Source organism: Narcine bancroftii, assembly GCF_036971445.1.
Source record: "Narcine bancroftii isolate sNarBan1 chromosome 12 unlocalized genomic scaffold, sNarBan1.hap1 SUPER_12_unloc_2, whole genome shotgun sequence".
In the NCBI taxonomy this organism is placed as follows: Eukaryota; Metazoa; Chordata; class Chondrichthyes; order Torpediniformes; family Narcinidae; genus Narcine; species Narcine bancroftii.
In genome coordinates this window covers 31,387-175,565 of record NW_027211808.1, presented here as the reverse complement: position 1 = coordinate 175,565, position 144,179 = coordinate 31,387, and the positions used below count along the sequence as shown (strand labels likewise).

At 40.7% G+C, this 144,179-nt stretch overlaps 2 protein-coding genes across 21 annotated transcripts; one reads left to right on the top strand and one right to left on the bottom strand.

Moving 5' to 3' along the window:
* Positions 1 to 86,892: 86,892 nt before the first annotated feature.
* LOC138750140 (heterogeneous nuclear ribonucleoprotein A3-like) lies at positions 86,893 to 96,384 on the bottom strand. 17 transcript variants are annotated; one of them, XR_011349108.1, is made up of 14 exons: positions 96,197 to 96,382; positions 94,343 to 94,459; positions 94,117 to 94,263; positions 93,822 to 94,032; positions 93,651 to 93,743; positions 93,180 to 93,275; positions 93,015 to 93,089; positions 92,592 to 92,750; positions 91,882 to 92,013; positions 91,746 to 91,805; positions 89,971 to 91,287; positions 89,788 to 89,858; positions 87,167 to 87,218; positions 86,893 to 87,030 (listed from the first exon to the last, which is right to left on the bottom strand). XR_011349108.1 is itself a non-coding variant. In XM_069912277.1 (12 exons), the coding sequence occupies exons 1-10, from the start codon at positions 96,200 to 96,202 to the stop codon at positions 91,756 to 91,758; spliced, it is 1,086 nt and encodes a 361-aa protein (XP_069768378.1). In that variant the 5' UTR covers positions 96,203 to 96,384; the 3' UTR covers positions 86,893 to 87,218; positions 89,837 to 89,858; positions 91,746 to 91,755. The 17 variants fall into 17 exon arrangements, 3 of the variants coding, with proteins under 3 accessions (XP_069768378.1, XP_069768379.1, XP_069768377.1); XR_011349109.1 differs by having other exon boundaries at positions 89,837 to 89,858; XR_011349104.1 differs by having other exon boundaries at positions 87,167 to 89,858.
* A 175-nt stretch (positions 96,385 to 96,559) lies between these two features.
* On the top strand, positions 96,560 to 139,221 carry LOC138750141 (chromobox protein homolog 5-like). 4 transcript variants are annotated; one of them, XM_069912279.1, is made up of 6 exons: positions 96,560 to 96,753; positions 104,332 to 104,408; positions 106,495 to 106,660; positions 137,221 to 137,401; positions 137,661 to 137,758; positions 138,054 to 139,221. In XM_069912279.1, exons 1-6 carry the CDS (start codon positions 96,596 to 96,598, stop codon positions 138,202 to 138,204), a joined length of 831 nt encoding a protein of 276 aa, XP_069768380.1. In that variant the 5' UTR covers positions 96,560 to 96,595; the 3' UTR covers positions 138,205 to 139,221. The 4 variants fall into 4 exon arrangements, with proteins under 4 accessions (XP_069768380.1, XP_069768381.1, XP_069768382.1 ...); XM_069912280.1 differs by lacking the exon at positions 104,332 to 104,408 and having other exon boundaries at positions 96,561 to 96,753; positions 106,499 to 106,660; XM_069912281.1 differs by lacking the exon at positions 104,332 to 104,408 and having other exon boundaries at positions 96,562 to 96,753.
* Positions 139,222 to 144,179: the final 4,958 nt, after the last annotated feature.

The following is a 144,179-nucleotide window of genomic DNA, read 5'->3' as shown; positions in this document are numbered from 1 at the left end:
CCGAATGTTTAATATATCTAACCACTTTCTGTCAATTCCCGACCATTTCAGTTCTGTTTCCAACAATGTGTTTCTGACGCTTTAGTATCTATCTACCTCAGACTGCTGCCACACTATTATGTCTATTCCTGACTATTTAGGTTATTTTTCATGATTTTCCAACAAACTTAAATGTGTTCACGACTCTTTTTGTGCTGATCCGGCCCATCTCGTGTCTGATGAAAATCTTTCTTTTCTTTTCCAATCTTTTTATTATTATTATAATTTATCAACACATACAATTCAAAGAGATGTGAAAAATAAATAGTAAATAACAAATTAATACTGAGATATTAAATAATTTAATTGAGAATAAAAAAACATCATACAAAATTTTTTAGATCAGTTTAGAATATGAACTATCTCTAAAAAAAATGATATAATTAATAAAATATATAAAAAAAGAGAGACAAAAAAAACCCCAAAAAGGAAAGAAAAATAAACCTGAATTAAAAACTTTTTTTAAAAAATCCTACCGATATAGCTAAACCACGCCGATCACTCCGATCTCATCTAACAGCCCAATTATCATACATAATCATAAAAAAGAAAACAGAGCCAGATAAACTCACCACAAATGAAAATATTGAATAAATGGTCGCCAGGTTAACTCAAACCTAGAAGGGGATTCGTAGACAGTGTTTCTAATATTCTCTAAATTTAAACATAGTATAGTTTTTATAAACCATTGGAAAACAGTGGGAGGATTAACCTCTTTCCAATTCAATAGTATAGATCTTCTAGCTATTAGTGTAAGAAAAGCAATCATACGATCCGCAGGAAGAGATAAATAAGTCAAATCTATCATAGTTAATCCAAAAATTGCAGTAATGTGATGTGGTTATAAATCAATATTCAAAACGGTAGATATAATGGAAAAAAATTCCTTCCAATAATTCTGTAAAGAGGGACAGGACCAAAACATACGTGTAAGGGAAGCTATTTCCAATTGACATTTATCACATATTGGATCGATATGAAAATAAAAGCGATGGAGTTTATCTTTAGACATATGAGCTCTATGAACAACTTTAAACTGTATCAGTGAATGTTTTGCACATAGAGAAGAGGAGTTTACCAGTCGCAGAATTTTATTCCAATTTTCATTGGAAATATGGAGGTTGAGTTCTCTGTCCCAATCATTTTTAAACTTTACAAAAGTCCCAAATTAATTTTTGTAATTATATTATATAATTTAGATATCACAACTTTTGGAGGGCATTTTGAATATAGTATATCCACTAAAACATTCGTAGAATCCCGATTGGAAAAAGAGGGTAAAGTCAAAACTAAGAAACTCCTAATCTGCAAATATCGAAAAAAATGAGATCTAGGTAAATCATATTTCATGGATAATTGTTCAAATAACATGAAAGAGTTATCCAAGAATAAATCCGAAAAGCATGTTATACCTTTAACATTCCAGAGTACAAAAGCTTGATCAATTAGAGAGGGATGAAAAAAGAAATTTAGTACAATAGGGGTTTCCAAGATAAAATGACTTAGGCCAAAAAATCTCTGGAATTGAAACCATATACGTAGTCTATGTTTAGCCATTCAATTATCAATTTGTTTATATAGTTTAGTAAGAGTAAAAGGGAGAGCAGCTCCCAAAATGGAATTAAATGAGAAATTTTGTACCAGTTTAATTTCTAAATTTACCCAATGGGGATTTAGAAATAATTCTGAATAATTCAACCAATACCTTGAGTCACTAATATTAATTACACAATAATAAAAATGTGACTGATCCTACTGAAGAACTTTACAAACAAAGAATTGAACTGCAGATGGAATATAATTTGTTACTTACATCTTCGATTGAAAACCAGTTAATTTGATCTAAATCTGTTTTTATGTTCATAGTGAGAAATCGGGTAAACTGTTGGCTAATCAACTGAAGAATATTTCAGTTAAACTCCAAATTGTGCAGATTCGTAAACAGAATGGAGAACTGAATGTTAACCAGGAAGAGATAAATCAATCTTTCCAAAATTTTTATACATCCTTATATAGTTCTTAATCCCCTCAAGACCTTAGTAATATGTTTAATTTTTTAGAACATTTGAAACTCCCAAAAGTATTAACTCAAGATAACTTAGAATTAAGTAAACCCATTACAGATTGTGAGATCAATAATACTATTTCCTCACTGAACTCGGGTAAAGCACCAGGTCCCGATGGATATTCTGTGGAATTTTATGAAGCTTTTTCTTCTACTCTCTCTCCCTGGCTTATTAAGATGTTTGATGAATCTATCACATTGGGTAAACGACCACAATCATTTTACAGAGCTACGATTTCTCTAATCTTGAAAAAAAATAAAGACCCGACCGATAGATCTTCTTATAGACCAATTCCTTTGTTGAATGTTGATTCTAAGATCTCTAAAATTCTAGCGACAAGGCTAGAGAAGATATTACCATATATTATCTCTGAAGACCAGACTGGATTCATTAAAAATCGTTATTCCTCCTTTAATATTAGAAGATTGATGAATATTGTGTACACCCCTTCACATAAGTCCTCAGAATGTGTTATTTCATTAGATGCTGAGAAGGCCTTCGATAGAGTAGAATGGCCTTATTTATTTACAGTTCTTGAAATATTTAATTTTATTCCGATATTTATATCTTGGATTAAACTTCTTTATAATTCCCCAGTAGCCTCGGTTTTTACTAATACCCAAAGATCGCCATATTTTCGATTATTTCGGGGCCCCAAACAAGGGTGCCCCCTTAGCCCTTTATTATTTAACTTAGCTTTAGAACCTTTGGCAATTGCTATCAGAGAAGCACCCAATATTACTGGTATTATTCGTTGCAGGGAGATTCATAAAGTATCACTATATCCAAAGGATTTATTACTATATATTTCCAATCCTGAAAATTCTATTCCTGCAGTTTTATTTTTATTAGCCCAATTTAGTAATTTTTCGGGATATAAACTGAACTTAAATAAAAGTGAATTATTCCCTTTTAATGGATGGGTTCCTATTTATGATAGTTTGCCTTTTAAAATAGCTAGAGACTATTTAATATATTTAGGCATTAAGATTACTAAAAAACATAAAGATTTGTTTAGGACTAATTTTTCCCTCTATTGGACCTGATCATTAGTTTACTTACCAATTGGTCACCATTATCCCTATCCATGATAGGCCGAATTAATGCTATTAAGATGATGATCTTACCTAAATTTTTATAATATTCCAAGCTATACCTATTTTTGTTCCTAAATATTTTTTTGATAAAGTCGATTCTAAATTGTCTTCATATATCTGGGTAAACAAGAATCCTAGATTGGGAAAAAATATTTACAGAAATCTAAACTGGAGGTAGAATTGGCATTACCCTACTTTAGAATTTATTATTGATGTAAATCATTACAGGTATGATCACAACGTTATGGGGTATGTACACAAACTTTACGGTATTTCCACAAATTTATCTGATGTGTTTACGATGCTTTCTGAGTAGTAATCTATCATTTCTTGTCTGTTCCATGTCTTTTCAGATATTTTCACGGCCCTTTTCTGTGTATTTCGTGTCTATTACCCAGCTTCTCAGGTGTGTTCATCACTCTATCTTCCCTGTATCCGATTCTTTGTACTCTGTTTCCAACTATCTTCTTCTGACTCTTCAGGTCGCTTCAAACCCATTTTCTAGTCTTTCCTATGATTTATCAACACTTTTCAAGTTGTTTTTATCCCATTCTTGTCTGTTGCCGTCCATGAGAGATCTATTTCTGAACCTTTCATGTCTCATCCCGACCCTTACGCGTCTGTTCCCGAAATTTGGCTGTCTGTTGCCAGCGCTCAATTTTCTATTCCTGACACTTACCTCTCTGTTCTGTACTCTTATGTGCCTGTTTCTGACAATTTTGCGATTGTTCACATCGCAGTGTTACCGAAGCTCTACGAGTCTGGTGGGGACCAATTTTTTTTCCATTCCTGTCCATCTGTTCCCGATTATTTCCTTTTCGTTCCTAACAATTTCTGTTCTGTTCACGATGTCCGTTCCCTACACATTTCAGTCTTTTCTCAACAATTAATTTTTCGTTCAAAATTATGCTTCCCAGTCTTTTCGGACCTGTTGCCCAACATCTGTTCCCAGACTTTTCACATCTGTTCCGATTATCTATTCCTCAAACTTTAGGGTCTGTTCTCGACCCATTCTGCTCTGTTCCTGCACCTTTACGATGTGTTGCTGTCTCTTTCCGGCAGGTTTGGAGAGTTTTGTTTCTGTTTGCGTGCATTTTGTGTCTAATCCTGACACTTTCGGATCCGTTAACCACGCTAACTGGTCTGTTACTGTTACTGTTTCCAGACTCACGTGTTTGTTTCCGATCTTTAAGGGTGTGGCTAATCTCCCTTACCTGTCTGCTGACGTTCCTCGATATTCTTTTCCTGACACGTGCCTGTCTGCTATCTATTCTTACGTGCCTCTACCGATATTTTTCTTGCTTCCCCGCTCTGTTTCCGTCACCTACGGGTCTGTTAGCAAAGTACTGGTCTCATCTGTTCCTTATAGCCTTTTCCCAATGCTTTCCTTCCTATTTCCGACACTTTCAGATATGTTTACAATAGTCTGTTCTTAAACTTTCTGGTTAGTTCCCGACAATTTCAGGTCTGTTCCTGATGATGTGTTCCCAGCCATTTCCGGTCTGTTCCCTACGATCAGTTGCCACTCTTTCTGGTTTGTTCTCGACACTTTACATCTATTTCCGTTCCTTACGCATGACTCTTTCTAGACTTCCTGGACAATGTTTGTCTGTTCCCGACCACTTTGTGTCTCATCATGTCCCTTATGGATATGTTCTTCGCTCGTGTGTTGTGTTTAAGGCCTTTCTGTTTCAATTCCCAACGCTTTCGGGTTACTTCCCGACCTTTTCTGATGTGTTCTTATCATTTTCATATCAGTTTACGATCCTTTCTGAACTTTTTGCGTCTGTTGCGGTAACTTGAGGATCTGTTTCTGAATCTATCATTCTATTCCCGAATTATTCCTATGTGTACAATTCAATTTCGTGTACTCTACCGAAACTTTCGATGCTTTCCTTACCAATCTGTGCCTCAACTTTTTCAGGCTGTTTTGGATCGTGTCTTCCCTCCATTTTATGGAACATTGCGGACTTCTTTGGTCTATTAAGCACGGTCTGTTCCTTATCCTTCTCGCACTATATTTGCTAGTCTCTTGACTACTATTTAGAGCCTGTACTCGACCCAGTTGTATCTATTCAACACCTTCTGTTCCCTACGCTTTCCAGTCCCTCCCTTCTACGTTAGAGCCTTTCTGATATTTTCCCAACACATTCAGATGTGTTCTCTACATTCGCGGATCTATACCCAACCCTTATTTAATCTTTTCTCGAACACTATACAAGTTTGATCACTACCCTATGGTGTATTTTTGCATTTTTTACAACACTGTCCCATCAGTCTTTTCCTGACCCATTGGAGTCTGTTATTGATGGTCTCATCCTGACTCTTGCGGTCCTGTTTCTGATACCTTTGTGTCTTACTCCGACACTTTAGAATGTGTTTCCATCTGTTACTGATAAGTTGACGACCCATTCTGATCTGTATCCCATCCTTTCAGAAACTTTTGGGTCTATTCCCAATTCCTGAATCAGTTTCCAACACTTTTTGTTTTCTATTCCCGAATGTTTAATATATCTAACCACTTTCTGTCAATTCCCGACCATTTCAGTTCTGTTTCCAACAATGTGTTTCTGACGCTTTAGTATCTATCTACCTCAGACTGCTGCCACACTATTATGTCTATTCCTGACTATTTAGGTTATTTTTCATGATTTTCCAACAAACTTAAATGTGTTCACGACTCTTTTTGTGCTGATCCGGCCCATCTCGTGTCTGATGAAAATCTTTCTTTTCTTTTCCAATCTTTTTATTATTATTATAATTTATCAACACATACAATTCAAAGAGATGTGAAAAATAAATAGTAAATAACAAATTAATACTGAGATATTAAATAATTTAATTGAGAATAAAAAAACATCATACAAAATTTTTTAGATCAGTTTAGAATATGAACTATCTCTAAAAAAAATGATATAATTAATAAAATATATAAAAAAAGAGAGACAAAAAAAACCCCAAAAAGGAAAGAAAAATAAACCTGAATTAAAAACTTTTTTTTAAAAATCCTACCGATATAGCTAAACCACGCCGATCACTCCGATCTCATCTAACAGCCCAATTATCATACATAATCATAAAAAAGAAAACAGAGCCAGATAAACTCACCACAAATGAAAATATTGAATAAATGGTCGCCAGGTTAACTCAAACCTAGAAGGGGATTCGTAGACAGTGTTTCTAATATTCTCTAAATTTAAACATAGTATAGTTTTTATAAACCATTGGAAAACAGTGGGAGGATTAACCTCTTTCCAATTCAATAGTATAGATCTTCTAGCTATTAGTGTAAGAAAAGCAATCATACGATCCGCAGGAAGAGATAAATAAGTCAAATCTATCAATGTTAATCCAAAAATTGCAGTAATGTGATGTGGTTATAAATCAATATTCAAAACGATAGATATAATGGAAAAAAATTCCTTCCAATAATTCTGTAAAGAGGGACAGGACCAAAACATACGTGTAAGGGAAGCTATTTCCAATTGACATTTATCACATATTGGATCGATATGAAAATAAAAGCGATGGAGTTTATCTTTAGACATATGAGCTCTATGAACAACTTTAAACTGTATCAGTGAATGTTTTGCACATAGAGAAGAGGAGTTTACCAGTCGCAGAATTTTATTCCAATTTTCATTGGAAATATGGAGGTTGAGTTCTCTGTCCCAATCATTTTTAAACTTTACAAAAGTCCCAAATTAATTTTTGTAATTATATTATATAATTTAGATATCACAACTTTTGGAGGGCATTTTGAATATAGTATATCCACTAAAACATTCGTAGAATCCCGATTGGAAAAAGAGGGTAAAGTCAAAACTAAGAAACTCCTAATCTGCAAATATCGAAAAAAATGAGATCTAGGTAAATCATATTTCATGGATAATTGTTCAAATAACATGAAAGAGTTATCCAAGAATAAATCCGAAAAGCATGTTATACCTTTAACATTCCAGAGTACAAAAGCTTGATCAATTAGAGAGGGATGAAAAAAGAAATTTAGTACAATAGGGGTTTCCAAGATAAAATGACTTAGGCCAAAAAATCTCTGGAATTGAAACCATATACGTAGTCTATGTTTAGCCATTCAATTATCAATTTGTTTATATAGTTTAGTAAGAGTAAAAGGGAGAGCAGCTCCCAAAATGGAATTAAATGAGAAATTTTGTACCAGTTTAATTTCTAAATTTACCCAATGGGGATTTAGAAATAATTCTGAATAATTCAACGAATACCTTAAGTCACTAATATTAATTACACAATAATAAAAATGTGACTGATCCTACTGAAGAACTTTACAAACAAAGAATTGAACTGCAGATGGAATATAATTTGTTACTTACATCTTCGATTGAAAACCAGTTAATTTGATCTAAATCTGATTTTTATGTTCATAGTGAGAAATCGGGTAAACTGTTGGCTAATCAACTGAAGAATATTTCAGTTAAACTCCAAATTGTGCAGATTCGTAAACAGAATGGAGAACTGAATGTTAACCAGGAAGAGATAAATCAATCTTTCCAAAATTTTTATACATCCTTATATAGTTCTTAATCCCCTCAAGACCTTAGTAATATGTTTAATTTTTTAGAACATTTGAAACTCCAAAAAGTATTATCTCAAGATAACTTAGAATTAAGTAAACCCATTACAGATTCTGAGATCAATAATACTATTTCCTCACTGAACTCGGGGAAAGCACCAGGTCCCGATGGATATTCTGTGGAATTTTATAAAGCTTTTCTTCTACTCTCTCTCCCTGGCTTATTAAGATGTTTGATGAATCTATCACATTGGGTAAACTACCACAATCATTTTACAGAGCTACGATTTCTCTAATCTTGAAAAAAAATAAAGACCCGACCGATAGTTCTTCTTATAGACCAATTTCTTTGTTGAATGTTGATTCTAAGATCTCTAAAATTCTAGCGACAAGGCTAGAGAAGATATTACCATATATTATCTCTGAAGACCAGACTGGATTCATTAAAAATCGTTATTCCTCCTTTAATATTAGAAGATTGATGAATATTGTGTACACCCCTTCACATAAGTTCTCAGAATGTGTTATTTCATTAAATGCTGAAAAGGCCTTCGATAGAGTAGAATGGCCTTATTTATTTACAGTTCTTGAAATATTTAAATTTATTCCAATATTTATATCTTGGATTAAACTTCTTTATTATTCCCCAGTTGCCTCGGTTTTTACTAATACCCAAAGATCGCAATATTTTCGATTATTTCGGGGCCCCAAACAAGGGTGCCCCCTTAGCCCTTTATTATTTAACTTAGCTTTAGAACCTTTGGCAATTGCTATCAGAGAAGCAACCAATATTACTGGTATTATTCGTTGCAGGGAGATTCAAAAAGTATCACTAAATCCAAATGATTTATTACTATATATTTCCAATCCTGAAAATTCTATTCCTGCAGTTTTATTTTTATTAGCCCAATTTAGTAATTTTTCGGGATATAAACTGAACTTAAATAAAAGTGAATTATTCCCTTTTAATGGATGGGTTCCTATTTATGATAGTTTGCCTTTTAAAATAGCTAGAGACTATTTAATATATTTAGGCATTAAGATTACTAAAAAACATAAAGATTTGTTTAGGACTAATTTTTTCACTCTATTGGACCTGATCATTAGTTTCCTTACCAATTGGTCACCATTATCCCTATCCATCATAGGCCGAATTAATGCTATTAAGATGATGATCTTACCTAAATTTTTATAATATTCCAAGCTATACCTATTTATGTTCCTAAATATTTTTTTGATAAAGTCGTTTCTAAATTGTCTTCATATATCTGGCTAAACAAGAATCCTAGATTGGGAAAAAAATATTTACAGAAATCTAAACTGGAGGTAGAATTGGCATTACCCTACTTTAGAATTTATTATTGATGTAAATCATTACAGGTATGATCACAACGTTATGGGGTATGTACACAAACTTTACGGTATTTCCCCAAATTTATCTGATGTGTTTACGATGCTTTCTGAGTAGTAATCTATCATTTCTTGTCTGTTCCATGTCTTTTCAGATATTTTCACGGCCCTTTTCTGTGTATTTCGTGTCTATTACCCAGCTTCTCAGGTGTGTTCATCACGCTATCGTCCCTGTATCCGATTCTTTGTACTCTGTTTCCATCTATCTTCTTCTGACTCGTCAGGTCGCTTCAAACCCATTTTCTAGTCTTTCCTATGATTTATCAACACTTTTCAAGTTGTTTTTATCCCATTCTTGTCTGTTGCCGTCCATGAGAGATCTATTTCTGAACCTTTCATGTCTCATCCCGACCCTTACGCGTCTGTTCCCGAAATTTGGCTGTCTGTTGCCAGCGCTCAATTTTCTATTCCTGACACTTACCTCTCTGTTCTGTACTCTTATGTGCCTGTTTCTGACAAATTTGCGATTGTTCACATCGCAGTGTTCCCGAAGCTCTACGAGTCTGGTGGGGACCAATTTTTTTCCATTCCTGTCCATCTGTTCCCGATTATTTCCTTTTCGTTCCTGACAATTTCTGTTCTGTTCACGATGTCCGTTCCCTACACATTTCAGTCTTTTCTCAACAATTAATTTTTCGTTCAAAATTATGCTTCCCAGTCTTTTCGGACCTGTTGCCAAACATCTGTTCCCAGACTTTTCACATCTGTTCCGATCATCTATTCCTCAAACATTAGGGTCTGTTCTCGACCCATTCTGCTCTGTTCCTGCACCTTTACGATGTGTTGCTGTCGCTTTCCGGCAGGTTTGGAGAGTTTTGTGTCTGTTTGCGTGCATTTTGTGTCTAATCCTGACACTTTCGGATCCATTATCCACGCTAACTGGTCTGTTACTGTTACTGTTTCCAGACTCACGTATTTTTTTCCGATCCTCAAGGGTGTGGCTACTCTCCCTTACCTGTCTGCTGACGTTCCTTGATGTTCTTTTCCTGACACGTGCCTGTCTGCCACCTATTCTTACGTGCCTCTACCGATATTTTTCTTGCTTCCCCGCTCTGTTTCCGTCACCTACGTGTCTGTTAGCAAAGTACTGGTCTCATCTGTTCCTTATAGCCTTTTCCCAATGCTTTCCTTCCTATTTCCGACACTTTCGGATATGTTTACAATAGTCTGTTCTTAAACTTTCTGGTCAGTTCCCGACAATTTCAGGTCTGTTCCTGCTGATGTGTTCCCAGCCATTTCCGGTCTGTTCCGTACGATCAGTTGCCACTCTTTCTGGTTTGTTCTCGACACTTTACATCTATTTCCGTTCCTTACACTTGACTCTTTCTAGTCTTCTTGGACAATGTTTGTCTGTTCCCGACCACTTTGTGTCTCATCATGTCCCTTATGGATATGTTCTTCGCTCGTGTGTTGTGTTTAAGGCCTTTCTGTTTCAATTCCCAACGCTTTCGGGTCTCTTCCCGAACTTTTCTGATGTGTTCTTATCATTTTCAAATCAGTTTACGATCCTTTCTGACCTATTTGCGTCTGTTGCGGTCACTTTAGATCTGTTTCTGAATCTATCATTCTATTCCCGAATTATTCCTATGTGTAACCTTCAATTTCGTGTACTCTACCGAAACTTTCGATGCTTTCCTTACCAATATAGCCTCAAATTTTTCAGGCTGTTTTGGATCGTGTCTTCCATCCATTTTATGGAACCTTCCGGACTTCTTTGGTCTATTAAGCACGGTCTGTTCCTTATCCTTCTCGCACTGTATTTGCTAGTCTCTTGACTACTCTTTAGAGCCTGTACTCGACCCAGTTGTATCTATTCAGCACCTTCTGTTCCCTACGCTTTCCAGTCCCTCCCTTCTACGTTAGAGCCTTTCTGATATTTTCCCAACACATTCAGATGTGTTCTCTACATTCGCGGATCTATACCCAAACCTTATTTAATCTTTTCTCGAACACTATACAAGTCTGATCACGACCCGATGGTGTATTTTTGCATTTTTTACAACACTGTCCCATCAGTCTGTTCCTGACCCATTGGGGTCTGTTATTGATGGTCTCATCCTGACTCTTGCGGTCCTGTTTCTGATACCTTTGTGTCTTACCCCGACACTTTAGAATGTGTTTCCATCTGTTACTGATAGGTTGACGACCCATACTGATCTGTATCCAATCCTTTCGGAAACCTTTGGGTCTATTCCCAATTCCTGAATCAGTTTCCAACACTTTTTTTTTCTATTCCCGAATGTTTAGTATATCTAACCACTTTCTGTCAATTCCTGACCATTTCAGTTCTGTTTCCAACAATGTGTTTCTGACGCTTTAGTATCTATCTACCTCAGACTGCTGCCACACTATTATGTCTATTCCTGACTATTTAGGTTATTTTTCATGATTTTCCAACAAACTTAAATGTGTTCACGACTCTTTTTGTGCTGTTCCGGCCCATCTTGTGTCTGATGAAAATCTTTCCTTTCTTTTCCAATCTTTTTATTATTATTATAATTTATTAACACATACGATTCAAAGAGATGTGAAAAATAAATAGTAAATAACAAATTAATACAGAGATATTAAATAATTTAATTGAGAATAAAAAAATATCATAAAAAGTTTTTTAGATCAGTTTAGAATATGAACTATCTCTAAAAAAAATGATATAATTAATAAAAATATATAACAACAGAGACAAAAAAACCCCAAAACGGAAGGAAAAATAAACCTGAATTTAAATTTTTTTTTTAAAAATCCTACCGATATAGCTAAACCACGCCGATCACTCCGATCTCATCTAACAGCCCAATTATCATAGATAATCATAAAAAAGAAAACAGAGCAGGATCAACTCACCACAAATGAAAATATTGAATAAATGGTCGCCAGGTTAACTCAAACCTAGAAGGGGATTCGTAGACAGTGTTTCTAATATTCTCTAAATTTAAACATAGTATAGTTTTGATAAATCATTGGAAAACAGTGGGAGGATTAACCTCCTTCCAATTCAATAGTATAGATCTTCTAGCTATTAGTGTAAGAAAAGCAATCATACGATCCGCAGGAAGAGATAAATAAGTCAAATCTATCATAGTTAATCCAAAAATTGCAGTAATGTGATGTGGTTATAAATCAATATTCAAAACGGTAGATATAATGGAAAAAATTTCCTTCCAATAATTCTGTAAAGAGGGACAGGACCAAAACATACGTGTAAGGGAAGCTATTTCCAATTGACATTTATCACATATTGGATCGATATGAAAATAAAAGCGATGGAGTTTATCTTTAGACATATGAGCTCTATGAACAACTTTAAACTGTATCAGTGAATGTTTTGCATGTAGAGAAGAGGAGTTTACCAGTCGCAGAATTTTATTCCAATTTTCATTGGAAATATGGAGGTTGAGTTCTCTGTCCCAATCATTATTAAACTTTACAAAAGTCCCAAATTAATTTTTGTAATTATATTATATAATTTAGATATCACACCTTTTGGAGGGCATTTTAAATATAGTATATCCTCTAAAACATTCGTAGAATCCCGATTGGGAAAAGCGGGCAAATTCAAAACTAAGAAACTCCTAATCTGCAAATATCGAAAGAAATGAGATCTAGGTAAATCATATTTCATGGATAATTGTTCAAATAACATGAAAGAGTTATCCAAGAATAAATCCGAAAAGCATGTTATACCTTTAACTTTCCAGAGTAAATAAGCTTGATCAATTAGAGAGGGATGAAAAAAGAAATTTAGTACAATAGGGGTTTCCAAGATAAAATGACTTAGGCGAAAAAATCTCTGGAATTGAAACCATATACGTAGTCTATGTTTAGCCATTCGATTATCAATTTGTTTATATAGTTTAGTAAGAGTAAAAGGGAGAGCAGCTCCCAAAATAGAACTAATTGAGAAATTTTGTACCAGTTTAATTTCTAAATTTACCCAATGGGGATTTAGAAATAATTCTGAATAATTCAACGAATACCTTAAGTCACTAATATTAATTACACAATAATAAATATGTGACTGATCCTACTGAAGAACTTTACAAACAAAGAATTGAACTGCAGATGGAATATAATTTGTTACTTACATCTGCGATTGAAAACTAGTTAATTTGATCTAAATCTGATTTTTATGTTCATAGTGAGAAATCGGGTAAACTGTTGGCTAATCAACTGAAGAATATTTCAGTTAAACTCCAAATTGTGGAGATTCGTAAACAGAATGGAGAACTGACTGTTAACCAGGAAGAGATAAATCAATCTTTCCAAAATTTTTATACATCCTTATATAGTTCAGAATCCCCTCAAGACCTTAGTAATATGTTTAATTTTTTAGAACATTTGAAACTCCCAAAAGTATTACCTCAAGATAACTTAGAATTAAGTAAACCCATTACAGATTCTGAGATCAATAATACTATTTCCTCACTGAACTCGGGGAAAGCACCAGGTCCCGATGGATATTCTGTGGAATTTTATAAAGCTTTTTCTTCTACTCTCTCTCCCTGGCTTATTAAGATGTTTGATGAATCTATCACATTGGGTAAACTACCACAATCATTTTACAGAGCTACGATTTCTCTAATCTTGAAAATAAATAAAGACCCGACTGAATGTTCTTCTTATAGACCAATTTCTTTGTTGAATGTTGATTCTAAGATCTTCTCTAAAATTCTGGCGACAAGGCTAGAGAAGATATTACCATATATTATCTCTGAAGACCAGACTGGATTCATTAAAAATCGTTATTCCTCCTTTAATATTAGAAGATTGATGAATATTGTGTACACCCCTTCACATAAGTCCTCAGAATGTGTTATTTCATTAGATGCTGAGAAGGCCTTCGATAGAGTAGAATGGCCTTATATATTTACAGTTCTTGAAATATTTAATTTTATTCCAATGTTTATATCTTGGATTAAACTTCTTTATAATTCCCCAGTTGCCTCGGTTTTTACTAATACCCAAAGATCGCCATATTTTCGATTATTTCGGGGCCCCAAACAAGGGTGCCCCCTTAGCCCTTTATTATTTAACTTAGCTTTAGAACCTTAGGCAATTGCTATCAGAGAAGCACCCAATATTACTGGTATTATTCGTTGCAGGGAGATTCATAAAGTATCACTATATCCAAATGATTTATTACTATATATTTCCAATCCTGAAAATTCTATTCCTGCAGTTTTATTTTTATTAGCCCAATTTAGTAATTTTTCGGGATATAAACTGAACTTAAATAAAAGTGAATTATTCCCTTTTAATGAATGGGTTCCTATTTATGATAGTTTGCCTTTTAAAATAGCTAGAGACTATTTAATATATTTAGGCATTAAGATTACTAAAAAACATAAAGATTTGTTTAGGACTAATTTTTTCCCTCTATTGGACCTGATCATTAGTTTACTTACCAATTGGTCACCATTATCCCTATCCATGATAGGCCGAATTAATGCTATTAAGATGATGATCTTACCTAAATTTTTATATATATTCCAAGCTATACCTTTTTTTGTTCCTAATTATTTTTTTGATAAAGTCGATTCTAAATTGTCTTCATATATCTGGCTAAACAAGAATCCTAGATTGGGAAATAAATATTTACAGAAATCTAAACTGGAGGTAGAATTGGCCTTACCCTACTTTAGAATTTATTATTGATGTAAATCATTACAGGTATGATCACAACGTTATGGGGTATGTACACAAACTTTACGGTATTTACCCAAATTTATCTGATGTGTTTACGATGCTTTCTGAGTAGTACTCTATCATTTCTGGTCTGTTCCATGTCTTTTCAGATATTTTCACGGCCCTTTTCTGTGTATTTCCTATCTATTACCCAGCTTCTCAGGTGTGTTCATCACGCTATCGTCCCTGTATCCGATTCTTTGTACTCTGTGTCCAACTATCTTCTTCTGACTCTTCAGGTCGATTCAAACCCATTTTCTAGTCTTTCCTATGATTTATCAACACTTTTCAAGTTGTTTTTATCCCATTCTTGTCTGTTGCCGTCCATGAGAGATCTATTTCTGAACCTTTCATGTCTCATCCCGACCCTTACGCGTCTGTTTCCGAAATTTGGCTGTCTGTTGCCAGCGCTCAATTTTCTTTTCCTGACACTTACCTCTCTGTTCTGTACTCTTATGTGCATGTTTCTGACAATTTTGCGATTGTTCACATCGCAGTGTTCCCGAAGCTGTACGAGTCTGGTGGGGACCAATTTTTTTCCATTCCTGTCCATCTGTTCCGATTATTTCCTTTTCGTTCCTGACAATTTCTGTTCTGTTCACGATGTCCGTTCCCTACACATTTCAGTCTTTTCTCAACAATTAACTTTTCGTTCACAATTATGCTTCCCAGTCTTTTCGGACCTGTTGCCAAACATCTGTTCCCAGACTTTTCACACCTGTTCTGATTATCTATTCCTCAAACTTTAGGTACTGTTCTCGACACATTCTGTTCTGTTCCTGCACCTTTACGATGTGTTGCTGTCTCTTTCCGGCAGGTTTGGAGAGTTTTGTGTCTGTTTGCATGCATTTTGTGTTTAATCCTGACACTTTCGGATCTGTTAACCACGCTAACTGGTCTGTTACTGTTACTGTTTCCAGACTCACGTGTTTGTTTCCGATCCTTAAGGGTGTGGCTACTATCCCATACCTGTATGCTGACGTTCCTCGATGTTCTTTTCCTGACACGTGCCTGTGTGCTATCTATTCTTACGTGCCTCTACCGATATTTTTCTTGCTTCCCCCCTCTGTTTCCGTCACCTACGGGTCTGTTAGCAAGGTACTGGTCTGATCTGATCCTTACAGCCTGTTCCCATGCTTTCTTTCCTATTTCCGAAACTTTCGGATATGTTTACAATAGTCTGTTCCTTAAACTTTCTGGTCAGTTCCCGACAATTTCATGTCTGTTCCTGATGATGTGTTCCCAGCCATTTCCGGTCTGTTCCCTATGATCAGTTGCTACTCTTTCTGGTTTGTTCTCGACACTTTACATCTATTTCCGTTCCTTACAAATGACTCTTTCTAGTCTACTTGGACAATGTTTGTCTGTTCCCGTCCACTTTGTGTCTCATCATGTCCCTTATGCATATGTTCTTCGCTCGTGTGTTGTGTTTAAGACCTTTCTTTTTCAATTCCCCACGCTTTCGTGTCTCTTCCGGACCTTTTCTGATGTGTTCTTATCTTTTTCATATCAGGTTACCATCCTTTCTGACCTATGTGCGTCCGTTGCGGTCACTTGTGGATCTGTTTCTGAATCTTTCATTCTATTCGCGAATTATTCGTATGTGTAACCTTCAAATTCGTGTCCTCTCCCGAAATTTTCGACGCTTTCCTTAACAATCTGTGCCGCAACTTTTTCAGTCTGTTTTGGATCGTGTCTTTCCTCCATTTTATGGAACCTTCCGGACTTCTTTGGTCTATTAAGCACGGTCTGTTCCTTATCCTTCTCGCACTGTATTTGCTAGTCTCTTGACTACTCTTTAGAGCCTGTCCTCGACCCAGTTGTATCTATTCATCACCTTCTTTTCCCTACGATTTCCAATCCCTCCCTTCTACGTTAGAGCCTTTCTGATATTTTCCCAACACATTCAGATTTGTTCTCTACATTCGCGGATCTATACCCAAAGCTTATTTAATCTTTTCTCGAACACTATACACGTCTGATCACGACCTTATGGTGTATTTTTGCATTTTTTACAACACTGTCCCATCAGTCTGTTCCTGACCCATTGGGGTCTGTTATTGATGGTCTCAACCCGACTCTTTCGCTCCTGCTTCCGATACCTTTGTGTCTTACCCCGACACTTTAGAATGTGTTTCCATCTGTTACTGATAAGTTGACGACCCATTCCGATCTGTATCCCATCCTTTTGGAAACTTTTGTGTCTATTCCCAATTCCTGAATCAGTTTCCAACACTTTTTTTTCCTATTACCGAATGTTTAGTATATCTAACGACTTTCTGTCAATTCCCGACCATTTCAGTTCTGTTTCCAACAATGTGTTTCTGACGCTTTAGTATCCATCTAACTCAGACTGCTGCCACACTATTATGTCTATTCCTGATTATTTAGGTTATTTTTCATGATTTTCCAACAAACTTAAATGTGTTCACGACTCTTTTTGTGCTGTTCCCGCCCATCTCGTGTCTGATGAAAATCTTATTTTTTTTCCAATCTTTTTATTATTATTATAATTTATAAACACATACAATTCAAGGACATGTGAAAAATAAATAGTAAATAACAAATTAATACAGAGATATTAAATAATTTAATTGAGAATAAAAAAATATCATAAAAAATTTTTTAGATCAGTTTAGAATATGAACTATCTCTAAAAAAAATGATATAATTAATAAAAATATATAATAAAAGAGAGACAAAAAAAACCCAAAAAGGATGGAAAAATAAACCTGAATTAAAAATTTTTTTTAAATAAATCCTACCGATATAGCTAAACCACGCCGATCACTCCGATCTCATCTAACAGCCCAATTATCATACATAATCATAAAAAATGAAACAGAGCCAGATCAACTCACCACAAATGAAAATATTGAATAAATGGTCGCCAGGTTAACTCAAACCTAAAATGGGATTCATAGACAGTGTTTCTAATATTCTCTAAATTTAAACATAGTATAGTTTTGATAAACCATTGGAAAACAGTGGGAGGATTAACCTCTTTCCAATTCAATAGTATAGATCTTCTAGCTATTAGTGTAAGAAAAGCAATCATACGATCCACAGGAAGAGATAAATAAGTCAAATCTATCATAGTTAATCCAAAAATTGCAGTAATGTGATGTGGTTATAAATCAATATTCAAAACGGTAGATATAATGGAAAAACTTTCCTTCCAATAATTCTGTAAAGAGGGACAGGACCAAAACATACGTGTAAGCGAAGCTATTTCCAATTGACATTTATCACATATTGGATCGATATGAAAATAAAAGCGATGGAGTTTATCTTTAGACATATGAGCTCTATGTACAACTTTAAAATGTATCAGTGAATGTTTTGCACATAGAGAAGAGGAGTTTACCAGTCGCAGAATTTTATTCCAATTTTCATTGGAAATATGAAGGTTGAGTTCTCTGTCCCAATCATTTTTAAACTTTCCAAAAGTCCCAAATTAATTTTTGTAATTATATTATATAATTTAGATATCACACCTTTTGGAGGGCATTTTGAATATAGTATATCCTCTAAAACATTCGTAGAATCCCGATTGGGAAAAGTGGGCAAAGTCAAAACTAAGAAACTCATAATCTGCAAATATCGAAAAAAATGAGATCTAGGTAAATCATATTTCATGGATAATTGTTCAAACGACATGAAAGAGTTGTCCAAGAATAAATCCGAAAAGCATGTTATACCTTTAACTTTCCAGAGTAAATAAGCTTGATCAATTAGAGAGGGATGAAAAAAGAAATTTAGTACAATAGGGGTTTCCAAGATAAAATGACTTAGGCCAAAAAATCTCCGGAATTGAAACCATATACGTAGTGTATGTTTAGCCATTCGATTATCAATTTGTTTATATAGTTTAGTAAGAGTAAAAGGGAGAGCAGCTCCCAAAATAGAACTAATTGAGAAATTTTGTACCAGTTTAATTTCTAAATTTACCCAATGGGGATTTAGAAATAATTCTGAATAATTCAACGAATACCTTAAGTCACTAATATTAATAAAACAATAATAAATATGTGACTGATCCTACTGAAGAACTTTACAAACAAAGAATTGAACTGCAGATGGAATATAATTTGTTACTTACATCTTCGATTGAAAACCAGTTAATTTGATCTAAATCTGATTTTTATGTTCATAGTGAGAAATCGGGTAAACTGTTGGCTAATCAACTGAAGAATATTTCAGTTAAACTCCAAATTGTGGAGATTCGTAAACAGAATGGAGAACTGACTGTTAACCAGGAAAAGATAAATCAATCTTTCCAAAATTTTTATACATCCTTATATAGTTCAGAATCCCCTCAAGACCTTAGTAATATGTTTAATTTTTTAGAACATTTGAAACTCCCAAAAGTATTACCTCAAGATAACTTAGAATTAAGTAAACCCATTACAGATTCTGAGATCAATAATACTATTTCCTCACTGAACTCGGGTAAAGCACCAGGTCCCAATGGATATTCTGTGGAATTTTATAAAGCTTTTTCTTCTACTCTCTCTCCCTGGCTTATTAAGATGTTTGATGAATCTATCACATTGGGTAAACTACCACAATCATTTTACAGAGCTACGATTTCTCTAATCTTGAAAAAAAAAGACCCGACCGAATGTTCTTCTTATAGACCAATTTCTTTGTTGAATGTTGATTCTAAGATCTTCTCTAAAATTCTAGCGACAAGGCTGGAGAAGATATTACCATATATTATCTCTGAAGACCAGACTGGATTCATTAAAAATCGTTATTCCTCCTTTAATATTAGAAGATTGATGAATATTGTGTACACCCCTTCACATAAGTCCTCAGAATGTGTTATTTCATTAGATGCTGAGAAGGCCTTCGATAGAGTAGAATGGCCTTATTTATTTACAGTTCTTGAAATATTTAATTTTATTCCAATATTTATGTCTTGGATTAAACTTCTTTATAATTCCCCAGTTGCCTCGGTTTTTACTAATACCCAAAGATCGCCATATTTTCGATTATTTCGGGGCCCCAAACAAGGGTGCCCTCTTAGCCCTTTATTATTTAACTTAGCTTTAGAACCTTTGGCAATTGCTATCAGAGAAGCACCCAATATTACTGGTATTATTCGTTGCAGGGAGATTCATAAAGTATCACTATATCCAAATGATTTATTACTATATATTTCCAATCCTGAAAATTCTATTCCTGCAGTTTTATTTTTATTAGCCCAATTTAGTAATTTTTCGGGATATAAACTGAACTTAAATAAAAGTGAATTATTCCCTTTTAATGGATGGGTTCCTATTTATGATAGTTTGCCTTTTAAAATAGCTAGAGACTATTTAATATATTTAGGCATTAAGATTACTAAAAAACATAAAGATTTGTTTAGGACTAATTTTTTCCCTCTATTGGACCTATTCATTAGTTTACTTACCAATTGGACACCATTATCCCTAACCATGATAGGCCGAATTAATGCTATTAAGATGATGATCTTACCTAATTTTTTATATATATTCCAAGCTATACCTATTTTTGTAACTAAATATTTTTTTGATAAAGTCGATTCTAAATTGTCTTCATATATCTGGCTAACCAAGAATCCTAGATTGGGAAAAAAATATTTACAGAAATCTAAACTGGAGGTAGAATTAGCATTACCCTACTTTAGAATTTATTATTGATGTAAATCATTACAGGTATGATCACAACGTTATGGGGTATGTACACAAACATTACGTATTTCCCCAAATTTATCTGATGTGTTTACGATTCTTTCTGAGTAGTACTCTATAATTTCTGGGCTGTTCCATGTCTTTTCAGATATTTTCACGGCCCTTTTCTGTGTATTTCGTATCTATTACCCAGCTTCTCAGGTGTGTTCATCACGCTATCGTCCCTGTATCCGATTCTTTGTACTCTGTGTCCAACTATCTTCTTCTGACTCTTCAGGTCGCTTCAAACCCACTTTCTAGTCTTTCCTATGATTTATCAACTCTTTTCAAGTTGTTTTTATCCCATTCTTGTCTGTTGCCGTCCATGAGAGATCTATTTCTGAACCTTTCATGTCTAATCACGACCCTTACGCGTCTGTTTCCGAAATTTGGCTGTCTGTTGCCAGCGCTCAATTTTCTTTTCCTGACACTTACCTCTCTGTTCTGTACTCTTATGTGCCTGTTTCGGACAATTTTGCGATTGTTCACATCGCAGTGTTCCCGAAGCTCTACGAGTCTGGTGGGGACCAATTTTTTTCCATTCCTGTCCATCTGTTCCCGATTATTTCCTTTTCGTTCCTGACAATTTCTGTTCTGTTCACGATGTCCGTTCCCTACACATTTCAGTCTTTTCTCAACAATTAACTTTTCATTCACAATTATGCTTCCCAGACTTTTCGGACCTGTTGCCAAACATCTGTTCCCAGACTTTTCACATCTGTTCTGATTATCTATTCCTCAAACTTTATGGTTTGTTCTCGACCCATTCTGCTCTGTTCCTGCGCCTTTACGATGTGTTGCTGTCTCTTTCCGGCAGGTTTGGAGAGTTTTGTGTCTGTTTGCGTGCATTTTGTGTTTAATCCTGACACTTTCCGATCTGTTAACCACGCTAACTGGTCTGTTACTGTTACTGTTTCCAGACTCACGTGTTTGTTTCCGCTCCTTAAGGGTGTGGCTACTCTCCCATACCTGTCTGCTGACGTTCCTCGATGTTCTTTTCCTGACACGTGCCTGTGTGCTATCTATTCTTACGTGCCTCTACCGATATTTTTCTTGCTTCCCCGCTCTGTTTCCGTCACCTACGGGTCTGTTAGCAAAGTACTGGTCTCATCTGTTCCTTATAGCCTTTTCCCAATGGTTTCCTTCCTCTTTCCGACACTTTCGGATATGTTTACAATAGTCTGTTCTTAAACTTTCTGGTCAGTTCCCGACAATTTCAGGTCTGTTTCTGATGATGTGTTCCCAGCCATTTCCGGTCTGTTCCCTACGATCAGTTGCCACTCTTTCTGGTTTGTTCTCGACACTTTACATCTATTTCCGTTCCTTACACATGACTCTTTCTAGTCTTCTTGGACAATGTTTGTCTGTTCCCGACCACTTTGTGTCTCATCATGTCCCTTATGGATATGTTCTTCGCTCGTGTGTTGTGTTTATTACCTTTCTGTTTCAATTCCCAACGCTTTCGGGTCTCTTCCCGACCTTTTCTGATGTGTTCTTATCATTTTCATATCAGTTTACGATCCTTTCTGACCTATTTTCGTCTGTTGCGGTCACTTGAGGATCTGTTTCTGAATATATCATCCTATTCCCGAATTATTCCTATGTGTAACCTTCAATTTCGTGTACTCTACCGAAACTTTCGATGCTTTCCTTACCAATCTGTGCCTCAACTTTTTCAGGCTGTTTTGGATCGTATCTTCCCTCCATTTTATGTAACCTTCCAGACTTCATTGATCTATTAAGCACTGTCTGTTCCTTATCCTTCTCGCACTGTATTTGCCAGTCTCTTCACTACTCTTTAGAGCCTGTACTCGACCGAGTTGTATCTATTCAGCACCTTCTGTTCCCTACGCTTTCCAGTCCCTCCATTCTACGTTAGAGCCTTTCTGATATTTTCCCAACACATTCAGATGTGTTCTCTACATTCGCGGATCTATACCCAAACCTTATTTAATCTTTTCTCGAACACTATACACGTCTGATCACGACCCTATGGTGTATTTTTGCATTTTTTACAACACTGTCCCATCAGTCTGTTCCTGACCCATTGGGGTCTGTTATTGATGGTCTCATCCTGACTCTTGCGGTCCTGTTTCTGATACGTTTGTGTCTTACCCCGACACTTTAGAATGTGTTTCCATCTGTTACTGATAGGTTGACGACCAATTCTGATCTGTACCCCATCCTTTCGGAAACTTTTGAGTCTATTCCCAATTCCTGAATCAGTTTCCAACACTTTTATTTTCTATTCCTGAATGTTTAGTATATCTAACCACTTTCTGTCAATTCCCGACCATTTCAGTTCTGTTTCCAACAATCTGTTTCTGACGCTTTAGTATCTATCTAACTCGGACTGCTGCCACACTATTATGTCTATTCCTGACTATTTAGGTTATTTTTCATGATTTTCCAACAAACTTAAATGTGTTCACGACTCTTTTTGTGCTGTTCCGGCCCATCTCGTGTCTGATGAAAATCTTTCTTTTCTTTTCCAATCTTTTTATTATTATTATAATTTATAAACACATACAATTCAAAGAGATGTGAAAAATAAATAGTAAATAACAAATTAATACAGAGATATTAAATAATTTAATTGAGAATAAAAAAATATCATAAAATTTTTTTTAGATCAGATTAGAATATGCACTATCTCTAAAAAAAATGATATAATTAATAAAAATATATAAAAAAAGAGAGACAAAAAAACCCCAAAAAGGAAGGAAAAATAAACCTGAATTAAAAATTTTTTTTAAAAATCCTACCGATATAGCTAAACCACGCCGATCACTCCGATCTCATCTAACAGCCCAATTATCATACATAATCATAAAAAAGAAAACAGAGCCAGATCAACTCACCACAAATGAAAATATTGAATAAATGGTCGCCAGGTTAACTCAAACCTAGAAGGGGATTCATAAACAGTGTTTCTAATATTCTCTAAATTTAAACATAGTATAGTTTTGATAAACCATTGGAAAACAGTGGGAGGATTAACCTCTTTCCAATTCAATAGTATAGATCTTCTAGCTATTAGTGTAAGAAAAGCAATCATACGATCCGCAGGAAGAGATAAATAAGTCAAATCTATCATAGGTAATCCAAAAATTGAAGTAATGGGATGTGGTTATAAATCAATATTCAAAACGGTAGATATAATGGAAAAAATTTCCTTCCAATAATTCTGTAAAGAGGGACAGGACCAAAACATACGTGTAAGGGAAGCTATTTCCAATTGACATTTAGCACATATTGGATCGATATGAAAAAAAAAGCGATGGAGTTTATCTTTAGACATATGAGCTCTATGAACAACTTTAAACTGTATCAGTGAATGTTTTGCACATAGAGAAGAGGAGTTTACCAGTCGCAGAATTTTATTCCAATTTTCATTGGAAATATGAAGGTTGAGTTCTCTGTCCCAATCATTTTTAAACTTTCCAAAAGTCCCAAATTAATTTTTGTAATTATATTATATAATTTAGATATCACACCTTTGGAGGGCATTTTGAATATAGTATATCCTCTAAAACATTCATAGAATCCCGATTGGGAAAAGAGGGTAAAGTCAAAACTAAGAAACTCCTAATCTGCAAATATCGAAAGAAATGAGATCTAGGTAAATCATATTTCATGGATAAATGTTCAAATAACATGAAAGAGTTATCCAAGAATAAATCCGAAAAGCATGTTATACCTTTAACTTTCCAGAGTAAATAAGCTTGATCAATTAGAGAGGGATGAAAAAAGAAATTTAGTACTATAAGGGTTTCCAAGATAAAATGACTTAGGACAAAAAATCTCCGGAATTGAAACCATATACGTAGTGTATGTTTAGCCAATCGATTATCAATTTGTTTATATAGTTTAGTAAGAGTAAAAGGGAGAGCAGCTCCCAAAATAGAACTAATTGAGAAATTTTGTACCAGTTTAATTTCTAATTTTACCCAATGGGGATTTAGAAATAATTCTGAATTATTCAACGAATACCTTAAGTCACTAATATTAATTACACAATAATAAATATGTGACTGATCCTACTGAAGAACTTTACAAACAAAGAATTGAACTGCAGATGGAATATAATTTGTTACTTACATCTTCGATTGAAAACCAGTTAATTTGATCTAAATCTGATTTTTATGTTCATAGTGAGAAATCGGGTAAACTGTTGGCTAATCAACTGAAGAATATTTCAGTTAAACTCCAAATTGTGGAGATTCGTAAACAGAATGGAGAACTGACTGTTAACCAGGAAGAGATAAATCAATCTTTCCAAAATTTTTATACATCCTTATATAGTTCAGAATCCCCTCAAGACCTTAGTAATATGTTTAATTTTTTAGAACATTTGAAACTCCCAAAAGTATTACCTCAAGATAACTTAGAATTAAGTAAACCCATTACAGATTCTGAGATCAATAATACTATTTCCTCACTGAACTCGGGTAAAGCACCAGGTCCCAATGGATATTCTGTGGAATTTTATTAAGCTTTTTCTTCTACTCTCTCTCCCTGGCTTATTAAGATGTTTGATGAATCTATCACATTGGGTAAACTACCACAATCATTTTACAGAGCTACGATTTCTCTAATCTTGAAAAAAAAAGACCCGACCGAATGTTCTTCTTATAGACCAATTTCTTTGTTGAATGTTGATTCTAAGATCTTCTCTAAAATTCTAGCGACAAGGCTGGAGAAGATATTACCATATATTATCTCTGAAGACCAGACTGGATTCATTAAAAATCGTTATTCCTCCTTTAATATTAGAAGATTGATGAATATTGTGTACACCCCTTCACATAAGTCCTCAGAATGTGTTATTTCATTAGATGCTGAGAAGGCCTTCGATAGAGTAGAATGGCCTTATTTATTTACAGTTCTTGAAATATTTAATTTTATTCCAATATTTATGTCTTGGATTAAACTTCTTTATAATTCCCCAGTTGCCTCGGTTTTTACTAATACCCAAAGATCGCCATATTTTCGATTATTTCGGGGCCCCAAACAAGGGTGCCCTCTTAGCCCTTTATTATTTAACTTAGCTTTAGAACCTTTGGCAATTGCTATCAGAGAAGCACCCAATATTACTGGTATTATTCGTTGCAGGGAGATTCATAAAGTATCACTATATCCAAATGATTTATTACTATATATTTCCAATCCTGAAAATTCTATTCCTGCAGTTTTATTTTTATTAGCCCAATTTAGTAATTTTTCGGGATATAAACTGAACTTAAATAAAAGTGAATTATTCCCTTTTAATGGATGGGTTCCTATTTATGATAGTTTGCCTTTTAAAATAGCTAGAGACTATTTAATATATTTAGGCATTAAGATTACTAAAAAACATAAAGATTTGTTTAGGACTAATTTTTTCCCTCTATTGGACCTATTCATTAGTTTACTTACCAATTGGACACCATTATCCCTAACCATGATAGGCCAAATTAATGCTATTAAGATGATGATCTTACCTAATTTTTTATATATATTCCAAGCTATACCTATTTTTGTAACTAAATATTTTTTTGATAAAGTCGATTCTAAATTGTCTTCATATATCTGGCTAACCAAGAATCCTAGATTGGGAAAAAAATATTTACAGAAATCTAAACTGGAGGTAGAATTAGCATTACCCTACTTTAGAATTTATTATTGATGTAAATCATTACAGGTATGATCACAACGTTATGGGGTATGTACACAAACATTACGTATTTCCCCAAATTTATCTGATGTGTTTACGATTCTTTCTGAGTAGTACTCTATAATTTCTGGGCTGTTCCATGTCTTTTCAGATATTTTCACGGCCCTTTTCTGTGTATTTCGTATCTATTACCCAGCTTCTCAGGTGTGTTCATCACGCTATCGTCCCTGTATCCGATTCTTTGTACTCTGTGTCCAACTATCTTCTTCTGACTCTTCAGGTCGCTTCAAACCCACTTTCTAGTCTTTCCTATGATTTATCAACTCTTTTCAAGTTGTTTTTATCCCATTCTTGTCTGTTGCCGTCCATGAGAGATCTATTTCTGAACCTTTCATGTCTAATCACGACCCTTACGCGTCTGTTTCCGAAATTTGGCTGTCTGTTGCCAGCGCTCAATTTTCTTTTCCTGACACTTACCTCTCTGTTCTGTACTCTTATGTGCCTGTTTCGGACAATTTTGCGATTGTTCACATCGCAGTGTTCCCGAAGCTCTACGAGTCTGGTGGGGACCAATTTTTTTCCATTCCTGTCCATCTGTTCCCGATTATTTCCTTTTCGTTCCTGACAATTTCTGTTCTGTTCACGATGTCCGTTCCCTACACATTTCAGTCTTTTCTCAACAATTAACTTTTCATTCACAATTATGCTTCCCAGACTTTTCGGACCTGTTGCCAAACATCTGTTCCCAGACTTTTCACATCTGTTCTGATTATCTATTCCTCAAACTTTATGGTTTGTTCTCGACCCATTCTGCTCTGTTCCTGCGCCTTTACGATGTGTTGCTGTCTCTTTCCGGCAGGTTTGGAGAGTTTTGTGTCTGTTTGCGTGCATTTTGTGTTTAATCCTGACACTTTCCGATCTGTTAACCACGCTAACTGGTCTGTTACTGTTACTGTTTCCAGACTCACGTGTTTGTTTCCGCTCCTTAAGGGTGTGGCTACTCTCCCATACCTGTCTGCTGACGTTCCTCGATGTTCTTTTCCTGACACGTGCCTGTGTGCTATCTATTCTTACGTGCCTCTACCGATATTTTTCTTGCTTCCCCGCTCTGTTTCCGTCACCTACGGGTCTGTTAGCAAAGTACTGGTCTCATCTGTTCCTTATAGCCTTTTCCCAATGGTTTCCTTCCTCTTTCCGACACTTTCGGATATGTTTACAATAGTCTGTTCTTAAACTTTCTGGTCAGTTCCCGACAATTTCAGGTCTGTTTCTGATGATGTGTTCCCAGCCATTTCCGGTCTGTTCCCTACGATCAGTTGCCACTCTTTCTGGTTTGTTCTCGACACTTTACATCTATTTCCGTTCCTTACACATGACTCTTTCTAGTCTTCTTGGACAATGTTTGTCTGTTCCCGACCACTTTGTGTCTCATCATGTCCCTTATGGATATGTTCTTCGCTCGTGTGTTGTGTTTATTACCTTTCTGTTTCAATTACCAACGCTTTCGGGTCTCTTCCCGACCTTTTCTGATGTGTTCTTATCATTTTCATATCAGTTTACGATCCTTTCTGACCTATTTTCGTCTGTTGCGGTCACTTGAGGATCTGTTTCTGAATATATCATCCTATTCCCGAATTATTCCTATGTGTAACCTTCAATTTCGTGTACTCTACCGAAACTTTCGATGCTTTCCTTACCAATCTGTGCCTCAACTTTTTCAGGCTGTTTTGGATCGTATCTTCCCTCCATTTTATGTAACCTTCCAGACTTCATTGATCTATTAAGCACTGTCTGTTCCTTATCCTTCTCGCACTGTATTTGCCAGTCTCTTCACTACTCTTTAGAGCCTGTACTCGACCGAGTTGTATCTATTCAGCACCTTCTGTTCCCTACGCTTTCCAGTCCCTCCATTCTACGTTAGAGCCTTTCTGATATTTTCCCAACACATTCAGATGTGTTCTCTACATTCGCGGATCTATACCCAAACCTTATTTAATCTTTTCTCGAACACTATACACGTCTGATCACGACCCTATGGTGTATTTTTGCATTTTTTACAACACTGTCCCATCAGTCTGTTCCTGACCCATTGGGGTCTGTTATTGATGGTCTCATCCTGACTCTTGCGGTCCTGTTTCTGATACGTTTGTGTCTTACCCCGACACTTTAGAATGTGTTTCCATCTGTTACTGATAGGTTGACGACCAATTCTGATCTGTACCCCATCCTTTCGGAAACTTTTGAGTCTATTCCCAATTCCTGAATCAGTTTCCAACACTTTTATTTTCTATTCCTGAATGTTTAGTATATCTAACCACTTTCTGTCAATTCCCGACCATTTCAGTTCTGTTTCCAACAATCTGTTTCTGACGCTTTAGTATCTATCTAACTCGGACTGCTGCCACACTATTATGTCTATTCCTGACTATTTAGGTTATTTTTCATGATTTTCCAACAAACTTAAATGTGTTCACGACTCTTTTTGTGCTGTTCCGGCCCATCTCGTGTCTGATGAAAATCTTTCTTTTCTTTTCCAATCTTTTTATTATTATTATAATTTATAAACACATACAATTCAAAGAGATGTGAAAAATAAATAGTAAATAACAAATTAATACAGAGATATTAAATAATTTAATTGAGAATAAAAAAATATCATAAAATTTTTTTTAGATCAGATTAGAATATGCACTATCTCTAAAAAAAATGATATAATTAATAAAAATATATAAAAAAAGAGAGACAAAAAAACCCCAAAAAGGAAGGAAAAATAAACCTGAATTAAAAATTTTTTTTAAAAATCCTACCGATATAGCTAAACCACGCCGATCACTCCGATCTCATCTAACAGCCCAATTATCATACATAATCATAAAAAAGAAAACAGAGCCAGATCAACTCACCACAAATGAAAATATTGAATAAATGGTCGCCAGGTTAACTCAAACCTAGAAGGGGATTCATAAACAGTGTTTCTAATATTCTCTAAATTTAAACATAGTATAGTTTTGATAAACCATTGGAAAACAGTGGGAGGATTAACCTCTTTCCAATTCAATAGTATAGATCTTCTAGCTATTAGTGTAAGAAAAGCAATCATACGATCCGCAGGAAGAGATAAATAAGTCAAATCTATCATAGGTAATCCAAAAATTGAAGTAATGGGATGTGGTTATAAATCAATATTCAAAACGGTAGATATAATGGAAAAAATTTCCTTCCAATAATTCTGTAAAGAGGGACAGGACCAAAACATACGTGTAAGGGAAGCTATTTCCAATTGACATTTAGCACATATTGGATCGATATGAAAAAAAAAGCGATGGAGTTTATCTTTAGACATATGAGCTCTATGAACAACTTTAAACTGTATCAGTGAATGTTTTGCACATAGAGAAGAGGAGTTTACCAGTCGCAGAATTTTATTCCAATTTTCATTGGAAATATGAAGGTTGAGTTCTCTGTCCCAATCATTTTTAAACTTTCCAAAAGTCCCAAATTAATTTTTGTAATTATATTATATAATTTAGATATCACACCTTTGGAGGGCATTTTGAATATAGTATATCCTCTAAAACATTCATAGAATCCCGATTGGGAAAAGAGGGTAAAGTCAAAACTAAGAAACTCCTAATCTGCAAATATCGAAAGAAATGAGATCTAGGTAAATCATATTTCATGGATAAATGTTCAAATAACATGAAAGAGTTATCCAAGAATAAATCCGAAAAGCATGTTATACCTTTAACTTTCCAGAGTAAATAAGCTTGATCAATTAGAGAGGGATGAAAAAAGAAATTTAGTACTATAAGGGTTTCCAAGATAAAATGACTTAGGACAAAAAATCTCCGGAATTGAAACCATATACGTAGTGTATGTTTAGCCAATCGATTATCAATTTGTTTATATAGTTTAGTAAGAGTAAAAGGGAGAGCAGCTCCCAAAATAGAACTAATTGAGAAATTTTGTACCAGTTTAATTTCTAATTTTACCCAATGGGGATTTAGAAATAATTCTGAATTATTCAACGAATACCTTAAGTCACTAATATTAATTACACAATAATAAATATGTGACTGATCCTACTGAAGAACTTTACAAACAAAGAATTGAACTGCAGATGGAATATAATTTGTTACTTACATCTTCGATTGAAAACCAGTTAATTTGATCTAAATCTGATTTTTATGTTCATAGTGAGAAATCGGGTAAACTGTTGGCTAATCAACTGAAGAATATTTCAGTTAAACTCCAAATTGTGGAGATTCGTAAACAGAATGGAGAACTGACTGTTAACCAGGAAGAGATAAATCAATCTTTCCAAAATTTTTATACATCCTTATATAGTTCAGAATCCCCTCAAGACCTTAGTAATATGTTTAATTTTTTAGAACATTTGAAACTCCCAAAAGTATTACCTCAAGATAACTTAGAATTAAGTAAACCCATTACAGATTCTGAGATCAATAATACTATTTCCTCACTGAACTCGGGTAAAGCACCAGGTCCCAATGGATATTCTGTGGAATTTTATAAAGCTTTTTCTTCTACTCTCTCTCCCTGGCTTATTAAGATGTTTGATGAATCTATCACATTGGGTAAACTACCACAATCATTTTACAGAGCTACGATTTCTCTAATCTTGAAAAAAAAAGACCCGACCGAATGTTCTTCTTATAGACCAATTTCTTTGTTGAATGTTGATTCTAAGATCTTCTCTAAAATTCTAGCGACAAGGCTGGAGAAGATATTACCATATATTATCTCTGAAGACCAGACTGGATTCATTAAAAATCGTTATTCCTCCTTTAATATTAGAAGATTGATGAATATTGTGTACACCCCTTCACATAAGTCCTCAGAATGTGTTATTTCATTAGATGCTGAGAAGGCCTTCGATAGAGTAGAATGGCCTTATTTATTTACAGTTCTTGAAATATTTAATTTTATTCCAATATTTATGTCTTGGATTAAACTTCTTTATAATTCCCCAGTTGCCTCGGTTTTTACTAATACCCAAAGATCGCCATATTTTCGATTATTTCGGGGCCCCAAACAAGGGTGCCCTCTTAGCCCTTTATTATTTAACTTAGCTTTAGAACCTTTGGCAATTGCTATCAGAGAAGCACCCAATATTACTGGTATTATTCGTTGCAGGGAGATTCATAAAGTATCACTATATCCAAATGATTTATTACTATATATTTCCAATCCTGAAAATTCTATTCCTGCAGTTTTATTTTTATTAGCCCAATTTAGTAATTTTTCGGGATATAAACTGAACTTAAATAAAAGTGAATTATTCCCTTTTAATGGATGGGTTCCTATTTATGATAGTTTGCCTTTTAAAATAGCTAGAGACTATTTAATATATTTAGGCATTAAGATTACTAAAAAACATAAAGATTTGTTTAGGACTAATTTTTTCCCTCTATTGGACCTATTCATTAGTTTACTTACCAATTGGACACCATTATCCCTAACCATGATAGGCCGACTTAATGCTATTAAGATGATGATCTTACCTAATTTTTTATATATATTCCAAGCTATACCTATTTTTGTAACTAAATATTTTTTTGATAAAGTCGATTCTAAATTGTCTTCATATATCTGGCTAACCAAGAATCCTAGATTGGGAAAAAAATATTTACAGAAATCTAAACTGGAGGTAGAATTAGCATTACCCTACTTTAGAATTTATTATTGATGTAAATCATTACAGGTATGATCACAACGTTATGGGGTATGTACACAAACATTACGTATTTCCCCAAATTTATCTGATGTGTTTACGATTCTTTCTGAGTAGTACTCTATAATTTCTGGGCTGTTCCATGTCTTTTCAGATATTTTCACGGCCCTTTTCTGTGTATTTCGTATCTATTACCCAGCTTCTCAGGTGTGTTCATCACGCTATCGTCCCTGTATCCGATTCTTTGTACTCTGTGTCCAACTATCTTCTTCTGACTCTTCAGGTCGCTTCAAACCCACTTTCTAGTCTTTCCTATGATTTATCAACTCTTTTCAAGTTGTTTTTATCCCATTCTTGTCTGTTGCCGTCCATGAGAGATCTATTTCTGAACCTTTCATGTCTAATCACGACCCTTACGCGTCTGTTTCCGAAATTTGGCTGTCTGTTGCCAGCGCTCAATTTTCTTTTCCTGACACTTACCTCTCTGTTCTGTACTCTTATGTGCCTGTTTCGGACAATTTTGCGATTGTTCACATCGCAGTGTTCCCGAAGCTCTACGAGTCTGGTGGGGACCAATTTTTTTCCATTCCTGTCCATCTGTTCCCGATTATTTCCTTTTCGTTCCTGACAATTTCTGTTCTGTTCACGATGTCCGTTCCCTACACATTTCAGTCTTTTCTCAACAATTAACTTTTCATTCACAATTATGCTTCCCAGACTTTTCGGACCTGTTGCCAAACATCTGTTCCCAGACTTTTCACATCTGTTCTGATTATCTATTCCTCAAACTTTATGGTTTGTTCTCGACCCATTCTGCTCTGTTCCTGCACCTTTACGATGTGTTGCTGTCTCTTTCCGGCAGGTTTGGAGAGTTTTGTGTCTGTTTGCGTGCATTTTGTGTTTAATCCTGACACTTTCCGATCTGTTAACCACGCTAACTGGTCTGTTACTGTTACTGTTTCCAGACTCACGTGTTTGTTTCCGCTCCTTAAGGGTGTGGCTACTCTCCCATACCTGTCTGCTGACGTTCCTCGATGTTCTTTTCCTGACACGTGCCTGTGTGCTATCTATTCTTACGTGCCTCTACCGATATTTTTCTTGCTTCCCCGCTCTGTTTCCGTCACCTACGGGTCTGTTAGCAAAGTACTGGTCTCATCTGTTCCTTATAGCCTTTTCCCAATGGTTTCCTTCCTCTTTCCGACACTTTCGGATATGTTTACAATAGTCTGTTCTTAAACTTTCTGGTCAGTTCCCGACAATTTCAGGTCTGTTTCTGATGATGTGTTCCCAGCCATTTCCGGTCTGTTCCCTACGATCAGTTGCCACTCTTTCTGGTTTGTTCTCGACACTTTACATCTATTTCCGTTCCTTACACATGACTCTTTCTAGTCTTCTTGGACAATGTTTGTCTGTTCCCGACCACTTTGTGTCTCATCATGTCCCTTATGGATATGTTCTTCGCTCGTGTGTTGTGTTTATTACCTTTCTGTTTCAATTCCCAACGCTTTCGGGTCTCTTCCCGACCTTTTCTGATGTGTTCTTATCATTTTCATATCAGTTTACGATCCTTTCTGACCTATTTTCGTCTGTTGCGGTCACTTGAGGATCTGTTTCTGAATATATCATCCTATTCCCGAATTATTCCTATGTGTAACCTTCAATTTCGTGTACTCTACCGAAACTTTCGATGCTTTCCTTACCAATCTGTGCCTCAACTTTTTCAGGCTGTTTTGGATCGTATCTTCCCTCCATTTTATGTAACCTTCCAGACTTCATTGATCTATTAAGCACTGTCTGTTCCTTATCCTTCTCGCACTGTATTTGCCAGTCTCTTCACTACTCTTTAGAGCCTGTACTCGACCGAGTTGTATCTATTCAGCACCTTCTGTTCCCTACGCTTTCCAGTCCCTCCATTCTACGTTAGAGCCTTTCTGATATTTTCCCAACACATTCAGATGTGTTCTCTACATTCGCGGATCTATACCCAAACCTTATTTAATCTTTTCTCGAACACTATACACGTCTGATCACGACCCTATGGTGTATTTTTGCATTTTTTACAACACTGTCCCATCAGTCTGTTCCTGACCCATTGGGGTCTGTTATTGATGGTCTCATCCTGACTCTTGCGGTCCTGTTTCTGATACGTTTGTGTCTTACCCCGACACTTTAGAATGTGTTTCCATCTGTTACTGATAGGTTGACGACCAATTCTGATCTGTACCCCATCCTTTCGGAAACTTTTGAGTCTATTCCCAATTCCTGAATCAGTTTCCAACACTTTTATTTTCTATTCCTGAATGTTTAGTATATCTAACCACTTTCTGTCAATTCCCGACCATTTCAGTTCTGTTTCCAACAATCTGTTTCTGACGCTTTAGTATCTATCTAACTCGGACTGCTGCCACACTATTATGTCTATTCCTGACTATTTAGGTTATTTTTCATGATTTTCCAACAAACTTAAATGTGTTCACGACTCTTTTTGTGCTGTTCCGGCCCATCTCGTGTCTGATGAAAATCTTTCTTTTCTTTTCCAATCTTTTTATTATTATTATAATTTATAAACACATACAATTCAAAGAGATGTGAAAAATAAATAGTAAATAACAAATTAATACAGAGATATTAAATAATTTAATTGAGAATAAAAAAATATCATAAAATTTTTTTTAGATCAGATTAGAATATGCACTATCTCTAAAAAAAATGATATAATTAATAAAAATATATAAAAAAAGAGAGACAAAAAAACCCCAAAAAGGAAGGAAAAATAAACCTGAATTAAAAATTTTTTTAAAAAATCCTACTGATATAGCTAAACCACGCCGATCACTCCGATCTCATCTAACAGCCCAATTATCATACATAATCATAAAAAAGAAAACAGAGCCAGATCAACTCACCACAAATGAAAATATTGAATAAATGGTCGCCAGGTTAACTCAAACCTAGAAGGGGATTCATAAACAGTGTTTCTAATATTCTCTAAATTTAAACATAGTATAGTTTTGATAAACCATTGGAAAACAGTGGGAGGATTAACCTCTTTCCAATTCAATAGTATAGATCTTCTAGCTATTAGTGTAAGAAAAGCAATCATACGATCCGCAGGAAGAGATAAATAAGTCAAATCTATCATAGGTAATCCAAAAATTGAAGTAATGGGATGTGGTTATAAATCAATATTCAAAACGGTAGATATAATGGAAAAAATTTCCTTCCAATAATTCTGTAAAGAGGGACAGGACCAAAACATACGTGTAAGGGAAGCTATTTCCAATTGACATTTAGCACATATTGGATCGATATGAAAAAAAAAGCGATGGAGTTTATCTTTAGACATATGAGCTCTATGAACAACTTTAAACTGTATCAGTGAATGTTTTGCACATAGAGAAGAGGAGTTTACCAGTCGCAGAATTTTATTCCAATTTTCATTGGAAATATGAAGGTTGAGTTCTCTGTCCCAATCATTTTTAAACTTTCCAAAAGTCCCAAATTAATTTTTGTAATTATATTATATAATTTAGATATCACACCTTTGGAGGGCATTTTGAATATAGTATATCCTCTAAAACATTCATAGAATTCCGATTGGGAAAAGAGGGTAAAGTCAAAACTAAGAAACTCCTAATCTGCAAATATCGAAAGAAATGAGATCTAGGTAAATCATATTTCATGGATAAATGTTCAAATAACATGAAAGAGTTATCCAAGAATAAATCCGAAAAGCATGTTATACCTTTAACTTTCCAGAGTAAATAAGCTTGATCAATTAGAGAGGGATGAAAAAAGAAATTTAGTACTATAAGGGTTTCCAAGATAAAATGACTTAGGACAAAAAATCTCCGGAATTGAAACCATATACGTAGTGTATGTTTAGCCAATCGATTATCAATTTGTTTATATAGTTTAGTAAGAGTAAAAGGGAGAGCAGCTCCCAAAATAGAACTAATTGAGAAATTTTGTACCAGTTTAATTTCTAATTTTACCCAATGGGGATTTAGAAATAATTCTGAATTATTCAACGAATACCTTAAGTCACTAATATTAATTACACAATAATAAATATGTGACTGATCCTACTGAAGAACTTTACAAACAAAGAATTGAACTGCAGATGGAATATAATTTGTTACTTACATCTTCGATTGAAAACCAGTTAATTTGATCTAAATCTGATTTTTATGTTCATAGTGAGAAATCGGGTAAACTGTTGGCTAATCAACTGAAGAATATTTCAGTTAAACTCCAAATTGTGGAGATTCGTAAACAGAATGGAGAACTGACTGTTAACCAGGAAGAGATAAATCAATCTTTCCAAAATTTTTATACATCCTTATATAGTTCAGAATCCCCTCAAGACCTTAGTAATATGTTTAATTTTTTAGAACATTTGAAACTCCCAAAAGTATTACCTCAAGATAACTTAGAATTAAATAAACCCATTACAGATTCTGAGATCAATAATACTATTTCCTCACTGAACTCGGGGAATGCACCAAGTCCCGATGGATATTCTGTGGAATTTTATAAAGCTTTTTCTTCTACTCTCTCTCCCTGGCTTATTAAGATGTTTGATGAATCTATCACATTGGGTAAACTACCACAATCATTTTACAGAGCTACCATTTCTCTAATCTTGAAAAAAAATAAAGACCCGACCGATAGGTCTTCTTATAGACCAATTTCTTTGTTGAATGTTGATTGTAAGATCTTCTCTAAAATTCTAGCGCCAAGGCTAGAGAAGATATTACCATATATTATCTCTGAAGACCAGACTGGATTCATTAAAAATCGTTATTCCTCCTTTAATATTAGAAGATTGATAAATATTATTTACACCCCTTCACATAAGTCCTCAGAATGTGTTATTTCATTAGATGCTGAGAAGGCCTTCGATAGAGTAGAAAGGCCTTATTTATTTACAGTTCTTGAAATATTTAATTTTATTCCAATATTTATATCTTGGATTAAACTTCTTTATAATTCCCCAGTTGCCTCGGTTTTTACTAATACCCAAAGATCGCCATATTTTCGATTATTTCGGGGCCCCAAACAAGGGTGCCCCCTTAGCCCTTTATTATTTAACTTAGCTTTAGAACCTTTGGCAATTGCTATCAGAGAAGCACCCAATATTACTGGTATTATTCGTTGCAGGGAGATTCATAAAGTATCACTATATCCAAATGATTTATTACTATATATTTCCAATCCTGAAAATTCTATTCCTGCAGTTTTATCTTTATTAGCCCAATTTAGTAATTTTTCGGGATATAAACTGAACAAATAAAAGTGAATTATTCCCTTTTAATTGATGGGTTCCTATTTATGATAGTTTGCCTTTTAAAATAGCTAGAGACTATTTAATATATATAGGCATCAAGATTACTAAAAAACATAAAGATTTGTTTAGGTCTAATTTTTTCCCTCTATTGGACCTGATCATTAGTTTACTTATCAATTGGTCACCATTATCCCTATCCATGATAGGCTGAATTAATGCTATTAAGATGATGATCTTACCTAAATTTTAATATATATTCCAAGCTATGCCTATTTTTGTACCTAAATATTTTTTTGATAATGTCGATTCTAAATTGTCTTCATATATATGGCTAAACAAGAATCCTAGATTGGGAAAAAAATATTTACAGAAATCTAAACTGGAGGTAGAATTGGCATTACCCTACTTTAGAATTTATTATTGATGTAAATCATTACAGGTATGATCACAACGTTATGGGGTATGTACACAAACTTTACGGTATTTCCCCAAATTTATCTGATGTGTTTACGATGCTTTCTGAGTAGTACTCTATCATTTCTGGTCTGTTCCATGTCTTTACAGATATTTTCACGGCCCTTTTCTGTGTATTTCGTGTCTATTACCCAGCTTCTCAGGTGTGTTCATCACGCTATCGTCCCTGTATCCGATTCTTTGTATACTGTTTCCAATTATCTTCTTTTGACTCTTCAGGTCGCTTCATACCCATTTTCTAGCCTTTCCTATGATTTATCACACTCTTCAAGTTGTTTTTATCCCATTCTTGTCTGTTGCCGTCCATAAGAGATCTATTTCTGAACCTTTCATGTCTCATCCCGACCCTTACGCGTCTGTTTCCGAAATTTGGCTGTCTGTTGCCAGCGCTCAATTTTCTTTTCCTGACACTTACCTCTCTGTTCTGTACTCTTATATGCCTGTTTCAGACAATTTTGCGATTGTTCACATCGCAGTGTTCCCGAAGCTCTACGAGTCAAATGAGGACCAAATTTTTTCCATTCCTGTCCATCTGTTCCCGATTATTTCCTTTTCGTTCGTGACAATTTCTGTTCTGTTCACGATGTCCGTTCCCTACACATTTCAGTCTTTTATCAACAATTAATTTTTCGTTCACAATTATGCTTCCCAGTCTTTTCGGACCTGTTGCCAAACATCTGTTCCCAGACTTTTCACATATGTTCTGATTATCTATTCCTCAAACTTTAGGGTCTGTTCTCGACCCATTCTGCTCTGTTCCTGCACCTTTACGATGTGTTGCTGTCTCTTTCCGGCATGTTTGGAGAGTTTTGTGCCTGTTTGCGTGCATTTTGTGTCTAATCCTGACACTTTCGGATCCGTTCACCACGCTAACTGGTCTGTTACTGTTACTCTTTCCAGACTCACGTGATGTTTCAAATCCTTAAGGGTGTGGCTACTCTCCCTTACCTGTCTGCTGACGTTCCTCGATGTTCTTTTCCTGACACGTGCCTGTCTGCTATCTATTCTTACGTGCCTCTACCGATATTTTTCTTGCTTCCCCGCTCTGTTTCCGTCACCTACGGGTCTCTTAGCAACGTACTGGTCTCATCTGTTCCTTATAGCCTTTTCCCAATGCTTTCCTTCCTATTTCCGACACTTTCGGATATGTTTACAATAGTCTGTTCTTAAACTTTCTGGTCAGTTCCCGACAATTTCAGGTCTGTTCCTGATGATGTGTTCCCAGCCATTTCCGGTCTGTTCCCTACGATCAGTTGCCACTCTTTCTGGTTTGTTCTCGACACGTTACATTTATTTCCGATCCTTACACATGACTCTGTCTAGTCTTCTTGGACAATGTTTGCCTGTTCCCGACCACTTTGTGTCTCATCATGTCCCTTATGGATATGTTCTTCGCTCGTGTGTTGTGTTTATTACCTTTCTGTTTCAATTCCCAACGCTTTCGGGTCTCTTCCCGACCTTTTCTGATGTGTTTTAATCATTTTCATATCAGTTTACGATCCTTTCTGACCTATTTGCGTCTGTTGCGGTCACTTGAGGATCTGTTTCTGAAACTTTCATTCTATTCCCGAATTATTCCTATGTGTAACCTTCAATTTCGTGTACTCTACCGAAACTTTCGATGCTTTCCTTACCAATCTGTGCCTCAACTTTTTCAGGCTGTTTTGGATCGTGTCTTCCCTCCATTTCATGGAACCTTCCGGACATCTTTGGTCTATTAAGCACGGTCTGTTCCTTATCCTTCTCGCACTGTATTTGCTAGTCTCTTGACTACTCTTTAGAGCCTTTACTCGACCGAGTTGTATCTATTCAGCACCTTCTGTTCCCTACGCTTTCCAGTCCCTCCCTTCTACGTTAGAGCCTTTCTGATATTTTCCCAACACATTCAGATGTGTTCTCTACATTCGCGGATCTATACCCAAACCTTATTTAATCTTTTCTCGAACACTATACACGTCTGATCACGACCCTATGGTGTATTTTTGCATTTTTCACAACACTGTCCCATCAGCCTGTTCCTGACCCATTGGGGTCTGTTATTGATGGTCTCATCCTGACTCTTGCGGTCCTGTTTCCCATACCTTTGCATCTTACCCCGACACTTTAGAATGTGTTTCCATCTGTTACTGATAAGTTGACGACCCATTCTGATCTGTATCCCATCCTTTCAGAAACTTTTGGGTCTATTCCCAATTCCTGAATCAGTTTCCAACCTTTTTTTTTCTATTCCCGAATGTTTAGTATATCTAACCACTTTCTGTCAATTCCCGACCATTTCAGTTCTGTTTCCAACAATCTGTTCTGACGCTTTAGTATCTATCTAACTCAGACTGCTGCCACACTATTATGTCTATTCCTGACTATTTAGGTTATTTTTCATGATTTTCCAACAAACTTAAATGTGTTCACGACTCTTTTTGTGCTGTTCCAGCCCATCTCGTGTCTGATGAAAATCTTTCTTTTCTTTTCCAATCTTTTTATTATTATTATAATTTATAAACACATACAATTCAAAGAGATGTGAAAAATAAATAGTAAAGAACAAATTAATACAGAGATATTAAATAATTTAATTGAGAATAAAAAAATATCATAAAATTTTTTTTAGATCAGTTTAGAATATGAACAATCTCTAAAAAAATGATATAATTAATAAAAATATATAAAAAAGAGAGACAAAAAAACCCCAAAAAGGAAGGAAAAATAAACCTGAATTAAAAACTTGTTTTTTAAAAATCCTACCAATATAGCTAAACCACGCCGATCACTCCGATCTCATCTAACAGCCCAATTATCATACATAATCATAAAAAAGAAAACAGAGCCAGATCAACTCACCACAAATGAAAATATTGAATAAATGGTCGCCAGGTTAACTCAAACCTAGAAGGGGATTCATAGACAGTGTTTCTAATATTTTCTAAATTTATACATAGTATAGTTTTGATAAACTATTGGAAAACAGTGGGAGGATTAACCTCTTTCCAATTCAATAGTATAGATCTTCTAGCTATTAGTGTAAGAAAAGCAATCATACGATCCGCAGGAAGAGATAAATAAGTCAAATCTATCATAGGTAATCCAAAAATTGCAGTAATGGGATGTGGTTATAAATCAATATTCAAAACGGTAGATATAATGGAAAAAATTTCCTTCCAATAATTCTGTACAGAGGGACAGGACCAAAACATACGTGTAATGGAAGCTATTTCCAATTGACATTTATCACATATTGGATCGATATGAAAAAAAAAAGCGATGGAGTTTATCTTTAGACATATGAGCTCTATGAACAACTTTAAACTGTATCAGTGAATGTTTTGCACATAGAGAAGAGGAGTTTGCCAGTCGCAGAATTTTATTCCAATTTTCATTGCAAATATGAAGGTTGAGTTCTCTGTCCCAATCATTTTTAAACTTTCCAAAAGTCCCAAATTAATTTTTGTAATTATATTATATAATTTAGATATCACACCTTTTGGAGGGCATTTTGAATATAGTATATCCTCTAAAACAGTCGTAGTCTCCCGATTGGGATATGAGAGTAAAGTCAAAACTAAGAAACTCCTAATCTGCAAATATCGAAAGAAATGAGATCTAGGTAAATCATATTTCATGGATAGTTGTTCAAATAACATGAAAGAGTTATCCAAGAATAAATCCGAAAAGCATGTTATACCTTTAACTTTCCAGAGTAAATAAGCTTGATCAATTAGAGAGGGATGAAAAAAGAAATTTAGTACAATATGGGTTTCCAAGATAAAATGACTTAGGCCAAAAAATCTCTGGAATTGAAACCATATAGGTAGTGTATGTTTAGCCATTCGATTATCAATTTGTTTATATATTTAGTAAGATTAAAAGGGAGAGCAGCTCCCAAAATATAACTAATTGAGAAATTTTGTACCAGTTTAATTTCTAAATTTACCCAATGGGGATTTAGAAATAATTCTGAATAATTCAACCAATACCTTAAGTCACTAATATTAATTACACAATAATAAATATGTGACTGATCCTACTGAAGAACTTTACAAACAAAGAATTGAACTGCAAATGGAATATAATTTGTTACTTACATCTTCGATTGAAAACCAGTTAATTTGATCTAAATCTGATTTTTATGTTCATAGTGAGAAATCGGGTAAACTGTTGGCTAATCAACTGAAGAATGTTTCAGTTAAACTCCAAATTGTGGAGATTCGCAAACAGAATGGAAAACTGACTGTTAACCAGGAAGAGATAAATCAATCTTTCCAAAATTTTTATACATCCTTATATAGTTCAGAATTCCTCAAGACCTTAGTAATATGTTTAATTTTTTTGGAACATTTGAAACTCCCAAAAGTATTACCTCAAGATAACTTAGATTAAGTAAACCCATTACAGATTCTGAGATCAATAATACAATTTCCTCACTGAACTCGGGGAAAGCACCAGGTCCCGATGGATATTCTGTGGAATTTTATAAAGCTTTTTCTTCTACTCACTCTCGCTGGCTTATTAAGATGTTTGATGAATCTATCACATTGGGTAAACTACCACAATCATTTTACAGAGCTACGATTTCTCTAATCTTGAAAAAATATAAAGACCCGACCGAATGTTCTTCTTATAGACCAATTTCTTTGTTGAATGTTGATTGTAAGATCTTCTCTAAAATTCTAGCGACAAGGCTAGAATATATTACCATATATTATCTCTGAAGACCAGACTGGATTCATTAAAAATCGTTATTCCTCCTTTAATATTAGAAGATTGATGAATATTAGTTACACCCTTTCACATAAGTACTCATAATGTGTTATTTCATTAGATGCTGAGAAGGCCTTCGATAGAGTAGAATGGCCTTATCTATTTACAGTTCTTGAAAAATTTAATTTTAGTCCAATATTTATAGCTTGGATTAAACTTCTTTATAATTACCAAATTGCCGCTGTTTTTACTAATACCCAAAGATCGCCATATATTGGATTATTTCGGGGCCCCAAACAAGTGTGCCCCCTTAGCCCTTTATTATTTAACTTAGCTTTAGAACCTTTGGCAATTGCTATCAGAGAAGCACCCAATATTACTTGTATTATTCGTTGAAGGGATATTTATTAAGTATCACAATATGCAAATGATTTATTTCTATATATTTCCAATACTGAAAATTCTATTCCTGCAGTTTTATCTTTATTAGCCCAATTTAGTAAATTTTCGGGATATAAACTGAACTTAAATAAAAGTGAATTATTCCCTTTTAATGGATGGGTTCCTATTTATGATAGATTGCCTTTTAAAATAGCTAGAGACTATTTTATATATTTAGGCATTAAGATTACTAAAAAACATAAAGATTTGTTTAGGACTAATTTTATCCCTCTATTGGACCTGATCGGTAGTTTACTTACCAATTGGTCACCATTATCCTATCCATGATAGGCCGAATTAATGCTATTAAGATGATGATCATACCTAAATTTTTATATATATTCCAAGCTACACCTATTTTTGTTCCTAAATATTTTTTTTTATAAGGTCGATTCTAAATTGTCTTCATATATCTGGCAAAACAAGAATCCTAGATTGGGAAAAAAATATTTACAGAAATCTAAACTGGAGGGAGGATTGGCATTACCCAACTTTAGAATTTATTATTGATGTAAATCATTACAGGTATGATCACAACGTTATGGAGTATGTACACAAACTTTACGGTATTTCCCCAAATTTATCTGATGTGTTTACGATGCTTTCTGAGTAGTACTCTATCATTTCTGGTCTGTTCCATGTCTTTTCAGATATTTTCACGGCCCTTTTCTGAGTATTTCGTGTCTATTACCCAGCTTCTCAGGTGTGTTCATCACGCTATCGTCCCTGTATCCGATTCTTTGTACTCTGTTTCCAACTATCTTCTTCTGACTCTTCAGGTCGCTTCAAACCCATTTTGTAGTCTTTCCTACGATGTATCAACACTTTTCAAGTTGTTTTTATCCCATTCTTGTCTGTTGCGGTCCATGAGAGATCTATTTCAGAACCTTTAATGTCTCGTCCCGATCCTTACGGGTGTGGTTACTCGCCCTTACCTGTCTGCGGACGTTCCTCGATGTTCTTTTCCTGACACGTGCCTGTCTGCTATCTATTCTTACGTGCCTGTACCGATATTTTTATTGGTTCCCAGCTCTGTTTCCGTCACCTACGGGTCTGTTAGCAAGGTGCTGGTCTGATTTTTTCCTTACATCCTGTTCCCAATGCTTTCCTTCCTATTTCCGACACTTTCGGATATGTTTACAATAGTCTGTTGCTTAAACTTTCTGGTCAGTTCCCGACAATTTCAGGCCTGTTCCTGATGATGTGTTCCCAGCCATTTCCGGTCTGTTCCCTACGATCAGTTCCCACTCTTTCTGGTTTGTTCTCGACACTTTACATCTATTTCCGTTCCTTACACATGACTCTTTCTAGTCTTCTTGGACAATGTTTGTCTGTTCCCGACCACTTTGTGTCTCATCATGTCCCTTATGGATATGTTCTTCGCTCGTGTGTTGTGTTTTAGACTTTTCTCTTTCAAATCCCCACGCTTTCGGGTTTCTTCCCGACCTTTTCTGATGTGTGCTTATCATTTTCATATCGGTTTACCATCCATTCTCACCTATGTGCGTCTGTTGCGGTCAATTGTGGAACTGTTTCTGAATCTTTCATTCTATTCCCGAATTATTCGTATGTATAACCTTCAATTTCGTGTCCTCACCCGAAACTTTCGATGCTTTCCTAACAATCTGTGCCCCAAATTTTTCAGTCTGTTTTGGATCGTGTCTTCCCTCCAATTTATGGAACCTTCCGGACTTCTTTGGTCTATTAAGCACGGTCTGTTCCTTCTCCTTCTCGGACTGTATTTGCTAGTCTCTTGACTACTCTTTAGAGCCTGTCCTCGACCCAGTTGTATCTATTCAGCACCTTCTGTTCCCTACGCTTTTCAGTCCCTCACTTCTACGTTAGACCCTTTCTGATATTTTCCCAACACATTCAGTTGTGTTCTCAACATTCGCGGATCTATACCCAAACCTTATTTAATATTTTCTCGAACACTATACACGTCTGATTACGACCCTATGGTGTAGTTTTGCATTTTTTACAACACTGTCCCATCAGTCTGTTCCTGACCAATTGGGGTCTGTTATTGATGGTCTCATCCCGACTCTTGCGGTCCTGCTTCCGAGACCTTTGTGTCTTTCCCCGACACTTTAGAAGGTGTTTCCATCTGTTACTGATAAGTTGACGACCCATTCTGGTCTGTATCCCATCCCTATGGATACTTTTGGGACTATTCCCAATTCCTGAATCAGTTTCCAACACTTCTTTTTCTATTCCAGAATGTTTAGTATATCTAACCACTTTCTGTCAATTCCCGACCATTTCAGTTCTGTTTCCAACAATCTGTTTGTGACGCTTTAGTATCTATCTAAATCAGACTGCTGCCACACTATTATGTCTATTCCTGACTAGTTAGGTTATTTTTCATGATTCTCCAACAAACTTAGATGTGTTCTCGACTCTTGTTGTGCTGTTCCGGCCCATGTCGTGTCTGATGTAAATCTTTCTTTTCTTTTCCAATCTTTTTATTGTTATTATAATTTATAGCCATATACAGTTCAAAGAGAAATGAAAAATACATTGTAAATAACGAATTAATACAGAGATATTAAACAATTAAATTGCAGAATAAAAATATATCATTAAAAAATTTTTAGATCAGTTTAGAATATGAACTATCTCTAAAAAAGTGATATAATTAATAAAAATATATAAATAAAAGAGAGACAAAAAAAACCCAAAAAGCAAGGAAAAACAACTCTGAATTAAAAACTTATATAAAAAAATACCTACCGATATAGCTAAACCACACCAATCACTCCGATCTCACCTAACAGCCCAATTATCATACATAATCATAAAAAGAAAACAGAGCCAGATCAACTCACCACAAATGAAAATATTGAATAAATGGTCGCCAGGTTAACTCAAACCTAGAATGGGATTCATAGACAGTGTTTCTAATTTTCTCTAAATTTAAACATAATATAGTTTGGGTAAACGATTGGAAAACAGTGGGAGGATTAACATCTTTCCAATACAATAGTATAGATCTTCTAGCCATTAGTGTAAGAAAAGCAATCATACGATCTGCAGGAAGATATAAATATGTCAAATCTATCATAGGTAATCCAAAAATTGCAGTAATGGGATGTGGTTGTAAATCAAAATTCAAAAAGGTAGATATAATGGAAAAAATTTCGTTCCAATAATTCTGTAAAGAGGGACAGGACCAAAGCATATGTGTAAGGGAAGCTATTTCCAATTGACATTTATCACATATTTGATCGATATGAAAATAAAAGCGATGGAGTTTACCTTTAGACATATGAGCTCTATGAACAACTTTAAACTGTATCAGTGAATGTTTTGCACATAGAGAAGAGGAGTTTACCAGTCGCAGAATTTTATTCCAATTTTCATTGCAAATATGAAGGTTGAGTTATCTGTCCCAATCATTTTTAAACTTTCCAAAAGTCCCAAATTTATTTTTGTAATTATATTATATAATTTAGATATCACACCTTTTGGAGGGAATTTTGAATATAGTATATCCTCTAAAACAGTCATAGTCTCCCGATTGGGATATGAGGGTAAAGTCAAAACTGAGAAACTCCTAATCTGCAAATATCGAAAGAAATGAGATCTAGGTAAATCATATTTCATGGATAATTGTTCAAACGACATGAAAGAGTAATCCAAGAATAAATCCGAAAAGCATGTTATACCTTTAACATTCCAGAGTAAATAAGCTTGATCAATTAGAGAGGGATGAAAAATCAAATTTAGTACAATAGGGGTTTCCAAGATAAAATGACTTAGGCCAAAAAATCTCTGGAATTGAAACCATATACGTAGTGTATGTTTAGCCATTCGATTATCAATTTGTTTATATAGTTTAGTAAGAGTAAAAGGGAGAGCATCTCCCAAAATAGAACTAATTGAGAAATTTTGTACCAGTTTAATTTCTAAATTTACCCAATGGGGATTTAGAAATAATTCTGAATAATTCATCCAATACCTTAAGTCACTAATATTAATTACACAATAATAAATATGTGACTGATCCTACTGAAGAACTTTACAAACAAAGAATTGAACTGCAGATGGAATATAATTTGTTACTTAGATCTTCGATTGAAAACCAGTTAATTAGATCTAAATCTGATTTTTATGTTCATAGTGAGAAATCGGGTAAACTGTTGGCTAATCAACTGAAGAATACTTCAGTTATACTCCAAATTGTGGAGATTCGCAAACAGAATGGAGAACTGACTGTTTACCAGGAAGAGATAAATCAATTTTTCCAAAATTTTTATACATCCTTATATAGTTCAGAATCCCCTCAAGATCTTAGTAATATGTTTAATTTTTTAGAACATTTGAAACTCCCAAAAGTATTACCTCAAGATAACTTAGAATTAAGTAAACCCATTACAGATTCTGAGATCAATAATACTATTTCCTCATTGAACTCGGGGAAAGCACCAGGTCCCGATGGATATTCTGTGGAATTTTATAAAGCTTTTTCTTCTACACTCTCTCCCTGGCTTATTAAGATGTTTTATGAATCTATCACATTGGGTAAACTACCACAATCATTTTACAGAGCTACGATTTCTCTAATCTTGAACAAAAATAAAGACCCGACCGAATGTTCTTCTTATAAACCAATTTCTTTGATGAATGTTGATTCTAAGATCTTCTCTAAAATTCTAGCGACAAGTCTAGAGAAGATATTACCATATATTATCTCTGAAGACCTGACTGGATTCATTAAAACTCGTTATACCTCCTTTAATATTAGAAGATTAATGAATATTATTTACACCCCTTCACATAAGTCCTCAGAATGTGTTATTTCATTAGATGCTGAGAAGGCCTTCGATAGAGTAGAATGGCCTTATTTATTTACAGTTCTTGAAAAATTTAATTTTAGTCCAATATTTATATCTTGGATTAAACTTCTTTATAATTCCCCAGTTGCCTCGGTTTTTTCTAATACCCAAAGATCGCCATATTTTCGATTATTTCGGGGCACCAGGCAAGGGTGCCCCCTTAGCCCTTTATCATTTAACTTAGCTTTAGAAACTTTGGTAATTGCTATCAGAGAAGCACCCAATATTACTGGTATTATTCGTTGCAGGGATATTCATAAAGTATAACTATATCCAAATGATTTATTTCTATATATTTCCAATCCTGAAAATTCTATTCCTGCAGTTTTATCTTTATTAGCACAATTCAGTAATTTTTCAGGATATAAACTGAATGTAAATAAAAGTGAATTATTCCCTTTTAATGGATGGGTTCCTATTTATGATAGTTTGCCTTTTAAAATAGCTAGAGTCTATTTTATATATTTAGGCATTAAGATAACTAAAAAACATAAAGATTTGTTTAGGACTAATGATTTCCCTCTATTGGACCTGATCATTAGTTTACTTACCAATTGGTCACAATTATCCCTATCCATGATAGGCCGAATTAATGCTATTAAGATGATGATCATACCTAAATTTTTGTATATATTCCAAGCTATACCTATTTTTGTTCCTAAATATTTTTTTGATAATGTCGATTCTTAATTGTCTTCATATATCTGGCTAAACAAAAATCCTAGTTTTGGAAAAAATATTTACAGAAATCTAAACTGGAGGGAGAATTGGCATTACGCAACTTTAGAATTTATTATTGATGTAAATCATTACAGGTATGATCACAACGTTATGGGGTATGTACACAAACTTTACGGTATTTCCCAAAATTTATCTGATGTGTTTACGATGCTTTCTGAGTAGTACTCTATCATTTCTGGTCTGTTCCATGTCTTTTCAGATATTTTCACGGCCCTTTTCTGTGTATTTCGTGTCTATTACCCAGCTTCTCAGGTGTGTTCATCACGCTATGGTCCTATATCCGATTCTTTGTACTCTGTTTCCAACTATCTTCTTCTGACTCTTCAGGTCGCTTAAAACCCATTTTGTAGTCTTTCCTATGATTTATCAACACTTTTCAAGTTGTTTTTATCCCATTATTGTCTGTTGCCGTCCAAGAGAGATCTATTTCTGAACCTTTCATGTCACATCCCGACCATTACGCGTCTGTTTCCGAATTTGGCTGTCTGTTGCCAGCGCTCAATTTTCTTTTCCTGACACTTACCTCTCTGTTCTGTACTCTTATGTGCCTGTTTCTGACAATTTTGCGATTGTTCACATCGCAGTGTTCCCGAAGCTCTACGAGTCTGGTGGGGACCAATTTTTTTCCATTCCTGTCCATCTGTTCCCGATCATTTCCTTTTCGTTCCTGACTATTTCTGTTCTGTTCACGATGTCCGTTCCCTACACATTTCAGTCTTTTCTCAACAATTAATTTTTCGTTCACAATTATGCTTCCCAGTCTTTTCGGACCTGTTGCCAAACATCTGTTCCCAGACCTTTGACATCTGTCCTGATTATCTATTCCTCAAACTTTAGGGTCTGTTCTCGACCCATTCTGCTCTGTTCCTGCACCTTTACGATGTGTTGCTGTCTCTTTCAGTCAGGTTTGGAGAATTTTGTATCTGTTTGCGTGCATTTTGTGTCTAATCCTGACACTTTCGGATCTGTTAACCACGCTAACTGGTCTGTTACTGTTACTGTTTCCAGACTCACGTGTTTGTTTCCGATCCTTAAGAGTGTGGCTACTCTCCCTTACCTGTCCGCTGACGTTCCTCGATGTTCTTTTCCTGACACGTGCCTGTCTGCTATCTATTCTTACGTGCCTCTACCGATATTTTTCTTTGTTCCACGCTCTGTTTCCGTCACCTACGGGTCTGTTAGCAAGGTACTGGTCTCATCTGTTCCTTACAACCTTTTCCCAATGCTTTCCTTCCTATTTCCGACACTTTCGGATATGTTTACAATAGTCTGTTCTTAAACTTTCTGGTCAGTTCCCGACAATTTCAGGTCTGTTCCTGATGATGTGTTCCCAGCCATTTCCGGTCTGTTCCCTACGATCAGTTGCCACTCTTTCTGGTTTGTTCTCGACACTTTACACCTATTTTCGTTCCTTACACATGACTCTTTCTAGTCTTCTTGGACAATGTTTGTCTGTTCCCGTCCACTTTGTGTCTCATCATGTCCCTTATGGATATGTTCTTCGCTCGTGTGTTGTGTTTAAGACCTTTCTATTTCAATTCCCAACGCTTTCGGGTCTCTTCCTGACCTTTTCTGATGTGTTCTTATCATTTTCATATCAGTTTACGATCCTTTCTGACCTATTTGCGTCTGTTGCGGTCACTTGAGGATCTGTTTCTGAATCTATCATTCTATTCCCGAATTATTCCTATGTGTAACCTTCAATTTCGTGTCCTCTCCCGAAACTTTCGACGCTTTCCTTACCAATATGTGCCTCAACTTTTTCAGGCTGTTTTGGATCGTGTCTTCCCTCCATTTTCTGGAACCTTGCGGACTTCTTTGGTCTATTAAGCACGGTCTATTCCTTTTCCTTCTCGCACTGTATTTGCTAGTCTCTTGACTACTCTTTCGAGCCTGTACTCGACCCAGTAGTATCTATTCAGCACCTTCTGTTCCCTACGCTTTCCAGTCCCTCCCTTCTACGTTAGAGCCTTTCTGATATTTTCCCAACACATTCAGATGTGTTCTCTACATTCGCGGATCTATACCCAAACTTATTTAATCTTTTCTCGAACACTATACACGTCTGATCACGACCCTATGGTGTATTTTTGCATTTTTTACAACACTGTCCCATCAGTCTGTTCCTGAACCATTGTGGTCTGTTATTGATGGTCTCATCCCGACTCTTGCGGTCCTGTTTCCGATACCTTTGTGTCTTACCCCGACACTTTAGAAGGAGTTTCCATCTGTTACTGATAAGTTGACGGCCCATTCTGGTCTGTATCCCATCCTTTCGGATACTTTTGGGTCTATTCCCAATTCCTGAATCAGTTTACAACACTTTTTTTTTTCTATTCCAGAATGTTTAGTATATCTAACCACTTTCTGTAAATTCCCGATCATTTCAGTTCTGTTTCCAACAATCTGTTTCTGACGCTTCAGTATCCATCTAACTCAGACTGCTGCCACACTATTATGTCTATTCCTGACTAGTTAGGTTATTTTTCAAGATTTTCCAACAAACTTAAATGTGTTCTCGACTCTTTTTGTGCTGTTCCGGCCCATCTCGTGTCTGAAGTAAATCTTTCTTTTCTTTTCCAATCTTTTTATTATTATTATAATTTATAAACATATACAGTTCAAAGAGATATGAAAAATAAATAGTAAATAACGAATTAATACAGAGATATTCAACAATTTAATTGCAGAATAAAAATATATCATAAAAAAAATTTTTAGATCAGTTTAGAATATGAACTATCTCTAAAAAAATGATATAATTAATAAAAATATATAAACAAAAGAGAGACAAAAAAACCCAAAACCAAGGAAAAACAACTGTGAATTAAAAACTTATAAAAAAATATACCTACCGATATAGCTAAACCACACCGATCACTCCGATCTCATCTAACAAGCCAATTATCATACATAATCATAAAAAGAATACAGAGCCAGATCAACTCACCACAATTGAAAATATTGAATAAATGGTCGCCAGGTTAACTCAAACCTAGAAGGGGATTCATAGACAGTATTTCTAATTTTCTCTAAATTTAAACGTAGTATAGTTTGGGCAAACCATTGGAAAACAGTGGGAGGATTAACCTCTTTCCAATTCAATAGTATAGATCTTCTAGCCATTAGTGTAAGAAAAGCAATCATACGATCTGCAGGAAGAGATAAATATGTCAAATCTATCATAGGTAATCCAAAAATTGCAGTAATGGGATGTGGTTATAAATCAATATTCAAAACGGTAGATATAATGGAAAAAAATTCCTTCCAATAATTCTGTAAAGAGGGATAGGTCCAAAACATATGTGCAAGGGAAGCTATTTCCAATTGACATTTATCACATATTTGATCGATATGAAAATGAAAGCGATGGTGTTTATCTTTAGACATATGAGCTCTATGAAATACTTTAAAATGTATCAGTGAATGTTTTGCACATGGAGAAGAGGAGTTTACCAGTCACAGAATTTTATTCCAATTTTCATTGGAAGTATGAAGGTTGAGTTCTCTGTCCCAATCATTTTTAAGCTTTCCAAAAGTCCCAAATTTATTTTTCTAATTATATTATATAATTTAGATATCACACCTTTTGGAGGGCATTTTGAATATAGTATATCCTCTAAAACAGTCGTAGTCTCCCGATTGGGAAAAGAGGGTAAAGACAAAACTAAGAAACTCCTAATCTGCAAATATCGAAAGAAATTAGATATAGGTAAATCATATTTCATGGATAATTGTTCAAATGACACGAAAGAGTTATCCAAGAATAAATCCGAAAAGCATGTTATACCTTTAACTTTCCAGAGTAAATGAGCTTGATCAAGTAGAGAGGGATGAAAAAACAAATTTAGTACAATAGGGGTTTCCAAGATAAAATGACTTAGGCCAAAAAATCTCCGGAATTGAAACCATATACGTAGTGTATGTTTAGACATTGGATTATCAATTAGTTTATAGAGTTTAGTAAGAGTAAAAGGGAGAGCAGCACCCAAAATAGAACTAATTGAGAAATTTTGTACCAGTTTAATTTCTAAATTTACCCAATGGTGATTTAGAAATAATTCTGAATAATTCAACCAATACCTTAAGTCACTAATTTTAATTGCCCAATAATAAATATGTGACTGATCCTACTGAAGAATTTTACAAACAAAGAATTGAACTGCAGATGAAATATAATTTGTTACTTACATCTTCGATTGAAAACCAGTTAATTAGATCTAAATCTGAATTTTATGTGCATAGTGAAAAATCGGGTAAACTGCTGGCTAATCAACTGATGAATATTTCAGTTAGACGCCAAATTGTGGAGATTCACAAACAGAATGGAGAACTGACTGTTAACCAGGAAGAGATAAATCAATCTTTCCAAATTTTTTATACATCCGTATATAGTTCAGAATCCCCTCAATACCTTAGTGATATGTTTAATTTTTTAGAACATTTGAAACTCCCACAAGTATTACCACAAGATAACTTAGAAATATGTAAACCCATTACAGATTCTGAGATCAATAATACTATTTCCTCACTGAACTCGGGGAAAGCACCAGGTCCCGATGGATATTCTGTGGAATTTTATAAAGCTTTTTCTTCTACTCTCTCTCCCTGGCTTATTAAGATGTTTGATGAACCTATCACATTGGGTAAACTACCACAATCATTTTACAGAACTACGATTTCTCTAATCTTAAAAAAAATAAAGACCCGACCGAATGTTCTTCTTATAGACCAATTTCTTTGTTGAATGTTGATTCTAAGATCTTCTCTAAAATTCTAGCGTCAAGGCTAGAGAAGATATTACCATATATTATCTCTGAAGACCAGACTGGATTCATTAAAAATCGTTATACCTCCTTTAATATTAGAAGATTGATGAATATTATTTACACCCCTTCACATAAATCCTCAGAATGTGTTATTTCATTAGATGCTGAGAAGGCCTTCGATAGAGTAGAATGGCCTTATTTATTTACAGTTCATGAAAAATTTAATTTTATTCCAATATTTATATCTTGGATTAAACTTCTTTATAATTCCGCAGTTGCCTCGGTTTTTTCTAATACCCAAAGATCGCCATATTTTCGATTATTTCGGGGCACCAGGCAAGGGTGCCCCCTTAGCCCTTTATCATTTAACTTAGCTTTAGAAACTTTGGTAATTGCTATCAGAGAAGCACCCAATATTACTGGTATTATTCGTTGCAGGGATATTCATAAAGTATAACTATATCCAAATGATTTATTGCTATATATTTCCAATCCTGAAAATTCTATTCCTGAAGTTTTATCTTTATTAGCCAAAATTAGTAATTTTTAGGGATATAAACTGAACTTAAATAAAAGTGAATTATTCCCTTTTAATGGGTGGGTTCCTATTTATGATAGTTTGCCTTTTAAAATAGATAGAGACTATTTTATATATTTAGGCATTAAGATTACTAAAAAACATAAAGATTTGTTTAGGACTAATTTTTTACCTCTATTGGACCTGATCAGTAGTTTACTTACCAATTGGTCACCATTATCCCTATCCATGATAGGCCGAATTAATGCTATTAAGATGATGATCTTACTTAAATTTATATATATATTCCAAGCTATACCAATTTTTGTTCCTAAATCTTTTTTTGATAAGGTCGATTCTAAATTGTCTTCATATATCTGGCTAAACAAGAATCCTAGATTGGGAAAAAAATATTTACATAAATCTAAACTGGAGGGAGGATTCGCATTACCCAACTTTAGAATTTATGATTGATATAAATCATTACAGGTATTATCTGATGTGTTTACGATGCTCTCTGAGTAGTACTCTATCATTTCTGGTCTGTTCCATGTCTTTTCAGATATTTTCAAGGCCCTTTTCTGTGTATTTCCTGTCTATTACCCAGCTTCTCAGGTGTGTTCATCACGCTATCGTCCCTGTATCCGATTCTTTGTACTCGGTTTCCAACTATCTTCTTCTGACTCTTCAGGTCGCTTCAAACCCATTTTGTAGTCTTTCCTATGTTTTATCAACACTTTTCAAGTTGTTTTTATCCCATTCTTGTCTGTTGCCGTCCATGAGAGATCTATTTCTGAACCTTTCATGTCTCATCCTGACCCTTACGCGTCTGTTTCCGAAATTTGGCTGTCTGTTGCCAGCGCTCAATTTTCTTTTCCTGACACTTACCTATCTGTTATGTACTCTTAAGTGCCTGTTTCTGACAATTTTGCGATTGTTCACATCGCAGTGTTCCCGAAGCTCTACGAGTCTGGTAGGGACCAATTTTTTTCTATTCCTGTCGAGCTGTTCCCGGTCATTTCCTTTTCGTTCCTGGCAATTTCTGTTCTGTTCACGATGTCCGTTCCCTACACATTTCAGTCTTTTCTCAACAATTAATTTTTCGTTCACAATTATGCTTCCCAGTCTTTTCGGACCTTTTGCCAAACATCTGTTCCCAGACCTTTCGCATCTGTTCTGATTATCTATTCCTCAAACTTTAGGGTCTGTTCTCGACCCATTCTGCTCTGTTTCTGCACCTTTACAATGTGTTGCTGTTTCTTTCCGGCATATTTGGAGAGTTTTGTGTCTGTTTGCGTGCATTTTGTGTCTAATCCTGACACTTTCGGATCTGTTTTCCACGCTAACTGGTCTGTTACTGTTACTGTTTCCAGACTCACGTGTTTGTTTCTGATCCTTACCGGTCTGGCTACTCTCCCTTACCTGTCTGCTGACGTTCCTCGATGTTCTTTTCCTGACACGTGCCTGTCTGTTATCTATTCTTACGTGCCTGTACCGATATTTTTCTTGGTTCGCCGCTCTGTTTCCGTTACCTACGGGTCTGTTAGCAAGGTACTGGTCTGATCTGTTCCTTACAGCCTGTTCCCGATGCTTTCCTTCCTATTTCCGACACATTCATATATGTTTACAATAGTCTGTTCCTTACACTTTCTGGTCAGTTCTCGACAATTCAGGTCTGTTCCTGATTATGTGTTCCCAGCCATTTCCAGTCAGTTCCCTACGATCAGTTGCCACTCTTTCTGGTTTGTTCTCGACAATTTACATCTATTTCCGTTCCTTACAAATGACTCTTTCTAGTCTTCTTTGACAATGTTTGTCTGTTCCCGACCACTTTGTGTCTCATCATGTCCCTTATGGATATGTTCTTCGCTCGTGTGTTGTGTTTAATACCTTTCTCTTTCAATTCCCAACGTTTTCGGGTCTCTTCCCGACCTTTTCTGATGTGTTCTTATCATTTTCAAATCAGTTTACTATCCTTTCTGACCTATTTGCGTCTGTTGCGGTCACTTGTGGATCTGTTTCTGAATCTTTCATTCTATTCCCGAATTATTCGTATGTGTAACCTTCAACTTCGTGTCCTCTCCCGGAACGTTCGAATCTTTCCTTAACAATCTGTACCCCAACTTTTTCAGACTGTTTTTGATCGTGTCTTTCCTCCATTTTATTGAACCTTCCGGACTTCTTTGGTCTATTCAACACGGTCTGTTCCTAATCCTTTTTGGAATGTTTTTGCTAGACACTTGACTACTCATTAGAGCCTGTACTCGACCCAGTTTTATCTATTCAGCACCTTCTGTTCCCTACGCTTTCCAGTCTCTCCCTTCTCCGTTAGAGCCTTTCTGATATTTTCCCAACACATTCAGATGTGTTCTCTACATTCGCGGATCTATACCCAAACCTTATTTAATCTTTTCTCGAACACAATACACGTCTGATCACGACCCTATGGTGTATTTTTGCATTTTTTACAACACTGTCCCATCAGTCTGTTCCTGACCCAATGGGGTTTGTTGTTGATGGTCTCTTCCCGACTCTTGGGGTCCTGTTTCCGATACCTTTGTGTCTTTCACCGACACTTTAGAATGTGTTTTCGTCTGTTACTGATAAGTTGACGACCCATTATGTTCTCTATCCCATCCTTTCGGAAACATTTGGGTCTATTCCCAATTCCTGAATCTGTTTCCAACGCTTTTTTTTCTATTCCCGAATGTTTAGCATATCCAACCACTTTCTGTCAATTCCTGACCATTTCACGTCTGTTTACAACAATTTGTTTCTGACGCTTCAGTATCCATCTAACTCCGACGGCTCGCACACTTTTATGTCTATTCATTACTATTTAGGTTATTTTTCATGATTTTCCAACAAACTTAAATGTCATCTCGACTCTTTTTGGGCTGTTCCGGCCCATCTCGTGTCTGATGTAAATCATTACATGTATGATGACAACGTTATGGTGTATGTACACAAACTTTATGGTATCTTCCCAAATTTATCTGATGTGTTTACGATGCTTTTTGAGGAGTTCTCTATCATTTCTGGTCTGTTCCCTGTTTTTTCAGATATTTTCCCGGCCCTTTTCTGTGTATTCCCGACCATTTCGTGTCTATTACCCAGCTTCTCAGGTGTGTTCATCACGCTATCGTCCCTGTATCCGATTCTTTGTACTCTGTTTCCAACTATTTTCTTCTGACTCTTCAGGTCGCTTAAAACCCATTTTGTAGTCTTTCCACTGTTTTATCAACACTTTTCAAGTTGTTTTTATCCCATTCTTGTCTGTTGCCGTCCATGAGAGATCTATTTCTGCACCTTTCATGTCTCATCCCGACCCTTACGCGTCTGTTTCCGAAATTTGGCTGTCTGTTGCCAGCGCTCAATTTTCTTTTCCTGACACTTACCTATCTGTTATGTACTCTTAAGTGCCTGTTTCCTGACAATTTTGCGATTGTTAACATCGTAGTGTTCCCGAAGCTCTATGAGTCTGGTAGGGACCAATTTTTTTCTATTCCTGTCGTTCTGTTCGCATTCATTTCCTTTTGGTTCCTGACAATTTCTGTTCAGTTCACGATGTCTGTTCCCGACACATTTCAGTCTTTTCCTAACAATTAATTTTTCGTTCACAATTATGCTTCCCAGTCCTTTCGGACCTGTTGCCAAACATCTGTTCCCAGACCTTTCTCGTCTGTTCTGATTATCTATTCCTCAAACTTTAGGGTCTGTTTTCCACCCATTCTGCTCTGTTCCTGCACCTTTATGATGTGTTCCTGACTCTTTCCGGTGGGTTTGGAGAGTTTTGTGTCTGTTTGTGTTCATTTTGTGTCTGATCCTGACACATTCGCATCTGTTATCGACGCTAAGTGGTCTCTTACTTACTCTTTTGCATGTTTCCAGACTTACGTGTTTTTTTCCGACACTTACAGGTCTGCTACTCTCCTTTACCTGTCTGCTCTCGACCCTCTATGTTCTTTTCCTGACACTTGCCTGTCTGTTATGTATTCTTACTTGCCTGTACCGATATTTTGCTTGGTTCCCGACATTCATTTACTGTTTTCTCGACGCTCTGTTTCCGTCACCTACAGGTCTGTTAGCAAGCTACTGGTCTGATCTGTTCCTTGCAGCCTGTTCCCAACGCTTTCCTTCCTATTTCCGACACTTTCAGATATGTTTACAATAGTCTGTTCCTTAAACATTCTGGACAGTTCCCGACAATTTCAGGTCTATTCCTGATGATGTGTTCCCTGCCATTTCAGGTCTGTTCCCTACGATCAGTTGCCACACTTTCTGATCTGTTTTTGACACTTTACATCTATTTCTGTTCCTTACATATGACTCTTTCTAATCTTCTTGGACAATGTTTGTCTTTTCCCGACCACTTTGCGTCTCATCATGACCCTTATGGATATGTTCTCCGTTCGAGTGTTGTGTTCTAGACCTTTTTGTTTCCATTCCCCACGCTTTCGGGTCTCTTCCCGACCTTTTCTGATGGGTTCTTGACATTTTCTTGTCAGTTTTCGATCCTTTCTGACATATTTGCGTCTGTTGCAATCGTGGCCGTCACTTAATTATCTGTTTCTGACCCTTTAATTCTCTTCTCAAATTATTTGTATGTGTAACTGTCAATTTCGTGTCCTCTCACGAAATTTTCGGCTCCTTCCTTAACAATCCGTCCCCCAATTTTTTCAATCTGTTTTTGATTGTGTCTTCCCTCAATTTTAGGATACATTTTAGACCCCTTTAGGTCTATTGAGCACGGGCTGTTCCTCATCCTTTTATATATTTCTTTGCTAGCCTCTTCCCTACTCTTTAGATCGTGACCTCCACCCTTTTGTGTGTATTCAGCACCTTCTGTTCTCCACACTTTCCAGTCTCTCCCCTATACACTACAGCCTTTCTGATATTTTGCCAAAACATTCGGATGTGTTTTGTACATTTGCGGTTCTGTACACGACCTTATCTCGTCTGTTGCCGACCTTTATACAGGTCTGATGACGGCCCTACGTGGTATTTTCGCACTCTTTACAAGTCTGTCCCAACAGTCTGTTCCTGACCCATTGGGGACTCTAGTTGATGGTGTCTTGTTGACTCTTTTGCTCCTGTTTCCGATACATTTGTGTCTTTCACCGTCACGTTGGAGTGTGTTTCCGGCTGTTACTGATAAGTTGACGACCCATCCTGGTCTGTATCCCATCCTTTCTGAAACTTTTTGGACTATTCCCAATTCCTGGATCCGTTTTCAACACTTTTTCGTCTATTCCCGAATGTTTGGTGTATCCAACCACCTTCTGTCGGTTCCTGACTATTTCAGGTCTGTTTCCAACCATCTGCTTCTGAACCTTTAGGATCTATCTAGCTCCGAATCTTCGCATACTATTATATCTGTTCCTGACTACTTAGGTTGTTTTTGATGTTTTTCCAACAAATCTAAATGTGTTCTCGACTCTTTTTATTCTGTTCCCGGCCATTTCGTGTTTGATCCAAACCATTACATGTATGATCACAACCCTATGGGGTAAGTACACAAACTATACGGTTTCTTCCCAAATATGTCTGATGTGTTTCCGACCGTTTCTGAGGAGTTCTGGATCATTTCTGATTTCTTCTCTATTTTTTCATATATTTTCATGGTCCTTTTGTGGGCATTCCCCACCATTTCGCGTCTATTACTGAGCTTTTCAGGTCTGTTCATGACCATATCGATCCTTTATCCGATACTTTGTACTCTGTTCCGAATTATCTTTTTGTGAGCCTTCAGGTCCCTTCAAACACCTTTTGGAGTCTTTCTATGATTTATGAACACTTTTCTATTTGTTTTCATCCCATTTTTTTCTCTTCTCGATAATGAGAGATCTGTTTCCGAACATTTCAGGTCTCAACCTGACACTTACGCGTCTGTTTCCGAAATTTGTCTGTCTGTTACTGGCACTCAGTTTTCTTTTCCTGACCTTTACCTATCTGTTATCTACTTTGCCTGTTTCTGACAATTTTGCGAGTGTTCCCATTGCAGTGTTCCCGAAGCTCTTCGAGTCTGATAGGGACTAATTTTTTTCTATTGCTGTCAATCTGTTCCTGACCTTTTCCTTTCAGTTCCTGACTCTTTCTGTTCTGTTCACATGTCTGTTCCCGACACATTTCGTTGTTTTCTCAACAATTTCTTTTTTGTTCCCAATTATGTTTCGGACCCAATTATGTTTCGGACCTGTTGCCAAAGATCTGTTCCCAGACCTTTCGCATCTGCTCTGATTATCTATTCCTCAAACTTTAGAGTCTGTTCACGAGCTGTTCTGCTCTGTTTATGCACCTTTACTATGTGTTGCTGACTCTTTCTGGTAGATTTGGACAGTTTTGTTGTCTGTTTTAGTGTATTATGAGTATCATCCTGACATTTTTGGATCTGTTACCGACACTTACAGGTCTGTAACCGTCCCTTACCTGCCTGCTCGCGACCCTCGATGTTCTTTTCCTGACCATTATCTGTCTGTTATCTATTCTTACGTGCCTGCACCTATATTTTGCTTGGTTCCCGACCTTTTCTACTGTTTTCTCGACAGTCTGTTTCCGTCACCTACGCATCTGTTAGCTAGAGACTATTCTGATCTGTTCCATACAGCCTGTTCCTAACACTTTAATTCCTTTCCCGACACTTTCGGATCTGTTCACAATGGTCTGTTCCCTAAACATTCTGGTGATTTCCCGATAATTACAGGTCTGTTCCTGATTATGTGAACCCAGCCATTTTAGGTCTGTTCCCTACGATCAGTTGCCACCCTTTCTTGTCTGTTCTCGACACTTTTCGTCTATTTCCGTTCCTTACATATAACTCTTTCTGGTCTTCTTTGACAATGTTCGTTTGTTCCCGACCATTCTGAGTCTCAAAGTTAACTTTATGGATATGTTCTCCGCTCCGTGCCTTGTATTCTAGACCTTTCTGTTTCTATTCCCCACGCTTTCGGGTCCCTTCCCGACCATTTCTGATGTGTTCTTGACATTTTCATGACTGTTTCCGATCCTTTCTTTCCTATTTGCGTCTGTGCAGTCATTTATGGATCTGTTTCATTCTATTCCCGAATTATTCGTATGTGTAACCTTCAATCTCGTATCCTCTCCCGAAACTTTCGGCTCTTTCCTTAACAATCAGTCCCCCAATTTTTTCAGTCTGTTTTGATCGTGTCTTCGCTCATTTTTAGGGAAACTTCCGGACAATTCTTGGTCTATACAGCACGGTCTGTTCCTCATCCTTTTGAATCTCTATTTGCTAGTCTCTTGCCTACCCTTTAGAGCCTGTTCTCGATTCTGTGTCTATTCAGCGCCTTTCTTTCCCCGCGCTTTTTAGTCTGTCCCTTATACGTTAGAGCCTTTCCGATATTTTCCCAACCCATTCGGATGTGTTCTCTACATTTGTGGGTCTGTTCCCGACCTTATTTCGTCTGTTCCCGATCTTTATACAGGTCTGATCACGACCCTATTTTGTATTTTCGCATTCTTTACAAGTCTGTCCCAACAGGCTGTTCCTGACCCATTGGGGACTCTTGTTGATGGTCTCTTGCCGACACTTTCGGTCCTGTTTCCGATACATTTGTGTCTTTCACCGTCACGTTGGAGTGTGTTTCCGTCTGATACTGATAAGTTGACGACCCATCCTGCTCTGTATCCCATCATATCTGAAACTTTTTGGACTATTCCCAATTCCTGGATCCGTTTTCAACACTTTTTCGTCTATTCCCGAATGTTTAGTATATCCAACCACCTGATGTTAGTTCCTGACCATTTCAGGTCTGTTTCCAACCATCTGCTTCTGAACCTTTAGGATCTGTCTACCTCCGAATCTTCCCATACTATTATGTCTGTTCCTGACAATTTAGGTTGTTTGTCATGTTTTTCTAACAAACTTAAATGTGTTCTCGACTCTTTTTAGTCTCTTCCCGGCCATTTCGTGTCTGATCCAAACCATTACATGTATGATCACAACCCTATGGGGTAAGTACACAAGTTATACGGTTTCTTCCCAAATATGTCTGATGTGTTTCCGACCCTTTCTGAGGAGTTCTCGATCATTTCTGGTCTCTTCTATATCTTTTCAAATATTTTCATGGTCGTTTTGTATGCATTCCCGACCATTTCGTGTCTATTACTGAGCTTTTCAAGTCTGTTCATGACCATATCGATCCTTTATCCGATACTTTGTACTCTGTTCCGAACTATCTTTTTGTGAGCTTTCAGGTCCCTTCAAACACGTTTTTCAGTCTGTTTTTGATTGTGTCTTCCCTCCATTTTAGTGGACCTTCCAGACCCCTTTAGGTATATAGAGCACGGGCTGTTTCTCATCCTTTTGTGTCTGTATTTGCAAGTCTCTTGCCTACTCTTTAGAGCCAGTCCTCGACCCTTTTGTGTGTATTCAGCACCTTCTGTTCCCCACGCTTTTCAGTCTCTCCCTTATATGTCAGAGACTTTCTGATATTTTCCCAACCCATTCGGATGTGTTTTGTACATTTGCGTGTCTGTTTCCGACCTTATTTCGTCTGTTCCCGATCTTTATACAGGTCTGATTTCGATCCTATGGTGTATTTTCGCATTCTTTACAAGTCTGTCCCAACAGTATGTTCCTGACCCATTGGGGTCTCTTGTTGATGGTCTCTTCTGACTCTTTCGTTCCTGTTTTTGATACGTTTTGTGCCTTTCTCCGACACGTTGGAGTGTTTCCGTCAATTTCTGATAAGTTGACGACACATCCTGTTCTGTATCCCAACCTTCCGGACACTTTGGGGACTATTCCCAATTCCTGGATCCGTTTCCAACACTTTTTTGTCTATTCCCGAAAGTTCCTGACCATTTCAGTTCTGTTTCCAACAATCTGCTTCTGACCCTTTAGGATCTGTCTACCTCCGAAACTTCCCATACTATTATGTCTGTTCCTGACTATTTATGATCTTTTTCATGTTTTTTCAACAGACATAAATGTGTTCTCGTCTCTTTCTGGTCTGTTCCCGGCCATTTCGTGCCTGATTCAAACTATTATATGTATGTATATACACAAACTATACGGTTTATTCCCAAATATTTCTGATGTATTTACGACCGTTTCTGAGGAGTTCTCTATCATTTCTGGTCTGTTCCCTATATTTTCAGATATATTCATGGTCCTTTTGTGTGCAATCCCGACCATTACGTGCCTATTACTGAGCTTTTCAGGTTTGTTCATGACCCTATGGATTCTGTATCCGATACTTTGTACTCTGTTCCCAACTATCTTTTTCTGACCCTTCAGGTCCCTTCAAACCCATTTTGTAGTTTTTCCTATGTTTTATGAACATTTTTCAATTTGTTTTCATCCCATTCTTGTCTGATGCCGACCATGACAGATCTGTTTTGAACCTTTCAGGTCTCATCCTGACCCTTACGCTTCTGTTTCCGAAATTTGGCTGTCTGTTACAGACACTCAATTTTTTTTCCTGACTCTTACCTACCTGTTATCTATTCCTAAGTGCCTGTTTATGACAATTTTGCGAGTGTTCCCATCGCAGTGTTCCCGAAGATGTACGAGTCTGATAGGGACCAACTTTTTTCTATTACTGTCGATCTGTTCCTGATCTGTTCCTTTTCGTTCCTGACACTTTCTGTTCTGTTCACGATGTCTGTTCCCGACACATTTTGGTCTTTTCTCAACAATTTCTTTTTTGTTCCCAATTATGCATTCTCATTTCTTTCGGACTAGTTGACAAACTTCTGTTTCCAGACCTTTCGTGTCTGTTCTGATTATCTATTCCTCAAACTTTAGGGTCTGTCCTCGACCCATTCTGCTCTGTTCCTGCACCTTTACGATTTGTTGCTGACTCTTTATGGTGGGTTTGGGCCGTTTTGTTGTCTGTTTCAGAGCGTTATGAGCATGATCCTGACATTTTCGGATCTGTTTCCGACTCTTGCGGGTCTGCTACTCTCGCTTACCTGCCTGCTCGCGACCCTCGATGTTCTTTTCCTGACCCCTACCTGTCTGTTATCTATTCTTATGTGTCTGAACCAATATTTTGCTTGGTTCCCGACCCTTTTTACTCTTTTCTCGACGCTCTGTTTCCGTCACCTACGGGTCTGTTAGCTAGAGACTGGTCTGATCTGTTCCTTACAGCCTGTTCCTAACACTTTCATTTCTGTTACCGGCACTTTCGGATCAATTCACAATGGTCTGTTTCCATACTTTCTGGTCATTTCCCGACAATTTCACGTCTGTTCCTGATTATGTCTTCCCAACCATTTCAGGTTTGTTCCCTACGATCAGTTACCACCCTTTCGTGTTGGTTCTCGACACTTTACGTCTATTTCCGTTCCTTACATATGACTCTTTCTGGTCTTCTTAGACAATGTTCGTTTGTTCCCGACCATTTTGAGTCTCATCGTTAACTTTATGGATATGTTCTCGCTCCGTGTGTTGTGTTCTACACCTTTCTGTTTCTGTTACCCACTCTTTCGGGTCTCTTCCCGACCTTTTCTGATGCGTTCCTGACTTTTTCATGTGTGTTTCCGATCCTTTCTGACCTATTTGCGTCTGTGGCCGTCACTCATGGATCTGTTTCGGACACTTTTTTTTTCTGTTCCCTAATTTTTCGGGTGTTTAACCGCCAATTTCGTGTCTTCTCCCGAAAGTTTCGGGTCTCTTCTCAACAATCTGTTCCCCACCCTTTTGAGTCTGTCTTTGATATTCTCTTCCCTCCATTTTAGGGTATCTTCCGGACCCTTTGGGATCTATTCAGCACGATCTGTTCCTCACCCTTTTGAGTATGTAATTGATAGTCTCTTCCCTACTATTTATGGCCTTTTCTCGACCCTGTTGGTTCTATTCGACACGGTCTGTCCCCAGGCTTTTGATTCTGTCCCTTTCACTTTCGAGCATTGCATATATTTACCCAACCCATTCGGATGTGTTCTCCACATTTTCGGGGATGTTCTCGGCCCTTTGGCGTTTGTTCCCGATATTTTCTTCTCTGTTCCCGACCCTATGGTGTATTTTCCCATCCTTTACGTCTGTTCCAACATTCAGTTCCTGATCTACTGGCATCTATTGTTGATGGTTTCTTCCCTACTTTTTCGGTCATGTTTACGATGCTTATGTGTTTGTCCCCGACAATTTCGAGTGTGTTCTCGACCTTTAATGATGTGTTTACGACCCTTTCTGTTCAGTATCCCAGCCTTTTGGGACTTTTCCCAGCACTTATGGATAATTTTCGAACCCTTTTGTGTTAATTCCCGAAATTTTCGGACATTTATTCAAACATTTCGGATCTGTTCCGAATAGTTTGTTCCTGACCCTTTCGGATCCATTCACCCCGGTCTGTTTTCACACTTTCAGGTCTGTTCCTGACTATTTGGCTTCTTTCTGATGTTTCTGCAGCCAATTTAGATGTGTTCTCGACTCTTTCGGGTACATTCACGGCCATTTTGTGTCTGTTCCTCACCATTTCAGGTATGATCACAACCCTATGGTGTATGGTCAAAAACTTTACGTTCTGTTCCAAAACATTTCTGGTGTGTTCGAAACCCTTTCTGATGAGTTCCCGACCATTTCTGGCCTGTTCCCTATTCTTTTAGATATTTTCATGGCCCTTTTGTGTCCATTCCTGACCATTTCTTGCCTGTTTCCGAGCTTTTCAGATCTGTTCGCGACCTTTTCGTGTCTGTATCCGATCCTTTGACGTCTGTTTCCAACGATCTATTCCCGACCCTTTCAGGTCTCTTCAAGACCCTTTGGAGTCTTTGTTATGTTTCCTACACCCTTTTAGATTTGTGTCCGTCCCCCTTCGGGTCTGTTCACGACCCTTTGGGTCTATTTCCGTCCCTTACAGATCTGTTTTCGATTCTTTCTAGTCTTCTTAGACAAATTTCGTCTGTTCCCGACCATTCTGCGTCTGATCATGATCTTTGTGGATATGTTCCCGATCCTTGTGGTGTGTTCCAGACCTTTCGGTTTCTGTTCCCAACACTTTTGTGTCTCTTGATGACCATTTTTTGTCTGTTTTCGATCCTTTCTGATCTATTTACGTCAGTTCCCGACCATTATGGACCTGTTTCGGACACTTTCATTGTGTTCCTGAATTCTTCGGATGTGTAACCCTCAATTTCGTGTCTGCTCCAGATCATTTAGGATCTGTTCTCAACAATCTATTTTCCACGCCTTTTGGTCTGTTTTTGATATTTTCTTCCCTACACTTGAGGGCATGTTACCGATCCTTTTGGTTCTATTCAGCGCTTTCTTTTTTTGATAGTCTCTTTCCTACATTTTAAGGTCTGTTCCCGACACACTTGCGACTATTCTGCACGGTCAGTTCCTCACCGTTTTGGGTCTCTTTTTGATAATCTCTTCCCTATACTTTAGGGACTTTCCCGACCCTCTAGGGTCTATTCAGCACAGTCTGTTCCACACCCTTTTGGGTCTGGTTTTGATATTCTCTTCCCTACTCTTTAGAGCCTGTTCTCTAACCTGTTGTGTCTATTCAGCACGGTCTGTTCTCCACACATTCGGATCTGCAGGTTATACTTTCGAGCCTTTCTGATATTTTCACTACCCATTCGGATGTGTTCTCTACATTTTCGGGTCTGATCCTGGCTCATTTTTCATCTGTTGCCGAGCCTTTGGTGTATTTTCCCAACCTTTACAGGTCTGTACCCAACAGTCAGTTCTGATCCTTTAGGGTCTGTTTTTAATGGTCTCTTCCCAACACTTTCGGTCCTGTTGACGATTGTTTTGTGTCTGTTCCACACCCTTTCGAGTGCTTCTGATATTGTTCTAATTCTTTTGTGTCTGTTTCCGTCCATTATAGGTTTGATCTCTATCCTATGGTGTCTTTTCCCAAACCTTTCCGATCTGTTCCTGACAGGTTGGCAATAGTCCCGGGCCGTTCAGATCTGTCTATGAATCTTCTTGTGTCTGTTCCCGAACCTTTTGAGTCTGTTCCTGATCATTTCCGATCAATTCGCAACCCTTATGTGTCTGTTGCTGACCCTTACGATCTGATCACGACAGTCTGTATCTGACCCTTTCACCTCTTTCTTTATGGTCTGTTCCCGACCCTTTTGTGTCTCTTCACGACCTGTTCATGTCTTTCTTTAAGTTTTTATGACCTTTTCTGATATGTTGCCTACCCTTTCAGATCTGTCCCCTACATTTTCGCGTCTGTTCCAACAATAATGGATCTGTTCTCTACCGTTTCAGTTTTGTTCTCGACCCTCAAGGTTCTTTTTCAATCCTTACCTGTCTGTTATCTACACTTTCTTACCTGTTCCCGAACTCTTTTCGATGTGTTATTGACAATTAAGGGTCTGTTCCATTCTAAACCTTATACGTCTTTTCCCGGCCCTTATGGGTCAATTCCAAATCATTTTGCTTCTGTTTCTGTCCATTTCTGACTCATTACCGACCATTTGGTGTCTGTTTGCAAGTGTCTGTTCCCGGTCCCTTCGGATCTGTTCCCTATGATTTGTTCCTCACCCCCTCGGTTCTATTTGCAACCAATTCAGGTCTTTCCGATCTTTTCCTGACCCTTTCAGATGTATTCCAACAGTTTCTGGTCTGTTTTCGACACTTACACGTCTATCCCCGACCATTTTGGATCTAAACCTAACCATTATGATGCTCCCGACCCATATAGATAGGTCCACGACACTTGTTGTCTGTTCCAAACCATTTTGTGTCTGTTCACGACCGTTTTGTGTCTGTTCCCGACTATCAGTTCCCGACACTTCGGGTCTGTGCTTGACACCTTCAGGTCTGTTTACGACCCTTTCAGATGTGTTGATGAATCTTTCTGTTTCATTTTCCACAATTTTGGTCTGTTCTCGACCATTACGGGTGTGATCCTGGCCCTTTTGTGTCTGTTCCAAAACCTTATGGATATGTTCCCGACCCGTGTAGTATGGTCCAGATCTGTTTGTGTCTGTTCCCGACCCGTTCGTGTATTTTCCAGACCTTTTCCGAGGTGTTCACGACACTTCCTGATCTGTATCCCAGACTTCTGGACCCTTTTGGGTCTGTTCCCAACACTTATGGAACCATTTCCAACCCTTTTTTTTTTGTCTATTCCCGAATTTTTCGGATATGTATCCAATCATTTCGTGTCAGTTCCCGAACATATCGGATCTGTTCCCAACCGTCTGCCCCTGCCCCTTTTGGATCCATTCACTCCGGTTTGTTCCCACACTTTCAGGTCTGTTTCTGACCATTTCGGTTCTTTCTTAAGTTTTCACGACCTTTTCGAATATGTTGCTTACCCTTTCAGATCTGTTTCCAACATTTTCGTGACTGTCCCAACAATTATGGATCTGTTCCCTACCCTCTCCATTTTTCTGATATTTTACAGCCAATTTAATGTCTGCTCCCCAAAACGTCCGGTCTGTTGACAACAATTTGTTCCCCACCCTTTTGAGACTGTTTTTGATAATCTCTTCCCTACATTTAAGGGCCTGTTCCCGACCCTCTTGAGTCTATTGAGCACCGTCTGTTCCATGCGCGTATGGGTCAGTTTTTGATAGTCTCTTCCCTACTCTTTAGCGCCTGTTCCTGACCCTGTTTGGTCTATTCTGCACGGTCTGTTCTCCACGCTTTTGGGTCTGTCCCTTACACTTTCGAGCCTTTCTGATATTTTCCCAAACCATTTGGATGTTTTCTCTACATTTTCGGGTCTGTTCTCTGCCCTTTTGTATCTGTTCCCGACATTTACAGCACTGATCCTGACCCTATGGGTATTTTCCCAACCTTTACGGGTCTGTTCCCAACAGTCAGTTCCTGATCCTTTGGGTCTATTTTAGAAGGACTCTTCCCGGCCCATTCGATCCTGTTCACGATGCTTTTGTGTATGTTCCAGACCCTTTCGGAAATTTCTGATATTGTCTCAACTCCTTTCTGTCTGTTTCCGTCCATTCCGTCCATTCCGTCTGCTCTTACCCTATTGTTTTTTTTTCTAAACCACTCCGGTCTGTTTCCGACACGTTGGCATCTGCCCCGACTCGTTCAAATCTGTTAATGAAACTTCCTGTGTCTGTTTCCAAATCCTTTGAGCTTCTTTCCGTCCATTCCGTCTGTTCTTACCCTATGGGTTTTTTTTTCCCTAAACCTCTCCGGTCTGTTTCCAACACGTTGGCATGGGCCCCGGCCTGTTCAAATCTGTTAATGAAATTTCTTGTGTCTGTTTCCGAACCTTTTGAGTCTGTTCTTGATCCGTTGCGATCAGTTCACAATTTTTTTGTGTCTGACCTTTTCGCTCTGTTCACAACAGTCTCTACCCGACCCTTTCTAGTCTGTTCCTGAAACCATTTTGGATGTGTTCCGACCATTTCAGGTCTGATCCCGACCAAAATCTATCGGCCTGTTCTCGACACTTGAGTGCCTGTTCCCAACCCTTACGGGTCTATTCCAAATGCTTTAGCGACTGTTCCCAACAGTCTGTTCCTGACTCTTTTGGGTATATTCCCAAACCTTATAGATATGTTCCCGACCCGTGTAGTCTGTTCCGGATATGTTTGTGTCTGTTCCCGACACGTAGTATTTTTCAGACCTTTTTGTGTGTGTTCCCGACCCGTTCGGGTGTGTTCACTACCTTTTCTGGTGTGTTCACGACCCTTCCAGATCTGTATCCCAGCCTTTTAGACCCTTTCTGGACTGTTCCCAACACTTATTGATCCGTTTGCAACACTTTTGTGTCTATTCCCGAATTTTTCGGATATGTATCCAGCCATTTCGTGTCAGTACCCAAACATTTCGGATATGTTCCCAACAGTTTCTTCCTGACCCTTTCGGATCCATTCACCACGGTCTGTCCGCACACTTTCGTGTCAGCTCCAGTCCATTTCGGTTCTTTCTGATGTTTTCCTAACCAATTTAGGTGTGTTCTCGACTCTTTCGGGTCTGTTCCCGGCCTTTTGTGTCTGTTCCAGACACCTTCGGGTGTTTCTGATATTGTCCCAAATCATTTGTGTCTGTTTCCGTTCATTACTAGTTTGATCTCTACCCCATGGTGTCTTTTCCCAAACCTTTGCAGTCTGTTCCCTACACGTTGGCATCTGTCCCGAATCGTTCAGATATGTTTATGAACCTTCTTGTGTGTGTTCCCGAAAATTTTGAGTCCGTTCCTGATCCTTTTCGATCAATTCACAACCCTTTTGTGTCTGTTGCTGACCCTTTCGTTCGTTCACGACAGTCTGTATCCGACCCTTTCACCTCTGTCCTGATGGTCTGTTCCCGACCCTTTCGTGCCTGCTCCCGAGTCCATTTTGGATGTGTTCAGACCATTTCAGGTGTGATCCAAACCAAACTTATGGTTCTGTTCTCGACCCTTGAGAGTCTGTTCCCGACTCTTTCCGGTCTATTTCAAACCCTTTCGCGTCTGTTCCCAACAGTCTGATCCTGACCATTTCTGATCTATTCCCCACCCTTTGGTGTTTGTTCCCCATTGTCTGTTCCCGGTCTTTTCGGGTCTGTTCCCTATGATTTGTTCCCGACCCCTTCGTGTCTATTGGCAACCCATTCAGGTCTTTCTGATCTTTTCCTGACCGTCTAAGATGTGTTAGCAACTCATTCTGGTATGTTTCCGACACTTTTGGGTATGTTCCGGACTCTAGCATGTCTATTCCTGACCATTACACGTCTATTTCCGACCATTTCGGGTCTGATCCTGACCACTTTGATGTTCCCTTCTCTTAAAGATATGTCAGCGACCCTTGTGGTCTGTTACGAACCATTTTGTGTCTGTTCACGACCGTTTTGTGTCTGTTCTGGACGATCAGTTCCCAACACTTTGGATCTGAGCTTGACACCTTAGGCTCTGTTTCCGATCCTTTCAGATGTGTTGATGACTTTCTGTTTCCTTTTCCACAATTTTGGACAGTTCGTGTCCATTACAGGTCTGATCCTGACGCTTTTGGGTCTGATTTCAAACCTTATGTATATTTTCCCGACCCATTTAGTCTATTCCAGACATTTTTGTGTCCGTTCCCGATCAGTTCGGGTGTATTCCCGACCTTTACTGAAGTGTTCATGACACTGTATCCCAGCCTTTTGGACCCTTTTGGGACTGTTCCCAACACTTATGGATCCAACCCTTTAGTGTCTATTCCAGAATTTTTCAGATGTGTATCCAACCATTTCGTGTCAGTTCGCGAACATTTCGGATCTGTTCCCAAGTCTGTTCCTGACCCTTTCGGATCCATTCATCCCGGTCTGTTATCACACTTTCATGTCTGTTCATGACCATTTCGCTTCTTTCTGATGTTTCTCCAATCAATTCAGATGTGTTCTCGACTCTTTCGGGTCCGTTACCGGCCCTTTTGTGTCTGTTCCCCACCATTACGGGTATGATCACAACCCTATTGTGTATGTTCGCAAACTTTACGGTCTGTTCACAAACATTTATTGTGTGTTCACGACCATTTCTGATGAGTTCCCGACCATTTCTAATCTGTTCCCTATCCTTTAGGATCTTTTCATGGCCTTTTGTGTCTGTTCCCGACCATTTCGTGTCTATTTCCGAGCTTTTCAGATCTGTTCACGACCCTTTCGGGTATGTATCCGATTCTTTGACCTCTGTTTCCATCACTCTTTTCCTGACCCTTTCAGGTCTCTTCAAGACCCTTTTGGGGTCGTTCTTATGTTTTAACGACCCTTTTGGATTGGTTTCCATCCCCTTCGGTTATATTCCCGGCAATGACGAGTCTGTTGGCGATACTTTCATGTCTCATCCCGACCCTTACGCGTCTGTTTCCGAAATTGACTGTGTTACTGGCACTCAATTTTCTTTTCCTGACCCTTACCCACCTGTCATCTACTCTTAATGGTATTCCCGTCCATTTTTGGAGTTTTTCAATCGCACTGTTTCCGAAACTTTACGAGTCTCATAGGGACCAATTCTTGTCTCTTCCTTTCGATCTGTTCCTGATCTTTTCCGTTCTGCTCTCCACCCTTTCTGTTCTGTTCACGATGTCTGTTCCCTACACATTTCGGTCTTTTCTCAACAAATTCTAGCTTGTTCCCGATGGTATTTTCTCAGCCCTTTCGGACCTGTTGCCAAAGGTCTGTTCCAGCCCTTTCGGGTCTGTTCTGACTATCTTTTCCTCAAACATTCGGGTCTGTACTTGACCCTTATAGTTATGTCCCCGGCCCTTGTGGTCTGCTCCAAAACATTTTCTGTCTGTTCACGATCCTTTCGTGTCTATTCCCGACGATCTGTTTCCCACCCTTCAGGTCTGTTTCCGAACCTTTCAGATGTGTTGAATACTCTGTCTGTTTCTTTTTCCACAATTTTGGTCTGCTCCGAACCATTTCGATTCTGACCATAACCCTTTTGGGTCTATACCCAAGCCTTATGTATATGTAGTCTGTAGTCTACAGTCTGTTGCAGACCATTTTATGCCTGTTCCCGACCCGTTCGGATCTGTAGCCGACCTTTTCTGATGTGTTCATGTCTCTTTCTGGTCTGTATCCCACCATTTTGGACACTTTTATGTCTGTTCCCGACCCTTTTGGGTCTGTTCCCAACCCTTATAGATCCGTTTCCAACCCTTTCGTGTCTATTCTTGAATTTTTGGATATACATCTGATCATTTAGTGTCTGTTTTCTACAGTCTGTTCCCGACCCTTTCGGGTCCTTTCACACCGGTCTGTTCCCTACACTTCCTTGTCTGTTCTTGACCCTTTCGGTTCTTTCTGATGTTTTCCCAACCAATTAAATTGTGTTCTCGACCTTTTCGGGTCTGTTCCAGGAACTTTTGTGTCTGTTCCCAACCTTTACATCTATGGTCACGACCCTATGTGCTATGTTCCCAAACTTTATGGGTCTGTTCCCAAACATTTCAGGTTGGTGCGCATCCCTTCCTGATGAGTTTTCGACCCTGTCTAGCATTCTCCATGTCCTTTTGAATCTTTTCATTACCCTTTTGTGACTGTTCCACACCATTTCGTCTGTTTCTGAACCTTTTGAATTAGATTCTGACACTTTCAGGTCTGTTTGCGATCCTTTCTGGTCTGTACCCTACAGATTGTATCCGATCCTTTAGCCTCTGTTACTGACGATCTGTTCACGACCGTTTCAGGTCTCTTCTCGGCTCTTTTCATGCCTTTCTTATGTTTTAACGACAGTTTCGGACGCTTTTCCATCCCTTTCAGGTCGTCCTGACAATTATGGGTCTGTTGCCGACCCTTTCAGGTTTTTTTCCGACCCCTACGTGTCTGTTCTCGACCCTCAATGTTCTTTTTCTGACTCTTACCTGTCTGTTATCTACTCTTACGTGTCTGTTCCCGACCTTTTCGGGAGTGATCCCATAGCACTTTTCCAGACCCTTACGAGTCTAATAGCGACTCAATCGGGTCTGCTCCCGACTGTCTGTTCCTGAACCTTTCCTTTCTGTTTCCAGCCCTTTCGTGTCTGTTCCCACGATGTTTTCCCGACCCTTTTGGGTCTGTTCTTTATTCCTTCGGGTCAGTTTCCCACTCTTTCAAATATGCTGCTGACTCTGTCTGGTCTATTTTAAACAATTTTGGTCTGTTTCTGACCATTGTTTGTCTGATCCAGACTTTTTGTATCTGTACCAGAGCATTTTCTGTCTCTTCTCAACATTTTATAATGTGTTCCTGACCCTTTCTGGTCTGTTTCCGACACTTTTGCGTCTGTTCCCAACCCTTATGGATCTGTTTCGGCCTCTTTCCGTCAGTTCCTGAATTTTTCGAATGTGTAACCACAATTTCCTGTCTGCTCCCTAAACTTTCTACCGACCCTATCGGATGTGTTGCCGACAATTATGGGTCTGTTCCTGACCCTTTCAGGTCTGTTTCCGACCTCAATGTTATTTTTCTGACCCTTATCTAATCTTACCTGTCTGTTTCCGACCTTTGCGGGAGTGTTCCCATTGCACTGTTCCCGACCCTTATGGGTCTGATAGCGGTCTGTTCCTGATCGTTTCCTTTCTGTTCCCGACCTTTTCTGGTTTGTTCATAACATTTATTCACGACACATTCGAGTCTGTTCCGAACAATTTCTGATCTGTTTCCAATTGATTGTCCCAAGCCCTTTCGGATATGTTCGCAACTATCTATTCCCCAGTCTTTCTGGTCTGTTCCTGACCTTTTCAGGTCTCTTCTCGACTAATTTGTGTCTTTCTTATGTTAAAACGACCCTTTCGGATGTATGGCCGACAATTATGGGTCTGTTCCCGGCCACTTGGTGTCTGTTCCCGACTATTACGGATCTGTTCCCAAACATGTCTGGTTTGTTCCCGACTCTTTCTGATGATTTCCCAACCCTTTCTGGTCTGTTCCTTATCCTTTCGGATCTTTTCACGATTCTTTTATGTCTGTTTCCGAGCTTTTCGAATCTGTTTCCGACCGTTTCGGGTCTGTACACAACAGTCTGTATCCGATCCTTTCCCATTGATTACCGACGATCTGTTCCCAACCCTTTCAGGTCTGTTGCCGACCTCAATGTTCTTTTTCTGTCCCTTATCTTTCTGTTATCTACTCTTACGTGTCTGTTCCAGTCAGCTTTTTCCCCTAACCTTTAGGGTCTGTTCACTACCCTCTTGCGTCTGTTTACACCTTTTTGAGTCTGTACATGACCCTATTGGGTCTCTTCTTATTTGATGAGTTTTCGACCCTTTGGGACCCTATAATATCTGTTCATGACCCTTTCAGGTCTGTTTTTCAAAACTCTCGGGTCTGTTCCTAACTTTTTCGGATGTGTATCCGACTATTTCTTGTCTGATCCCGAACCTTTCTGGTCTGTTCCAAACAGTCAATTCCTGACCCTTTGGGATTGTTTTTGATAGTCTCTTCCCGACTCTTTCTGACCTGTTCACGAAGGTCTGTCCCAGATTCTTTTGTGTATGTTCCTGATCCTTTCGGGACTTTCTGATGTTTTCCCACCTCTTCTGGATGTGTTCTGTTCCCGACCCCTTTATGTCTGTTCCAGTCTATTAGCTATCTGATCCCTACCCTATCCGTCTGTTCCTGACCCTTTCGGGTCTCTTCACTATCCCTTTTGGGGTCGTCCTTAAGTTTTTACCATGTGTTTGGATGTGTTGCCAACCCTTTCAAGTCCGTTCCTGACCCTCAAGTTTCTTCTTCCACTATTACCTGTCTGTTATCTACTCTTACGTGTGTGTTCCCGACCTTTTCGGTTCTGTTCCTTACCCTAACGTGTTTGTTTCCGACCTTTACCGGTCTGTTCCTACTCTCAATGTACTTTTTCCGACACTTTATCTGTTTGTTATCTACTCTTACGTGTCTGTTCCGACACTTTCGGGTCTATCCCTGACCCTTTTATTCTGTTCTCAATGGTCTGCTTCCACTCTTTTCTGATTTTTTTCCCCGGCCCTTTCAGAAGTGTTGCCGACACTTACGTGTAAGTCCCCAACGCTTACGGGTCTGTTCCCGATCTTTACTGGTCTGTTTCCATATCGGTCAGTTCCTGGCCCTTTCGCATCTGTTCCCAAACCCCTCGGGTCTTTCACCAATGCTGTTTCCAACTCTTTCGGCTCTGTTCCCGACCCTATTTCGGATCTGTTCCGGACTCTTTCTCCTGTTCCCGACCCTCACGTGTCTGTTCTCGACCCTTCCATTTAAAGATGGAGCAAGCTTCTAGAATAATAATTCTAGAACAATTCAATGATTACATATAAAAATAAAAATTACTGATGTGTTTTGTACATTTTATGAGAAAATGTATTAGTTCTGAAATATTGGAAGATAACTCCAAAATTGTTGTTGTTTTAAAAATTGATTTGGATTTCCCTTTTTTTAGTAATACTATTACTAAGGATATTAAAGATTTGGATGCTTTTTCTGTTTAAAGAAGTAATATGCACTTTGATCTATGCCTAGTGGGAAGTCTCCAGATGATGATTTTACCTTCTGAATTTTATGTTAATTATTTTATTGATTGATGTATTTAAACAGACAACAGAGACTAGTCTTTTTCCAGATCCCTTTTTTAAAACAATTATTACAATTATTCTTAAGCATAGGGACCAATTAAAAGCAGGGTCTTATAGATCTATTTATTTATTGAATGTTTGTTAAACTTGTTGCAATGTTCTAGCTAATAGTAAGCTAAATATTTACCTGATTTAATTAATTTACATCAAGTTGATTTTATTTAAAATAGATATTCAGCAGATAATTTGGTAAAGTTAATTTCTTTAACTGGTGCTTATCATGAGCAATCTAACCTGGTTATTTCTCTTGATGCAGAGAAGGCCTTTTCTAAAGATTTTTATTTTATTTTAAAAGTTTAAGAGAAATTTAACTTTGGGGATTTTTTATTACTTGGCTAAGGCTTTATATAGAAGCCCTACTGCTAGAATTGTGAGAAATGGATAGGCATCTTTAGCTTCTGGTTTATCAATTAGGCAAAGCTGTTTCTTGTCAACAACTTTAGTTATTGCACCTTTGGCTCAGATGATTAGTCAAGGTAGTGACATGAAAGGGCTAAGAACTAGTAGCTAGGATTTGCAGCATTCTACTAAGGTGGGCATGACAATTCAAAAGGACCAATTAGCACAATAACCAACTGTAGGAATTTACTCTGAACAAATCAGATGAGCAGGTCTGATGGGAATCTATCAATCGTCTGTAGCAATGGAATTTGTACTTAGTAGGAATTGCATTGGATAAGAATATATTATGTAAACTTTTGTTTGGGCCAAATGTAACTCTGCCCATGTTTGAACCAGGCAAAGGGAAAGCTTTGAAACACATTTTCAGTTTTCTCTGCCAGCTTTCAGAGAGAGCATCTGTGAGCCTCTGTACAGATAACTCATAATTCTCCAGAATAAAGGAAGCCTGACCAAGACAAAAGTTTCAGTAATATCTTTTTGTAGAATTCACCCAATAAATCGGAATCCATAACAGTAATATTGATAGTATTGTTGCAGCACACAGTCTCATGGCGAACCAGCCCACCTGTAACATCACATGGGAGGGCAGCCATGGGAAAATGGTGCTATCAGGGGTTGTTCCTGATTCAAAACTCCTGTGCAGTGTGTGCTTCGTGCAGCGATTATGATATCACTACACACATAGTGACAGATCCAGCACTGCCCTTAAAGGGGCGCACACTAAACTCAAAGTCATTAACGACCCTCAATGTGATGGCTGTGCTTTCTTCAGCTGTACCTAGTGCCACATTATGACCCTGATGAATCCAGACATCATTCTGGTCTCCAGAACATAGATTTTGCTGATATTAACACTGTGCCAAACAAGCTTCCCCCCTTCTGCACCCATTGTTTGTGGATGAGTTTGGATAGGCGGAAATGCAATTCCAGCTCAGAAACATTTCAGAAGATGCCACAATGTTCTACCACATAGTGAGCTTGCTGGACCAAATAACAGCAGCTAGGGTGGATGACCTCATACACCATCAACCAGTAGAGGGTAAATGTACCACCCTCAAGAATTTGCTTCTAGGCACGTTTGGCCTCTGCCGAGCAACTTGCTTCCAGTCTCCTACATCTAGACAGGCTTGGGGAACGCAGCCCATCAGCACTAACTGATGAAATGCTGGTCCTGGCATATGATCATAAGCCTTGTTTCCTCTGCTGCCAGATTTTCCTTGAGCAGATGCCTGAGGATATCCAGCTGCTCCTGGTAGATGAGGATTTCGTGGACCCAAGTAAAGTCACAGCCCAGCCAGATGACTTGTGCCGGTATGAGGACCAGGTTTCACAGAGGTGTCACGTGATGGAGTAGTGGCCGGTAGGAGAATACCAGCCCTCTCCAGAAAAGAAGAAATAAAGTGAAGAAAATGCAAAGTTCAAGAAACACAAAACACAACAAATAAAAGACAAAGGTGTGGAGAAAAGAAAGAAAATGGCACCCAAGAAAGAAAAAGCAAAAACGAGAAAAAAAGGGAAGATTCTGGAAAAGTGAAGGCCTTGCCTGCATGAAGAGGCAGGTAGCCACTGTGGAGAGAGGAGCCCACTCCCTGAGGTTAGTGGCAACCCCACAGGGTTATGACCTCCCAACTGCGGGACTGCAGAAATGGCTCTGAGCCAAACAGAAGTGTGCAAACCAAGGAAAAGGAAAACACCTACAAGAGGGGTGCCCAGCTGTGGAATGAACCTACACAGCACAACCAGCTGAGAGATGCCTGACAGTAGACCTCTCAGCTGGAAGAAGAGGAAAGCAATGTGAAAGGGAGTGATGAGAAAGAAAGACAGCAACAGTAAGCTCAACAGATAACTAGCCTAGAAGAAGAGGACCATCAACAAGAAGCTATGCAAAAAAACACCCAACAAACTGAGGCAAGAAGCTCAACAAGAAAATCAGAAGAGACACAGATACAAGGAAGAGAAGTAGAAGACATAAACACAGGTGCAGACACAGAAGAAGAAAACAAAGCTCTGCACAGAGGAAAGAAGGTAAAATAGATGGACAGTATATAGATTAAAACAATTTTCAACAAATGAAAGCATTAAAAGAATGGTTGACATTAGAATTTAGTGAAATGAAAAGAAAAATGAAAAGTACAGAAAAAGTGAGTAGAATAGAGCTGGTCATGACAGATGTAGGGAAAAGATTAGAAAATATGGAAGAACAAGAAATGGCTGTAGAAATGGAAGTGAATGACTTAATAAGAAAATTGGAAGACAGTGACTAAAGTTAAAGCTCCCAAGAGTTGTTAGCTCAGAAGATGCATATAATGGAAAACTATAGTAGGCAAAACAATATAAAGATAGTTGGCTTGAAGAAGGCAAAAATGTGAAAGAATTTATAAAAGAATGGATCCCAAAGGTCCTGGGAATGGTAGAAATACAGGAAGGAATGGAAATAGAAAGGGCGCATAGAATACTAGCCCGAAAACCACAGTCACAACAAAAAAACAAGATCCCTTTTAGTAGAATTTATGAGTTACACAACAAGAGAAAAATTATTGGAGAGGCCAAGGAATAAAATTAGAGAAGACAAAAAAAACATTGGAATACAAGGGTCAAAAAATATTTTTTTACCCAGATATAATTTTTGAACTCCGAAAGAAGAGGAAGGAGTTTAACAGCAAAATCAATCCTATGGAAAAAAGGCTATAAGTTTTTGTTGAGATATCCAGCTATGCTTAAAATAGTTATCCCGGGGAAGCAAAACAGACTGTTCTCGGATCTGGAAAAAAAAAGCACGAACATTTGCAGAATGCCTGCAGGACAGAAGGAGAAATGAAGAGATGTAACAAGAATGAAGAATGATGACAAATTACATACAAAGATGTAAAAATAATGTATAAGTAAGAACTATTAAAGAAGGGAAAGAAAAGGGAAGTAAGGGACAGGGAAAAAAAAAGAAAAGAGTGAGCTTTGTTAAATATGAAGATAAAAGTCTTTTCTGAAGGGGTTGGGTGTGAGATCAGTTGACATTTTCAAGCAGGTTTACAATTCGAATGGAGGGGAGTTTTGGTTGCCCAACAAGGGAAAAGGGGCAACTCAGAGAGTGGGAGTGGTGGACTCTTGGGGTTAAGGGAATTTTAGATCTGGGAGTTGTTGAATTATTTTATGTTTTAAAAGTGTTGTCGTATATTGAGTTCAAAAAGGGAAAACTGAGAGATGAAAATAGGAAAAAGGGGAAAGATGGTGGTGAGAAAGCAGAAATGAGGTGCAAACAGAGTATGAGATGTCCATGTTGAATTATATGACTATAAAATTAATGGAATACATAACAAAATCAAAAGGAAGAGGCTTTAAAATTTACTGAAAATTTAAAAAAAATTAGATTAGAATTCATGCAGGAAACGCATCTAACTGAAGTGGAACATAATAAATTAAGGAGAGACTGGGTAGGATACGTAATGGCAACATCATATAATTCAAAAACCAGAGGTGTAGCTATATTAATCATCAAAAATATACCAATCAAAATAGAGGAGAAAATAATAGATCTAGCAGGGAGGTATGTAATGAAAAAGTGTCAGATATACTCAGAATTCTGGAATTTGGTCAATATATATGGACCTAATGAAGAGGATCAAAAGTTTATGGAAGATATTTTTTTGAAGATTGTAGATAAGCAGGATTTTCACCTTAATTTGGACCCAAAGGTGGATAAAACTGAACAAAAGACTAGCAAAAAGAATAAAGTGGCCAAATGTATGGTTAAATCAATGCAGGAAATGCAACTTTTGGATATATAGAGGAGGCAACATCCAAAGAAGAAGCATACTCATATTATTTGAGTAGTCATAAAACATATACAAGGATTGACTGGTTCCTGTTGTCAGCCCATATCCAAGGGAGATAGGAAAATGGAATATAAAGCTAGATTGTTATCTGATCATTCACCCCTGTTTTTAGTAATAGAACTGGAGGACATCCCAGCAAGAACATATAGATGGAGATTAAACTCCATGCTACTTAAAAGACAGGAATTTAGAGAATTTATTGAATGCCAAATTAAAATGTACTTTGAAATAAAAACGGAATCAGTGAAAGACAAATTTATATTATGGGATGCAATGAAAGCCTTCATTAGAGGGCAGATAATAAGTTATGTAACTAAACAAAAAAGACTACAATCAGGAAATAGAACCGTTGGAAAGGGAGATAGTAAGTTCAGAAAAAGAACTAGCAACAAGGGAAGATAAAACAAAAAGAAGAGAATTGGAGGACAAAAAAAAATACGAAAGACTACAAACGTATAAGGTGGAAAAGAACAATGAAAATAAAGTAGAAGTATTAGAGCTAGGAGAAAAAATGCACAAAATATTAGCCTGGCAACTTAAAACAGAACAAGCTAAAAGAACTGTATTGGCATCAAGGAAAAAGGACAAAGAAATTACATATAACCCATCAGAGATCAATGAAAACTTTAAGGAATTCTATGAATAAGTATACTGAACTGAGAATGAATGGAAAGAAGACAAAATAGATGGGTTTTTAGTTAAAATTGAACTACCAAAATTGCAAGAAGAAGAGCAAAACAAATTGATAAAACCATTTGAAATAGAGGAAATACAGGATATATTAAAAAAGTTGCCAAACAATAAAATGCCTGGAGAGGTTGGACTTCCAATAGAATTCTATAAAACATTTAAAGAATGTTTAATTATTAATTCCTCCTCTCCTGGAAGTAAGGAACCAGATAGAAGAAACACAAAACTTGCCAGATACATGTAAAACAGCAATAATTACAGTAATACCAAAGACGGGGAAAGATCCATTAACACCAGCATCATATAGACCAATATCTCTAATTAATTCAGATTATAAGATAATAGCAAAACTATTAGCAAATGATTGGCCGATTGTGTACCAAAAATAGTAAAATAAGATCAACTTGATTTATTAAGAAAAGACGAACAGACAATGTCTTGTAAGTTCATTAACTTAATCCATGAAGTACAAGGAAATAAGATGCCAAAAGTGACTGTTGCTTTAGACGCAGAAGAAGCCTTTGACTGGGTAGAATGGAATGATTTATTCAAAGTATCACAGAGGTTCAACCTACCAGAAAAATATATTAATTGGATTAAAGCATTACATTGGCGAAGGTGAAAGTAAATGAATATGTATCGAACCAATTTCAATTAAAAAAGTCAACTAGGCAGGGATGTCCACTATTTCCCTCACTGTTCGCTTTAGCAATAGAAACAATGGCAGAACTGATAAGAACAGACAATTAAATAAAAGGAATAAAAATAAAGGAGAAGGAATATAAAATCAGTTTATTTGGAGATGGCATCTATACTTATCTGAACCAGGAATATCAACAAAAGAACTACATAAGAAATTGGAGAAATATTGGGGTACAAGAGCAACACAAATAAAAGTGAAGCGATGCCAATGAATAATGTGGATTAAACAATTTAAAAAAAAGAATCACCATTTAAATGGCAAACACAAGCAATCCAATACCTTGGTATTAGATTAGATAATAATTTAGGCCACCTATACAAATTAAATAATCAGCCATTAATGAAAAAAATTACAGGATGACAGAGTTAGAACACTGGAAAGAATTGCCCTTATCATTGATAGGGAGCATAAATTGCATTCAAATGAATGTGTTCCCAAGGATACAATACCTATTTCAATTGTTACTAATTCCCTTAATAGATAAATTCTTCAATGAACTAATGAGAATAAGGAAATTCTTATGGAAAGAGAGGAAACTGAGGATAGCTCAAGATAAATTAATAAAATGGTACAAACAAGGTGGTTTGCAGCTACCAAACTTAAAAAAAAAAATATTATAGAGCAGCACAATTAAGTTATCTATCAGACTTTTATCAAACAAGGGAAAAAAACAGATAGGATCAAGACAGAGCTAGATAAAATAGGGGAGAAAGTACCAGAACATATACTTTATAAGTGGGATGAAAAACTGGTGCAATATAGAAGTTCACCAGTACTCCACCATTTACTCCACATATGGAAGAAGATTCATGTAGAAAGGAAAAAAAAACAAATTACCAACTACCAAAATTATTATTGACGCAAACTAATCCCTTTCACAATAGATAACCTTTACTTTAGAGAATGGGAGACAAAAGGAATTAAAAGAATAGAAAATTGTCTTTTGGGAAATAATTTATTAACATTTGAACAAATGTTACAATTTGTAGCATGGTACAATTTTTGCATACCACCAACTGAAAACCTACTTAAAGGACAAATTGGGAAGCAGACTGAGATTACCAGAAGGAAGCAGCTTTGAATATATGATTACAATGAAAATAAAGATTTATAACAAACATGTACAGCAAGCTGCAAGAGAAGGAAAATGATAAAATAAGCTATAAACCCAAACAAAAGTGGGAAAAAGATTTAAACATAAAGAAAAAAAATGAAATATGGGAAAAGTTATGTTCTGGAACTATGAAAAATGTAATAAACACGAGGTTATGCATGATACAGTATAATTGGTTACACGGGATATATCACGCCCCAAAAGTTAAATAAATGGGATCCAACATTATCAGCTAGATGTTTTTGCTCTAAGAAGGAAATGGGAAACAGTACATGCAATTTGGGCATGTGAGAAAGTTTTGGGAAGATCTATGTCAGGTATTAAAAATCACAAGCAACATACCAAAAAATCCAGAGATCTTTCTTCTAAGTAATATAAGAAGTAAAGAATTAGGCATCAAACTGGATGAAGAGCAAAATAGATTTATTTTGATACCCTTAGCAGTAGCAAAAAAATGTATAATGTCAACTTGGAAATCAGAAGAGCGCCTGAGAGTGTAGCAATGGTACATGGAAATGAATAAATGCATTCCATTGGGAAAAAAAACCCATATAATTTAAAAAATTAAGTCACACTATTTAAACAAATTTGGGAATCATACATGGAACACAACAGAGAGGGCTTGCTGCAGACCTCCACCCACCCAAAATTATAAAATGAGAAGACAAAATGACCTGGTCCAGTGTCAAAAAGTAGATGACACAATTTTCTTGTTTATTTTCATTGTAAGATGACATTGTTCAATGGATTTATTGTATTGTATATGTTGAACGTTTAATGGGTTTGGAGGGGGGGGGGAAGGAGGGAGTGAAGGTAGGGGATGGGGGGAAACAGGGGTGAAAATGCCACTGTGTATATTTAAGAGGGATATGTTTGTTTCTATTTTGATTGATATGGTTCATAGTGTGAAAAATTTTAAAATATTTAAAAAGACCAGGTTTTGGGATTACAAACCAGCCGACCACAAGCTGCCCCTAAGCATAAGCCAGAGGAGAGCAATTCCACCTGGTGCTTATATCACCAGCGCTGGGAGCGCAAGTCCATAAGTGCCAGCAACCTTGCAGCTGGGCATGTGAACAGCCTCCTTCATGTCACCAATAAATCCACTGGCTGGCATTTCTTGATGGACCAAGAGGCCTAGCTGAGCGTCCTACTTCCCCAAAGCTCAAAAGACTCGCACCTAATCTCGCGGTCCAACCCTGCAGGCGGCCAATGGTTCAACCATCAGCACGTACAATACCCACAGAGGACAGATCAGCAAAGAAAAATTCCACTGAGGGTTCGTGTTGGCTTTGGTGGGTACCACGTTGTTGGAAGACAACTTCCTGAAGACTCAAGGCTTGCTGGTCGACATGAAGGGCAAGAGGCTGGACAATGCCCGTACTTTCCACTCAGTGTGCTTGCGACACCACGGATGCCTGCAGACCCGAAATTGCTGCCATGGCTGCCACCAGGGATAAATATTGGAGTATACTCCACGAGTTCCCCGCCATCATGGAGCCACACTTCAACGCTTCCTTGCCCCAGCATGGGGTGTTTCATCACATCTCCATGCAAGGCCCCATGTTGCATGCCAAACCCAGGTGGCTGCCACCCGAAAATCTGCAACAGACGAAGGAGGAATTCTCAAGGCTGCAAGAATTGGGGATGGTCCCTAAATCTTGGGGCTGGAGACACTATGGAGACGACCGTTGGCTGAACGACGCAACAGTCCCTAACATCCAAGACTCCTTGACCAATCTCCATGATGTGCAGGTCTTTTCCAAAGTTTACCTGGTGCGGAGCTATCACCAGATTTTAGTACACCCCGACAATGTGGGATGGATGCCCTTTAGGTTAAAGAACATGGCCCAGACCTTTCAGCGCCTCATGGATGCAAAAGTGTTTATCTACTTAGATGATATTCTTATTGCCAGCCTCAAACACGAAGAACACAAGACCCAAGTTCAATGCGGCCAAATGCCAGTTCGACAAGCAGTCACTGCAGTTACTGGGGCACACCGTCTCAGCAGCTGGAGCTGCTCTTGCATCAGAGAAGGTGGTGGCTGTCCAACATATCCCCAAACCATTCACCCTCAAAGGTCAGCAGGAAAATGTGTAGATGGTGAACTGTTACCATTGCTTTATCCCCAGCACCACGTGTAGCATGTGTCCTCTGTTTGCACCGATCGCTGCAAAAGACAATCCCGATTGGAAGAGGCAGACAGGGTTTTTATGACATCGAAGGAGGCCCTAGTCAGCACAATGCTACTGGTGAACCTATGGCCAGAGGCACATACGGCACTCGCGCTGGACACTTCAGCCACGGCAGTCGGGGAGTTCTGGAGCAATGGCTTAACAGACAATGGTGCCCACTTGCCTTTATCAGTAAACAGATATGCCCGCCGGAACTCAAGTATAGCGTGTTCAATCGAAAACTTCTGGTGCTGTACTTGGCCATCCACCATTTCAGTTATTTCCTGGAGGGAAGACCACATCTGGCACAGGGAACACAAGAATGTAGTAACAGAAGCACTCTCACACCCGACCGTCCACCCTCTCACCCCCAGCCTTGACTCTACGCAGCTACACCAGGCCCAGCAGCATGATGCAGATACAAGCCCTCCGAACTGCCATCTCAGGCCTTGACCTCAAGGACATCCAGTTGCCCAACAGGTCATACAGCTCTATGACATCTCCTCCAGCCCACTGCATCTGGTAGTCCCACAACAGTGGAGAGCGACGGTCTTCAGCCTCATCCACAAGCTCACCCCTCAGTGAAGATATCTGTGAAGATGGTGGCAGAGCAACTCGTGTGTCTTTGGCTGAAGGTCGCAGTTGGCAGTTGGCTATAAACTGCGTCGTGGCCTCCAAGGTACACCAGCATACAGACTCTGATCCAACATTTTGACTCGTCGGCGCGTAGGTTCCAGCACATTTACGTTGATGTCATTGCTCCCTTACCAGTGTCCAGAGGCACGCTACGTCCTTATGGTGGTGGATCAAGCTAGATGACCCAAGGTGATCCTATCAGAGGTCTCTGTGGAGACGTTTGCTAGGAACCTGGTGTGTCAGTGGATCACATGATTTGGGGTTCTGCTACACATCACCAGAGGTATCTTCTTTACCTCTGCATTATGGGCCCAGCTGGCGAGACTCCTGGGGGAGTTAAGCTCTAGCACTCATAATTCAATGGTTTGGTGGAGATTTCATTGCACCTAGTCTGCTCTCATGCCTCAACGGACGGGGTAAACGAACTACCCTGGCACCCAAGGAGGACCTGCAAGCCCCATCAGTGGAACTGGTATACAGTACGCCACTCTTCTTGCGCAGTGATATCGCCAGCTCCAGCTCCAATTCTGGCATTGCATCCAAGCATGCTAACCTGATGGTGAAAACTCACCTCCCTGGCTCCCCAACCCCCATGCCACGGTACCCAAATGTCTCACCGCCCCAAAGAACTGACTCAACAGTTCGTGTTCATCTGGAACCGCAGACCATTGCAGTGCCCATAAAGGTCTTTATAAGAACCTCCAGCAAAACTTTCACATTGGTCGGGAGGAGTAACTTTTCAGTGGACCACCTGAAGGCGACACGTTTGGACTTATTGCAGCAAATAGACTGCCGTGCCTAAACAGTCCACCTACTCAGTGGGATGCGTAGCCGTTTCAAGGATGTGTGCTAAATTAAAACAACTGCACCTAAGTGAAATTTGAAGTATTTAAAAATATTGATGTTCTGAATTCATTGAAATCTAAGGAATCTGCATGACAGACTGGAACAGTATGGTGAAATATGAATTATAAAATTAACAGGGCCATTAGCTGAAATGGATTATTCTGTGTAAGCTTATTATGGAATTTAAATGGTCAGATTGGATTAAATATTTAGATGGCAATTATAATCATTTATATGAATTGAATGACCTACCTTCGTCTAAAATTAAATTATTTCAACTGGTGGATTTGCTTATATTAATATGTCATGTTAATTACATTAAAATGAAGATATTTCCTCAAATTCAGTATCTTTTTCAATCTATTCCTTGCAAGATTGCTCAAATTTTTAAAGGACATAAATACTTTGGTGAGTTTTTTTGTGTAAAGTTAAAATGGTAGAAGTTTCAAAGAATGCATTAGGAAGGTTTCAACTTCCTAATTTCAGAATTTATACGAATTAGCAATTGAAATTTATTAATAGGACGTTCCAAGTGGATAAACCATTGATAAGAGCTAATACTGAATTAACTCAAATTTGTGGTTAAGTTCAGTTATAGATGGAATTCTTAGTTATTATAATTTGCCAGTGTTTGGGTTTATGGAATAGAGATTTATAAGTACAAGGTAAAATTTAGGTAAAAGTTTCAAAATAAGCGTCTTCCTTTTACTTTTGAAAAGTATTAGATTATTATGAAGCAAGATTATTTCAAAGAATCTATGATCTCTCAGTAGAAAGGCAAGAAACAGCTTCCCAATACTGACGAGTGGACAGTACTTGAACCAGGCATTCTGGATCTCAGTGTAAACATTTCAAAATAATGCAAGGAAATAAACAGCTTTTCCCCACTCATTTTATTGCAAAAAGGTTTACAATCAGAAAATCTGCCGAAAATAGAATATTAAACATGGTTTTAAGCTTTCCAAAGAGTGATGCAGATTACGGAACAAGCTCACAATCACATCATCAGCATTCACCTGTTGAACAAGAAAAGATGACCTGATCATAAGGTTAAAACTCTGAACCTTGACATCAATGCTAACCAGTGGTCACTCATTTTGTGTTCAGGGAGTATTCCAGATTACCAACATGTCTTAGACAACTGGTACTTACAAAAAATGTGCCCCCAATCTACTCATGTGCATGTTCCCTTACGATGCCCCTTCTAGAATGCAAGCCATAATTGGAACAAGTGTTAACTTTTAATCATGATTTTTTTTTCTATCCAAACTGCCTTAAGAACTTTTAAGTTTTTTACAGTACTAAGACAAACATTTAAAAAAGACAATAACAGATCTCATTCACATCCTGGGGGACTCCATGTAATTTTATGTGCCAGCACAACCCAATATCCTCCACTTTAATCTAGTAGCCTTGTGCATTCTATTACCCATTATACACCTGAAACTCCATTGATATTGGGGTAAGACCCAGAATCCCGTTAAAACCTTGGTGAATCTCCCCCCATATACTCTCTATGTCTGTTATCCTCTGCTCTTATGCACATCACTAATTCTCGCCAGTCCCCTGCATCCCCTTGCTGTTTGTCACCCTCTGGTACACTACCTCATCTCTAAGCCCGTGAGTCTGAAGTCTGTTGTGGGCAAGTTGATGGTGTTTTGATGGATGGTATTTACAAATATTTGGAGGTACAGGGATTGCTAGGGAGTAATCCGCATGATTTTGACAGGGGTAGATCATGCTTGACAAACCTGATTGAGTTCTTCGAGGGGGTTACAAAAAAGGTTGATGTAGGGAAAGCTGTGGATGTTGTCTATTTAGACTTTAGTAAAGCTTTTGACAAAGTTCCCCACAGGAGGTTAGGAAAAAAGGTGGAGGCATTAGGTATAAATAATGAGGTAGTGAAATTGATTCAGCAATGGTTGGATGGGAGATGTCAGAGTAGTGGTAGAAAATTGTTTGTCCAATTAGAGGCCGGTGACTAGTGGAGTTCCTCAGGGATCAGTCATGGGTCCACTGTTGTTTGTTATATATAATAACGATCTGGAAGTAGGGTTGGAGAATTGAATAAGCAAGTTTGCGGATGATACAAAGATTGGTGGTGTTGTGGACAGTGAGGAAGATTACCGTAGATTAAAAGGTGATTTAGGAAGGCTGGAGGTGTGGGCTGAGAAATGGCTGATGGAATTTAATAGATAAGTGTGAGGTATTACATTTTGGAAAGGCAAATCTAAATAGGTCATATGCATTAAATGGTAGGAAATTGAGATGTGCAGAGCAACAAAGGGATTTAGGAGTGATGGTAAATAGTACCCTCAAGGCTGATACTCAGGTAGATGGTGTGGCGAAGAAGGTATTTGGAATGTTGGCCTTCATAAATCTGAGTATTAAATTCAAGAGTAGGGAGGTTATGATGAAATTGTACAAGGCATTGGTGAGGCCAAATTTGGAGTACTGTATACAGTTTTGGTCACCAAAGTATAGGAAAAATATAAGCAAAATAGAGAGTGCAGATAAGGTTTACTAAAATGTTGACAGGATTTCAAAGTTTGAGTTACAGGGAAAAGTTGTGTAGAATAGGGCTTTTTTTCTCTGGAGTGGAGATGATTGAGGGGGGACTTTACATTGGTGTGTAAGATTTTAAAAGGGACAGAGTAAATGTGAATAGGCTTTTTCAATTAAGAGTGGGGGAGATTCAAACTAGAGGGCATGGTTTAAGATTGAAGGAGGAAAATTATAAGGGGAACATGAGGGGAAATTTCTTTACGCAAAGGATGATAGGGATGTGGAATGAGCTTCCGGCAGACGTGGTTGAGGCGGGATCATTGGTTACATTTAAGGATAGACTGGATAGTTACATGGAGAGGAGAAGACTGAAGGGGTATGGACCGGGTGCTGGTCAGTGGGACTAGGAGGGTGGGGATTTGTTACGGCATGGATTAGTAGGGCAAAACTGGTCTGTTCTGTGCTGTAAGTGGTTATATGGTTAAGCCATCATGCGCTACATCCCTCTATGCTTCATTTCATCTGATTTGTTCACGTCCTCAGCCTTTTGAACTCCTATGACCCAAGTGACTGAATCTTGACGTAAAATAATCCCTCCCCCCCTCTCAAAAATCAACCCACTGAACCTCTACTGGAGTCTTGAGTAAGGAGAGAAATGAACAAATCAGTTGGAATCTTCAATGGTCTTGATGACTACACTGGCTTTGCAGAAACCATCTTCTCCAACAGAAGACCTGTGACTAGTTGTGTCTCATGGCAGAACTATCAGGAAATTGGAAGATGAGGTTTTTAATGATTACAGATGTAAACCAGCTTAAAAAATGGACCGCATAACAGTAAATGTAATTTAATGAATAAAAATGTAGGGTTGCACTTAAGAAAGTCGCACAGGTGGCTAGGGTTGTAGAAAATGTTTAGCAAATTGGCCTTGATAAATCAAAGTATGGAGTACAAAAAATGGGATGTTATGTTGAAATTGTACTTTGATGTGGCCAATATTTTGATTATGATGTGCAGCTCTGTCACCCACCTATAGAAAAAAAATGCTGAGTGCATAAAAAATGCACAATGAAGTCCATCATCCAATTTGCATTGATTGTTGCACCTTCATACCAACCTTTTGTGATTCAACCAGCCCCATACCACCTGTAGAAGCGTTAAGTGGATGGGATAGGTTTACCTGTGGTGTAGAGACAAACAGATTGTTTGGAGAACTGTTGGGTCTCACACTGCCCATTATGCTGCTCTTCAACCTGTCAGAAACATACCTTGAGGATACATACTGCCAGTGTACAGTGCAGGTGATAATCTGCATACCTGGCGAAACTTCCGAGATTACCTGCAAGCAATAAGGGAAAGAGTCAATCTGTTGGGAGAGGGAATATGGAGCCACAAGTGAACAGGTACTAAATTCTTCTGTTTATTTAAAAAATGACAAAATCCAGCCTTACCTAGTCTGCCTGCCTGCTTTAGTCTTAGGGTAGCAAGGCTTCTGGCTGTGCTAGGCCTTAACAGCTAGCCTCCCACGATGCAGCCCTCATGCTAGCCTCCAATAAAATTAAAGGCCGAGGAACTATCAAAGCTGATGCTGCTCCTGACACTCCGGTGTGTGTGCTCGCTCGTAGCCTCTAGTCTATAGTCTCCTCCTTTGCTGCCGATGGTGGTAACTGCAGGAGTCCTGCCTTGTTCTATCTTGAACCAAGAGCCGGAGGTGGCGCACGCACACAAAAAAATAAAAGCACACCAAGTTCCCTCTGGTGACTTTTCTCTGCAGCCAATGCATCTGACTACACAAGCTGTTGGGCACTTTGCCAGTTTCCATTGAATCCCTGCCTGCAGCTATAAAAAAAAATCTCATCCACATTACATTCAGAACAAAAGCCTGGTTCATGGGTGCACGTGTATGGAGACTAGTATCACTCATTTAGGAATCAGGGATGCCTGCTTTGGTGATGCGAAAGTGTTTTTTTTACCCATATTTGCCCAAAGACTTCCAGCACTGTTGCCCTTTCCCATCATAGGATTGAGGTATATAAAGGTGAACCCAAGCAGGATGGATGTGTTGACCCTACATTGCCGTGATTTTGCAGCATTTGTTCCAAGTTGGCAGGTCACTAAAGAGGAGCCAGTGCCACTTGGGACACCACCCAGGCCACTCATACTTTGCGTCAACCCTGGGATGATGGCCACCATTTAAATACTACAAGTGGGCAGGAACAAGTTAGTTTGAAGGAAATGTTGAAAGTGAGCAAGGCGTCTTGGGTTGCAATTAAGAACCCACACAATGGCAAACCTTGAGGCCACAGCTGGCTGAACACTAGAGGCTTAAACAAGACAGACTATCTGCAGTACTAGTAAATGGAAAGTTTTTTTTATTCTGAGTCATGATCACAACTAATACATTTAATATTATCAGTTAAAGACTGGAGCAATAAAATCAAAAAAATCTAATAAAGACTCACTGGAATGTTCATTTTACACTTCCAGAACAGGGAAGGGAAAAAAATCACCAACTATAAAATAACCTGTTCAACAGTTTATCAAAATATCACAGTCCTTAAGCAGATATCCATGCACATGGGATTAAAGATTCTCTTTTTAAAAAAAGTTTGTAAGTTCAAACACTGACTTTTCTGACTAAAAAAAAAAGATATTTTCTTCCGGTAGCAGTTGTGCCCTGTGCTTGGCTGAGATTTGTATTGCAGTAACCTGCTGGCTGTCTCCCTGTCAATCTGTTGGCCCATCCTCTCCTGCTAAGTACTGTATTCCTGTTGAACGACATGGGATAGAATCATTATATCGTGCATTTCCTACATCACGTTTTCTTAATATTAAGCAGAGGGGCAACCAAAGACAAACCAGTGCCTCCCCATAAAAATGTATTCATTAATCTAGAGACCAAGCACTAGATATGGTGACTGACTACATTAGAAATGACAGCAGAGAACTAACAAACCCAACACTCCCATTTCAACCCAAAATCTTACAGCCCACCTCCTCCGAAGGCCAGGTGTGGTGGCAAGTACATTTAATAGCTCACCCCTGGGACATTGTCCCCATTCTGAAACAGGTGCCCAAACTCCACACCACCTCCCACCTTTCCCAAGCAGCCAGTCTCCAAAGGGCAACAGATTTTGTGCCAGTATTGGGAACTCCCGCCATGTTAATGTGGACACTGGAAGCACTCAACTTCACAGCCTGCCCAAACTACACCCAAGTTACACACCTGTTTTTATCTAGAATCTCCGCGGAAAAGAGCCACCGCCACCAGAGCCACCATAGTTACCTATGGATGCAAAGAAACTTAGTTCAGAATTGGAACACAGCCCACAACCACACCTTCCAGAAACAGCAACACTCACCTCCATAGGGAGCGCCTGAGCTCCTGCCTCCGTAGCCACCACCACCTCCCTTCATGGGGCCATAATTTGAGGACTGGTTGGGGTAGTTGCCAAAGTCATTGTAGTTGCCTCCACCACCGCCGCCAAAATTTCCTGCGGGCAGATAACCACAGGATGAACTGATCATCTGGGACAGCAGCACTGCAGCTACAAGGCTGGGTCTGCTTTCTGTGGAACAGGTTAACAATGGATGCAACAGAGTTGTATCAAGTTACAAGGGAAAGAGGTTTTGAAAGGGCATATGGATAGGACAGTCTATCTTTTCCTCAGGCCACTCTCAACAGCATTTGGGGCCACAGCCTATTTGTTCTCTTTTCACTTCATTTAATTTATTTACAATCAGAAGTATGGAAGAAATCAGAACTTGACTGCATCACTTAGCAAGGGATCTATAATCTTTTGAGCAAGTCTCAGGTAAAATAAAAAAACCCAGCTGCACTGGAGATGTGCAGTTCTGCCTTTTACAGAACTATGGTTACCTAGAAGTTCGGGGGGGGGGGGGGGGGGAGAAGAAGAAACCTTTTTACCACCTTGAGATCAGTGATAGGAGTGTCACAAAATCAAGTTGTACACAAGCACTTGATCCCCAATGGGGAATGGGTGAACAGGCGTGTTTCCATATAGATCAGCAAGGTCTGTGTTATGAAACTCGAAAAGTCAAAGATATTCACCTCCACCAAAGCCGCCGTTGTAACCATCATAGCCACCACCACCTCCGCTGCCATATCCTCCTCCGCCGCCACCACCACCCTGGTTGCCATATGATGGGCTTCCCCCATAGCCACCACCTCTGTTACTGCCTCCATAGCCACTTCCCCCATAGCCACCACCTGCTTAGCAAAAATGATAATGGAAATATTAGTGGTAGTTCAAAACTGCACCACCCCCCCCCTCAACAACTCAGTCCAGTTTAAGTTTTCTCCCAAGTCACTCAGCATTTCAAACGTTGCCTAACCTGAGCACATTAAATGGTGCACTAGACCCTAGCACCTGGATTTTTTTGTTTACCCACACGTTCAATTCAATTTCCTCGATGAGGTAACTAATCCCATAGCAGCCCACTCGCTATTCAGACCCAGATTCCAAGAGCACACCATCACCAAATCCATTGTATCCATCGCCACATCCTCCGTATCCACTGCCTCCTCTGGAGCCACCACCAAATCCACCTGGAAAAAGGAGATTAGTGATGCTAACTTCAAAATTGTCTCCCTCCCCCACCATACTCTATGATTACTGGCCGTCCCCAAACAGCTCACCTCGGCTATTGAAGTTTCCTCCTCCACCACGACTACTGAAGTTGCTCCCAGAATTACCAAAGCTGCCTCTGCTGAAGTTGCCAGAGCTCCCGCGACCTATTTAAAGGAGTTGGGAAAGGTGTTAAGAGTGTCTCAGAATAGAAACCAACCTGGCAAGCCACATTTCCCACACTGCTTCCATGTCCCCTCTCCTTTCATGCCTTGGTTATTGAAGTGTAAAGATTGCAAAAAATTTTCACATGCAAACCAGGGACAAAAATTTTACATGACCTAAGCCTCTCAATCTACCACTCAGTCCCTCAGATTCTACTTATTCCTTCCCCCAAGCTCAGATATGTTGGCAAATGTCCTGCACAACCATGGACCTGCTATTTTCTTGATGATATCTTATTACAAAACCCAGAACAAAAACGTCGACAAACCCATTCAGTCCCTCCAAACTGCAATGTTTCTTATCTTAACAGATCTTACCTCTCTGGTTCATGCCTGAATTCTGCATCTCCTCTCGTGACAGTGCCTTCCTTACTTCACAGTTGTGCCCGTTGATTGTGTGGTACTTTTGAACTGGAAGAAAGAAGTACATTAGCAGGCCTTTCCTTCACACCCCCAAGTCATACCAGAATTATGCACCTTGCTGCTCACCAACTATCTTGTCAACAGCATCATGGTCATCAAACGTAATAAACGCAAAACCCCTCTTCTTCCCACTCTGACGATCTGTCATCACCTCTGTGACCTCAATCTTGCCAAACTTTTCAAAGTAGTCTCTGAGATGGTGCTCCTCTGTGTCTTCTTTGATACCCCCAACGAAAATCTTCTTCACTGTCAAGTGTGCTCCAGGCCGGGTGGAGTCCTAAGGAGAACACCAGGATTACAACAGTGTGACTAGTAGATTCAGTAACTCATCCTTGTACACCAACTGAACAAAACACCTTACCTCCCTGGACACTGCGCGCTTTGGCTCCACCACACGACCATCAACTTTATGGGGTCTGGCAGCCATTGCCCCATCCACCTCTGAGACACAAGAGTAGGTAACAAACCCAAACCCCCTCGAGCGTTTGGTGTTGGGGTCCCTCATCACCTGCAACAAAACCGCAAGTCAAGGCCAGTGTCTCAAAGCAGCAAAATGTCACACTCCACGCATGGTGCAAAGAACTCACCACGCAGTCAGTTAGCCGACCCCATTGCTCAAAGTGGTTCCGCAGGCTGTCATCCGTAGTCTCGAAACTTAGCCCGCCTATGAATAGCTTCCGCAGCTGTTCCGGCTCCTGCGAGTCCTCCAATAGAAAAGAAAAGCGGCAGTGTTAGCAGCTATCTACCTACTTAACAATGCAGACAACCATTCAAATTTTAAAGGCGAGACTCCCTCACAACATACCAGCTCTCAGCAATTAACTATCAAAAGATTGAGACCACACAATATGCTATAAGTGACTAGTGCATGTGAAGTCAAAAGGCTGCTCCTGCCATTGATGAACAAAGACATCGGATGGCAGGAGAATAAACTGAACCAAAATTTCCAAAGGCAGCAGACACATAGGTAACTGGGCTGAGTCATCATTGATAACTACAGCCACCCTAACCCAGCTCACATTTTCATATCTACTAACCTACAAGCACATTTTACTAAATATAAGTGCATCATAACATTTTACCTAATACAGAATCATTTAAAGATACGCAGCCAGATGGAACCAACTGGGTGAATCCAAATGTCCCACAATCCACACATCAAACTTTGCTGATTGTGCATACTTGCAACCAAAAGAGATATAGAGAAAGAACTGGATCCATTTACAAACCCACATTCACTCTTGTCAACATAAATAGTGGTGAGTGAAAAAAAACAAATGCTGGAGAAAAAGGAATAAGGAACTGGAATGACTAGTTAAAAGTGGGTGAGGATAACAGCTGATTACATTTAACTCAATTTTCATGCACTGGGTTTAGAGGGTGCCCAGATGAAAAATGATCTATTGATCCTCCAATCTGTGTGTGGTTGGTCAGGGTGGGATAGTCTGAAAAGCTATGGACAGACATGAGAGCTTGAGATTGTGACTAAAAATTTAAATAGTCACAACTGGGAGGTTGCCTTTGTTGTGGACGAAGTGATGGGTGCTGTGCGTGAGTTCCTTGGAGGTATAAGAGTTGCTTCACCTGAAAGGTGGGTCCAGGATCTTAGACTGTAGTGAGGGTCCTTGCACACCACCCCTAACCAGCACGGTGGCAGCCGCACGCCCGATCCGAGTCCCCATTGTGAGCCACCCAGATTGCAGATGGTAACACTAACGTTAGCCCTAGGGAGCCGCTGTCATCGCCCCTGCGACAGAATAGCAGCCAAGGACGGAAACCCTTGCCCGACCGACCCCCCCCCCCCACACACAGTGCACAAGATGGCTGCCGCCGCCATTTTGAAGAGGGACCAGAGCAGGCCAAGCGGTAACGGCCAGCCTCGGCCCGGTGTAAAATAGGACCCCACACTTTAAAAAATTCGGCCATCGTGGAGTCAGGCCAGAGGAATGGGACAGGATAGTAAGCCGCCATTTCACGAAACGGCCGAGGGGAGTGGGGACACCGATAAGCCGTGGCTGAAGAGATCTCGGGTTAAAGGGGGATGAGAGCAGCGGGAAGAGGCCAATCGTTCCCGTACTCGCTAGCTCAGGGGACAGAGCGCTACTTCTCTCCCCCCCCCCCAACAGGGTGAGGTGGGGGAGGAGGCAGCAGCCTTTCGCTCCACAACACCCCCTCCCCCCCCCACCCACGAGAACGGCGAGGCCCGGGACACGCGTTGATCCTTCCCGCCATCACTACACTCACCGTTGTACCAACCTTGTGTGTGTATGGGCTGGGAAATGAGGGAGAAAGAGCACTGAGCGGTAGTAGGGGACGGAAGAGACGACAGTGAAGGTTAATGTGGACGAAAAAAACTAGGCATCAGCTGCCTCGCGTAATGGCGGCGGAGGAATTATTTGCTGCGTCACGGGCGTTGGCGGTTGAACAAGGCCACCACTCACCTCCATATCGCGTTCGTACGAGGGCGCCGTCTTGCCTATTCTACGTGCAGCCGTTATTGAAGAAAAATAAGGTTTACAAATTGCTTAGGAAAAACAAAGTTACCAAAAGCCGCCAAACGACAGAAAGCAAGAGACCGCGCTGCACTAGCGCTGCACCTTATATAAGAGTGGCTACGGCCTTAGACCCCGCCTTCTCTCTCCTTTCATTGGTCGCGTCTTTCCTTCGCTCTCTCTCCCCATTGGAGAATGAAAAAAAATTCATTGCTCGGGCTGGAAGATCAGCTCCCCAACTACTCGCCTTCTGCCCAACCACGTGGGCGAGGCGAGTGTGCGTCTGCGCTCCTGCGCCTATTGGTCGGCGTTGGCGTCCTTTAAGATTGTGTGTGTGTGTGTGTGTGTATGTGTGTGTGTGTGTGTATGAGAGAGAGAAGGGGGGGGAGGGGTGTGTGTTTTTTTTGGCGGGTTTCGCAGAGCTGGAGGATTCAGCGGTGTGGAAAACTAGACATATCTTTAAAGGAAATCCGGCATCTGCAGTTTTCACCCCGCCTGTGCGTCAGGTAAACTCGAGGTGCTGGTCGTGGTGGTAGCGGCGCGTTGGCGGCGGGTACGTCGCTATCGTGTTTATTATTGCGTTAAACCTTCGAGTTTGGTTCAGGGGATTCGGTTAGGCCTCGCTGCTCGCTTGATGGACAGCTCATGGCGCCGCCTACTCTAAATTGTTGCCGCCACCCTCTTCAATGATGGACAAGGGCTCGAGCCAATGAGCGATCGGCGTCGAGCGCTGCTGTCCAATCTGTGGAGAGAGTATGGGTGATCCCGCTCTATTTCTGAGCATGATGCCGGAGACTTGGGTGTTTGTGCTTGATTTTTCTGGAAGGTTCTGCGCTCAGAGGGCTGGAGGGAGGGAGGGAATGCGGGTGGAGGGAGGGGCGGAATGGAGAAAGATAAGGCCACACATTAAACTTCGCTGTAGTCCTCTCAAAATGTTTCTCTTCTATTCAGTTGCAAAGCCTTTACAAGGAGAGAAATTGCACACATTGTTTATTGACGCCAATTGCGAACCGTTATTTTCGTTTAACTACGATAATTTTTCCTAAAATTCCTGCAGAGCTTCCCAATTTAAACCACACTTTCAGAGCGACGAACATTTTGCATGTGATTGTATTTTTATCAAAGTCCTAAATTGGCTATTTAAGTGTTACTAAAGTGGAACGTACATTAATGCAATGTCGCTGTGTTTCTTATATGGTGTAGACAATTTATTGAATTTGGTATGTGTGACATATTTTTTCCAAAGCATTATTACTCTACTAAACAAGGATGAAATTCCACGTAATTGAACAAAATCATCCTTATTTAATAATTAATAAACACCTTTAAATATGGATTATTTGCAGAAATAAGATCATTAGTCTCTTCTAGTCTGCAGACCATTCATCACCTACCCCCAATGACCTCCCATTCTGCATCCTTCAGACCTCTCCCATCTTTATCTAATTTATTCTTTAAACGCAAGATCAAGTCCACACCCACCTCCTCAGACAGTAGCTCTTTTCCACACACCCACCACTCTCCCTGAAGAACGTTCCCCCTAAAACTTTCCCCTTTCAACTTAAACTATTACCTCTTGTATTGATCTTCTCCATTATAAGTAGTAAAAGCCTACTTGTATCCACTCCGTCTACATCTTTCATAATCCAGTAAACCTCTGTCAAATCTCCTCTCATTCTTCTTTGCTCCAGGGGATAAAACCCAAACTTCTTCAACCTTTCCCTGTAACTCAGTCCCTGAAGTCTTAGTAAATCTTTTCTGGATTCTTTCAATTTTACTGATATTCTTCCTGTAGTTAGGTAACCAGAATTGCACACAATACTTCAAATTTGGCCTCACTAATGTCTTATATAAACTCACTACAACATTCCAACTCCTGTACTCAATACTTAAACCTCTTTTCCACTGGCACCCAGTCCCAGGAATTAACTGGATTTACTGGGACAGGGTCCAGTGGAACAGGAATACTCCAAACGGCAGCATCAAATTACATAATTTCACACTGGGGATTAACAACGTCGACCCCTACTCATATCCACTGAATATGCTGATAAAACCAGTGGAAAAGGGACAGCAGAAAGCCCCAGTTAAGGGTGATCAGTGGAAATGGCTCAAAGGACTTCCTATCCCGGGACACTCCATGGAAAATTAACTAGGATGTTAGTGAAAGAAGGCTATTTTGATTTACGAAGGCCAATATGCCATAAACTCTCTTTACAACCCTGAATACCTCTGGATCCCAGTCTAAGGGAATTAATTACGTATTTGTATTCCCAGATCCCTCTGTTGTACTGCTCTCCCCAGTGCTCTATTAGTTACTATGTTTGTTCTTTCTTGGGTTTGTCCTTGCAAAATGCACCATCTCACACGTGCATTAAATTCTGTCTGCCATTGTTCATCCCATTTTTCCAGCTGGTCCAGATGCCTCTGCAAGCTTTGAAAACATTCACTGTCAACAACGACTCCAATTTTAGTGTCATCTGCAAACTTTCTAATCCAATTTACCACATTATCATCCAGATTATTAATATAGACAACAATAAACAATGGTCCCAGAACCGATCCCTGAGGCAGACCACTTGTCAGCCTCCAGTTTGAGAAGCAATCATCCATTACCACTCTCTGGATTCTATGCAGCCAATTTTAAATCAATTTTACAACTTCCCCTAGATACCTAGTGTATGAACTAAGCTCCCATGTGGGAATATGTCAAAGGTCTTACTAAAGTCCATGTAGACAACATCCACAGCTTTTCCTTTATCTACCTTCTTGGTTAGTTAAACATTGGCATGTTTTGTATTATTTCTAAACTGTAGTACGAAATGTAGTCTAATCCAAACAAAAATCTTGTTTATCATAAATCTATTTAAATGTGGGAGTAGTTTGCAGATAGTATTTTATATAGTTTCTAAAATTTACCAGGAAATGTAGACTTATCCAAAGGAAAAATTGGAGGAAGTTCATGGAGGGATTTTGGGTTGTCACATTATACCTAGTACTCTACATTGAGAAGCCTTTTATATGCAGTCTCACATAGCTGTATAAAACTAGGGATTACATTATAGTGAAAATGTCCATTAAAATATCAAGCAGGTTTAGGGTGGAGTTCATTCAGGACCTGTTAACTGGTGAAGAAACAGTCTTTAAACCTGTTGGTGCACGATCTCTCACACTCTTCAACTCCTTCGACGGGAGAAGGGAGTCCAGGGTGTGACTCTCTTCCTCACCTGAGATGTAAGTGGAGTCCATGGAGGGGAGGCAGGTTTGCACGATCTTCTGAGCTGCAGTCACCACTTTTATTAGTTTCTAACCTTTTTGACATACCACCTGTAACATGCTGCGATGGTGCATATATAGAAGTTGTTGAGGGAGCCATAAACTCTTCTGTGAGGCCATGCATTTATTTTCAAAAAGGAGGTTTATTTATTAACTTGGGCATTAATCGTAGGCAGTGGGATGTTCCTGTAAAATGTTGGAATTCATGGAATCTGATGGTTTTCTGTGGGAAGAGTACCCATCTCTAGCTTCCGAAAGACTGTTAAAGAACTGGAGCTGGATGAACAGGATCATCTGGGATACTGAGCAAGTTGGAGCTCAAAAGTCTTATCAGGTGGTTACGCCCAGAGTGCAGGATTCAGCTTGTAGAATGGTGAAGAGAGGCATAAGTCTGTGCAGGGTTAACCTGTGGCAATTCCCCTCAGCCACACGTACACCCCTTTGGATACAGCTGAGGGGGATGCCGTGTCTGGGCCTGGCAGCAGCCAGGCGTTGCACCATGTTGGCTCTGAGCCTCAGAGGGAAGTCGGGTAGAACAATAGTGACAATGGACTCAGTAGTTAAGGGAGCAGACAAGAAAAGAGAGTCCAGGATGTGGTGTTTTCTCCCAGGTGCAGGATATCTCTGAGCAGTTGCCATAAAAGGGAGAGTGATCAGGCAGAGGTCATGGTACGCACTGGTACTGAAAACACAAACAGGAGTGGGATAGAGGTCCTGCAATGTAAGTGTTTAGGGAATTGGGAAAGAGGCTGAGGTGGTAATGTCCAGATTACTCCTGGTGCCATGAGTTAGGGAAATTTGGTACAGGTAGATAGAGCAGAAAAATGAGTGGCTAATGAGAGTGAAGAAACAGAATTAGAGTTTATTGTCACAAACATGTCATGAAATTAATTGTTTTACAATAGCATCACGGTGGGATTTATATTGCTATAAATAACATTTCAAAATTAGAAATAAATGAATTGGAGATAGTGAGGAAGTTTCTGTGATTCATTGATTATTCAAGAATCTGATGGTGATGGGGAAGAAACTGTCCATGTGCCATTGAATGCTTGTCTTCAGGTTCCTCTACCTTTGTCCCAATGGTAGCAGAGTGAAGAGGGCATGGCCTGGGTGGTTGGGGTCTTCGAGGATAGAGGCTTCTTTTTTAAGTCAGCATCTCAGGTCGATGTTCTCGATGAAGTCTGGTGCCTTTGATATTGCAGGATGAGTTAACAACCCTCTGGGGTATATTTTTGTTGTATATATTGGCACCTCTACCAGACAGAGATGAACTGGTCAGAATGCTCCCCACCTGTTGAAAGTTGCAAGGGTCTTTGGTGACATACTGAATCTCCTCAGACATCTCACAAAGTCTAGCCACTGGTGAGCCTTCTTTGTAATTGTATCAACATGGAGGCTCCAGGACAGATCCTCAGAGATGTTCACTCCTAGGAATTTGAAGTTCTTTGTCCCTTTCCACTGGTGACCCCTTGATGAGAACTGGATCAGTTTCTCCTGACTTCCTCCTGACGTCCATAATCATCTCCTTTGTTTTGCTGACACTGAACACAAAGTTGTTGTGACACCATTCAACTAGCTTCCTGATTGCTGTTTGTGTCATGGTGTCATCGGCAAATTTGTAGATGGCATTGGAATTGTGCCTGGCCACACTGTTATGAGTACAGCGAGTAGAGCAGTGGGCTAAGCACACATCCTTGGGATGCACCTGTGTTGATAGTCAGTAAGGAGGAGATGTTGTCTCCAATTCATACTGACTGTGGTCTTCTGATGAGGATGTTAAGGATCCATTGCAGAGTTGGATACAGAGGCCCAGGACTTGGAGCTTGCTGAAGTAATGATGGTGATGAAGTGTAGCTGGATGTAGATATTGCTGTTGTCTAGGTTTAGGGTGCAGGGTTTTAAGTAAAACTGCAATGCTGGAGAAACAGCAGATTAAATATTGTCTTTTATATAGCAAAGATAAAAGTACATAACTGATGGGTTGTGCTTGAGCCCTTCATCAAGGTATGGAAAAATGTTGGCAGGTGTCTGAATAAAAAGGGGAGGTGGGAGGAATAGGGGCAAGGAGAATGGTCCTAAAAGACAGGAGGAAATAGGTGGATAAAGGAGGGAGAGCACATTAGCAGACAGGGGAGATGGGATGGCTCTGTGAATGGAGAGGGTGAAAGAGAGAAGTCATTGGAAAGGGAAGGGAGAACATGTTAGCAGAAACTGGACGTTGATGTTAATGCCATCTGTCTGGAGAGTGTCCAGACGAGATATCAAATGTTGTCCCCCCAATTTATATAAGGCCACGGGAGTGTGACACAGATTTGAAATGGTTCCCTGTCACTGATGTGGATTGAATGAAGGTGCTCAGTGAAGCGATCTCCCAGTCTGCGCCCAGTCTTTCCGACGTAGATAAGGTCACAACAAGACCACATTAGACAATTCCTGCTTCATTTGGAAGGACTGATTACCTCCTGTGGCCAAAGGGAAAGGTGCTGGGAGGGTGGGAGCAAGAAGTTCATATCATTCCTTGGATTCTTGGATCATTGGAACTTTTCTGAGGGTGGGGAGAGTTGTCACAAGTGAGATGTTGCACCTGAATTAGAGGGGAACCAATATAGCCGCGAGGGTTGTTAATGCTGTTGGGGAGGGAGATTAAACTCGATTCTCGTGGGATTAGGAACCAAAGTTAAGGGGTGGTTGATGCACAGTAGATACAGGCGGTAGGGAGTTCATGTGAAGGACAGGCAGTGCAAAATTGCCACCAGTGGGATGAGTTGCAGCGAAACAGGGTCGTAGTCAAAAAAAGTAATAAATACAGGGCTAAAGGTATCATTATGTAATTGTGACTACATGGGTCATTGGTAGCTGAATGTCCAAGGGATAGGCAGGTATGCAGAGAGTGTGGTATGGCTCTGTGGGTAAAGAATTACATTAAATTGTTAGAACAAGGTGACATGATCAAAGATATAGACTCACTGTGGTGAGTTAAGAAATGACAAGGTTAAAAAGGCAATTATATGCCTTTAACCAAGATGTGGACATCAAATTTCAACAGTAAGTAGAAAAAGTGTGTCAGAACGGCAATGTTATGGCTGTCATGAGGGATGTTAAAATGCAAGATTGGAAAAAGCAGATTGGGACTAAATCTCAAGGCGGAGAATTTGTAAATACCTATGAGATGGGTTTTTACAGCACTTTGTTGATGAGCCTACTACGGGATTGGCTGCACTGGATTGGATGTTGTGTAATGTAGCAGAGGTGGTTAGAGAGCTTAAAGCAAAGGAACGACTGGGAGGCAATGGAATACTTGGAGGCATATGACAGGACTGGCCAATAGCTTGCTTGCTAAATCTACTAGAATTCTTTGAGTAAGTTTTAAGCAGCTGGATAAGGGGAGCTGCAATGGGTGCTGTGTATTTGGCTTTTCATAAGGCCTTTTGACAAGGTTCCAGTCATGATACTACTTAACACAATAAGAGTCTGTGGTATAATGGAAATATAACGTGTAGTAGCCAGATATGCATTGTTTTTGGTAATGGTTTTACGATGGGGGTTGGCGTTGTTCTGAGTTCCAGATGATGTGCATGTTCTGTTGCTTCCAGTGTACAGACATGTAGGTTTCATAGGTTGGATTTTAGTTAGTACACATTGACTGCTATGGCAGGATATACAGCGGATAAACAGGGTTTCAATATTATCTGTTGACTGTTTCATGGATATTAGTCACGTTAGCAAGGACATTATCATCAAGTTTATGGATGTTACCGCATTACAATGATCATTACCATGTTATGGTTCATTAATAAACAGTTTAAATACTCTCTGGACTTTGCTATGAATTTTTTCTAATGCATCACAGTTTTGAACCTACTTAGACTCCGGACTGTTTTTTATAACTAGTATTCACTACAGTGCGGGTAGAGCATTGACTGATAGGCGGGAGGCAGAGGGTTGAAATACAGAGATCATATTCAGATTGACTGCCAGTACTAGTGATGGTCCACAGGCGTGGGGGTTGGGGAATTTATTTGAATATTGTATATCAGTGATTTAGATTATGGAATGAATGACTTTGTGGCCAAATTTGCAAATGATATGAGGAGAATCAATGATGAAATGATGAAGGAACAGAGAGGCTATAGAAGGAACTAGGAGAATGGGCAGAGAAATTGCAAATGAAATACAATGTCAGAAAGTTTATCTCAGTGTTTCCCAAAAGTTTGCAGGCTGCTTCCTTCTTGGCTCCAAATCCACATGCTTAAAGCCACCCTCCCTCCCCCACCACATATGCACACACATGCATGCATGCACATACATACGTGTGAAAAGGACACATTTCTCTCTTGGTATTATTCAACTAACAACTAATTTAACACTATGTAAATCTAAATTTACATCTCATCTTCACAATTTTAATGGGATGGATATGCTGGGTGCAGGCAAGCAGTCACAAATGTATTTTTGTAACCAAACATCTTGATATGATTTTTTTTGAACTTCATCTCACCTCATTGCCATTTTGGAGTGAAATCAATTCTCCTCCACATTACTGTTTCCTCATTGCTGATATCTAGGAATGGATTGATCACCCAGGTTTGTATTTTAAGCAAAAATAATCCTGAAATCTGATAGACATGGTCTATGCTGATGATCCAGGTATGACCAATACACTTGAAGGTCATAGTCTGGTATCCTCTTCAATTCAGGGACTCTAGGAAATTGGAAATAACTAACTTGTAATGTTGTTAATAGTTAAATAAAAATTATTATTTTAAATTTACAACTGTTTGACAAACCTTCCATTCCTCTGTCAGGATTAAAGGGGGTCTGTTAGTTCGTAACAACCCAGATGCAAAGGGACCAGGGAGCCCTTTTGCAGGATATCCTGAAGGTAAACACAGGATGAGCCAGTGGTGAAGAAGGCAAATGCAATGTTGGCATTCATTTCAAGAGGACTGGAATATAGGAACAGGGATATGAATAAGAGATGTTCACTTCTGGAGGGTTGTGATCAGTTTTGGGCTCCTCATTTAAGATATTATGTGCTGATATTGGAGAGGATTCAGAGGAGGTTTACAAGGATAATTCCAGGAATGAAAGAGTTATGATACGAGGAGAGTTTGAAAGATCTTGGTCTGATCTCGATGGAATTTAGGAGAATGGGGGGGGGCGGGGTTCACTTAGAAACATTTCAAATGTTGAAAGTGTGGATAATGTAGATGTAGAAAGGTTGAAGACATGGTGGACAAAGGGTCATAATTTCAGAACTGAAGGGCATTTGCTTTGAACAGAGATGAGGAGGAATTTCTTCAGTTGGAAGGTGGTGAATCTGTAAAATTTGTTGCCACATGTGGTTGTGGAGGCCAAGTAATTGGGTGTATTTAAGGCAGAGTTTGATTGGTTCTTGATTAACTGATCATCAAAGATAGGGAGAAGACTGGGCAGTGAAAAAATGGATCAGCTTACAATTGGTGGGACAGATTCGATGGGCTGAATTACCTATTTCTGCTCCCATATCTTGTGGTCCTGTGTGTGAAGGGCAATCTGACTACAGGGTATATGCTGTTTAGTAGCTCGGTCCTTGAAGTTTTGAAACAGGTCTGTCTCCTGTATAGGTCCAGAGCTCCTTGAAGGATGCAGTGCAGGTAGGTAATGGGTAATATGGGATTCAGGGCATTCAACACAAGAGCAGGGAGGATGTGCTCCAAGTTTACAAAGCATTGGTTAGAACTCAACTTAAGGACTTGCACAATAAGGAGGTAATGATACAGAGGAGATTCACCAGGATGTGCCTGATGTGTCTTAGTTATGCTCCTCCTGGAGTAGGAGGTGAAATGTGACAATTAAGGGAGATATAAGCACTATAGATTTCGGATACTATAGATACTAAGATAGGTGGAATAGTGGATAATGAAGAAGGTTTTCAAGGATTGCAGAGGGATTTGGGCTGCTTAGAAAAGTGGGCTGAAAAATGGCAGATGGAATTTAATGCTGATAAGTGTGAGGTGCTTCATTTTGGTAAGAAGAATCAGAATAGGACATACGTGGTAAATGGGAGCGCATTGAGGAATACAGAAGAGCAGAAAGATTTAGGAGTGACGGTACATCGTTCCCTGAAGGTAGAAACTCACGTGAATAGGGTGGTGAAGAAGGCTTTTAGTATGCTGGCCTTTATCAATCATTGCATGGAATATAGGAGTTGGGAGGTGATGTCGAGATTGTATAAGACGTTGGTGCGGCCTAATTTGGAGTTCTGTGTGCAGTTCTGGTCGCCTAATTATAGGAAGGATATAAACAGAGTGGAGAGAGTGCAGAGAAGGTTTACCAGAATGTTACCTGGGTGTAAGCATCTAGAGTATAGGGAGAGATTGGACAGATTAGGTCTTTATTCTTTGGAGCGTAGAAGGTTGAGAGGGGATTTGATAGAAGTATTTAAGATTATGAAAGGGATAGACAGAATGGATGTGGATAGACTATTTCCGTTAAGAGGAGGAAAGATTAAAACAAGAGGATATGAGTTAAGAATTAAGGGGCAGAGGTTTAGCGGTGACATGAGGGGGAACTTCTTTACTCAGAGAGTGGTAGCCATGTGGAATGATCTTCCGGGAGAAATAGTGGCGGCGGAGTCAATTGTATTATTTAAGAGAAGGTTGGACAGGTATATGGATGAGAAGAAGATGGAGGGTTATGGGCATTGTGCAGGGAGGTGGGACTAGAAAGGGGTGTTTGGTTCGGTGCGGACTAGAAGGGCCTAATGGCCTGTTTCCGTGCTGTAATTGTTATGTTATGTTATGTGGTGAGTAAATTCTTGAACATGGATGCTCATAAACTGGACAAAGTATAGGGACTGAGTATTGGGACAAGGGAAGGAGACATATTTGGCACATGTCTTCATCAGGTGGGGCATTGAGAATGAGAGGGACATCATGTAACAAACTATAACTACTGTTTACACCCCACCCCCCCGTCCCATTTAGCTAGACCGATCTCTGATCCCCAGCCAACGCACACAATGGGCAAAAAGGTGAAGAGATCAGAGGAGGTGTCCACAGATGAAGAGGAATTCGTTGTGGAGAGGGTGCTGGACCGCAGGGTGGTGAGAGGGCGGGTGGAGTTTCTGCTCAAGTGGAAAGGCTTCTCAGAGTAAGTCCCTCCCCTCCTCCATACCTCCACATGCTCCCACTCTCTCAATGTTGCTGTCAATCTCCTCCTTCATCTGTGTCCACTCCATCTCACACATCTCCAACTCTTTCCATGTTTCATCATAGTTATCTACCTCTGCTGAGGCCTGCTTCTTCTTCACTTTTCCTATCCCTCCTTCCTTCCCATACCCTCAAACACCCTGCTGCGACCCGATTCCACTGACATTTGCAAGACTGTGCTTCCCTTTTCTACTCCACACTTTTTTCAATACCTAATTTATAATTTTTCAAACTCAGTGTCAATAATACATAATAAAAAAAAATCACACATTTTCCAATTATAGTCAGGTTTCTCCGTTGTGCAATTCCACCCCCCCCTCCCCATCCCAACTAATATAACCAGAGACAAAATTAAATAGACGTTAAAAAGAGAGACAGCAACAATAAATTAGACCTTGTTCCCTACTCCTGTACCAGTTTACAGGGTCTGTTTACCTTCTAGACCCAATAGGGACAGAAAGGCCAAAATGTAAAACCAAACAATTACACATAAAAAAAATCTTATTAAAAGGTAAAAAAAATTCAGTGAAAGAACAAAAATCGAAGTGCCTAACAATGCTTCAGTGTTCGGGTCACTTGGGACCCCCCCCCCACCTTCATCTGCTGATACTTGTTCCTCCACCACCCCCCCTCCCACCCACCACAGAGCTGCTCTTCATTACACCCCCCTTCATATGCTGTCTATTAACCCTCTGCCCTGCACTATCAACCCCAATGCCCTTTCTACTCACCAGCATTGTCCATACCACCCCCTTTCTACCTACGCGCACTGTCCACCTCACCCCTTTTTAACCCTAGCACAGTCTACCCCAGGTATTGTCCAACCCACCCACTTTCTACTCCCTGCACCGTCCATGCCACATCCTTTCTAACCCCAGCACCGTCCATTCCACCCCCTTTCTACCTATTTCACACTGTTCATTCAACCCCCTGCACTTTCCACTCCACCCCCTTTCTAACCCCTGCCATTCCACCCCTCTGCCCTTCTACTCCCAGCAGTCAATCCCACCCACTTTCACCCCCAGCACTGATCCTCCCCACCCCCCCTTTCTACTCCCAGCACTGCCCAAACCCACCCCCTTTCTATCCCCGCCTTTGTTTGCCCCACCGCCATTCTACCCCATTCACCTTCCACGCAACCACTATCAAACCCCTTCATTGTCCATCCCATCCCCTTCCTACATCCTGTACCGTTCACCCTACTGCCCTTCTACATCCAGCACTGCCCACTCTGCCCCATTTATGCCCCTAGGACCATCCTCCTCATCTCTTTTCAACCCCAACATAGTCCATATCTCCCCCTTTCTAGTCCCAGAAATGTCCACCTTTTCTACGCCCAGCTTTGTCCAATTCTCCCACTTTTACCCCATCACTATTCACCACTCCCCTTTCTACCCCCAGCAACTTCCACCCAATACCTTTCTAATTCCTGCTTCCTGTCCACCCAACTTCACTTATTACACACATCATTGTCGTCCCACTACCTTTCTACCCCTCTGCTCTTTCTGCTCCACCCCTTCTAACCCCAGCCCAGTGCACTCCACCAACTTTATACCCCCAGTGTTCTCCATCCCACTCCCTTTCTAACCCCAGCACTGTCCATACCACTCCCTTTCTATCCACAGCACTGTCCACCCACCCGCTTTCAATCCACGAATTTTCCACTCCTACCCCTCTCTACCCCTATTGTCCATCCCTATACCCTTTCAACCCCCGTATCATCCACCACACCCCCCTTTCTACCCTTTTCGCACTGTCCATCCCACCACCTTTCTATAACCTGCTTTAACCAAGCCCATCTGCTTTCTTCCCCAGCACTGTCCTCCAAACCCCTTTCAGCCGACATACCGTCCACCCCACACCCTTTCAAACCCCACACAGTCTATTCCACCCCCTTTCAACCCCCAGCATTCTCCATTCCACCAAATTTGTATCCCCTGTACTGTCCACCCTATGCCTTTCTAACCCTCCCGGCCTATCCACCCCACCCCATTTATACCCCCCCCGCGTTGCTACCCCATCACCCTTTTTCTTACCTCTTCACTATCTAGCCCACCGCTTTTCTAAACCCTGCACCATCCACTCCAGCACCTTTGTACCCACAGCACTGTACACTCCAACCCCTTCCTTCCCCCAGCATTGTCCACCCCATTCCCTTTATATCACCCTCACACTGTCCACCCCTCTCTCTTTCTATTCCCAATACTGTCCTTATAACATGCGTCCTTTCACCCCACTGTCTTTCTACCCTTCTCAGACTGTCCACCCCACTCTCTTTCTATTCCCTCCTATGACCACCCCACACCAATTTTACCCCAGCACTGTCCACTCTACCCCTTTTACCCCCCCTCACACTGACCACCCCAGTCTCTTTTCACTCTGCACAGTCCTCCCCTCCCCCTTTCTATCCAACGCACTGTCCAATATACTCCATTTCTACCCCCAGCACTGTCCCCCCTCCCTTCCTACCATCTGCACCATCTACTCTGCTCCTTTCTTCCTACAGCATTGTCCAACCCACCCCATTTCTACCCTGCCAGCAGTCCACCCCACCCCATTTCTACCTGCCCCCACTGGCCACCAACCCCCTTTCTATCCCCCTCTCACCACCCCACACCCATTCTAATCCCTGAACTGTCCACTTTTCTGCACCCTGTGCCATCAAGCCTACAACCTTTCCACCCCATTTGTACCCCTACACTGCCCACCCCAACCCCTTTTAACCCCAACACTGTCCACATCTCCCCCTTTCAAACACCAGCAATGTTTACCCTACCTCCTTGCTACGCTCAGCTTTGTCCTGTTCACCTACTTTTACCTCATCACTGTCCACACCTCGCCCTTTCTACACCCTAAACCTTTCACGCCATCCCTTCGCCCAGTCCAACACACATCACATTTCACCCCAGCACCGTCCACCTCACTCCCTTTATATACACAGCACTGTCCATCCCACTCCCTTTCTATCACCAGCACTGTCCACCCCACATCATATGAGCACCTATACTGTCCACCCTTGCCCTTTCTTACACTGTCCATTCCACCCCCTTTCTACCCACAGCAATGTCCATTCCACTCACTTTCTACCCCAACACTGTCCACTCCACCACTTCTCGCCAGCACTGTCCTTCCCAACCCCTTTCTTCCCTCTGTACTGTCCACTCTACACCCTTTATATCCCATGCACCATCCACCCTATTCCCTTTCTACCCCAGCACTGTCCACCCCACCCCATTCCTACTTCCAGCCCTGTCCACCTGACCCTGTATCTAACTCCCTCACTCTCCACCCTATCCCCCTCTCTACCCACTGCACTGACAACCCTACCCCCCTGTACTATCCACCATATCCTCTTTCCACCACCCTGCACCAGCCACCTACCCCCTTTAACCCCCAGTACTGTGCATCCCACCCCTTTTCTACAAACACTGTCCACTTTCTATTTCTACCTCATGCACTGTACACTCCACTACCTTTGTACCACCAGCATTATCCAAACCATCCCTTTCAAATCCCAGCACTGTCCACCTCACTGCCTTTGAACCCCAACTCAGTTCTCACACTCCCTTTAAATCCCAGCAATGTCCTCTCCAATTGATTTGTACCACCAGCACTGTCCATCCCATTCAATCCCTAGCCCTGTCCAACTCACTCCCTTTATACCACCTGCAATGCCGCTGCACCCCCTTTGTCCCCTGCACTCTCCACCCCGCCCCCTTTCAACCCTCAGCACCATCCACCCCACCACCTTTCCATCCCTTGTACTGCCATTCCATTCCTTTTCTTACCCCTGCTCCATCCACCCCACCTCCTTTCTACCCCCCTCATTGTTCACCTCTTCCCCTTTCTACACCCTGTACCATCCAGAATGCCAACATTCTACGCCATGCACTCCACTCCACCCCATTTGTGCTACTAGGACAAAGTCCACCCCATCCTTTCAACCTTAACACAGTCCATATACCCCACTTTCAACACCCAGCAATGTCAACCCCACCCCCTTGCTATGCCCAGCTTTGTCCAATCTGCTGACTTTTACCCCATTGTCCACACCTTCCACCCCATCCCTTTCTAACACCCGAGCCCTGTCCAACCCACCTCACATTTAACCACAGCATCGTCCACTGCACTACCTTTCCACCCCACTGCACTGTCCACCCCACTCCCTTACTATCCACTACTGTCCACCTCTCTCTTTCTACCCACTGCATTGTCCAACACACCCCATTTCTCCCCGCACTGTCCACCTCGTACCCTTTCTACCCCATCACTGATCATCCCACCCCTTTTCTACACCCTACTCTAAACTCCTCATACCATTGTACCCCAGCATTGTCCACTCAACCCCTTCTAACCAGATCACTGTCTATCGCACCCCTTTCTTCTATATTTTCCACCCCACCCCATTTTTACTCCCCGCACGGTCAACCCCACCCTCTTTCTACTCCCACACTGACTACCCCAATACATATCTACCCACTAAAGTCTACACTACCCACTGCACCATCCACCTACTCTCTTTCTAATCTGCTGCACCATCCAGCCTACCCGCTTTACCTCCCAGCACTGTCCGCTCTACCCCTTTTCTACTTCCAGCGCTGTCAGCCAGACCCTGTTTCTACCCATTGCACTGTCCACCCTACCCCCTTTCTATCCCACTGAACCAACAACTCTACCACCTTTCTAACCCCGTACACTGTCCACTCTACCTCTTTCCACCATCCTGCACAGTCCACCCTACCCCCTTTACCCCCAAGCACTGTCCACCCCACTTCTTTTCTACTCCGAGCACTGTCCACAGCACGCTCTTTCTTCCACACACACTGTCCACTACCTTTGTATCAAGTTTAACCCACTCCTTTCAAACCCCAGCACTCTCTACCTCACCCCATTTGAACCCCAACTCAGTTCTTGCACCCCCTTTCAATCCCAATCCTGTCCTGTCCACCCCATTTGTACCACCAGCACAGTCCATCCCATGCAATCCCTGGCCCTGTCCACTCCACCCCCTTTTCTGTTCCCTGCACCGTCCACCCCACCTCCTGATCTGCAGTGCCATTCCCATTCTAACCCCTGCACCATCCACCTCACCTCCATTCTACCCCCATCATTGTTCACCTCTTCCCTTTTCTAAACACTGTACTGTGCAGCATACTGCCATTCTACGCCCAGCATTGTCTACTCCACCCCATTTGTACGCCTAGGACAGTCCACCCCAACCCTTGCAATAGGAGCACAATCCACATCTCCCTCTTTGGACCACCTGCAATGTCAACCCCACACACTTGCTATGCCCATCTTTGTCCGTTCCGCCGACTTTTACCCCATCATTATTCACACCTCCCATTATCTACCCCTTCCACCCTATCCCTTTCTAACTCCCTTGCCCTGTCCAACCCACTTCAATTTTACCCCAGCACCGTTCAATCTGTTACAAGATCAAACCAGCAGGCAGAAGGAAAGATTATCAAACGGGTAAAGATGAACAATTAATTTAATTACAAAAAATCATCTTCAAACTCCTTTTATAACAGTGCCCACTGGTTACTATACAAATTTCTATAACAGTGTAAAACTAATAAATTCCCCAGCCTAAATATAACAGATAATTAAAGTCTAAGTTATATTTCCAACCAGGCCACAGAAAAACTTAGACACAAAACACACAAGATTCACAAAACTTCGATCTCAACCGAAGAAAAGATCATAAACAAAATTCAGTTTGTTTAGTAAACTGCAGCCAAAGGATCTTTGAGAGAGAGAGAGAGAGAGAGAGAGAGAGAGAGAGAGAAAACCAAATTCGAAGTTGTTTTCTTGTGTTGCTTCAGAGAGAGAAACAACTGGCTTGGTCCAGATCCTTCTGGCTACCTTTGGAATCTTCATCCTTTTTGAAATGCCCAACATTCTAAATTGTCCTCCAGACCATGACTCATGCTCTGGGCCTTCTTCCACTACACAGCACCACCCAGTGATGATTTGTCATCCAAGTCCAGAAATTCTTAGAACATTTTCTTCACATGCCCAGTCCATCTCCCATACTCTCAGCAGTCCACCTTCAGCTTGGCTCTCTAAGGCAAACTCACGTTTTAACATAAAATCACACAACACATAGGCCAATACACAACACAGAACTCTGTATCATCTCCCCTGCTAAAGAAAAAAAAAAATTGGTCCACAGAACAAATTTTAACAATTAATGGAACTATTACATAAATAAAATAAAATTAACACTCCTTTTTACAATAAATATGTGATTAGATTAATATCTACCCAGATTAACATCTTGTTAAAAAAAATCTGCTATTACATTATCTGTCCCCTTTATGTGTGTTAGAATTAAATCATACTCTTATAATAGCTCCAATTCAATAACCGTCTGTTCTTATTTTTCATTTTAGACAGAAAAACTAATGGATTATGATCAGTATATATTATTAATAGTTTTTGAGCAGTACAAATAAAAACATCAAAATGTTGTAATGCTAAAACAAGTGCTAATAACACCTCTCAATGGTTGAGTAATTTTGTTGATGGTCGTTAAACTTTTTTGAAAAGTACGAAATGAGATGCTCTACTCCATCACCATCCTCCTTCAGTAACAGTACAGCCCCAACTGCTTCGTCACTGGCGTCCATGGCTAAAAAATATGGCTTTTCAAAGTTAGGGGTCACAAGTACAGGTTGATGGCATAAAATGGCCTTTAACTTCAGAAACGTTTCCTGGCATGCATCTGATGAGATAAATTTTTCTTTCTTTACAAGTAGTTTTGTAAATGGAGTGTTTAGCGGCATCTATACTGCTACTGAAAGAACACGCTCAAGAACACAGTTTATTGCTGGCTGTCAGGCTGGACTTATACTCCTATGCTGGGAGGCGCCGATGTCACTCGGGTGTCACATGGTCCCCCAGCATGGGCTTCTGAGTCCGGTGCTGAAAAGAAGGGGAAACCCCCGATGGTGCCATTTTGGTCGGCTGCCCCTCTCCGTGGATTACAAGCTGGTCCGGTTCACCTCCTAGTGGCTTGACACCACACATCCCCTCCACCCCCCCCCAGAACTGAAACCAATGTCCTTTTTAGTTGGGCAACCTCGCTTCTTGGGCTGGGCCACAATCACTGGTTTAGTGCAGTCGAGGTGTTGAGCTGGTTTCAGTTTGTCCACACTAAACAGCTCCCGCCTGCCGCCGATGTCCAGCATGAACGTAGACCCTGAACACTGGACAACCCTGTACAGTTGTTCGTAAGGTCTCTGCAGAGGTGCCGCGGGCGGGCCCTGGTGAATAAAAACGTACTCTGCGGAGTGCAGCTCGCTGGGGACGTAAGATTGCCGAGTCTGGGCTGCGGTGGTGGTGCGAAGGAATCCAAGTGAGCTTGGAGGTGGGGAAGTAGCTCGTGCGGTGACCTCTGGGAGTTGTGAGGCGCGTTGATGAACTCACCGGGCAGTGCCAGCGGTGCAACATAGACCAGCTCAGCTGATGACACCTGCTTACCTTCCTTGGGCATGGGGCAGATGCCCAGGAGCACTCAAGGCAGTTCATCCACCCAGACGGGACAGGTGAGTCGGGCCATAGGTGCTGACTTAAGGTGGCCGTGCTGACACTCGACCAGCCCATTGGCCTTCATGTGATAGGCCGTGATGTGGTGTAGCTCTATCCCCAACCTTTTGGCGAACTGTGCCCAGAGCGCAGAGGTGAATTGTGAGCTGGTGAGATGATTCGGAACGCTGAACCAGGTGACCCAACCGTGCAAAAGCGCTCGGACCAGGAGTCCATGGAGGCGTCCAGCATCGGGATTGCCTTGGGCCGATGAGTGGTGCGGACTACCCCCATGAACAGGTAACAGTTGCCCCGGGAAACTGGTAAGGGCCCGACTATGTCCATGTGAATGAGGGTGAACCATTCATAGACATGCTCAAACTCTTGTATGGGTGCCCTGGTATGCCTCTGCACAATGGACATATGGCATTGGGAGCATGTTCTGGCCCAGCCTGCGATCTGCTCCGCAGCCCATGCCAGACGAACTGCTGTGCCACCATACAGAATGTGGACCTGTTGGATGGGTGCAAAAGGTTGTGGATGATGCCTTCGCCGCTAGGAGTCGGGAGGTCTCGGAACTGCAGGCCCGTGATGGCAGTCCTGAAAGTTCGTGTCTCCTCCCTCGTAGGACTTCATGTCCCGGGCAAGCTGATCAAAGTCGAGGCAGGGTTTCACCGCGCAGATGGCCGGTCGTGAGAGTGCATCGGCGACCACGTTGTTCTTCCCCGTCTTGTGCTGAATGTCGGTGGCAAACTCTGACATGAAAGAGAGGTGACATTGCTGGCAGGCTGACCAGGAATCCTTTGCCATCATTAGTGCTTGAGTAAGGTGTTTATGGTCAGTGAAGATGGTAAAAGTCCTCCCCTCCAGGAAATAGGAGAAATGCCGCACCACCAAGTACATGCCCAGTAACTCATGGTCGAAGGCGCTATATATGAGTTCTGGTGAATGGAGAAGCTGGCTGAAGCTCCAGTGGTTTCCATTCTCCATTCACCTGCTGCTTTAGGTTAATGCCGATGGCTATGGCAGAGGCATCGACAGAACACCATATGTAGGTTGGTGTGCTGGTGGGCGAGCATGGTAGCCTTCATGAGGGCATTCTTGGTGGCCTCGAATGCACTGCAGGCCTCTGGGGTCCAGGTGAGCATTTTGTGCTTGGCTGTGATGAGGGCGAAGAGCGGCTGCATGATGTGCGCAGCTCCTGGGATGAATCGGTTATAGAAGTTGACCATACTCGCGAACTTCTGCAGCCCCTTGAGGTTGTCTGGCCATGGGAACTCCTTAATAGCGGCGACCTTCGTACTGGTGGGTTTGGCCCCTTCAGCCGTGATAGTATGGCCCAGGAACTGCATGGAGTCTTTCCTGAACTGGCTGGGTTGATGGTGAGGCTGAAATCACTGCTACTGAAAGAACACACAACCAGATGCATTGAGCTCAGTGAGCAGAAAACTGGTTTATTTCAGGCTGCCGGGCTGAACAAACTCAGCCTGAGAACTGGGCTGGGGGGCGCCAACGTCACTCAGGCGTCATGTGGTCCCTCAGTATGGGCTTTTGAGCCTGGTACTGAGAAGAAGGAGAAACCCCCGAAGGACGCCATTTTGCCCAGCAGCCCCGCCGCGTGGATTACAAGCAGGGCCAGTTTGCCTGCATAGTGGTATGCTGCCACAAGTGCAATTTCTCCAAAATTTTTACAAAATCATTTTTTTTCAAAATTTATTTATAGTATCTCCATACATTCATTTCACTTTGACTTAGTATAATATTACATAATAGATACTAAATAATTTTCAAATTTTCACCCCCCCCCCCCACCTCCCCTAACCCCTTAGGAAACCACCTTGTGGTGGTTAATTCCCAAAAACCCAAATGGGTGTGGTATAGACCACAAGTGGCATATGACTTTCGGGAGCAAAAGTACCACTCCCTCCCCCCCCCCCCCCCCCCAGGCAGACAAAATACACGTATAAACCGAAAAATCATCATTTCTTATATCCATAAAACCCCGGTCCATCAATTTAACCAATCTTATTCATAAACTCTTTTTTTTCGAAAATCCAAACTTGATATTAAATTTTGCACCCTTTCCATCCTCCCAACACTGAGTTAAACATTGTTTACAATCAAAAAAAGTTTTTTTAAATTTTTTTTTTCAAGTCTTCCTGAATTTCATCCATTGAATTAAAATACCTCTGAACATCCCAGTTCAACACCGACTCTTCCATTCTTCTCAGTCTCGTTGAATTTGTAGCTTACTTTCAAAAAAAGTTTTTTTCAAATCTTTTAAAATTTTCTTGAACTTAATTCCTTCGGTCTTGATCTTCTAAAGCATCAATATTATTCATAAGTTCTTTCTTCTGTGTTTCCCAATTTAATACCAAATTTTCCACTTTGTCAATCTTCTCAATGTTAAGTTGAAATTATTGTTTATTTTCAAGAAAAACTTATTCAAAATTTTTAACTCTTCTTGGACATTGCTCCTTCAACTTTAATTTTATAAATCATCAATCTTGTTCATAGTTTCTTTCTACTGAATTTCCAAATTTAATAATAAAGTTTCTGTTTTTTCCAATTTTTTCAATATTAAACTGATCTTGTTTAGTTTAAAAAAAACCTTTTCAAAACTATTAAAATCTGTTTGCAATGTATGCATATTCACAGATAATAAATTCACTCTTCCAATATTCCATCCAAAAAAAATCACTGATAAACCTTATTGCAGGTCAAGGTGTTCCATATATATGTTTATCTTCAGAAAATATTTCAAATCAACATTCGTCGCCATCTTTCAAAAAGGAGTCCGAAATCAACTTTAATAAGTTCTGTTCTTGAGAAAATTCCAGCACCAACTCTGGGTCAAATTTCTTCCAAAGTCAAAGAATATAATTTTGTTCTGTATTTATAGATAATAAATTCATCCTTCCGATATTCCATCCAAAAAAAATCACTAATAAACTTTAATGTTATCTGGATTTTTAAAACTCACGGGCAACCAATGCCAATTACTGCAATTTACCTTCAAAAAAACATTTCAAATCAATATTCATCACCATCTTTCAGAGGGGTGTCCAAGGCCAGCTTATCTGACAGTCCAATTAATGAGCTCCGTTCTTAAGAAAATTCCAGCCTTGACTCCATGGTTCTGTCTGGGCAAGTAGGCTGAGTTTCTTCCAAAGTCGGAGAGTGTAGTTTTGTTCTGTATTTGAACTCTATTTTCCTTAATATTTGTTGCCATTTTAAACTAAAAACAATTGATAAACAAAACAAAGACTTTTAACAGAAAATAAATATTCTTAAAACGGGTATTTATATAACTGCCTGGGGGAGACCGGGAATGCACGTCCACTCCCTACACCATCTTGCCACGCCCCCACAAAATCTTTGATAGTAGCCAATCACACCTAGAAATCTCCAAAGAGCATTGTTATTACCAGATATAGGGCACGCAATGATAGCCAGTACTTGCTCCAACCAATGCCACCTGTCCCTATCCTACCACATAAGCCAGATAAATTACAGTGGCATGTCCAAACTCACTCTTGTGCAAATTCACCGTGAGGTGTGCTTCCACCAGTCTTTGAAATAATTGCTCTAATTCAAGCATGTGTTCTTCCCATATATCTGTACTAATTACTAAATCATTAATATAAGCTCCTGTGTGCTCTAAACCCCGAATTACTGCATTAATCATTCTCTGAAATGAGCCAGGTGTATTTTTCAACCTGAAAGGCATAACATTTTACTCAAACAATTCAAAGGTGTAACAAATGCAGAAATCTCCCTGCCTTTCTCTGTCAAAGGAACATACCAGAATCCTTTTCAGAGATCAATCTTTGTAAGAAACTTAGCTTTTCCCACCTTATCTGTACAATCAACTATTCTGGGAATAGGGAACACATCAGTCTTTGTCACCATGTTTACTTTTCGATAATCTGTATAAAAGCTAATTGAGCCATCTGTCTTACGCACCAGAACACAGGGTGAACTCCAATTTGAACTTGATTTTTGGATGATGTAATTTTTGAGCATATAAACCACCTCTTGATCCAACAATCTGCTCTATTCCTGATTAACTCAGTAAGGATGCTGCTTAATAGTCTCAGTATCACTGACATCCACATCATGACAAGCCACAGTAGTTCTTCTTGGAACTTCTGGGAATATATCCTTAAATTTCATGTAATGTCTTCATTTCTTCCCTTTTTGATTTAGTCAAATGCATTAACTTGGTGTCTAAGTTTTGCAAAACTACAGAATTTTCCAGCCTGTGGCTTATCAATTTCTGTGCTACATGACCTTTCATGAAACGTATCTTCTCCTTAATTTCCTCTATAACTAGCAACATGGTTGGAATCCTAGTCTCCTCCTCAGTCATTTTTTCAAAGTGAGGTTTAAGCATGTTCACATGACAAACCTGTTTCTCTCTTCGATGATCAGGCATCTCAATGACATAGGTGACCTAGTTAATTTTTGATTTCACCTTATACCCTCCTGAAAATTGAGCTCTCAAAGGGTTTGACTGCATTGGAAACAAAACCAATACTTTGTCACCAGGTTTAACATCCCTAATTTTTGCTTTTTGATCATACTGAATTTTCTTTTTTCCCTGAGCAGTTTTTAAATTTTTCCTTGCCATTTCGCAAGCCTGATGTAATCTCTTTTTAAATTTGAAAACATAATCCATCAGATTTGATTATATATCATTACGCATCCACTGTTCCTTCAACAATAGTAATGGACCTCTGACTTCATGACCAAACACCAACTGAAATGGACTAAAGCCAAGAGACTCCAGAGTTGCCTCTCTAACAACAAACAATAAAAAATGGATTACTTCATCCCGATCCTTTTTATTTTCCATGCAATAAGCCCTCATCATATTTTTCACAATTAAATGGAACCTTTCTAAGGCCCCTTGACTTTCAGGATGATAGGCAGACAACACAATTTGATGGGCTCCCAATTCATACACCACCTGTTGAAATATTCCAGACATAAAATTTCTCCCTTGATCCAATTGAATTTCCCTTGGTAGGCTAAAGAGTGTGAAAAATTTTAGCATAGCCTTCACAATCGTCTTTGCTTTAATGTTTCACAGGGCAATAGGCCCTGGAAACCTTGAAGCTGTGGACGCGAGTGTTAATAAATATTCATTTCCTGCTTTGGTTTTTGGCAATTGTCCAACACAATCCACTATTACTTTTGACAAGGGATCCCCGAAAGCATGGATGGGTTGTAAAGGTGCCCCTTGTGGTCCTTGATTAGGTTTGCCCACCAGTTGACAAGTGTGACTGGTTCTACAAAAGGTCACAACATCCTTTCTTAATTTTGGTTAATAAAACTGTTTCCCTATCTTTTCTACTGTCTTCTCTCCAAGATGACCTCCTAAAAGTGTACTATGAGCCAACTTTAATATTTCATTCCTGTGTTTTGGGAATTACTTGCTTTATTACCGCCCAGTTTTCACTGGCAGGTATCACTTGTGGTCTCTACTTTCTTATCAATATTCCATCTTGAACAAAGTAACTGACTGGCACAGTTTCAATCTCCTGGTTAGACAGAATCTTATTTCTTATCCCAGCAAGATAAAGGTCATGCTTTTGTCTGGCTACTAATTCCTCTCTTGACAACAGCAAAGCTGGATCCTTAGGTTTGTCCTCAATGCTTGTATCCACTACAGGATCACAGATTTTCTCTACCTCAATCTTTTTTTAGACATGGCTCTAGTAATGGCACACGCAGGGTAGATTTGTAAATCCTTTTCGTATTCATAAATGAATGGCTTACTTGTGACTTTCACCGCAGGTATGACTTTACCCTCTTCTAAATCATTTCCTAACAAAAGAGGAACTCCATCCACTGGCAGACTTGATCTTATCCCTATTGTAACTGGGCCATTAACTAAGTCTAATTTCATCATTATTCTATGCAAAGGTATAGGCTCTGCTTCAGCACCAATGCCTTTAATTAACTTCACGTCTCCAGTATCGGTCTCCTCACCAAAATTCAAAACGTTGCTTAAGACAAGCGATTGGGCTGCTCAAGTATCCCGCAGGATTTTAACTGGCACTTGATTGGATCCTTCTTTAACCGAAATGTAACCTTCAGTCATGAATGGTTTAAAAATATCCCTAACTTTCTAATTCTGAACACTGGAAGTTGGTACTACCCCTTTCTCTTTATTCCTTTTCAGAATAAGACAATTTGCAATTATGTGCCCTGGCTTCTTACAATTGTGGCAAATAACACTTGAAAATTTTTCCTTCACCCATTTCTCTTCCTTTAACCTCACTTCTAGATTTTCTTTCTACTCTACTTGGATTATCAGCACTATTCCTTTGAAAGGTTTTCCCTGGTGTCGATTTAGACCTATGGGTTAAAGCATATTCCTCTGCGAATTTAGCCAAATCTTGCCAAGTTTTTATATTTTTTTTGCCAATTAACTTGAATATTGTCAGGAACACCATTTTTAATCTCCTCAATCAGAATGATTTTCCTCAATAAATAAAGTTGTTTTTTACTTTCATTGCAACATACCACCAATCAAAACACACAACCTTCCTATAAGCAAAATCCAGGTATGATTGGGTTGGTGCCCTTTTTAAATTCCTGAACGTTTGTCTATATGCATCTGGGACTAGTACATAAGATCGGAGTATAACCTGCTTTACAAATTCGTAATCAGCTGTTTGTTGTACAGTGAGACATAAATATACCTGTTGGACTTTCCCTTTAAGAACACTTTATTGCAAGAGTGACCACTGGTCTAGTGACCATTTTAAATTTACAACTACTTTCACAAAATGCTGAAATTCTGGTCTATTTCAGCTTCCTCAAATCGAGGAACTAACCTCACTTCGCTACTGACCAGAAATCTCTCCTCCTGGCTAGCACGTGGGTTTTGGGCTTCTCCCTCTCCTTGCATTAGGGTCAGCTTTAATTTAGCTAGTTCTAGCTCATGCTTCCTTTCTTTCTCTTTCTCCTCCTTTGCGGCAGCCCTTTCCTCCATTTTTGTCTGCCTTCTTTTTTTTCCTCTAACTCTAGTTTTCTCAAAGCCAACTTTACTTCCTCTGAAGTTTTCTCCTTTGGAAACTGTTCTAATGCAGCTTCTTCAAATACCCCCTTTCCTACGTAGTGCTTTTCAATCTTTCGGGCATTTTGTTTTCATCCCAGTTTTTTTTCTGAAGTAGTTTTAACTTGCCATCTATAACCATCAGTTCTGACTTTTTAGCCATTTTTTAATTAACCTCAATCAACCGCTTTGAACTGGTCAATATTCATAGTTGCTGGTTTTTCTGCTGGTGATTTATACACTCACCGTTTATTTTTAATTTCAAGCTGGTGGTTGAATAAAACCAAGCCAATCGCCCTAAAACTTCCAAATTGATTTGATTCTGAATGATGCCCCCAAATTATGTTACAAGATCAAACCAGCAACCACAAAGAAGGCAGATCACACAGGGGTAAAGATGAACAATTACTTTATTAACAAAAATTCACCTTCAAACTTTAATTTAAAATCCCCCCATTTATAACAATACCCACTGGTTACTATGCAAATTCCTTTAACAGTGTAAAACTAATAAATTCCCCAGTCTAAATATAACATAGATAATTAAAGTCTAAGTTATATTTCCAACCAGCGCACAGAAAAACCAACACAAAACACACAAGACTCACAAAACTTCGATCTCAACTGAAGCAAAGATCATAAACAAAATTCAGTTTGTTTCGTAAACTGAAGTCAAAAGATCTTCGAGAGAGAGAGAACAAAATTCAAATAAAATCCGTCTATTTTTACTGCTTCATTGTCCCCACTTCCTTCTTTCTACCCCAAGTACCTTCCACCCCATTCCTTCCTAGCCACGCGCGCCGTCCAGCACACCTCATATTTTGCCCCAGCAATGTCCATTCCACTACCTTTCTACTTACCTTCACTGTCCACTCCACATTTCTGCTCTCAGCACTGTCCATCCACCCCCTTTCTACCCCCCAGCACTGTCCACCCCCACTCCCTTGCTACCCCCAGCACTGTCCACCCTACTCCCTTGCTACCCCAGCACTGTCCACCCAACTCCCTTTTTATCCCCAGCACTGACTGACACACACCCTATCAACCCCTGTTCTGTCCACCCCACCCTGTTTTTACATCTACTCTGTCCTCCCCACACCTTTCTACTCCCAGCACTGCCCAAACCACCTCCTTTCTACCCCTAGCAACATCCCCCCTCCCAAGTCGCTTCCTACATTCTTAACTGTTCACTCCAACTCTTTTTACCAACATTGTGTAACCTATCCCATTCACTGTCCACTCCACCCATTCTACCCTTGTGCCACTGGCCATCCTGCCCCTTTCTATCCTCCCCTCCATCGCAACTATCTAACCCCTGAAACCTCTACCCCACCACTATCTAACCCCCTCATTGTCCAGCTCATCCCCCCTTTACACCCTGTACCGTCCACCCACTTTCTACTCCCAGCACTGCCACTTCATCCCTTTTCTAACCCCTCCACCGTCCTCCCCATTCCCTTTCTACTGCCTTCGCTAAGTCCACCCCACTCCCTTTCTACATCCTGTTCTATCCTTCCCACAACCATCTACACCATCACTGTCCACTCCACCCACATTTACCCTCTTTCTTCTCCAGCATCGTCGCCCCCCACTCACTTCTACCCCCTGCACAATACATACTACCCTCTTTATATCCACAGCATTGTCCAATCCACCCAATTTCTACCTTGCGCACTCCATTTCTACCTTGCACACTGTCCTACTCACCCCATTTCTATTTTGCGCACTGTCCACCCAACCCCCATTCTGTCACTAGCCACCCCAGCCCCTTTTTATCCAATCCTCTCCATCCCAACCCCTTTCCCCTGCATCATCCACCTCACCACTATCTACCCTCCCCCATCATTGTCCACCCCACCCTCTCCCTACACTTTGTACCGTCCACATTTCTGCATTTTTATCCCTAGCTCTGTCCATTTCACCACATGTGTACCCCTAGGACCATCCACTCCATCCTTTTTCAACCCCAAATTTACACCTCCCCCTTTCAACTTCAAGTAATGTCTACCCCACACTCTTGCTCTGCCCAGCTTTGATGCCCCCCCACTTTTACCTCATCACTGTCCAACCATCCTGCTATCTACCCCCAGCACCTTCCACCACAACTTTCTAACACCCCCGCCCTGTTCACCCCACCTCACTTTGTACACTAGCACTGTCCAATCCACTGCCTTTCTATTATTAACCCAGTCCACCCCACCCCCTTTCAACCCCAGCACTGTCCACGCAACTCACTTTCTAACCCCATCACTGCCCAACCCACTCGCTTTCTATCTTCAGCACTGTCTACCCATCTGCTTTCAACCCACATACCATATACCCCACCCCCTTCCTATCCTTCTCACACTTTTCACCCCAATCTCTTTCTAAAGCCAACTCTGACCACCAGAACCCCTTTCTACCCCAGCACTGTCAATCCACCCCTTCTAACCTCACCTATGACCACCCCACCCCTTTCCCACCCCTCTCACACTGTCCACCTCACACCCTTTCTACACCCTGCACTGACCACCCCATTCCACCTCTGTGCACTTCACTCCTTCTAACCCCAGCACTGTCTGCCCCACACCGTATCAACGCCCATACAGTCTACCCCACCCCTTCCTACCCTTCTCACTCCCACCTCCTTTCTACCCTCTGTATCAACGCCCATACAGTCTACCCCACCCCTTCCTACCCTTCTCACTCCCACCTCCTTTCTACCCTCTGCATGGCCAATATATCCCTTTCTACTCTCCTTTCTGTCCTCCCCACCCCCTTTCCATCCTCCACACTGTCGACCCCACTCCTTTTCTACACCCTGGTCTGTCCTAGCCACATCCTTCTATGCCAGCACTGTCCACCCCACTTTCTTTTTACAACTTGCTCTGTCATCCCCACACCCTTTCTACTCCCAACACTGCCCAACCCACCTCATTCTACCCCCAGACCCTTTGTACATCCAGCTCTATTCACTAGAATCCTTTTTACCAACACCATTGTCCAACCCACCCTATTTCTATCCCGTGCCTTGTCCACCCCACACCCGTTATAACCTCCCACCACTTGACATCTCAACCCTTTTTTATCCCCCTGCATCCCACCCCCAATCTACCCCCTGCAACATCCACCCTGCACTTTCTATCCTCATTGTCCACCTCATCCCATCTCTAGGCCCTGTATCGACCACCCACTTTTTACACAATACTGCCAACCCAACCCTTTTCTAACCTTTGTAGCGTATCCCCATCCCTTCCTACACCCTGCACTGTTCACTCCAACCCTTTCAACCAACAGCATTGTTCAACCCACTGCATTTCTACCCGCCATGTTGTCTACCCCACCCCCATTCTATCCTGCCCCTGCAACATCCTCTCCACTACCTTTCAATCCCCACCACTGTCCACCCCACTCCTTTCTACATCCTGCTCTATCTTTCCCACAACCATCTATAACAGCACTGACCATCCCACCCACTTTTGTACCTCCAGCCCTGTCCACCCCACCCCCTTTCAACCCCAGCACTGTCCACGCAACTCACTTTCTAACCCCATCACTGCCCAACCCACTCGCTTTCTATCTTCAGCACTGCCCAACCTATCCCTTTCTTCCCCCTGCACTCGCTCCTACCACTTTCACCATACATTCCCACCTTCTTTCTACCCACACCACTGGCCACCCCACCCCGTTCTATACCACCTTCTGTCTACCCTAACCCCTTTTTATCCTCTGCATCATGCACCCAACCACTATCTACTTCCCCGTCATTGTCCACCCCATACCCTCCCTACACTTTGTAGTCTCCACCCGCCATTTTACGCCCAACTTTGTCCACTCCATGCCATTTATACCCCTGGGACCATTCACCCCACCATTTTTTAACCCCAAAATTGTTTACACCTCCCTCTTTCAACCCCCAGTAATGTCCATCCCATCCCAGTGCTCTGCCCATCACTGTCCAACCATCCCGCTATCTACCCTCAGCATCTTTCACCACCTCTTTCTAACACCCTCTCCCTCTCCACCCCACCTCACTTTTTACCCCATTACCTTTCTACCTCCAGCACTGTCCAATCCACCGCCTCTCTACTATCAATTCAGTTCACTCTACCCTCTTTCTACCCCACTGCAACATCTACCCTACCCCTTTCTATACAATGCCGTTTTACTCCCAGCATTGTCCACCCAACTCACTTTCTATCCCCAACAATGTCCACCCCACCCCTTAATAACCCCCAAACCTTCCTCCCCACCCCCTTTCCTACCATTCTCACACTGATCACCCCAATCTCTTTCTAAGGCTTGCTCTGACCATCCGATCGCCTTTCTACCCCAGTACTGCCACTCCACCCCTTCTACCCCCAGCTCTGTTCACCCCACCCCCTTTCTACCGCCCTTGCACTGTCCACCCTTTTCTATTCACAGCAATGTCCAACTCTCTCCCTTTCTAACCCTGACCCAGTCCACCCCACCCTTTTTCTACCAGCAGCATTGTTCACCCACTCCCTTTCTAGCCTCTGTACCATCCACTCCACCTGCTTACTACCTAACACTGTTCACCCCACCTCTTTCTCATCCCAGCACTGTCCATCCCACCCCCTTTCTACCACCCTCGCACTATCCACTCCACTCCCTTTCTATACCATGCTCAGTCTTATAACCATATTAACCATATAACCACTTACAGCACAGAACAGGCCAGTTCGGCCCCACTAGTCCATGCCGTAATAAATCCCCACCCTCCTAGTTCCACTGACCAGCACCCGGTCCATACCCCTCCAGTCTTCTCCACATCCTTCTATCCCAGAACTGTCTACCCAACTCTTGTTCCTCTAGCATGTCCACTACACCCCATTTTTACCCCTATGACCATCCACCCCACCTCTTTTCAACCCCAACACTGTCTGCCTCCCCTCTTTCAGCAATGCCCACTCCACCCCCTTGCTACACCCAGCTTTGTCCAGTCTCCCCACTTTTCCCCATCACTGACCACCCCTCACCCTTTCTATCCCAGTACCATAAACCTACTACCTTTCTAGCCCCGTGCACTATCCACTTCATACTTTCTACCCCAGCCTAGTCCAGCTATCCTCTTTCTGCACCCAACACTGTTTACCCCACTCCTATTCCCAGAACCATCCACCCCTTTAGACCCTCAGCTCTGTCCACCCCCCTTTAAACCCCCATGCTGTCCACCCCACCTCCTTTCTCCCCTTCACACAATGTCTACCCCACTCACTCTTACCCTTCTCGCACTGTCCAGTCCACCCCCTTTCTACCTGAGCACTGTCCAACTCACTCCCTTTCTAACCCCAGCCTGTACACCCCAACTAATTTCTTTCCTGCACTGCACCCCACCCACTTTCTACCCTCCACACCATCCACCCCATACCCTTTTGATTTCCTGCTATATCCACACCACTCCCTTTCTAACCCCTGCACCATCCACCCCACCACCATCTACCCCTTCATTGTCCACGCCATCCCCTCTCTACATCGTGTACCGTCCACCCATATTCTACTCCCAGCTCTTCCCAACCCCCCTCAACATATTCCCCCACTCCCTTCCTACTCCTAGCGCTGTCCACTCTACACAATTTGTATCCTTAGGACCATCCACCCCATCTCTTTTCAACCCCTACACTGTCCACATCTCCCTCTTTCAACCCCCAGTGTGGATTCCTGTTCTTTAGTGGACTCTATGAAATGATATTACCGAAACTTTCGTCTTGTCAGCCTTCCTTTAATCTGCAGAATTGTGAGTTATCTGCTTGGATTTTCACAGAGATGCTCTCTGTGAAAGCTGGTGGAAAAAACTAAACATGTGTTTCAGAGCTTTTCCTTTGGTGCAATCAAAAGTTCACACAATACATTTTATCCAATGCAATTTCTACTAAGTAAAAATTCCATTGATACAGATGATTGACAGCCTCTTATCAGCCCTGCTTGTTTGATTGATTCAGAGTAAATTCCTACAATTGGTTGTGGTGCTAATTGGTCCTTTTGAATTGCCATGCATGCCTTACTAGAATGCTCCAAAACCTAGCTACACTATCACTAGCTGTTAACCCTTTCCATTCTCACCAGCAATGCCCAACCCACCCCTTTACTATACCTAGCTTATTCCAGTCCACCCTCTTTTACCACATCACTCCACCCCACCCTCTTTCTCCCCCCAGCTCCATCCACCCCACTCCCCTTTCTACACCCTGCTCTGTCATCCCCATACCCATCTACCCCAGAACTGTCCACCCCACTTTTTTACCTCCAGCACTGTCCACCCCACCCACATTCTACTCCCATAACTGCCCAACCCTCCCTCTTTCTACCCCAGCACTACTCCACCACCCCTTTTCTTCCCACAGCATTTCTACTCTGCATGCTGTCCATCCCACCCCCATTCTACCCTCCCCCAACTGCTTCCGCTTTCTGTACCCTACCCCCTTTCTACCCTTTCTACTGTCCACCCCACCACTATCTACCTCCCTCATTGTCCACCTTACCCATCTCTCCAACCTGTACCTTCTACCCAGATTCTCAGCATTGCCCATTCACACCCTCTCTACCTCAGCACCATGCCCCCCACTCTCTTCCTACCCCCAGCATTGTCCATTTCACCCAATCTCTACCCCTAGGACCGTTTCCCACACTCCTTTCCAACCTCAAAACTGTCCACATCTCCCCCTTTCAACCCTTGTCCACCCCACCCCCTTACTATGCCCAGTTTTGACGAATCTACCCACTTTTAACCTACATTCCTCTCCCTTTCTAACCAAGACCCTTACACACCATCCCTTTCTAACTCCCCATCCTGTCCACCACATTACCTTTCTATGCCCCTGCACTGTCCACTCCACCCCCTTTCTACCCTCAGCACCATCCAATCCACCACCTTTCAACCCCAACGCAATCCACCCCAACCCCTTTCAACATTCGAGCTGTGCACCCCACCCTATACCATTCCCTTTCTACACCCTGCTCTGACAGCCCTGCTCCCTTTCCACTCCAGCACTGTCCAACCCAACATCTTTGAATCCCCAGCACAGTCCATCCCACCCCTTTCTACCCCCAGCACTCCCAGCACTGTCTTTCCCATCCCTTTCTAAATCCCCCGCCCAGTCCCCCCACCCCCTTTCCAACCCTGCACTGCCACCCCACCCCCTTTCTAAATCCTGCAATGGTAAATCTCACACCCTTTCTAACCCAGCACTGACCACCACACCCCCATTCTATCCCTGTATTTCTCCACCCACCTCCTTTCTCCACCCAGCACCGTCAACCCCACCCCCTTTCTACTGTCCTCCCACTGTCCCCTTCACTACTCCCTTTCTATACCATGCAACTCTCCCCCACTTTCTACTCCAAGCACTGCCCAACCCACCCTCTTTATAACCCCCAACATCAACCTCTCCCTTCCTACTCACTGCAATAACCACCACATGCCCTTTCAATCCACAGCATTGTCCAATCCACCCCATTTCTACCCCCCCAACACTGTCCACCCCACCCACTTTCTACCCTCTTCACCGTCCACACCACCCCCTAATAACACCCATCACTCTCCAACTCACCCTCTTTCTACCACACACATTATCCACCCCACCAACTTTGTACCCCCAGCACTCTCCCTTTGAATCCCCAACAGAGTCTACTCCATACCATATGTATCCTAGCACTGTCTACCCCATAATTTTCTAACCCCCCTTGCACTGTCAACCTCACCCCCTCTCTACCTGCTGCATTGCCACTCCACCACTTGCTTTCCCAGCTCTGTCCACCCCACCCTTTTTCTACCTCAACACTTCTATCCCACCCCCTTTCTAGCCCAGTACTGTTCATCCAACCCAATTTCTACTGCCCTTGCACTGTTCACCCCACTCCCTATCTACACCCTGTTCTGTTCTTTCCTATATCCTGTTCACCCTACTTTTGTACCTCCAGCACTGTTCATCCACTGTTTCCATCCCCACACTGGTCACCTCATCTCCTTTCTAGCCCCCCTTCATCCACATCATCTTTCTACCCCCTGCCCCATCCACCTCACAACTATCTACCTGCCTCACTGTCCACCTCATCTCCTTTCTACACCCTGTTCCCTCCACTATATATTCCCTCATTGTCCACCTCTCTATAACCTCTAAAGTCCACTTACTTTCTACTCCCAGCACTGTCCACTCCACCCCTTTCTACCCCTGCAACGGTCCCCCCCACTCCCTTCCTACAATCAGCACTGTGCTCACCACCCTATTTGTACTGCTAGCACCATCTACCCCACCCCTTTTCAACCCCAATACTGTCCACATCTCCCCTTCCAACCTCCAGCGATGTCCACACACCCCCTTGCTACATCCAGATTTTGTCCACCCATCCCCCTTTCTACTCCCCGCATCTTCCACCCCATCCCTTTCTAACCCCACTGCTTTGTCCACCCCACCTCACTTTTTACCTCTGCACTGTCCACTCCATCCCCTTTCTACTCTCAACACTGTTCAATCCACCACCTTTCTACCCCCTCACTGCCCCTCCATTCCCTTCCTACCCTCAGCATTTTCCCTACACATCATTTGTACTCCTAGGACTGTCCACCCCACCCCTTTTCAACCCTAACACTGTCCACATCTTCTTTCAACCCCCAGAAGTGTCCACCCCACCTCCCTGCTACGCCCAGCTTTGTCCATTCACCCACTTTTACCATTTCTGTACATCCCTCCCCCTTTCTACCCCCTGCACCATCCAGCTCATCCCTTTCTAACCCCTGCCCTGTCAACCCTACCTCACCTTTTACCCAATCACCATCCACCCCGCTACCTTTCTTCCCCTGCACTGTCCACTCCACCCCCTTTTTAACCCTCATCACTGTCCAATCCACCACCTTTCTACACAGCCTAGTCCACAACACACTCTTTCTATCCTCTGCACCCCAGCCCATTTGTACCCCCACCACTGATCACCACACCTCCTTTCTACACCCTCCTCTGATCACGCCATCCCTTTTCTACCCCAGCAGGGTCCACTCCACCCCTTTTGTACCCCAGTAGGGTTCACTCCACCCCTTGTACCCTCAGCATTTTCCACCCCAACCTCTTTCTTCCACCCCCACTGTCCACCGCACCCCCTTTTTACATCCCTCACTATCCACCCTACCCCTTTTCTACCCATTGCAATGACTACCACTCCCCCTTTCTACTCCCAGCACTGTTCACACCACACCCTTTCTACTCTCAGCACTGTCCACACCACACCCTCAGCACTGTCCACCCCACCCTTTATTACTCCCAGTACCTTCCACCCTACCCCTTTCTACATCATGCACCAACCAACCCCCTTTCTTTTTTAATTTTTTAAAAATAATTTTATTTAATATTTTCGCTCTATTGAAAAATTCAAATACATATATATTTTAAAAAAAACTAAACTACTTCCCCTTCCCCCTTCCTAACACAAAAAAAAACAATCTTCCCCCCGGAACCTTGTAAAAAGATATTTAATAATCCCTGATTTGTGTGCTAAATTTACAAAATTTATTTAATTTCTATGGACGTATTTCAAATATAAACCTCATATATCAATACAAAAAGAATAATTATTTCTAACATTATATGTTATTTTTTTTCTCAATATAAACAAGAATACAATTCATTATGCCATATACGCAATTTTAATGTAACAGTTATACATTTTCTTGCTACTGCTGGTCCTAATCTTAAAAAGGCTAAATACGGTTTAGACATTTGTGAATGTACAAATGGAACATTAACAAAACCCAATAAGCCCAACTTAGAATCCAATCGAATATCCATTTTGAACAAATCTCTCAAAAATGTTATAACTTCCTCCCAAAAATACTTAAATTTCTTATAGGACCAAACTGAATGTACAAAAATACCCATTCTGGTCTCTAAATCTAAAACATACATCTGTTAAACTAAATCCATATATTTTAAAGTTCTCAGGAGTTAAATATAATTGATGTAAAAAATTGTAATTAACCATACTATATCTCACATTAATTAATTAATTTGATAACACTATCAAGGCACATTTTTGATCATTTTTCCCATGCCAAATCAATATTTAAATAATTTTCCTATTTCTCTTTAACTTTATATATTTAGTTTTTCCATTTTCTCCTGAAGCAACTTTTACATATCTGAAATAAAACCTTTTGCAGGAATTAATAATTAAAATTTTGTTTGATCTGGTAAAATTATTTCCTTGCCATAATTATTCTTTAAAAAATCTCAAAGCTGATAATAAACAAACAATGATTTTGATTCAATACCATATCTTTCCTGTAATCTTTTAAATGAACAAAAGCTCGCTGCCTCAAAACATTAACTATTCCTTTAATTTTCTAATCTTTCAAATATGGATTATATAATGAAAAAAGGAATTAATTTATTTTGATATAGTGATTTTATAGAAACTATCCTTTTGGAGCCTATAATTAAATCTCGATTATGCCAAATATTCATTATATGTTGTAAAACAGGTCATTTAAAGTCTTGTAACAATATAGAGTTCCATTTATAAATAAAATCTTTGCCCACCTTAGGGGATTGATCGGTTTCAAATAACCTATAACTAAACTTCAACTGAGCTGCCTCTTAATAATTATAAAAACTTGGTAATTGCAAACCACCTAACTCATAACGCCAAGTTAATTTTTGTAAAGAAACCCTTCATAATTTACCTTTCCATAAAAATAATCTAATAACTTTATTTATTGCCTTTAAAAAATTTTTGGAGCTACATACGTAATAGATTGAAAAATATATTGTACTCAATAAATATTAATCTTTATACAATTCATTCTTCTCATTAAAGTCAATGGTAAATCTTAACACATCTAAATATTTTTTAACCTTATTTAATAAAGGTACATAATTCAAATTATATAATTCATGATCATTTTTATTTACAACTACCCCTAAATATTTGATTTTAGTTGACAATTTAAATTTAGTAATTTGTTTACAATCCTTATAATCTTCTTCAGCTATTGATAAAATCTCACTCTTTTCCCAATTAACTTTATATCCTGACAATTATTCAACAATTCTTGTAATTACTTTAATGAAATTTTTGGATTGGTTAAATATATCAAAACATCATCTGGAAACAGAATCATTTTATATTAACTTTCTTTCACTTTAATTCCCCTAATACTAAAGTCTTATCAAAAAGCCTAACCTAAAGATTCTATCACTAAAGCAAACAAAGCAGGTGAGAGTGGAAAACCTTGTAGAACAAAACAAATTAAAAGACTTTGAAATTTGACCATTAGTCAATACGCTTGCGGTGGGTCCTGCTCAATAAGCCTTTACTCAGCCTCTAAAAAAAATGGACCAAAATTAAATTTTCCAATACTTTAAACAAAAACTTTGATCAAATGCCTTCTCAGCATCCAAAGATACAATCATTGGTTAATTATTTTGTTGTTTTGCAACATTGTTTAATAAAATCAACTTAACTATATTATCTGCTGAATATCTACCTTTAACAAAACCTACTTGATTGAGGTGCACCAGTTTTGGCAAATAATTTGCTAACCTATTAGCTAAAACTTTCACCACTAATTTATAATCCACATTTAGCAATGATATTGGTCTATAAGATGACACTTTTAAGGTTCTCTATCTTTTTTAGGTATAACTGTAATCAAAGCTCATGAGAAATATTCTGGAAATACACCAGTTTCAGTTGCTTGTTTCAAAACGTCTTTTTATAACAGAAATGACAGATCATTAAATTATTTATAAAACTCTACCGTAAATCCGTCCTCTCCAGGAGATTTCCCATTAGGCATTGATTGCAAAGCTTCTTTCAATTCTAAATCAGTAAAAAAAAAGTTTCTAAATTTCTCACATCAACCTCATTCAGCAGTGGTAAATTAAAACTAGATTAAAATAAATCAATTTGTTCCATTTCTTTTTTTTTTATTTTTCACACTATGAACCATATCAACCAAAATATGTACAAATTTTTCTCATTAAATTTACACAGTGGTCTTTTCTCCACTTTTTTTCCCCTTTCCTGCCCTCCCCTCTACCCACCGCCCTCCAAAACCCATAAATATTCAACATATACAATACAATAAAACCCTAAAACAATATTTTCACACAAAGGAAAATAAACAAGAAAAATGCATCATCTATTTATTACTCACTGAATCTAGTCATTTTGCCTTCTTATAATTTTCATTTTCATTTTAGGGGGTGGAGGTCATAGGCAAGCTCTGTCTAATATGTTCCATGTATGGTTCCCAAATTTGTTCAAACATTGTGACTTTATTTTTTTAAATTATATGTTATTTTTTCCAATGGAATACATTTATTTATTTCCATGTACCATTGTTGTATTCTCAGGCTCTCTTCCATTTTCCAAGGTGACATTATACATTTTTTTGCTATTGCTAAGGCTATCATAATGATTTTTTTTTTGTACTTTATCCAATTTGAGACCTTATTCTCTACTTTTTATGTTACTTAAAAGAAATAATTCTGGGTTTTTCAGTATGTTATTTTTTGTCATTTTATTTAGTATCTGATTTAATTCTTCCCAAAACGTATTTACTTTCGTACATGCCCAAGTTGCATGTAATGTTGTTCCCATTTCCTTCTCACAGCAAAAACATTTATCCGATAATGTTGAATCCCAACATTAAAGCTTATTGAGCAGGACGCACCGGAAGCGTATTGACTAATGGTCAAATTTCAAAGTCTTTTAATTTGTTTAATTCTACAAGGTTTTCCCCTTTCCTTTGCTATGCCCTGCTTTGTCCACTCCACTCACTTTTAACCCAATCACTCTCCACCCCTCCACCTTTCTACCCCAGAACCTTCTACCCCACACCTTCCTAAACCCCTGGCCTCTCCACCCCACCTCACTTTTTAATACAGCACCGTCCACCCCACTCCCTTTCTACCCAACGCACTCTCCATCCCTCCCCTTTTCTACCCCCTGCACTGTCCACCCAGCCCCATTTCTACCCCCGTATTATCCACCCCAACCACTTACAACCCACTGCATTCTCTACCACACCCCACTTTCATCCACCATCTCTGTCCACCCTACGCTCTTTATACCCTCAGCAGTCCACCCCCTTTCTACTACCCGCACTATCCACCCCATCCCATTTCTCTTCCTTGTACTGTCCACCCCACTCCCTTTCTACTCCCAGCACTGCCCACCCTCTCCCTTCCTACCCTCTGCACTGTCCTCTCCACTCCCTTTCTACCCTCATAAATGCACAATCCATTGCATTTCTATTACCATCCTAGTCATACGCCCCCTTTCTACACCCAGCTCAGTCCATCCCAACCACCTTCCACCCCATCCCTTTTAACCCCTGACCCCATCCCACCTCACTTTTTATGGAAGCACCATCCACTCTACTACCTTTCTACCCCCTGCACTGTCTTCATACTACCCTCAGGATTGTCCAATCTACCACCGTACTATCACTTCCCAGTCCACCCTCCCCTTTCCTCACCCAGCTCAGTCCACCCCAACCCCTTTCTAGCCCCAGCAATTTCCACTCTCTTTCTACCCAGAGCAATGTCTATACCACTCCCTTTCTATCCCAGCATTGTCCAACCCACCCCTTTAAACTGCATTGCTGTCCACCACATCCCCTTTCTACCCTCTTGCAATGTCCACCCATTCACCTCTCTACCCCCTGCATTGCCCACCACTCACCATTTCTACCCCCACACTGTCCACCACTCACCATTTCTACCCCCACACTGTCCACCACACCCACTTTCAATGCCCATCTCTGATCCCCGCACCCCCTTTCTAAACATGCTCAGACCACCCTACACCCTTTCTACCACCTGCACATGCCACCTACCCCCTACCTACCACCTTCATTGTCCACGATACCCCTTTTCTACCATCCGAAAGTCCACTCTACCACCTTTTTACCCACTGCACCATCCACCCTACCCCCTTTCAACCCCTATACCGTCCGCCCTATCCCCTTTACCCCACCCAACACTGTTCACTCCACCCCCTTTCTTCTCCCAGTCCTGTCTACTCCATCCCCTTTTTACAGGCTGTTCCGTCCATCCCACCCCCTTTCTCCCGCCCTCGCATTGCCCACCCCACTCCCTTTCTACACCCTGCACTGTTCTCACCACATGCTTCTACCCCAGTATTGTCCATTCCACCCTCTTGTACCCCCAGAACTGTCCACCCCATCCCCTTTACTCCCATCACTGCCCAACCCACCCCCTTTCTACCCCAGCACCGCCTTCCACTCCCTTCCTACCCCCTGCACTGTCGACCTCACCCCCTTATTATACACAGCATTGTCCAACCCATCCCATTTCTGCCCTGAGCACTGTGCACCTCACCCCCATTCTAACCCGCCAATAGCCTCCCCACCCCCTTTCTATCCCCCCTCCTGTCCACCCAAGCCACTTACTAAAGGTCTACCACCTTTCTACACCAAGCACTGTCCACTCCACCCCATTTGTACCCCTAGGACTGTCCACCCCACTGCTTTTCAACCCTAACACTGATCACATCTCCCCTTTTCAACCTTCAGTAGTGTCCACCCAAACCCCTTCCTACTCCAAGCTTTGTCCTGTCCTCCCACTTTTACCCCATCACTGTCCACCCCTTCCCCTTTCTTCCACAGCACTTTCCACCCTATCCCTTTCTAACCACCCCAGCCCTGTCCACCCCACCTTACTTTTTACACCATGACCTTTCTACCCCAAACACTATCCACCTCACCCCTTCTACCCGAACATTGTCCACCTCACCCGCTTTCTTCCACTTATACTGTCCATGCCACCCCCTCTCTACCCACTGCTCTCTCCACTCAACTACTCCCTTTCTACCCCACTGCACCTATCCTTTTTCTACTTCTCTACACCGTACACCCTACTGCATTTACCCCCAGCACTGTGCACTCTACCCCCTGCACAGGCCACCCTGTCCCCCTTTCTACAACCCTGCACCATCCACTCTACTCTTTTTTTTATCCCCAAACTATCTGTCCTACCCCCAGCACTGTCCACCACACCCCCTTTCTACTCTCAGCACTGTTTCTACCTCCTCGCTGTCCACCCTACCAACTTTCTAATCCTGCAATTCCTATCCAAACCCTTTTCTACCCTCAGTACTGTTCACTCCACCCCCCTCTACCCCCAGCACTGTCAACCCCAATGCCTTTCTTCTCCATCGTTGTGTAGCCACACTCTCTACCCACTGAACCTTCTACATCACCCCTTTATAACCACCTGTATTGTCCAGATTACCCACTTTCAACAAACACTGTTCACTTGCTTTCTAGCCCCACATTGTCCACTGCTCCCCCTTTGTATCACCAGCAGTCAATCCCCCTTCTGCCCCCAGCAATATCCACCCCATCACTTGCTATGCCCAGATTTGTCCATGCAACCCAGTTTTACTTCATCACTGTACACCCCTCCCCATTTCTTCCCCAAGCACTTTCCACCCAATCCCTTCTTAAACCCTCCCTGCCATGTCCACCCCACCTCACATTTTACCCTAGTACCATCCACCCTACCCTCTTTCTATCCAACGCATTCTCCACCCCCTCCCTTTCTACCCCCTGCACTATCTACCCTGCCCATACTGTCCACCCTACCTGTTACAACCTCCATTACTTTCCACCCCAACCTTTGGTGCACTGATTCTCGCACACCCCTTTTCCTGCATTGTCTTCACCCCTTCATTCCTCCCATATACTAAAAAAAACATATTTTCTACCACCCCAGCCTTGATAGTCAGATCATTTCCGTATCCCCCTAATTGCCCCCCACCCAATTCCCACTCATGCTGCTCTTTACCAGCCCTTGCTTCATTGATGCATGTAACCCTTTACTCCCCCAACTCCTCCCCTCCTATGCCCCATTAATGTCCGTATCCCTCTCATCTGGCAGGGCTGAAAACACGTGGGAGCCGGAGAAGAACCTGGACTGCCCTGAACTGATTGGAGAATTCCTGAAAAACTACAAGGATCAGGAAAATGGAGCCAGCTCCAAGGACAAGTCTGAGAGCATCAAGCGGAAGTCCTCCATTGTCAACGGCAACGAGGAGTCCAAAGCCAAGAGGAAAAAGGAGGTGAGGGCGGCCTGGCTTGTATTGAAGCACCTCTGAATGCCAATTCTGCCTAGAACTCTAAATCTTCACATCAAACACAATGTGCAGGAGAGAATGGTGGGAAAGGGGAAGCAGAGTGGCCAGAATGGGGCTGCAGGCTTATGAGGAGGAGGCTAATTTGCAGACTCCTTCCCCACTGCCCTGACTTGTCATGTGTGGGGGGATTAAAGGTGGGCACCCCTGACTTTCCTGCTCTCTCACCATCACTCATTTAAACCAGGAGGAAGAAAGTGTGCGGGGATTTGACCGGGGACTGGAGCCTGAAAAGATTATTGGTGCCACCGATTCCTGTGGAGAGCTGATGTTCCTGATGAAATGGTGAGGGGCGACGGAGAAGAGAGGATTGGTGGGAAGGAAGAAGGGGTGGGGAAAGGGAGGGGCCCAGGAAATACTGAGGAGGAAGTGGTGGGGAGGAGGGAGGGGTATGTGGTAGGGTTGGTTTGAGGGGGTAGGATATTGAAGAGAAATGATGCTGAGGAGGCGGGGAGAGGGGCTGTGAGGGAGTGGTAAATGAGAAGGAGGGGTGTGAGGGAAATGCAGGGCAGGAAGAATATGCATCAGAAAGGTGTCACTTGACTCTTTGGGACTTGGTCCCCCTCCTCCCTTTCTACAGGAAGGAATCAGACGAGGCTGATTTGGTTCTGGCGAAGGAGGCCAACGTCAGGTGCCCACAGATCGTCATTGCCTTCTACGAGGAACGGTTGACATGGCACGCCTATCCTGCCGAGGACGAGGAGAGGCGGGAGCAGCAGGGAGCCAGCTAGGTGCAGGAAGAAGGGTCCCCCAGAGAGGGACAGAGTCCCTCTCCCCTCCCCTCCCCTCCTCTCCCCTAGTGGGGGACAGAGATCCACACCCCTCCCACAGAGAGGGACAGGGACCCCCTGTCCCACGTGCCCTGGAGAGGGATGGAGACCCCCCCTTCCCTGGCGAGAGACAGGGATGCCCTACCCTCCGTGAGAGTGATGGGGACCCCTCCCATGGAGAGGGATGGGGATCCAATCACTTCCCCTCCCCAGAAAGGGACGAGGACCCCTCCTCACCAGGACAGGGACTAGGACCCCTTCGTATCCCAGGAGAGGACTAGGAGCCCTTCCCCTTATCTCCCCTCCCATGGAGATGGACAGGGACCCATCCCTCCCATCCCCCAGAAGAGGTTGGGGTCTAATCCCTTACCCATCTCTCGCCCTGAAATGGACAGGAACCATTTCCCTCCCTTGAAGAGGGATGGGGACCCACGTCCCACCCCTAGAGAGGGACGGGGACCCATTCCCCTTTCTCAGAGAGGGACAGCGACCCACTCCCCTAGCCCAGAAAGGGATGGGTCCCATTCCCCTCACATTCCCAGAGAGGGATAGGGACCAACTCCCATCGAGGGAGCGTGACCCCCCTTCCAAACCTATTGGAGGGCAATGGGGACATAACCTTTACCCTCCTCACTTTCCCTCCACCCCTTCCCTGCAAGGGACTTAAACACTCCTCTCCCCTTTATTCACGCCTCCACATTTGCCTGGGGTCAGAACAGACCATATGTTCATCTTTCCCTGTCTTGTCCCACAAGCAGATAGACAGGAGCGGCCCTCTATTGTACAGTTACTGGTCAATCTTTCTCTCTTTATCTTACATGCACGCACTCAGTGTGCATGTGTCCAAATTTTTTTTTATTTGTTAGTGAGATGAGTATTATTATGGGAACCTCCAGAGAAAGACCTTCCTTTTTTTCTACAGAACTGTAACCTGCTGTTCTTGTCTATATCAACAACAATTTACAATATGTAATACAATGTGAGCTGTCTTTCATTGCACATGAGAACACTTGGGGGTGAATAGAACACTATTTAAAGTGTATCCTATAAACATCAGAAACGGCCAAGTGTTGGCCCCTCACCCAATTGATCTGCTCCTCGTACTGGCAATCTGTTCCATCATTGTATGTGCCTCTGTAAGACCCCTCATACTTACAAACATCACTGAGTTCAGTCCCAGATTTCTTCCCACAGGCTCAACCCCTCATCTCTGGAACCAATCCGTGATTCCCATCTACAACACCACAGCCAGTCCTTCGCCAATGAGACCAGAATACTTGCAGTACTCGAGTTCAATGCATGACCATCACTGAATAGCCTATTAACAACATAGGTGGAGAGGAGGATGGTGTGGTGACCATTGAACCAAAACTGGAAAAGGTAAGATGCATCTGCAAGACTAATAGGCTGGGAAACCTAAGTAACAAACATTGGAACTTCCCATAGCTGTCCCAATATTAACAAGGCATGTTTCAAGTATGTGAGGGAACTCTCTCACATGCCTGGAAAAAGTAGACCATAAGATCCAAATCTATTATTTTGTACTTCACCCATCTACAGGGTTACAGGAGATAATCGGGGAATGCCTTGGTGTTCACAGGGGTTTCCAAGGTTTGTGTCGGTTTACAATGGGGTCTTGGGGTTTGTGTGGGTGTTTCACGCTCCGTAAATGGTTATATGGCTATACCGGGGGTCCTGGGGGTGTATAGTTGTATACAATGGATCCCAAGACTCTGGTGCCGCCAGCCACCCCCCTCCACTAGCGCTTCTTGTCTCTTGCCCGCCAGGCTTGTGTGAGAGTGTTTAAAGTGGGTCCTGGGGAATGTGTGGGTGTTTACAGAGGTTCTGGGTGGTGTTTAATGTTTAGAGGGTGTCTAGTGGAGTGCGATGTGGTTTACATAGGATTGTATTGGTGTTTCCAAGGTGACGCAAGAGAGTGTTGCTGTTTGTAGGAGATCCCGGGGTTTGTGTTGGTGCTTACATAGGGTCTTGTTGAGTGTGTCGGTGTTTACAGGGGATCCGGGGAGTGTGTCGGTGTTTACAGGGGGTCTGGGAGTGGCTGTGGGTGTTTACAGAGGACCGGGGACAGTATGTCGGTGTTTACATGGGGTCTGGGATGTGTGTCCTTTAGAAATTAGTGTGTTAGTGTTTACAGGGGATGCAGGGAGTGTATCTCCAGGGGTTTCCTGGGACTGGGTGTTCACAAGGATGTCTCTGGGAATTTGTCTGTTTACATGGGGTTGCGGGGAGTATTTGGCTATTTACAGATGGTCCCCGCAATGTGTGGGTATTTACAGGGGGTCCTAGGGAATATGTCGTGTTAACCGGTTATTACAGGGGGTCCCGGTCAGAGTGTCTTTGTTTATTTGGTTTTTACAGGGGGTGCGGGGACTGCCGGTGTTTACAGGGGCTCCCCAGATTTGTGTTGGTGTTTACATAGTGTCCCTTTTCGGATGGCAGAACGCCAGATAATCCACTCCATAAGCTGCCATATCCAACCCATTGCCTTCCAATTGCACTACCGCCTGACTCGTGCAGCCGGTCTATGGCTCACCCGACTCGCGCTACCGGTCATCCTCTTGCCCAGCCAACTCACGCCGTCGGTTTCTTGCTAGCCAAACTCACGTTCGTTTCCCCGTCTGACTTGCGCTGCTGATCTCCCTGGCTGAATTCCACTGCCGATCTCTTGACCTCCCAACTCACCCTGCCTGTATATATATATGGATAAAGATAAAGAATCAGTGTTTATAGGGGTCCCGGGGTTTGTGTTGGTGTTTACAGCAAGTCGCATGGAGTGTATCAGTGTTTACAGGAGGTCCCAGGAAGTCTGCCCGTGTTTACAAGGGGTCTCGTGGAGTGTGTTGGTGTTTACAGAGGGTTCCGGGGAATGTGTTTGTGTTCACAGGGGATATCGGGTTGTGTGTTGGTGTCTGCAAGGCTTCCACGTGACGGTGTTTACAGTGGTACCCGGGGATGTGGGTATTTACAGGGGTTTCCGGGAATTTTGGGGTATTTGCAGCCGTTACTGGGAATGTAGGTTATTACAGAGCATCTTGGGGAATGTGTCTGGTGTTTAAAGAGGGTCTCGGGGAGTGTGTGGGTGTTTACAGGGAGTCCCGGGGAGAGTTGTTTACGGTGGTGTGTGCCGGTGTTTGTAGTGGATCGCGGGGAATAGTTTACAGGGACTACTGGAGTTTGTTGGTTTTTACATAGAGTTCTGGGGAGCGTGCTTGTGTTTTTACGTGGTCCTTCTGTTTCTATGGTGTCTACAAGGAGTGGTGGCTACATAATACTTTATGCGGAAACCTTGGTGGTCAGTGGGTTCCAAATTTCGGATCTTTCCGGAATGCGGTAAGCCAGACATAAGCCCACCCTAATTGTACTTCTGGGTCCACCCCTACCCTTTTTCAATGGCTTACCCGCTCACGCCCCACCCCCCCTCCCCCAACTGCTGGACTCGTATTTGCAGTCTCTCACCCGCCCGACTCAAGCTGCCGGTCTTTCGCCGGTCCGACCTGTCAGAAATAAAACTTCTCACACATGAGTCTCTTTAAAACTGATGACACGACAAGCTTTATTTACAAGTCTGCAGAGTTGGACTCAACTGGCTTCTCACCAGTTAAGCCCCGATACATACAGTGCATTGATTTTTATACCCTTATTGTTTGCCCTTCCCCTTCTTATTAATACTGTTTTAATTGGTTAGTATTGCAAAAGCAATACTAATGAGTGGTGGACTAGCCTCGCCAAACGAACACAGCTCAGCGCGGACATTGGCGACTTCAGGGGTTTCTACGAGGCTCTAAAGGCTGTGTACGGCCCCTCACCCCAAGTCCAAAGCCCGCTGCGCAGCTCAGACGGCAAAGTCCTCCTCAGCGACAAGATCTCCATCCTCAACCGATGGTCAGAACACTTCCAATCTCTTTTCAGTGCCAACCGCTCAGTCCAAGATTCCGCCCTGCTCCAGCTCCCTCAACAGCCCCTAAGGCTAGAGCTGGATGAGGTTCCCACCCTGGATGAGACATATAAGGCAATTGAACAACTGAAAAGTGGCAAAGCAGCAGGTATGGATGGAATCCCCCCAGAAGTCTGGAAGGCTGGCGGCAAAACTCTGCATGCCAAACTGCATGAGTTTTTCAAGCTTTGTTGGGACCAAGGTAAACTGCCTCAGGATCTTCGTGATGCCACCATCATCACCCTGTACAAAAACAAAGGCGAGAAATCAGACTGCTCAAACTACAGGGGAATCACGTTGCTCTCCATTGCAGGCAAAATCTTCGCTAGGATTCTACTAAATAGAATAATACCTAGTGTCGCCGAGAATATTCTCCCAGAATCACAGTGCGGCTTTCGCGCAAACAGAGGAACCACTGACATGGTCTTTGCCCTCAGACAGCTCCAAGAAAAGTGCAGAGAACAAAACAAAGGACTCTACATCACCTTTGTTGACCTCACCAAAGCCTTCGACACCGTGAGCAGGAAAGGGCTTTGGCAAATACTAGAGCGCATCGGATGTCCCCCAAAGTTCCTCAACATGATTATCCAACTGCACGAAAACCAACAAGGTCGGGTCAGATACAGCAATGAGCTCTCTGAACCCTTCTCCATTAACAATGGCGTGAAGCAAGGCTGTGTTCTCGCACCAACCCTCTTTTCAATCTTCTTCAGCATGATGCTGAACCAAGCCATGAAAGACCCCAACAATGAAGACGCTGTTTACATCCGGTACCGCACGGATGGCAGTCTCTTCAATCTGAGGCGCCTGCAAGCTCACACCAAGACACAAGAGAAACTTGTCCGTGAACTACTCTTTGCAGATGATGCCGCTTTAGTTGCCCATTCAGAGTCAGCTCTTCAGCGCTTGACGTCCTGCTTTGCGGAAACTGCCAAAATGTTTGGCCTGGAAGTCAGCCTGAAGAAAACTGAGGTCCTCCATCAGCCAGCTCCCCACCATGACTACCAGCCCCCCCACATCTCCATCGGGCACACAAAACTCAAAACGGTCAACCAGTTTACCTATCTCGGCTGCACCATTTCATCAGATGCAAGGATCGACAATGAGATAGACAACAGAGTCGCCAAGGCAAATAGCGCCTTTGGAAGACTACACAAAAGAGTCTGGAAAAACAACCAACTGAAAAACCTCACAAAGATAAGCGTATACAGAGCCGTTGTCATACCCACACTCCTGTTCAGCTCCGAATCATGGGTCCTCTACCGGCATCACCTACGGCTCCTAGGACGCTTCCACCAGCGTTGTCTCCGCTCCATCCTCAACATTCATTGAAGCGCCTTCATCCCTAACATCGAAGTACTAGAGATGGCAGAGGCCGACAGCTGCGCTGGGTGGGTCACGTCTCCAGAATGGAGGACCATCGCCTTCCCAAGATCGTGTTATATGGCGAGCTCTCCACTGGCCACCGTGACAGAGGTGCACCAAAGAAAAGGTACAAGGACTGCCTAAAGAAATCTCTTGGTGCCTGCCGCATTGACCACCGCCAGTGGGCTGATAACGCCTCAAACCGTGCATCTTGGCGCCTCACAGTTTGGCGGGCAGCAACCTCCTTTGAAGAAGACCGCAGAGCCCACCTCACTGACAAAAGGCAAAGGAGGAAAAACCCAACACCCAACCCCAACCAACCAATTTTCCCTTGCAACCGCTGCAATCGTGTCTGCCTGTCCCGCATCGGACTTGTCAGCCACAAACGAGCCTGCAGCTGACGTGGACTTTTTACCCCCTCCATAAATCTTCGTCCGCGAAGCCAAGCCAAAGAAAAGAAAAGATTGCAAAAGCATTCTGAGTATAACTGCATTTTTAATTGTCACGTTCGTTACGTACGCTGCGAACTCTACATACACTAAATTCTGTTTCTCACCCTTCTTATCAATCTTTTGTCTCCTGCATGTCTCTCACTATGACCATGAAAAGATATGTT

Coding starts and splice junctions, on each gene's coding strand:
- LOC138750140 (XM_069912276.1), bottom strand. Junction 93,744..93,821: donor TGCTGTTGACAAGATAGTTG/GTGAGCAGCAAG, acceptor TCTTTCTTCCAG/TTCAAAAGTACCACACAATC. Junction 93,276..93,650: donor TTCAGGCATGAACCAGAGAG/GTAAGATCTGTT, acceptor TCCTTTAAATAG/GTCGCGGGAGCTCTGGCAAC.
- LOC138750141 (XM_069912279.1), top strand. CDS start 96,596: ATGTGTGTGTGTGTGTGTATGAGAGAGAGAAGGGGGGGGAGGGGTGTG. Junction 106,661..137,220: donor AAGTGGAAAGGCTTCTCAGA/GTAAGTCCCTCC, acceptor CTCATCTGGCAG/GGCTGAAAACACGTGGGAGC. Junction 137,402..137,660: donor AAGCCAAGAGGAAAAAGGAG/GTGAGGGCGGCC, acceptor CATTTAAACCAG/GAGGAAGAAAGTGTGCGGGG.